Source organism: Phaethon aethereus, assembly GCF_964289735.1.
Source record: "Phaethon aethereus genome assembly, chromosome: 14".
Taxonomy (NCBI): Eukaryota; Metazoa; Chordata; class Aves; order Phaethontiformes; family Phaethontidae; genus Phaethon; species Phaethon aethereus.
In genome coordinates, this window is record NC_138590.1 from 21136899 (window position 1) to 21278568 (window position 141670).

Genomic DNA, 141670 nt, shown 5'->3' on the forward strand with positions numbered 1-141670 from the left:
TGCAACGCCGAACATCCCTCCTTGCGGACGGTCACTGAGCGCTTCGTAGACGTGATTTCGGGTCAGTGCGGCGCAGGATGCTGTTGGACAGCGCGGTTTCCAAGAGCAGACGTTCTTCCTGGCCGAGGCTGGTGACGGTGGCTCTGGCAGGGCTGCGCGCTCCGGGGTGCTGCAGCCCACGCCATGCCCAGCCCTGTGCCAGCAGCAGCACTAAGCCTCCCCACCCACGCACAAATGTGTCCCGAGCGGGAGAGGGCCATGGGTGACAGAGCCGTGGGGACACCTGCCTTCCGCGAGTCCTTAAGCCACTGGGCAAGGAGGGGACGTTCCACATTATGCACCCCTGGCTTTCCATACCCCCTCCCACGTGCTGCCGGTGGCAGATGCGGGACTGGCGGGACGTTCGCTCAGCCCCACCACAGCCCCCTGCACCCAAGGATCGACCCTCGCCAGGGTGCGCCCCGCTGGAAGGGGAGGCTGCATTCCCACTCACCAGTCCCCAAACCATCCTCTGCCCCAGTGTCCCGTACCCTCAGCAGGGAGGCAGAGTCTCTGGGACCCCCCCAGCCGTCCCCCATCAGCACAGACCTGGCAGACAACTTCTGGCCAGGGACCTTCTTCAGACACCGGCTGGGTGCCACCGAGCTACCGTCCCCCAGCAGGCGCGAGGCACAAGAAGCAGCGACCACACACAGACACAGTTGGGACAACTTTACTTCTGATACCAGAGTGCAGGCTTTCTTTACAGGAACAAAAAAAGAACATTTTTTTAAAAAATGCTTCATTTACTCTTGCAATTTTTTTTTTTACCATTTCATTTTGTAAAAAAAACGTTACTCCTGAAAGCCATCACTTGTAATAAACTTATAAGCCAGTGCACTTTGTTTTTTCCCTCGTGATCACGCCTCTGGAGGCAACAAGCTCTCCCCACTGCGGCCCTGCGCAGGCGCGCGAGGCGGGGACGTGTCCCAGCAGGTCAGCACCCCGAGGCGCCGTCGCAGGGGCCGGGGCAGCGGCTTCCCCCGGCCCGGGGCACAGCCAGGGGTCCCCACTGCTGAGCAGCTCCTGGCTTTCCGTGCGGTCCCTGCGCTCCTTGAGCATGCGGCAGTTCGTCCCCTTCGTTGGGCGTAAGAGCCGGAGGCCACCGCGGGACGCGCTGGGAAGCCTCACGGTGCCTCGCAGCGGGGCTGTCCCAGGAGGGCACTTTGCCCTTCGAGAGTCGTGCGAACGTCCCCGCAAGGATGCGGGTGCTGGTGGGATGCCCGCTGCCCCGGCAGAATGGATGCACAGCAGCGTCTCCCTTACGGAGCCACTTCTACAGTGACAGTGTTGAATTTTTAAATTTACTTTTTTTATTCACTTGCTTTTTGTTGCAGGAGCAGTTTTCAGATTGACTGAAAATTCAGTAGTTCTTTTTTTTTGAAATTGAACAGTTGCTCAAGTAAAAGAGGGACCTGAACAACCTTTAGAGTAGAAAGGGGCAGCCTTGCCATGCAAAAAGGAAGAGTTATTGTGGTTTATTATTATTATCATCGTTATTATTATTATAATGTAGGACCACAGACAGCCTCTCTCTGAAGCAGTCAGGTGCTAACAGCAATATATGGTTGGATTCTTTTTTAGAAGGTCATAAATTAGCAACTTATACTTTATCTTTAAAAAAATTCAATAAATAAATAAATTAATTAAAACCGAAAGAGAGAGTGAGTCACAACATGCAAGAGCTTACAACAGAACAAGTAAAAATGACCAAAGCAAAAGACAAGAAATGCAGAAGAAAAGCCCAGGTTCAATTTGGTTTGCAATCAACGCAGTTTGGAAGCATCATTTATAAAGGTATTTCATATACCAAAAAAGGCACCACAGTATCTACAAAGCCAAATCCTCAGGAGAGTTTCTGTGGGGAGGGGGGAAGGTGGCAGCTTGGCTAGAGCAGACACGTCTCGGTGCGCAGCAGAACCCCCCCTTTAAGCTTGTCCACTGCAAATATGAACTTTTCCATTTTACGTTTGGTTTTGCTGTCTCTGTTGGTAAAGACACAAAATAATAATAATAAAAAGACAAATGTGAAAAATGGCAAAGGGCACGATGTTCTGGTCTTGCAACGTAACAGGTGGAATATTCCCAGGATCAAGTTTAAGACAATCAGAGCGGGGCTGCCGTAACTAGAAGTCCCCACGGGCACACGGCGTGCGCTCCCGCACGCACCGCACGCCTCCCGCCCCTTCTCCTCCACAGCCGACTGCCGACGGCCCGCGCTACGGCATCGCCACGCTCGTCCATCGGCAGGCAGCTGCAGCCATCCCCATGCTGCCTGGGAACACCGGGACCCCGATCACGCCTCCCCACCCGCCCCATGCTACGCCTTAGCTCTCGGTGCGTACAAAGAGAAATCCGGTGTCTGCCGGGCGTGCCCGCCGCTGCCCCGGGCGCCGGGGGGGCAGGAGCGCTCGCCCCGGCACAACCGCTACCTGCAGAGCAGTGACTGAACAAAGGAATGGGAAGGAAAAGGGGGAAAAAAAGGAAGAAAGAAAAGAAACATTTGAAATCTTGTGTTTACTAGTATTCAGTACATGAGATTCCTAAAGAACAACTTGTCCTCCTAGTTAACCTTGTCCTGGAATATATACAGGTTATTTGTTGCTGCCACGGCAATGATATTCTCGGAGGGGTGCCAAGCTGTATGCAGGATCTTTTTGCTAAAGTCCAGACTGTCCACGCTAATTTCGTCTTTCCTCCGCTTGCCGCCCACACAGACCTTGCGGGGCTTGAGGATGGCGCGGGGTTTGCTGTTCTCCCGCGAGGCCTCCAGCGTCACGTCGCGCTTGGTGTTGCGGTCGAACATGCGGAAGAAGTTGTTGTAGGAGCCGGTCATGATGACGCTGCGAGGAGGGGAGGCAAGACGGGTCACGGCACGCGGCCCCGGCCCCCGCCGGCCCCAGGCCCCCGCCCAGCCCTGACACCCCAGACCTGCCCGGCACGGGCCCCGCGGGACGCAGGGCACAGCCAGGACAGCAGGCAGCTCGCGCCCCGCAAGGCTCAGGCTCGGCCAGCGAGGCCGTGCTCCCACGTCCTTCTCCTTCGCCCAGGGAATGTGCGTGGGGAGGCAACTCCTTACAGGGCAACGACGCCTACGGAGATCCGTCTTGTCTTCACAGCAAAGGTTTAGCTGAGCTGAACCGAATGATTTTCACACCTTTTTAGAGGCAAACTGACTAGGGGCAGATGGAATATCCAGAGGCGAATGAGATTTGGATTAGATTTGGAATCTGGGCTTCAGGCCCAGTTGTGCCTCATTAACTTGCTCTGATGGTTCAGAGAAAAAAAATGTGGCACCCCTGCCAGGTCAGCTGTCTCGCGTATTTTCTGCCACCTGGTTTGGTGCGATTTATGCGTGAATAGTTGTCATCCCCAGATTTTGGCAACCTGGAGCCAAACGCATCACCACCCTCCTCCAGGTGTGGGTGAGACGGAGACAGGAACAGAACCCGTCCCGGTGAGAGCTGGGACCCCCTCAGGCACCCTCAGCAGCGCTGGGGTACGGGGCTGCGGCTTTAGGAGACCCCGGTTGTACCCACAGGAAAACTCTCCAGACCCCGCACCCAGCCGACGGCTGGGAAGGGACCGCGCGGGGATGCGGGTGCCAGCGCTCCATCCCAAAGCGTGCTGCCTCCAGGCCCAACACAGCACCCGCCGGCGTGGAGCCCCGCTGCCGCTGCCGCTACCGCACCGCTCACCTGTCGGACCCGTTCCAGACGCACTCGAACTTGTCGAAGATGCAGTCGTTCTCGTAGAGCGAGCACAGCTTGCTCCGCAGGTAGTCGTGAACCTGCCGGCAGGGAGGGACGGGGCGTGAGGCCCCCACGCCGACCGGCACAGCCCAGTGGCTGGCAAACACCCGCCCGGCACCCGCCGGGGGCTGAAGGACCCAGCAAAGCCCCACACTCTCCGCAGCCAAGCCAGGCAGCGCTGGGCACGGCCCGTTATCGCCTGCCCTTGACCACGGCCGCCCTTCCACTCCAGCAGCACTGGGCAGCACCCAGCACGTCTGCTGGCAGAGGGTGGCAAGGACCAGCGCTCTGCCCCGGCGCTTGCCTCCCACGCAGCCCTCCTGCCTCCAGCACCTGAGCTTCCCCTCCTCACCCACACCCAACCTGGGGACGTGGGTTACAATTCACCCCGCCGCTCCAGCCCACGTTTAACGGTTCTTCGTTTGCTTTCCATGACTTAATGGCACGATGCTCCCATCCATCAGGTTTGTACCTGTCCCCGCTGCTGCCGGCCCGGGAGCACGGCTCGGGCAGGAGCACTGCGGGTGCCCAGCTGCTGTGGGTGCCCAGACGTGCCGCACTCACCTGGTAGGTCTCAATGGGCCGGTTCTCCATGTTCAGGTCCCACACCTTGACAGTGAGATAGTCCCGGGTCATGATATACCTCCCACTGTGGCTGAATTTGACATCAGAGATTGAGGAGATGATCTCGGAAAAAAACGACCGGTTACTTGGGTCTTCGGGCTCTTCGAAAACTGTGGAAGAGGAAAGGACAAGCCCCGGCATCAGCCAAGGCAGGAGCTCCCTGTCCCCAGGCCAGGGACCTGCCGCCCTGCCCCAGCACCGCAGGATGCTCCCGGGACGGGAGCAGGCACCTCCGGAGCCGCACCGCCGCATGGCAAAGGAGGCTCCAGTTTGGCTGCGGGGACCTACAGACGACACCGAGCCGGCAGCCGGGGGCAGCCACCGCCCTCCGGCCCCGGAGCCGCCCGCCCAGCTCTGCTGCACAGAGGCACCCGCATCCCCGCGGGACATCACCAGAGCAGGCTGGGCGAACGCGCCCCACGTCCGGCTTGGGCCTAGACGAGACAAATGCCCGTATTTTAAGGACTTGGCTTTGCACAGTTGAAGCTCCTTTGTTTTTAATGCGTGCAATAAGCGAGAAGGATCATCAGAGAGCAATCTATCAACAGCACCGCAGAAGCCCGGAAGATTTAGAGCCTTGAATGCCATTTCTGCTCTCTAGAAATCAATGCGCAGCGTAACTGAAAGTCAATGTAAATATTTTATAGCCGCTGCAACCTACACATTTAATCTGATCAGTCTTTGAATAAATCAAAGTTTGAACAGTTTGAAGGAGACCTATCAAGTTCCAAATTAAATGTATTTACAAATTTGATTTTGAAGTAACATCATCTGAGCATGTAAGGCTTTAAAAAACCATCGAAGGGATGCATCAAGGGAGATGCTGCCGATGCGGAGACATCTGTCCAGCCTCCTCCTTCCACCCCTACAGACAGCTCTCCCGCGCAGCACTGAAGCATACCGCTGGGTACCGCGGAGAAGCTCACACCGCGTCACTTCTCGACGGGAAAAACCCAGTTGCGAGCCACACTGGTCCGACCCTCGTCCCCAGTGCTGAGGCTGCGCTACAAACCCTCTGCCGCGGCAGCTGTTGGCTCCGACCGGCCGGTGGCCGGAGCAGGGGATGTGCCAGCAGCCGGCCTGGCCGCTCTGTGCTCCAGCGGCAGCGTGCCGGGCACAACGCTGCGCCGAGCGCCGGCGTTTGCTCGGGCTGTGCATCTCCTCGCTGAGCCCGGTGCTACCAACACCTGAACTCCTGAATATGGGGGGAAAAGCGCCTTAAGTGCCAGTATAAATGATCTCTCTACAGATCAGAAGTGACATTGCCCACAGCAGGACCCAGCTCCGGCTCCTTTAATCACCAGCAGGAAATCTGATGACATGTTGGGTTTTTTAAGGAAGAAAAGTGACAGCAACAAGAGAAAATAAAGACGTGAGGCAGTCTGTGGAAAGCGTCTGAATGCCACGGCTTGTCTTCGCTGTAATCGTAGGTTTGCTCACCCCAGGTCAGCTGGCTTCATGAGGCTTGTTGTAATGGCTGCACGGTTTCCGTCACGGATGCCTGTATGTGAGCTTACGTCAAAGCTGGAGGTGTTCAGTTTATAGGACGGAGGCAAGAGGAAATTGTTGCTGATACCATAGAAGTAGAAAATGTTAAACTGCAGATCAACAGATCAACACGAAGGGCCTCAAAGACTGAACCCAAGCGCTGAGGCAGCGCCGAGTCAAGTCAGCAACGGTGAGACATCTGCGGTACGAAGAGCTGGGACCAGCTCTCAGACATCAGGTACCGCATCCCTGGAGTGGCTGCAGGGAGCGTTCCCGCTGGCACGGCGTCGCATCTGCTCTGCTCCCCACCAGCACGCTGCCGCTCCCTCCTCCAGCAATTCTCTGTCCTGCGGGTCCTGCCCCAGCAGCAGCGAGCGAGGGCTCTTCCGTCCCCTCGTGCCCGCGGGGAGCTGGCACCGGAGAGGAGCGTGGGCTGCAGCGATGCCCAGGAAGCGGCTGGGGCAGGGCTGAAGCGTCAGCCCCAGCCCAGCGGGAGAGCAAGGGGTGCAGCACCTCCTCCACGCCAAGGACCTTGCGCACAGGGACAGAGGGCAGGATCCAGCCACGCACGGAGCCCAGCACGGGATCCGGCCCTGTGTGCAGTCCAGCGCAGAGGAGCCGTCAACTTTTTAAAATTCAGAGCAGCTAAGAGGTGAAGTCTGGTATGGGTTAACTGCCTTTCCCCTGTGCTGGTCTCCTTGCCCACCATACTGGGGCTCTGATACTGGGAGGCAAAGACCAGACCTACCAACGCAGAGAGCAATTCTTCAGACGACACTCCTGGAGACGACCTCCCCGAGCTGCTGCCTCCACACTCGTCCGCGCTGGAGCACTCTCGGGCAGAGGGACCCTCTGCCGGGGCAGCTTCAAAGCAAATGGGTTTTTTCCACTCATCAATAAATTTAACACCAGTTCAAGTACCATCTTTTCTTTCTCATTCCTCATTTAGACTCCAATCACGATAGCAACAGACTGGAAAACCGAAGGCAGAGCAAAGCTGCGCTGCACCGCCGCCAGGCCCAGGACCAGTCACTCGGGTCCCTCTCTGGGCTCAGCGTCACCTCTCAGCTCAGCCCCAACACCCGGCCTGCTAGAAGCGAATGATTCACCAGGTGGAAATTTTGATTTCAGATGAAGACTCAGATTTCAGAGTGCTGCAAAGGCAAAAAGGTTTCCTGCTTTCCTAAATGAGCTCAGGGTGGCACAAGAGGCTTGTTCCTCACCTCCCCGGAGATTTTGCACAACCGACGAGTTAATTCTTAGCTTGGGGTCTCGCCAGGCCTATTATTCTGTGCAGCAGGACATCCTTAGCTCCTGCGAGGGGCCAGGGGAAGGAGATGGTTAACTTTGGGGGGAGACACTACCAGCTCAGCTCTGCTCCAGCCGAAACCCGGGACAATGAGAGCTCGGCTCAGCTCGCCCCGCAGCTTCCCAGTGCCGCGCAGCTTCGTCCACGCAAAGAAGTGAGTTTTCTAACGGGCAATTGGATCTCTGTGCTCTACTTATATAACCTTTTTCCTCTATAAAAAGGCTTAGCTGAAAAAATAGGTAAAGAGAACATGCTGTTAGCAGGAACACGGGAGTGAATGTGTTTTGCTGGAGCCTGATTTGGCTTTGCAGAGTTGGCACTCTTTAGTGTGCCAACAGCACGCGGCAGCCCAGAGCTCAGAGCTCCTCTGAGCTGGCAAGGGGGATTTCCAGAGGGGAGGCCAAGCCTCTCCAGGCGTTTAGAGGACGCCCGCTAGCCACGCGGCAGGCTGAGCCACCGGCAAGGCCAGACCATCACCCGGCGGGAGCTGGGCACCTCGAGCCAGGGCAGGCAGAGCCCTGTGCTCAGCCGCAGCACGCTGCAGGTCGCCCCAAACCCACACGCCAAGGTCAGAGAAGTTAAGTCAGTCCAGATGTGGCTATTTTACTCCTGTACTCTCTCCTCTCTTTGCAAAGACACAGCTAGCAAAGCCCAGCTCCTCTCCCTCTTCTCCTGCTCCTCCTCTTCTCCCCCGTTCCGTGCATCCTGAGTTTCAGGTTGCACCAGCTGCATTCGGTGACTTGTCAGATAAAGGACTTTGGATCAATCAATCCAAGCTGGGCTCGAGCAGGCCAGTCCTACACAATAGTTATTCCCTGCTGAGCTCTTGGGGCGTTACTGACTGGCCACCAGCAAGCACGCTGTGGGTTTACCTCGCAGCGGTGTTTCAGCATGGGTCTGTATTAACCTGCACGAGGCGAATCCCCGCTGACAGAGGAGCAAAGCCACGTCGCCGTCCCTGCCGGCGTCTGGCTCGCGCGCGCTGCTGCCTGCGCCACGGGCTCGTGCGTGCTCCCCTTGCACACCCCGCACGGGGCCCGCCCTCGGGCAGCGCCCGTGGGTCAGGGAGCGAGGGGGACGCAGGCCCGGGGGCTGCACGCCGCTCACGTGTGCAAGGTGGCCCGTCTGGCCCCTGTGCTAAAAGTGATGGAGCCACTTGGTGCGTAGCCCCGGGCGAGGCACCTGCCCCCTCTGGACTTCAGCTGAGGCTCCAGTTAATCTGGTAATAAACATGGCCCCCATGGAAACCTGGAAGCACAGCGGAGCAGCGCTTGCCCGGGCAAACGCATTACCCCTCTGCTGCTTCTCTTGCTTCAAATAAAAAGTTAAAACTCCACCGATAGTTCACCTAAGCGCAAAATAAATCATGATCATCACTGAGGAAAAGCTGCGCTAGCATAAGCAGAGAATTAAGCTTTGCTTTATACCAGAAAACTCTACTCTGCGACCCGCTCTCAGCCCAGAGGTGCAGGAGCCTTGCAGCCACAGGCTAAGGGGCAGAAATTCCTAGTCTGGTGCCCATCTCCCCCGTGAACTTGAGCAATTCGCTGTTCTGCCTCATTCTTCCTATCTATCTGTAGCGAGGCAACGAAATGTCTTCCTCACCGACGACGTACAGATTAACGAAGCGCTTTTGGCAGCGTGCTCTAAGCACCAACACAGGCCCTGGCAGCCCCGGGGCAGGACCAGGGGAAGCCGCTGTCGGTGGGGTGGCTGGTCCCTGCTGTCCCCAGACCCTGCAGCACCGTCCCCATGGCACTGGGCAGCAGGGCCACAGCTGCCCACTCACTGCGGGACGCCCGGACCCTGCCCGGTCCTGGTGCTGGGAGCAGTGGGGACTCAGCCAGGTCGGGGGTCACAGCACACAGGCAGAGCGGCGGGGGTCTGAGACCCAAAGCACGTGGCTGGGCAGGGCAGGGGCTCGGGGGAGCTATTTTTGCTTCCTGGCTGAAGGCTTTTGTGTGTGGCTTTGCTCCTGCTGCAGAAGCAGATCTGGGCTGCTGAGCTCATGGAAAGGATTTCTGAGCACTAATTCTCTGTTACACAACAAACCTATTTTCCTCCGACACCGAGCAGGAGCTGCCCTCCCCACGCCGGCTCCCTCTGCCAGCCCTCCTTCCCCGGCACCCTCTCCGTGGGGACGCAGACCAGACAAACCCCGAGTTGGCCAGGAAGGGCTGCATGGCCCGTGGGGGGACCCTGCTCCCCAGTGAGACCGGCGGCCTTTCACCATGTGCTCGGAAATCAGCAGCGATGCAGAGTCTGGCTGGGGCTTCCTGGGGCTCCCCCAAAAGGCAGCTGCCCTGGGCCCTGAGACAGCGGCGCCGGCCCAAAAACAAGGGGGGCTTTTTCTTCTTTAGATCTACACCTGCAGTCGTGGAGGGCAAAATCTGTAAGCTGTTGGTCACGTTATCAAAGCAGCTTTGCGTGCTTCTTATTTCTAACCAAAGCTGAGACTGTTTTCAGCAAAGAAGAATTACTTGGTAGTGGTGTTGAAATGCAGCCAGCAGTGAAAAGACAAGGCAGCAAAGGTCCCCCTTTGGGAAACGGGCTGTATTTTGAGCATTCTGTTTCAGGAGTTTGGTAGGTACAATCACAGGTGGCTCCTCAAAAAAAAAAAGCTAAAAGCCCAATGCCTTTTGCTATGGGGAAAGAACTGTAGCAACCCCCAACAGGGTTTTTCCTCACTTTCCTATACGCTTTTTGGAGCAGGATTGCTTTCGCTGGTGCTCCAGGAATCCCCATCTCCCCTTCGGCTTCCCATGGTGCTTCCAACAATGCACACAATTTCTCTGTGCATGGTGTGCCCAGGTAGGTACCCCCTCGCAGGACCACTGCCCCTCTTCGCGCTGCAGCACAGGGCTCTTCACGTCCCCCCGGAGCAGGCACTTCTGTACGGAAGCCGCTGTTCTCTCTTAGGCCAGCGGTGTGGCTGGAGGTAACATGCGTAACGTCACAGATCGCAGGGGCCTCAAATAGAATGGGCAAACAAAATTTAATAATAAGAGAAGCATATAAGTAAAAGCTGTCCCCGAGCAGCACGCTGCATCTATCTAAATAAACATGACTGGGATGTGCAGTGCTGTCTTCTGCATTTTTATTAAATGTTGACAGTTATTAAATGTCTCCGTTGGAGGATTCGCCTCCAAAAGCCAATGTTGCTTTTCATTTTGAACTTTGATGAACTGTCTCAATTTCAACTCACACATCTGCTGATCTGCAGCTGACTGAGGCTGATGCTTCTGAGGGATGGAGGGAAATCAATAAGGAAATGTCACGGGCGAGGTCAAACCGAGCCGGGACCCACCGCTGGCTGCTGTGCTCGCCCAGGGCTGGAGGGATGCAGCAGTACCCAAACAAAGGCGAATGCTGGGGGGGTTCTGCTGCTGAAGTGTCAGGAAAATGAATTTTGCTTGCTCCTTAATTCTATTCTGTAGGACCATCACTGTAGGACTGCAAGACATGGTCGTGAAAGGCAAGAATAGAAAGGTGTGTTTTGCGCAGGATTTGGGAAAACTGCCAGTCGATATTTCCGAACCTCCAGACAGCGATGTAAGCTTTCCTCTACATCCGTTTCACCCCAGTTTAAAGCCAGGCATCAGGCTGCAACCGCAGCTGAAGAGCTCAAAAGCAGTAGCTGGTGCATAATTCCTTATCGCCTCTAGGAAACCCCAATCTGAAACACACCCGGCTGCTCTCTGGATGTGGATTACTAGCATTGGGCTCCAGCAAGTTGCACCCAGTTTGTGCATCTTTTTCTCATAGCATGATCACACTTCAAATACTGAAAATATCATTAATTTCCCACAAGATATTGGCCATTTTCTGAAGAAAACTCAAACAAGAACAAGAGACACAGGGGTTTAGCCATCCAGTCACACAGCACGGCGGCCCTTCCTTCTGCCGCATTTCTCTGTCTTTAAGGCAGATACCAAACCCCTCCAGGTCTGTTCCGTCTTTGAGCCTTGTTTCCGACACCGCGCTCAGCACAGAGCTGCCCTCCAGGAGCTGCTAGGGCACACAGACCAGCAGCGGGTATTTACCGGCCCACCCAAGAAGGGCGCAGGTGTTCGTGTCGGTACTGCACCGAGCAGCTGCCCAGCCAGGGAGCATCACCTCCAGCAAGGACCTCGTGGCACGCAGAGGCTGAGCAGGGTGCTGCCGGCTGCCTCAGCAGCAGCTCGCTCACTGCATCAGCCCGCGGAGCGCCCAGGACATGCCCCACCTGCCCAGCTTACTCCAGATTTTGAGGGCGTTTTTCTGCACATCCTGACCCTGCGGCATCAAGCACAGCTGACAACGGGACATGGGGCTACTTGGACAAACAGCCTGAAGAAACGCAGCGCTCCCTCTCTCCTGGCACTGACAGCTCAGCAGCCGCTGTGCAGCCACATCCCAGTGACCCCGCAGCCCCGCTGCTGCCGAAACATCACCCTGGGGTTTTTAACGTGCACCCACAAAGCCTGTGGGGCCGGGACTTGGGGGAAGCTGCTCCTTTTGGGAAGGGGCAGGACCGAGGGCAGGTGGCTTTGGGAACGCCCGGGGCAGGCAGGACCACAGCCCAGCATGCCCGGCGGGAGGATGGGGCGAGGCAGCAGGGCAGACCTGAGCCCAGGTCAGTCTCCGCGCTCCCTTTTTTGGGCCCTTTTAACCCGAAGGGGACCCTGCCCCGCCTGTCCCGCTGGTGAGGGCCCTACTCACACTTGGCATGGCGGTCGCAGAGGGCGGAGGTGCGCATATCGCACAGCCGGATGGTGCCTTTGCTGCTGCTGTAGACGAAGGTGTTGCAGTGGTGCGGGTGGAACTCGGCGGCTGTGATCACCTCCGTCAGCTCCTCCATGTTGGCCGGCTTGATGTCCACAATGTCTGGCAGGGCAAGTCAAGGAGCCCCACACAGCCCAGCCCAGACCCCGCTCCTCCCGCAGGGTCTCCTCCTGCTGCCCCTCCCGCTGATGTCTCTGGGCACCTGGGCATCCCCCGTCCCGCACAGACCAGGCGCTCCTGGGCGAGCAGCACCGTCCTGCGGGAGAGCCGCAGCGCTGAGCCGGGACCAGCCAGTGCCGGCGCAGGGCAAAGCCAATGTCCGCCACTTATGCCCAGCTGGGGACCGCAGCTCTGGTACCGGGGCCCAGAGCCCCTCTGCGCGGCATGAGACCCGACTGCCCATGCGCCCCGAGGCAGAGTGAATGTGCTTTACTGCAGCGTCTGGGCACAGTGCGGAACCACACCGAAAAAACCAACCGGGGGAAACAAAACCAGGATCATGACGAGCAACCGAAAACCACCACAGCCTGGGGTGCCTGCCCAAGGACATGTAATTTCCAAAACATTTCACATGCTTGGGCTCAGTGAAATGCTGGGTTCAAAACCAAGCTGCGGATCCTGTGCCCAGGCTCCGCGGACGGTGCCGGCAAGGACCCACGCAGCCCCACAGAGCCTCCCGGCGCTGCAGGGGACAGCTGACAAGCGTCCATCCCGGCCTGACACCACGCCAGCGGTCACCAGTGGAAGCGGATTCAGATCTTACAGTGCAATCCAAACACCCAGCGTGGGACGATCTACCCACTGTGCAGCGGGGCAGAAACAAACCTTTCCTCACCCCCTGGAAAGCAAATTAAGACCCTGATGTTCCTGGCAAGACAGGAGTTAAAAAAAAACACAGAAGAAGATACGAATCTCCCACCCATGTGGGGTGTTCTACAGCAGCAAGAGTTCCCCCAGAAGCAGCAGCCGTGGTTCACAGCCACTGCGTGGTTTCAGGGCCCGGCCGTGCTGCAGGTCCGCAGCAGAACCTGGATCCCAGTTCAAGCCAGACCTGAGCCCAGCGCACGCCTGAGCGCAGCGCACGGCCCTGCGGGACAGCGACCGCTCCCTCCCAAACTGCTGCAAGCGGGTTGTGCTGCTGTTCATAAGGCATGCCGGCAGCCTGCAGTGAGAAGTGGCGCAGGACCGCGCTGTGTCGCGATGCCGCTGCACTCCCTGCGGTTCTGTAGCGATCCCGCACTTCTGACCCGCAATAACCTTCTCACGGCAGCCCCGATGCTTTGCTCAGCAGAGGTTTCAAATCCCATCAAACTGTGCCGCAGCCGTGCGATGTGCACAAAACCAGGGAACTCCAGTCCCCAGGAGTGCCTCTTCTCAACTCGCCGTCAGGGACCAGATTTGGGTTTTATCACGAAAGTGAAAACTGGCAAGACGCTGCTCCCCTCCCCAGCAGGCAGGCAGTGCTGCCCCGGCTCTCCTCCCCCTGATGCCAGCGTCACCCGAGGCCCCATCGCGCACCCGCAGCCGAGACAGAGCCCGCCGGGGCTGGTCCCGCGGCTCAGCAAAACGCAGCCAAACCGGGGACACCCCGGGAAGGGGCTCCCAGGCGCCGGGCAGAGAGGTGACACCGACGCCCTGGCAAGCCAGTGGGATGGGAGCCCTGAGGGGACATCTCTCTAGGGGTGACATTTCTCCATCAATTCTTAGCAAGCATTTTGGGTGCTGTACTTGCACCTTGGCCAAAGTCCCTTGGGCCGTCTAAACTCCCCAAGGTTTTACCCAAATTCAGCACTCCTCACCCGCTTACCCAAAAAGCAACATGCATTGCAGCACTGCTCAACCGTACCCCCTTCCAGCCCCCACCAGCCACATGGCTGTGACTGCTAAAATCCTCTCCAGCTGCCTAAATTTGCCACATGCCCTGGGGATTCCTCAGTAGAAATCACTATATAAATATCACCAATGATTAGTGCTCCATTGTTATTATTTCTGATGCGGCAGTTACAAGGGTGACTGGCACGACCTCATTTGTACGACCGTGACTGGCAGCCTGTCACCAAGCTGCAGGGTATGATGGGGACTGCACGATTAGTACTATTTCCTCTCTCCGTCTTCCCCAAGGCATCTGTCTTCTCCATCACCCACGGACCCCCCCTCCCTCCCACCCGCCCCATGCAGACCCTGCAGGCAAAATTCAGAAGTGTGTCACCCGCACCGGGAGGCAGGAGTGGCGATGATGCCAGCTGAGCCCTGCGCCGCGGAGGGAGCGGCTCGGTGTGACGGCCAAATGTGCCCGCCGGAGACAGCCCCGCATCCCGCTGGCGGCGCGGCTCAGCCCGGCAGCACGGGCAGAAACGAGAGGGAAGTACCTTGATAATGACAGCCGGGGATGGGATTTCAGACGTGCTGCAGCCGGGTGCACGGCAGACAGCACTATTTTGTGCTCCTGAGCCCCTGCGAGCCCTTGCCAGCGGGTGAAGCTCCTGTACTGAGGGGGGTGCAGGGCCAGGGCCAGCAGAGATGCCGCGTGACCCGCCCGGTCACCACCGCAGCAGACACAGGCGCCGTTCTGCTGCCTCCCTCGGAGCCAGACCTCGCAGGTCCCCGCTCCGCCGCTCACCTTCAGTGGGGACCTGTCTCCCCCGTCCAGCTTTCTCATTCCCCCACCGACATTTGCACGTGTCTGGGCCCCAGGGCTTTCACACCCCAGCTGCCAACCGAGGCACCTCCCTATTCCTGCTCTTCGCCGGGCTGGGACCGTCCCGGGGGCCGCGGCGTGGCGCGCACCAAAGGATACTAAAACTTTGATTGGTGATTTCAAAGTTCCACAGGTTTATCCTCAGGTCATCTGCCGACATGTAGGTCTCGTAGTCGCTGTTGACGGAGATGGAGTTGATGTGGTAGGTATGTGCGTTGGCAAACACCCTCCGGGGGGTGGCCTCCACCATCAGGTCCATGGGCCGGAGCACGGGTACCTGCGGGACGGGAAGCAGAGCATCAGTGCCCAGGGAGAGGGTCCGGCTGCCCCACCCGACCCACGCCAGCACCCAGCACCGGGGGTTGCCTCCACGGCCTCGGCGGGTGCCCGTGCAGCTCTGGCTGGCAGCTCTCCATCCCACCCTCCATGCTCTCACCAAGGCAACCCAACACCTTCCTAACTGTATGAACAGGACAAGCAGACACAAAAGCCTTTTACTTTTGAAAGAGACACTGGCACAGTAAGATTGCTGTGAGGCAGCAAGAGCCTGGTAAACCGGACTTGGATCTCTGCTGCAGCAACTGTTCGTTCTTTGGCCAAAAAAACCCCAAAACTTCCACCTTGTTTTGTCACTGTTAAGCAGAACCTGAAATTCCTTGAGCATTTCTAACAGAAATATATTTCTTGAGACAACCAGGTCAGCACAGGTTTTTCTTTTGACTTTTCTGCATTTGTTTCACAGTGAAGTGATGGAGGTAAGAGATGAGAATCACAGAATCATTAAGGTTGGAAAAGACCTTTAAGATCATCAAGTCCAACCATCAACCCAACACCACCATGCCCACTAAACCATACCCTGAAGTGCCACGTCTACACGTTTTTTGAACACCTCCAGTGATGGTGACTCCCACCACCTCCCTGGGCAGCCTGTGCCAATGTTTGACTGCTCTCTCAGTAAAGAAATTTTTCCCAATATCCAATCTAAACCTCCCCTGGTGCAACCTGAGGCCATTTCCTCTCATCCTATCGCTGGTTACTTGGGAGAAGAGACCAACACCCACCTCACCATAACCCCCTTTCAGACAGTTGTAGAGAGCGATGAGGGCTCCCCTCAGCCTCCTCTTCTCCAGACTAAACAACCACAGTTCCCTCAGCCGCTCCTCACAAGACTTGTTCTCCAGACCCCTCACCAGCTTTGTTGCCCTTCTCTGGACACGCTGCAGCACCTCAACGTCCTTCTTGGAGTGAGGGGCCCAAGAAGAGACAGGGAAGAGGAATGCACAGGGCAGGGACAGATGGAAGGAACGGGAAGAGAGCTACACACGTTTGCCTTTAGGTTAATAAGCATACCTCATGTAAACATGGGGGAATGGAGGGATGCAGCAAGGACAGCATATGCAAGGAGCGGTGTAAGTAACGCCTTCACACATGACGCTCTCACGGCAACTCAATACACTAGAAAGGCATCAGTCTGAGCTCCCGTTTGCCAGTAAGCTGTTCCCTCAAGCTACTCCATTACTGGGTGTATTATCTGTGTGCTGCCCAAAGAGATTTCCCATGGCTGCAGAGGTGGGGACGGGAGTGTGACAGCCAGCTCGAGTGACACTAGAGCACAGTGACTGCCAGCTCAGAGCCTGAGCTTAATGTGACGAGCCTGCCTGCTAATTCAGCCTGACATGGTCAATGATGCATCGTTTGCCGCTGAAGGACTCTGCTCAGCCATCTGGGGACGTAGGCTCGCGTTTTGCTCGGGGATTACAGGAACCGAGCTGTCATTCGGGCCGTCGGAAACATGACGGTTGTGCAAAGGGAAAAGGTTCAATGGTTACACCAGGCCTTGCCGGGCACAGCGAAGTACAGCAAAGGCTTCGGCAGAGGATTGCATCTCAGCGAGATGATGCTGTGCGGCCCGACCGCACCTCGCACCCAAACCCCAGGCCAGTTCCCCTCCCCGGCAGGAGCCGCGCTGCAGTGCGAGGCCACCGGGGCGATCGGGTCTGAGCCAGAGCAGCGTGGCCACCTGCGACTGCCAGCGCCCCAGCACAGTTCCCTGCCCAGTTCCCTGCCCGGTTCTGGATGGCAGTCATCACAACCACAGAGCTAAGGTAAACTCTTCAGCCAACGAAATTCACCGCACGTTACTTCAGAGCCAAATTCCGGGGAGCATTTTATGCCTGGAACTTGGTCTGCCACCAGGTAAAACCCCACAAGAGGAACAGACCTGGTCACCCACGAGCATTTCGTTCAGGCAAGAGTCCGCACTGCAATATGGAAAACAGCAAGTGCCCATGCCCGTCTCACCAGGTGCTGTAAGCTGTTGCTTAAGGGCATCAACAGTAAGTATTTACACCTGCAAGCACTGACATTTCGAGGCAGGAGCAGCCAGGAACGCGCTGGGAGCACACGCCGGCTCGGGGATCTCATCCCGCGACAGCCGACATCTTGCAGCAAACCCCGTCTCGGGACGGCCAAAGGGAGCAGCTGCCCGGCGCAGGCTGGGCCCCGGCCGGGTTTAATCTCTCCTCCGCCAAGGCCCACCCCGAAGCCGGCTGGGAACGCCACCGCTGTGGGGCAGGCCGACGTGAGCCCGTGGCGTCAGCCGACACGGTGCCGGCACCGACGCGCGCCCTCGCCGACACGGAATCGCAGGCAGGGAAGAGCCTTCTGTCTCCCCCTCTCCCCGCTCCCCGCCACGGGACTGCTGTCGGCTGCGTCTTTTCTAGCACGCTGCCTGGTCTGCAGCAGCGTAACCCCCAGCGCCCCGGGAGCCCCGCCCAGCGGCGGACAGACCCGCATTACATTTCTGCTTATCGCACCATAAAGGAGAAGAACGGGTGGTCTGAGGGAAGACCCCGCAGGCTGCTCCGGCTGCCGCAGCCGCACCGTCCTGAGGGAGCGGCTCTCGGCGGCAGCGGTCGGTGACGGTGAAGAGAAAGCGCCCAACAAATGGGGCAACTGAAAAAAAACGGTCTTTCTCTTTTTTGAAGCACGTAGAACCCAAGCCAGTGTCTGCCTAAACCACCCGGCTCCCACCAGCATTGCCACGGCAATTCTCAACAGCACCGAGACCTCCTCAGTGCATCCCTTCTTCAATTACAGAACCAACCTGCAGGGCAGGCTCTGGTATTATATATACCCATTATTAAAGGGTAATTCAGTGTAACAAACCGCATCAAGTACATAGAAAGGCTGTCAAATAAAATAAACCACTAATAAATTAAATTACTTTCTCTTTTCAGGAAGAGGGGATTGCCAGTCATTTTTCATTTAAAACAAAATATGTCTTAATTTTTCTTTCTGCCGTTAGCAGGCACCCCCTGCAAAAGAGCTGGTCCCACTCATTCAAAGCACACACGACACTCGATTCCTCTCTCCTTGTCGGGCAAAGGCTTCCCCTTTCCAGAGTTAATGAGGCACTAATCCTCCCTTGAGCTGTAAAATTCATTTTCTCCCTGGCTGGGGTGTGGAGGGAGCCGGCGTGCCCTGGCCCCTTCCCGCCGCCCATGCTGCGTTTCCTCCTGCCACCTCCGGCCGCCGAGCGAAGGAGCACGGTGCGGGTAACGCCATGTCCGTAACTGCTGCCACTTCACCACTTGGGTCCCAGTTCCCATCAGGTTTCCCCCTTTCATTGTCTGTCATGTCAACTGTCACCAAATGCTCCCTGCTCCCGGGGCAACGCTTCGTGTGGCAGAGCTTCTCCTCCTCGTTTTCGGTGCTGTGAGGGACGTGGCCTGAAGAGATGCAGAGATTCGGTGTTTCTCAGGACAACCGCATCCTCTGCGCAGAGGTGCTATATGCCATGCGACTCAAGGCGCAGTCGCTGCCAGGGATCCTTCTCATGGGATGCGCTGGAGGCCAAAAATCCCTGAAGGGTGTGAATACGAGAGGGCTGGCTCGTGAAGGGAAAGCCCAGAGCAGACAGGCAAAGCAGCGATACCGCCTCTGCCCCAGAAAGCGGCGGCCGCACCCCAGCATCGCCCCGGAGCGGGTCCTGCACCCGTGCCTGCACAGTGCTCCTGGCCACGGGCAGGCGGGGCGGAGGGTGACCGCAGACTTGTCAGCGTTGGGACCAGGCACCCGCTTCTGGGTGATGCAGTTACCTCCACGGGAATCCTCTCAGCACACGGGAGCCGCGCTGGACTTACGCCAAGACCCACATCTGACCCAGAGCAGTGGCCATTAAGAAACAATCAATAAATAATCCATTTAGGTGTCTATCCAGTCCCCACCTCGTCAGGGTTACCCAGCCTCAGCGTTAACTGCGCTCGACGCTCCGCAATCACCTGCTGCGCGCAGCGGGACCGGCAGCAGGCCAGCCCGGCAGCGCAGCGGCTGCAATGCCCACCACAGAGCGGCTCCCGCCGCGGCCCGCTCGGCGTCCATGGCAGCGCTCCTGTCTAACCGGCGATGCCGTAAACCAGCGGACAGGGCAGAGCTCCCCCCTCTCCTTTTGCACGTGCAGCCGGACAAGCTCTGCCCTTTCCGGCGCGAGCCGAGTGGCGGCGGCAGCACCAGGCCAGCGCCGACGCTGAGGCGTAGCCCCGCTCCCACCAGCCCACCTGCCCCTGCCCCGCGCAAGCGCTGCCTGGCGCGCCGTTTGCTCCGCAGGCTCGCGCAGCCTCGGATGAGGCAGGATTTGGCCGCGTGGGATTAGTCACAGCCAAAGCCCAGATTAACCCCAGCCTCGGGTTTGCAAGAAGGAAAACGTAATCCAGTTCCCGGGAGGTCAGAGCGCAGAGCTGGCTCCTCAGGGATAAATCCTACAAGGTTCTTTGCCTGCTCCAGCAGCTGAGCTCCTCTAAACGCTCCCCAGTGTTTATGTCTTACCTCCAAATGGCATATTCTGTGCTGTCAGCACCAGGAATAACTGGCCAACGCTGCCTGGAGATTAATATTTTGCAGACAAAATGTGCATCAAACACTGTTTTCATGGCAGACTGACAATTTCATGCTCTTCAGGATTTTGTCTTACTGGACCTTCCCCCATGAAGCAGAAGGTACCTTCCTGCGGGAGGGTAAACCCCCACCTCATTACTGGTCCACGTAGCTGACTGAGAGAGCTTCTGGCTGCACATCTCCCTCCCTGCTGAGCATCGCACCAACACCGTTTCTTCTGCCGCCTCTTTCTGAGCCTTTTTCTGCACAGTGAAATGCAGGCACAGGCTTGCTGCCAACCTGAAGATCCACCTTCACGTGTGCAGGCCCGAAAGGCGCAGGCTGCCCCAAAAGGGACTGGGTCCCAGCTGGGGGGCCAGGAGGAGCGGGAGGACCATGGACACCAGGTCTGCAGGGAGGCTGGTGAAGCCAGCGCTGCGGTGCCGGAGCAGGAGTGTGTGCTGCCCAGCAGACCTGCCAGCCGGAGCCATGTCCAGCTTCTCAATGACCACTTCACCACTGAGGAGGCTGCTGGCACACCGCGGGGCACCGGCACACCGCGGGGCACCGGCACACCTCAGGGCGCCGGCACACCTCAGGGCGCCGGCACACCTCGGGGCACCGGCACACCTCGGGGCACCGGCACACCGCGGGGCGCCGGCACACCGCGGGGCGCCGGCACCAGCACCAGCAGGTGCTCAGCGCACACCTGTGGCTGCGGGAGTCGGAGCTGGAGGGGGAGAAGGAAGAAGGTGTGACACGTACCCGGCTGCGTGCCGAGACCCCGCCGTGCCGCGGGCGTGAGCAAGGCCCACGGGAGCAGGTGGCAGGTCCCTGCACCACCTGCCCCGTGCCCCTCCCAGAGCCCCCGGCCCTGCGGTAGGACAGAAGCGGGGCTATCGTCCTTCTGTCCCCACCGGGGTGCCCCAGCAGAGGACAACGAGAGCCGTGTGTGGGCAGCAGGTCCCAGCCGCGACGGCGACTGAGTCGCAGGAGCGTCTGCTGGGCTCCGCTCCATCGGCACCGAGGTGCAGAGTTCAAGGCCTGAAGTCAGTCCCCATGGGCCAACTGTTCAGGCCACCAACACAGATACCCCCCAGAAAAACCAGGGCCAGTTCACAAGGGGTCTTTAGTGCGAGGCTGAGCGCTGACTGCAAGTGTCGTTCCACATACAGCCCAAATCATCCCTGATTTCCCGTTCTTTGTATATTTTTATAGCATGGTAGGATTTTCCTTTGTTTGTAACTGAGAATTTGTCCTAGTTCAGTTATTACACTCCAGGATTACTTTCACCATGTGTACCTAAATTCTGAAATAAGTAAGTTTGCAGAAATCTCAAAGAACAAACAGAAAATTTTTCTAATCTGAAGTTAAAAATCCTGAACTGTTCCTGCCAATCTCATTAGAATTGCATTCCCCTTAAAGATGTGATTGTTTGAAAAAGATATTTTTAAATGTATTTCTCCTTCTGAAAAAGAGCCACCCGGCAGTTTACAGTTTTCCTAATTTTCCCGGAGGAAGTGTGTAGAAGCACAGCCATGTTACCAAACACACATTCAAAGCAATCCAAACCCATTTGGTAATTCTGCCCGGCACATTGTTTTTACAGTACGTCTAGACACAGATACCAGCAGTGTAATTGCTGTGGAAAAAGAGATGAACAAAAAATATCTGCAAGGTCAATTCTGGTCAACGGCATTTCAAGGCGAGTTCACAAATATTAAAAGGTTGAATAACGAGTTTTCACCAGAAAAGAAAGAATTCAACTCATGACCTGGGAAAAACAAAAAAAAAAGAGAAAAGCAGCGTCAAAACAGGCTCCTTCATTTCAAGTACCTGCAGAACGAAGCAGGCAGAGGAGCAGGCAGTGCACGCGGGTGGGTTGGGTGCTGCCGCTGGCTTGGCCAGGAGGCAGCTCCTGCTCTCCAGGCTGGCCGCGAGCGCCCCGTCCCCTCGCCCAGCCAGGCCCTCCTGCACCCCGCGCCCGCGGTGCAAGGGGCTGGCGCTGCCCGTCCCGGGGGGAACCACCGTTACCTGCACGGTGACTTTGGAGCCCGAGCCCGGCAGACTGGCTGTGTGGCATCACTGGGAGACCGAGCCAAGCCCTTCCTTCTTCTCATAGGGCATTGCTTCAAGAGCGACAACAATTGTTGTTGTTTGCTGTCGAAGTACAAGCCGGTACACCCCACATGTCCCCAGCACGTCCCAGACCAGCACGGCGGCTTCCCAGTGACGGCACTGCATGGTGGTGAGCCCAGTGCCGCCCTGCTCGGGCAGAGGGGCCAGGCTACCGAAGGGCAGCCGAGCGTGCAGATGTCACACACCGAGCCGCTTCAGAGCAACGTAAGCATCTAATGAAAATGGGAAAATCCTTTTTTTTTTATTTCTGTGGCAATGGTTTGATGATGATCATTTGAAATTGATTAGTTCTGCCATGTGCATTTTATAGCCAAGAAAAGCCAAATGTTTCACATTACCTTGTCATTTAAATGATAATGCTTTGGAGAATGTATACAAGGAAAAGACAGACAAATCTCGTTGCTGGGGCAGAAATGCAGCAGCACAGCCGTCCTCCTCCAAAGCAACCCCCACCCCTTTCCCCCCTCCCATCACACAGCCTCGCGCTGCGGCTGCCCATCGGGTGCACTGGCCGCGGTGGGAACACAGCACAGCCTCCCCAGGAAGCTGCGCCCAGGGGCCCAGAAATCCGAGTGCTCTGGCAAAATGGGAGATGTGAAAATTTACGATGGATTTTTCTGGAACTGAGAGAGTGAAGTGTTAGTTCTTAATCACAGAGAGCTTTGTGACAGCTACAAACACCAAGAACCGAGCACATCAGTGCACCCGCTCATGGCACCCACGTCACGCTTGGCCTGGGAGGGCCATTCCTCACCCAGGGAGGTGTCCAGCAGAGACCACAGAAAACCACCCTCTGTACCACGGCCACCTCCTGCGCCCTTGGTAACTGGGGTGAGACGCGGCCCTGCTGCCCAGAGCAACTGGGCTCGTTAGGTGCACGCCAGCCAGTTTGCAGGGTGCTTCGTTACTTACCGACTTTTTAAAGCACTTCGCGCAGAGATCAGCTGCCCGGGGCTGGGAAAGTTGTTCCCAAAGGGCATCTGAGCTCCCCTGGGATTCCCTGGGACAGAGGAGGGGAGGCAGCAGCAGCCCCTCCTGAGACCCCCCACCAGCCCTGGGGAGCCCCGGCTGCTCCCCCCGCCGCGGAGCAGGGGACTCAGTGTAAGAAATCCCAGCCTGGCTTGAGAACGCACAGCGGCCCCGATGCAAGGACATCCTTCAGCAGCAGCCTCCGCGCAGCACATCGGGACTGCTGCTGCTGCTGCTCCTCTTTAAACGGACAAGGTAATGATCAGCCCCTCTCTACAGCAAAGGCAGGCCCGCGGGCTGTCGAGCCGTCTCTCCCGGCGGTTCCCCCGGTTTTGCTCGTCAGAGGCACAGACAGCATCTTGCCGCACCAGCAGCCGGGTGCCCACAGCCGCCGCCTCTGGCGGGGGCCGGTACCAGTGGGAGGACGCACAGCGGTGTTTCACCGCAGCCTGACTCGCGTTGTGTGGGATCAAAGCAAACGTATTCCCCATTTAAAAAGATTTACGCCCTGGATACTATTTGTGTTAATTATTTCCTGCACACATCCCGCGGCATAGGTACGGCTGTACACAGCGCGTCACTCGAGAGCTCGCGGAGGCTGTTAAACGAGGCCGAAGGGCTGTAGCTATTAGACTAGGAGCTATCCAAATGAGCAGAGCTCTTTTAATGACAGCAAACGCCTTACTTTACAGCCTGAGCAGAGTTAAATATTCCTTTTGCACTATGTGGGTTAGGAATTCCGCAGAGAACAATGCTCATCGAGTACATTTAAACCATTACAACAAATGGGTACGAGATGATGGCAGCAAGGTGGTTTTAAAACCCTTTTTTGCCTGTCTGTGGTTGAAAATTAAACTGTGGGTGCACGGGGCTCTAATCCAAAACTCGAGCATCACAGGACAATTAAACATCAAAGACTGATACACCAACCTGCAGCAAAACAGTTACAGTTAGGTAAGTATCTGTCTAAGTAAAAGCATCAAAACTTTGGATCAAACTGGGGCTGGCAGAAGACTCCTCAATCTTCCGTCCTCAGGGACAGCAGGCGTTACGCAGGCAGACACTAATCACCGAAACACCGAGCACTTACATCGTGTTTTACCTCTTCCCGTGGCCGTGAAGCAGGAGCCGTACGTTCCCACGGGGCTGCCTGCCGGGGAGCAGGGCATCGCAGCGCCTTATCTCACAGTGCAAGGGAAGACGTCCAAGTAGCAAACTCCTCCAGCCATACGGCATCAAGCTGCTACTGGGAGTAAATGGACTGACAGTAAGATGAAGGCTGAAACTTTCGAGGCAGACAGTGGACTCCAACAAATAGTGTCCAATTCTCTGATATTTCAGTATGATTTTGTACAGGGAAAAAAAATCAGAATTCCCTCCTTCCATGACAAACTCTCGTGGTGCAGGGGTGTTCCCGGGGTGAGCAGGGAGCAGGGATGGGGCAGGCAGGTTTCCCAGTGGGATGGGCTGGCTGCCCCCACCCCACACACAGACCCCATACACCGCAGGGCTGGCCCCCGTCCTTGGGAAATCGCCAGCACCACGCTGCCCAGGGCTGGACCCGGCCCCGGCCATGCCGGCGGCATCTCTGCACCCCTGCCCCTCCTCGGGATGTCCCGCTGGGCACCAGCGGTGATGGATGGGCAGGATGGTGTAACTTCAGGTTGAGCACTTGCCAAAACGCCTGGGCTGATTTTCAGCTCCACTTCAGCCCTGCAGTCGCCAATTCAAGCGCCAGGATGTGGTCAAACACAACCCGCTCATGTCAACCATCAATAGCGAAGATAAGCAGAACAGTTATTTATTTATGTATTTGCATAACCACATCGCCCGAGGTGTCACTACCCCCATCGCGGGCCCCGATCGATCGACAGCCGCTTCCCGCCGGCACAGCGGGAGCACAGAGGCAGGTCCGGGATGGGAGCCCGGCGCGCCAGCTCGGCACTCCTGCATCCACCCTGTGCCCACCCCAAGCAAACGCACCCAGGCTGCCCGTCCCTCCCAGCCCGGCGTCCAACAGAGGTGAGAGGAGGAGGAGGAGGAGCAGCTAACGACAGCGTTACGGCCCGGGGCACACGCAGCACTGCAAAGCCAACGCGTGCGGTGCCGCGGGGAGGGCGGCAGAGCTGGCATCACGCGCAGGGGAGGACACAGTGCCACACGGCCAGGGCCACCCGCCGTGCTCCTCGTGGCCTCCCCTCGCCCAGGCAAGGGGGAACCCGCCAGCGGGCCTGGGCAGACGGGGCTGCGGCACGCGTCCCCCCGCGCCTGCCAGTGCGGGTCTGACCGGCTGGCGGCCACCACAGGCGAGACGGGCGTCGTGGCACCTCCAGAGCTCATAGCCAGGCCAGCCCAAAAGATAAAAATGCCTTTTCAAAAGGTTAAAAAGTTTCATTTCAAAATGGCAAAACTCAGTGTTCCCATAACGAAATGTCTCACTTAAGTGGTTACCTTCATGTTCTGGCAATTTTAAAACAGTTTGTGCTGGAAAAGAACACAAATACACAACACGTTTACTCCTGGACTGTTTGAGTTGCTTCACTTGCCCCAGAAATTCAATGTTCTTAAAGAATACACAAGAAATAAAAATAAATCAATATTCAGAAATTGCTCCCTCGTGAGGGCTGACCTTGCGTTTGCCGTTCTGCATGGCTTCCAGCAGCGTGCTGGGGTGCTCAGGAGGCCCCCGGGCACGGGACTGACCCCGACAGCCACCCGCAGCAGAGCTGGGCACGGGCGCCGACATGGCAGACCTAGGCGAAACGGTGACCAAGCCCAGAGTTTTTCCAGTGCGTTTAGCGAGAGGAGGAAGCACTAACTGGAGTAACACCCCTTAGCACTGCTGTCTTTCTAAAACCTGCCTCCCAGCCCTGCAGAGGGTTGACAACCCCAGCTCCGACATCCAGATGCTGAGCAAACTCCTCCAACGGGCTGTCTAGGTAACGGCATATTAGGCTGGAAATGCTGCCTGAAACATGACATCAGATACATATATACATGAAAGAAAACGTTTTCTTGCTCAGTAAAGAAAAATGCCTGCCAGCTACCAGGAGCAACTCAGTACGGAGACGAGAATTAACTACCTGTCTGGTGTTCTCAATGGCTTCATCTGCAGTGGAACTGGAAGCCATAAAAGTGAACCAAGGGTAATCATAGCAGCAATTTCATATATATAAATATAAAACACCCAAGTATTCAAAATGCAAATTCTGACAGGATGTTAATAAATTACAAGCTAGTCTGGTCTGATTAATGTCATGTCAAAATTACTGCATACTCGGCGTTTCTAGGCCTACAGGTTAGAGGAGTTATTGTCCATTTCTGCTCTAATATCAAGCGGAGCGGAGCACGGATTCTCCCTGTTTGCAGAGGGGCACACTGCTCACTGCTGGGGGAGGCCACGGCACCCGCTCCCACACGCTCGGGGTTGCCAGCACTGCCTGTACGCGCTGCCGGAGCTGCCGGAGCTCCCCGGGGTGCGGGGTGAGCTCCGATTGAATTAACAGGGCATGCACCACCTCGGGCCAGAGCTGGCTCTTTATATGCAAATTAAAGATCATAAACAGCTATCCCAGGGCAGCACCGGGAGAAGAGCAAATCTGCCGGCACTGCTGGCCGGGTGCAGCCAGCTCCCCGGGGGGCAAAGCGGTGCCCAGCCGACGGGCACCGCCGTGCCCGTGCGCCTCCCCTTGCCAGGCTTCCCCGCAGCGCTCGCGGGGCGCGGGGGCGGCTGCTTTAATGGGGTCTGTGCATCCATCCCCCTTGCAGTAAATGGAAAACGTAGCCTTAGGTGTTTACATTTGATTCGGGAGGCCGGTTTTAATCTCCTTAGGCTGGGAGGAAAACTCATTTAGAGAAAGTACTTATGGCTCCCGAAGCAGAAGTTGCGATTGCAAATGCACGGAGCAGAGAGAGCTCGTTAACCGCCTCCTCGCCAGGACGGTCAGGCAGGGCGGCGCAGCAGCAGCACCGTGGAACTGGGGTACCCGACACGAGACAAAACGCGGCGCTTCGCACCACGCCTGCCCAGAGTCGGCAAAGCCTGGGCACCGCTCCGGCAGCAGCTCCCTCCTCCGCTCCCACGCCCACCCACCCGCCAAAGCACCGGCCTCCGAGACAAGGAGCACTCCCCCTGCCCTGCGACGCCGACCTGCCGCGTCACGAGGGCACCACCGATAACGTGGCACCAATAGCAAGGCAGCTCTTTGCATCCAAGACCCTGAAGAGAAAGGCTCTGTGGCAGCCTTGGTCTCCCTGCACTCACCCGTAGCATGGTGATCATGGAGGGGTCTCGGAGGCGGCCATCCTCATCCTTGAGATTGTATCCCTCTGGTCTCTTGTCCCGCTCGCTGACCTTCCACAGCTTCACAGTCTTATCTGGGGGCAGGAGGGAGGAGAGCGTTACGCCCGGCTGCTCCCCCAGCCGCGCGCTGACGGACACACCAAGGCCACGTCGGTGGGTTTGACAGCGAAAATTCTGCTGTGTCCCCACCTGCAACTTGCTGGAAGCGGTTGCAGAAGATGTACCTGTCACCACAGCACTTTATCCCCAGAGCCCCGGTTTTCCTGTTCCTGCCAGACAACTGCCAGGGCATTTATTCCAGATGTAAGGAGATGGCTGAACAGAGCAGAACTATTGCAATAATGAGGAAATAACAGGAGAAGTGATTTCCCAGGCCTCAGAGGTCACGTCCTGAATGTTGGCAATCGATGTACCAAGTGACGGGGCCGAGTTACCCCTGGAGGAGGTGGCGAGGTGCTGGCACCAGGACGTGGCAGCTCGGGCAGCGCAGGGCAGCTGAACCCGATGTCCCGGCGACAGGCCAGTGCCACACACGGCTGCTCTGCTCCTCTCTGCCACCGACGTGCGCACGTCGCATGCTCGTGCGCGCACACGGGGACACACACCCCTTCCCCACACCCGCACACCCACTGGAAAGCCGGCCGAGAGCAGACTCCCACACCAGATTTTTTCCCTCCTACGTTCCCTAGCTCACACGGCAATTATCCCGGGACCACCGGTTACTTTTTGAGAGTAATTTCCAAAATAATTTAGCTTCTAACAACTGGAAATGTGTTAAAGACCACGGATGCCGCAGCTCTCCTAATTCTGTCCCCGCTAGCTGCTCTGTTTCTCCTCCTCCTTGGCCCTCGCGCTGCAAACAGCCCTCGGCCATCCCTGCTGACCCCGCCGCCAAGGGGCTGCCTTCCGCGCCCCAGCCCCACGCCAGCCCCTTCGGAAACACGGAAGGCAGGAGGGGGACGCCGAGGGTGGCTCCGGCTGGGTGCCACCCTGCGGGTGTCGGGGTGCCGGGGAGGCAGTCGCAGCAGCGCCCGTGCCGGCGGCAGGCGCTGGGAGCCCTGCGCGGCGTTAACGCTCACCAGGCGCAGGGCGCCAGGAGGTAAGTAACCTCGCTTCCAGTGCGGCTCACGCAGAAACCCAGCGAGCGGAGCGGAGCGGCGCGGTGGGGCACTCGAGGTTCCGGCAAGCTGGCTGGACAGCAGCGCCGCAGAGGAGCGGTGCGCCTGCGGAGGCGGGCTGTCCCTGGAAGCTCCCCAAGGAGGGAAACGGCGCCTGCAGCTCACGCAAAAGTCAGCCGGACCTTCCCCACCCAGAAACCGCGCAGAGCCCAGCATTCACCGCGGACTGCAGGCAGCTCCAAACTCCCCCCCGCAGCTCCCCATCCCCTCCTGGCATCCCACCCACCCTGTGCCACGAAGCACCTGGGAAAGGAGCCCCAGGAACATGTGGGTTTATTCTGAATAATGGTGTTTTCTTTCCTCTCTCCTGGCAGAGGCTCTATCTGTAGTTTATCATCACTTCCACCAGGTTTCATACACAACTGTATCATCCATCTTCATTTTCTCCTTTACACGGCAATTCCAATAGAGTGCCATTAATTTTGTTTTTATTAACCCGCTTTACTTCCGGGGGTTTCTATATATAATGTTAGTTTAACAGTAAGAACAAAAAGAAATGGCATAACATGGGAATATTTCTAAAGAAATCATTTTGATAACCTGCTAGCGCATGAAACACCATCCCAAATGGAAAGATAATATCCCTGTTAATCAAAAAACTATTTCAAAACTCAATTAACAGAACATTATGCTCTATAATTAATCTTCATTGCATTTCAATGATTCTCCCCCCAAATGAGTTTAATAAGTCTTTGAATTTTATTACAATGATCAATAGAGTCAATTCTATAATACAAAGTAAGTTGGTTATGGAAGATAATTAGACCCCTCCTTTTCCCCTGAAGTAATTAAGTCACATCCATCTTAAGGTCCCATTCATCCCAAGTAATATTCCTGGATCCTCCTGATATTTATCTGAACATAACATGGGACTGCTGAGCTGAACGCAGCTGCAAATTGAAACAAATCAGCTGCAGTTTTTCTTTAAAAAAAAAAAAAAAAAAAAAAAAAAGAGTTCCCAAGAGCCAAAAAAAAAGTCGTCAGTGGGGGGAAAAGACTCCTCCCTTGCAGGGGACGGATGCTGGGACATACGGACAAAGCCTCGCGCACGGGAATTGAGCTCTGCCAGACAGTTTTGGACCCGTTCGTGCTCCCTTGTGACACCTGTGTTACCCTGAAGGGAGTCGACATTTTTTTAACATGTGTTTTTCCCGAGGAAACACCACAGAGAAGGCCCTGTCTGCCTGCCGGGCCCGGGCAGCCGTGGCCACGCCACGGCGGCGGGACGGCAGCGCGGTGTGCGCCCAGCTGGCCCAGTCTGCCCGCGGCCGCGGCCACGTACCGTTGGTGGAGAGCAGGAAATAGGCCGCGTTTTGCTGCGGCAGCCATCGTATCTTGTTGATCTTCTCCTCTATCTCCAAACTCTTCAGGTAATCGAACTCCGGCTCATGGCTCTGGAAGGTGCTGTAGACATTGTACTCTCCCCTGCGGTGGGGCTGGTTTTTGCTCTGCAGGAAGGGGAACAGAGGAGCTTGAGGCACAGAGAGCGAGACAACATCTGCTGCTGACTCTCTGGTTCTCTAAGGTTTGCGAGGTGACGGCAGGCACCTGGCCGCGGCGAAGCACCGCAGCTCCGAAAGCCGAGGCACGGCCTCTCCCGGCGCGGCAGCTCCCGCGCGCTGGCGCGCTCGGCAGGAGCGGAGCAGGAATGGATCCCGCTGCACCGGCTGTCCCCGGCGAACGGCTGGGACCAAGCGCCAGCTCCTGCCGCGCACCACAACCAGCCCGCCGGCCGCACGCCACCCGTTCGGCGTAAGCAGCGTTTGCCCCGCAGGTGCACAAATATAAAGCAAGAATAAAGCGACCGAGGAACAGACACAATCTCTGCAGGAACCGATGCTGCATGCCGTGGCTCGGCGCTCAGGCTCCTACGGTATCGTGTATCTGCAAATCCCGCACGGTGAACCACCAGGTTCTGAATGGGGCTGAGGCAATTAAATGAAAACTATCGTGGACATGAACTTCCCGCATGCAAAGAACGCGTTTGGGCCGGCGAAGCCCCACTTGTTCCCTGGAGCGCGGTCCTGCTCCAAAGCAGGAGATGGACGGAATACACCCGGTGTGATGTTAGGAAGCTTAAAGTTCAAGAAAAGCAGTAGAATAGTAAAATGAGAGAGAAATGAGAAATGAAATACTGCTGGGAAGGTTGATGAAGCATCTATGTGCGTAACCTTTAACCGATCAGTACTCTCCAGCATATACAGAAATAATTTTGAGGCTGTAACTTTAAGAAAAATTTAAAAGTATCATCAGACCATGCCATTTTTCACGGCCAGGCCTGACTCATGCCTTCCACCATCAGCAAACACACCCACAGGGGAGGATGGCTCCCGCCGGCTCAGACGGTGCGATGCTGCGTGCGCCGTGCCAGACCAGCTAACCGGGACGACTTCGGAAACATGCCACGCCAGCTTCGTGCACACCAGCACAGGCATCCATGCTGAAGTCCGAGCAGAAGGCTCAGGTCCTGCAGAAGGCTGGGCAGATGCGACCTCAAAAAGAGTTTGTTCAAATCTCCTGGGGTGAAGTGTTTCAGAAGAGAAACGTGATTGTTTCATCCATCTATGGTTTCTGGACGTTTTAGTGGTGTGAGAGGGTTTTTGTGGGGTGGTGTTAGCCACGAGACGGACACCCACGGCACGCTGAAATGTGCTGGCCTGATCCAAGTTACGCGCTGCAGAGAGCTGCAACCAGAACAAAAGGATGCAGGAAACGTGATGTGGAGGGTGTTTTGTGGTTTTGGAGGGTGTTTTACAAGATGAAAATCTGGCCCTGCTTATGTTAATAGTCGCTTTTCAGTTTGGAGCCTGCCAGGAGAGACCTGAGGTTAGGAGTGACACAGATAGATTAGGAAACAGCAGGAAGCTTCTCTTAAAAGGATAAAATGGGCATTTTGCATTCACTGGCACTTACCTCCTGCTCACGTTGAAATATTACAACACGGCCCCCCTTGTCCCCTGTCGCTAGTAATTCTCCCGTGTGGTTGAATTCTACTGTAGAGATGATGTCAGCTGGAAAGAAGAAGACAAAGACAATTTAAGTAACCGCAGACTGGCTTTCACAGGCATCTAGAAAGCCCCATTCCCCGTGCAGCTACACGCCTTGTCAGCACTTCATCCCCTGTGGGATCTCCATAAATCTCCGTTTTTCTATTGCCTATAATAATAATGGCCACGGCTTTTCAGAACTTCACTGTCAGGAACCGAGACCCGCTCAGCACTCCTGCCCCCTTACCCCAACTTGTGCCCGATGGCCGAATTCGGGGGTATTTCCATCTCTGCTGTGCCTGTGCCAAAGCCAGCCTGGGGACTGCCACCAGCAGCGGGGGTGCGGAGCTCTGCGGCACGGGATGGCATGGCATGGCACGCTCCCCTCGCGTCCCAGGGAAGGGCATGGAGCTCTATGGCACGGCATGGGATGGCACAGCATGGCACACTCCCCTCGTGTCCCGGGAAGGGGTGTGGAGCTCCATGGCACGGCACGGGATGGCATGGCCTGGCACGGCACGGCATGGCACGGCACAGTCCCCTCGCATCCCGGGGAGGGGTGTGGAGCTCCATGGCATGGCACGGGATGGCACGGCATGGCACGGCACGGTCCCCTCGCATCCCGGGGAGGGGCGTGGAGCTCTGTGGCATGGCACGCTCCCCCCACCACCTCGGATGACGTGATCAGTTCCTGGGACCCAGGGAGGGCTCAGTGCCGCCCGGCACCCCAGCCCCTCCCAACAGCGCCCGGGCAAGGGGCAGGCTTCGCTCTCATCTGGCTCTTCTGCTTCCCCTCTCCGCTCTGACGCCCGGGGAGGTGGTTTGCCTTCATCCTTGGATTCAGTGGGACGAATACAACAGGATGAATACAACACACCTTTGTATTCTCCACCGAACCCACCAGGGCATCCTGGGTGACCACATCGACTGTGCCAGTTTTCCTGGGCCATTGCTGAATCTCCTACCGTCTACCAAGGTAAATTAAAGTGATGCCCTTCAGCCCTCTCTCACCCCAAAAGCCACCATGATCGCCCCGCTCCCCTTCCCCACAAACCAAAGTGCCAGAGCAAAACCCCCGAGCAGGGACTGGTGCTTGGCTGCGGTAACAGGGAGAAGTGAGGAAACGCTCACGGACCTGTGACTTGTAAACGCTTTAATCTGCGGTGTTTACCCTTGAGGCAAAGCAAGCAGGAGAGCTGCTAATGATTGGATTTATTTGGCCTATTTTTAGAAGGATGTCAGAGGTTAATTCCACTGCAATTACTGCCCAACTGGCGTTCACTCACCGCCTGGAGTGCAGCTCCCCTCCAGCACGGAGCCGGGAAAGGGGAAGCAGGGATGCGGCCTTGGAGACCCAGCGCTGGGTGCTAGATTGATTTTGCAATGAATGACACTTAGCTACGGTAACAGCCAGCTCATTCCTGCCACGACAGCTGACAGCACTCACACCGCCTTCCCCTCCCGCTTCTGCAGCCCCCCCGTGCTAACAGGGCTGCGCCGCCCCGGCTGCAGCCCCCGCAGCTCCGGCAAGGGGCAGAGCCCCGGTGCCGGCTGCAGCTGCGAACTGCCTGCGCACACAGGCCACCGGCGCCGCCCGGGCTGCGGGCACCGGCACCCCGGCCGCCCTCCGGGCACCGCAACGATTCCTCTTGCTCGTTAGCTCTGTCGTGTGCCAGCGAAGGAAACATCTGAACCACGTAACCGGAATTGTCCCTTCTCCCTCCTATGATCTTCATCCCTCCCGGATACGAAACAGAAAGTTACCACAGCAGGTTAGAAAAGACAAGGAAGAAAAGGCCATCAACCCAGATTCAGACACCGGCACAGACTTCCGCAGCTGCTGGGAACGCTTCCGACAGCCTCCATGACATCAGCTGAGACAGCACCCACCAAAACGCACGCCTTGTGCCACGGCATCTCCCAGACGAGGCCTCTCGGAGGCTCTTCCATGGCCACAGGCTCCCCTGAAACAACACACCTTCACCCTGGGACAGTCCCTCAGCCGAGCGAGTGACTCCAGGAGGGCCTGGGAGTCACAACAGCCACCCACAGCAGGCAGTGTCTGGGCAGCCACCCCATCCCGGCAGTGTGGGGCACTCACCGGTGCACCGCTGCTCACCGGCACACACCGCTGCTCACTGGGACACGCCGCTGCTCACTGGCACAGCACTGCTCACCGGCACACGCCGCTGCTCACCCACACACCGCTGCTCACCAGCACAGCACTGCTCACCAGCACAGCACTGCTCACCGGCACAGCACTGCTCACCGGCACAGCACTGCTCACCGGCACACACCGCTGCTCACCGGCACACGCCGCTGCTCACCCACACACCGCTGCTCACCAGCACAGCACTGCTCACCGGCACACACCGCTGCTCACCCACACACCGCTGCTCACCCACGCACCGCTGCTCACCCACACAGCACTGCTCACCGGCACACACCGCTGCTCACCGGCACAGCACTGCTCACCGGCACACACCGCTGCTCACCGGCACACACCGCTGCTCACCGGCACACACCGCTGCTCACCGGCACACACCGCTGCTCACCCACACACCGCTGCTCACCCACACACCGCTGCTCACCCACACACCGCTGCTCACCCACACAGCACTGCTCACCAGCACAGCACTGCTCACCGGCACAGCACTGCTCACCGGCACACACCGCTGCTCACCGGCACACACCGCTGCTCACCCACACACCGCTGCTCACCCACACACCGCTGCTCACCCACACACCGCTGCTCACCCACACAGCACTGCTCACCAGCACAGCACTGCTCACCAGCACAGCACTGCTCACCAGCACAGCACTGCTCACCGGCACACACCGCTGCTCACCAGCACACACCGCTGCTCACCCGCACACACCGCTGCTCACCCGCACAGCACTGCTCACCGGCACACGCCGCTGCTCACCCACACACCGCTGCTCACCAGCACACACCGCTGCTCACTAGCACAGCACTGCTCACCGGCACACACCGCTGCTCACCAGCACAGCGCTGCTCACCGGCACACACCGCTGCTCACCCGCACACACCGCTGCTCACCGGCACAGCACTGCTCACCGGCACACACCGCTGCTCACCGGCACACACCGCTGCTCACCCACACACCGCTGCTCACCCACACACCGCTGCTCACCCACACACCACTGCTCACCCACACACCGCTGCTCACCGGCACACACCGCTGCTCACCCACACACCGCTGCTCACCGGCACACACCGCTGCTCACCCACACACCGCTGCTCACCGGCACACACCGCTGCTCACCCACACACCGCTGCTCACCCACACAGCACTGCTCACCAGCACAGCACTGCTCACCTGCACACAGCGCTGCTCACTGGGACACGCCGCTGCTCACTGGGACAGCACTGCTCACCGGCACACGCCGCTGCTCACCGGCACACGCCGCTGCTCACCGGCACACGCCGCTGCTCACCCGCACACCGCTGCTCACCCGCACACACCGCTGCTCACCCGCACACCGCTGCTCACCCGCACACACCGCTGCTCACCCGCACACCGCTGCTCACCCGCACACACCGCTGCTCACCCGCACACCGCTGCTCACCCGCACACACCGCTGCTCACCCGCACACACCGCTGCTCACCCGCACACACCGCTGCTCACCGGCACACACCGCTGCTCACCCGCACACACCGCTGCTCACCCGCACACCGCTGCTCACCGGCACACACCGCTGCTCACCGGCACACACCGCTGCTCACCAGCACAGCGCTGCTCACCGGCACACACCGCTGCTCACCCACACAGCACTGCTCACCAGCACAGCACTGCTCACCTGCACACAGCGCTGCTCACTGGGACACGCCGCTGCTCACTGGGACAGCACTGCTCACCGGCACACGCCGCTGCTCACCGGCACACACCGCTGCTCACCCGCACACCGCTGCTCACCCGCACACACCGCTGCTCACCCGCACACCGCTGCTCACCCGCACACACCGCTGCTCACCCGCACACACCGCTGCTCACCCGCACACCGCTGCTCACCCGCACACACCGCTGCTCACCCCGCACACACCGCTGCTCACCCGCACACACCGCTGCTCACCCGCACACCGCTGCTCACCGGCACACACCGCTGCTCACCCGCACACACCGCTGCTCACCCGCACACACCGCTGCTCACCCGCACACACCGCTGCTCACCCGCACACACCGCTGCTCACCGGCACACACCGCTGCTCACCAGCACAGCGCTGCTCACCGGCACACACCGCTGCTCACCGGCACACACCACTGCTCACCCACACACCGCTGCTCACCAGCACAGCACTGCTCACCCGCACACACCGCTGCTCACTGGGACACACCGCTGCTCACTGGGACAGCACTGCTCACCGGCACACGCCGCTGCTCACCGGCACACACCGCTGCTCACCAGCACAGCACTGCTCACCCGCACACCGCTGCTCACCGGCACACACCGCTGCTCACCAGCACAGCACTGCTCACCCGCACACCGCTGCTCACCGGCACACGCCGCTGCTCACCGGCACACACCGCTGCTCACCCGCACACCGCTGCTCACCCGCACACACCGCTGCTCACCCGCACACCGCTGCTCACCGGCACACACCGCTGCTCACCCGCACACCGCTGCTCACCCGCACACACCGCTGCTCACCCGCACACACCGCTGCTCACCCGCACACCGCTGCTCACCGGCACACACCGCTGCTCACCCGCACACCGCTGCTCACCCGCACACACCGCTGCTCACCCGCACACACCGCTGCTCACCGGCACACACCGCTGCTCACCAGCACAGCGCTGCTCACCGGCACACACCGCTGCTCACCCACACAGCACTGCTCACCAGCACAGCACTGCTCACCTGCACACAGCGCTGCTCACTGGGACACGCCGCTGCTCACTGGGACAGCACTGCTCACCGGCACACGCCGCTGCTCACCGGCACACACCGCTGCTCACCCGCACACCGCTGCTCACCCGCACACACCGCTGCTCACCCGCACACACCGCTGCTCACCCGCACACCGCTGCTCACCGGCACACACCGCTGCTCACCCGCACACCGCTGCTCACCCACACACAGCGCTGCTCACCCGCACACCGCTGCTCACCCGCACACACCGCTGCTCACCCGCACACACCGCTGCTCACCCACACACAGCGCTGCTCACCCACACACAGCGCTGCTCACCCGCACACCGCTGCTCACCCGCACACCGCTGCTCACCCGCACACACCGCTGCTCACCCGCACACCGCTGCTCACCCGCACACACCGCTGCTCACCCGCACACCGCTGCTCACCCGCACACACCGCTGCTCACCCGCACACACCGCTGCTCACCCGCACACACCGCTGCTCACCGGCACACACCGCTGCTCACCCGCACACACCGCTGCTCACCCGCACACCGCTGCTCACCGGCACACACCGCTGCTCACCGGCACACACCGCTGCTCACCAGCACAGCGCTGCTCACCGGCACACACCGCTGCTCACCCACACAGCACTGCTCACCAGCACAGCACTGCTCACCTGCACACAGCGCTGCTCACTGGGACACGCCGCTGCTCACTGGGACAGCACTGCTCACCGGCACACACCGCTGCTCACCCGCACACCGCTGCTCACCCGCACACACCGCTGCTCACCCGCACACCGCTGCTCACCCGCACACACCGCTGCTCACCCGCACACACCGCTGCTCACCCGCACACCGCTGCTCACCCGCACACACCGCTGCTCACCCGCACACCGCTGCTCACCCGCACACACCGCTGCTCACCCGCACACACCGCTGCTCACCCGCACACACCGCTGCTCACCGGCACACACCGCTGCTCACCCGCACACACCGCTGCTCACCCGCACACCGCTGCTCACCGGCACACACCGCTGCTCACCGGCACACACCGCTGCTCACCAGCACAGCGCTGCTCACCGGCACACACCGCTGCTCACCCACACAGCACTGCTCACCAGCACAGCACTGCTCACCTGCACACAGCGCTGCTCACTGGGACACGCCGCTGCTCACTGGGACAGCACTGCTCACCGGCACACGCCGCTGCTCACCGGCACACACCGCTGCTCACCCGCACACCGCTGCTCACCCGCACACACCGCTGCTCACCCGCACACCGCTGCTCACCCGCACACACCGCTGCTCACCCGCACACACCGCTGCTCACCCGCACACCGCTGCTCACCCGCACACACCGCTGCTCACCCGCACACACCGCTGCTCACCCGCACACACCGCTGCTCACCCGCACACCGCTGCTCACCGGCACACACCGCTGCTCACCCGCACACACCGCTGCTCACCCGCACACACCGCTGCTCACCCGCACACACCGCTGCTCACCCGCACACACCGCTGCTCACCGGCACACACCGCTGCTCACCAGCACAGCGCTGCTCACCGGCACACACCGCTGCTCACCGGCACACACCACTGCTCACCCACACACCGCTGCTCACCAGCACAGCACTGCTCACCCGCACACACCGCTGCTCACTGGGACACACCGCTGCTCACTGGGACAGCACTGCTCACCGGCACACGCCGCTGCTCACCGGCACACACCGCTGCTCACCAGCACAGCACTGCTCACCCGCACACCGCTGCTCACCGGCACACACCGCTGCTCACCAGCACAGCACTGCTCACCCGCACACCGCTGCTCACCGGCACACGCCGCTGCTCACCGGCACACACCGCTGCTCACCCGCACACCGCTGCTCACCCGCACACACCGCTGCTCACCCGCACACCGCTGCTCACCGGCACACACCGCTGCTCACCCGCACACCGCTGCTCACCCGCACACACCGCTGCTCACCCGCACACACCGCTGCTCACCCGCACACCGCTGCTCACCGGCACACACCGCTGCTCACCCGCACACCGCTGCTCACCCGCACACACCGCTGCTCACCCGCACACACCGCTGCTCACCCGCACACCGCTGCTCACCGGCACACACCGCTGCTCACCCGCACACCGCTGCTCACCCACACACAGCGCTGCTCACCCGCACACCGCTGCTCACCCGCACACACCGCTGCTCACCCGCACACACCGCTGCTCACCCACACACAGCGCTGCTCACCCGCACACCGCTGCTCACCCGCACACCGCTGCTCACCCGCACACACCGCTGCTCACCCGCACACACCGCTGCTCACCCACACACACCGCTGCTCACCCACACACACCGCTGCTCACCCGCACACCGCTGCTCACCCGCACACACCGCTGCTCACCCGCACACACCGCTGCTCACCCGCACACACCGCTGCTCACCCACACACCGCTGCTCACCCGCACACACCGCTGCTCACCCGCACACACCGCTGCTCACCCGCACACCGCTGCTCACCCGCACACACCGCTGCTCACCCGCACACACCGCTGCTCACCCACACACACCGCTGCCCTCAGCCTGCCCGCAACAGCAGCCTGGGCTCAGGCGCACCCAACTAGGCAGGCGGCTGCCAAGCCTCGGCTCACCCAGGCTTTGCCTTTCCGGCTGCCCATCTGGGTGGGTTGTGTCTTCTGAGCCATGCCCATGGGGAACCAGCCCTCCAGCGCAAAGAAACCCGGGACACAAGACCATCCCCAATTTATTCGCGCTGTCCACCGCTGTATGTCTTCAAGGGGACATCCCTGCCCGCGCTCTGGATCTCCTCAGGCCCCGAGAGCGTACAAGGAGCGCACCACGTCTGCCGAGCTGTGAAAATCCAGATGGCTGCAGGCAGGCGAGTGATGAACTCCGGGCTGCTCCAATTAATATTCGTGCGTCTTCTCCGTATTGTCCCACCTCTCCAGCATGAAGCACATTTGTAGTCACACACGAATGCATTTTGAAGTTCGTCTTAATTCATTTACAACACTTGGTTGCCATGAACAGATTTAGGGAGACAGTTTCACCGCAGACAGAGATGGTGCTGCAGAAGCAAAACCCAAGAGGGTGCCGAGCAAATGGAGAGGGGTGTGCGTGCCAGGGGCTGGACTGGGCGGCACGGAGCTGGAAAGCTCTGAGGGGAAGCACTTTATTCCCTCGCATGGAGCCCTTCTGCCCCAGCCTGCCTCTGTGGGCAGCAGAGTCTGCCAGAAAGGTTCTAACCATCTGCTACTAACGTTAATAAAAAGGCTGAAATGCAACGGAGAAGGGCCGAGCTCTGCTCTTGCTTACACCAGTGAAGAGCCAGGCTAACTGTGGTGGAGTGGACTGTGGCACTGGGCACAGGCAGCATCTGTTAGGGTCTTTTGGGGTTAAAGTCGCTGAACAGGTCTTGAACTTCTTCAGATCACCTGTTCTTCCTCTCTCAGCTGGGTTTGAACTATTGTTAAATAGCGTTCCCATTTTGCAGTTGGGAAAACAGGTTGTGGAAGGTTTTCAGGTGGTTTTTTTTTTCTGTTTCCCTTAGGCAATGTAATCTACACATACTTCTTGGTTGCTTCTGCTGTTCTGGCACATTGTGTAAAATCTCTTTTAACAGATCACATCTCTGCCAACAGATTTACAATCCACTAATGCATCAGATAACGTGATACACAGCCTGTGACCACTCGATCCCCATTTCGCATCCAACACGGACTGGGGCAGCCAGGCACCGTCTGGTGCCCCGTGACTTCCCCACGCTGTGTGTAAGGTGCTTCCCTCCTCCCCACGGCTCCTGAACTAAGCCGTAATACACAGCGAAGTTAGTTTTGGCAGAACAAAAACAGGAGATCAACAACCTGCTTCCACAGTACAGACACGTTTCTGATGCTGCTTTTAAACAAGCATCTACTATGAACAACAACTCTCTCTCATACCTATCCAGTTCTTTAACCTTGGATTTGCTTGACCAATGGGCCAGAATAGCAAGGACCCACGAAGTCCCTTGCATGAGGGAAACCTTTGCGAAGAGGCTGCACTGAAGCTAGAACCTCAGAAATTAGATTAGCAAAATGTCAGTGAACAAAACATCCGCCTGACACCGTTCTCTTCCCTACAATCACCACATTCAGCGAACGCCTCCCAAAGGGCAGGACAGGTAGTTTTAAACCCCTGTTAAAGGTTGGCAAGGAAGTCTTAGACAGGGCAAATCCCACCCACGCTGCTGCGAACCTGCCAGACTTGCTGCAGCATTGGAGGATCCTGCAGAATCAGAAAACAATTTGCAATTTCAAGGAAAGGATGTTGAGTCTAACAAATATAAGAAAAAACATATCCCTGAAAAGTTAAGCCAACAGCCGTCTCCCATTCTCACAGGTAATTGCATCCACAGCTGCAGACAGATGCCACAGCCAAAATCAAACATGCTCTCGAGCACGGAGAAGCTTTGTGTGTCGAACCAAACCTGGCTCAGCAGCGTGAGCTAAGCCCCAGTTGAAGCAAAGGTTTCCACCCCAGTGAGCGCTGCTGCGACGTCCTCGGCCGAGCCTGCCGTCAGCAGAGGTGTCAGGCGGAGAACGTGCCGGCGACGGACCTGGAACAGAAGCTGCAGCAGCAGCTGAGGAACTGCAGAGGCCGTGGCCGAGCAGCGTGAGCGTGCACCTCGCGCTAAGTGGTATTTTTAACTTCTAAAATTACTCGGTTGAAGATGTATCTGTTTTGCACTATTTAATCTTCTCCATTGCCTGGTTTTAGGTCATTCACTTCTCCATGAATTAAAAATAACTTTCTGTGCTGCAGCGAGACGTTTTTCAGACAGCGCCTGCTGCCTAATGCATCACCTTGCCGGCAACACCGGGGCCGGGCACCATGAGGCTCCTCGCGCCACCCCGGCCCCGACACCCCTTTATTCTGTGCCTGCGGGGAAGGAGGGTGCCGGCACACAGAGCCTCCAGGGCCCCCCGGACCAACTGCCTGCTCGTGCCCGCTGCCAGGAGTTCAGACAAGGATAACACCACACTTTCACACCTTGAAAAACCTAACAATTAAAAAAACCTCTTGTGAGCAGGAGTGTTCAACCCAAACCCCACCACCGCTGACAGGAGCGTCACCCCCAGGCACCCGTGGGCTGGCTTGGGCTCTTCTCCCCGACCTCTCTGGGCAGTAACAACAGTCTGGCGTGGCGCAGGAAAACATCCCCGAGGGGTAAAATGGCGAAGTCTTAAAGAGGTTACAATTCAGGAGCACAGTGCAGCATCAGATCCTTTTCAAAGACGTCTCTCGACAAACTTGGGTCCCTCCAGCGCAGGCTGGTCAGTCACGGGCTGCTGCCTGCTCATCCCCACCCACCACACTCGAGAGACACAGTATTAATTAAAATTTGCATGTATTCACATTGAAATGATCAATAATTTATGCCCATTTCACCTAAGGTTCCTACAGCAGTTTTGTGACAACAGGAAAGAAAAAAAAGCTTCTCTCGTTTTTTGCTTCTTCATTTCCTTCATCACCTCCTACATGCTCAATGCCCCGAATGCCGGAATTTAAAGAAAACAGTTTCCATGGAGACCCTCCCCTCCGCCAGCACCCGCCCGTCCTCCCTTCCCTCAGCATCAGTGCTCCTTCACGCTTTCATGCTAAAAATATCGAAGACAGGATTTGATTTCCGCCGTAGCGATACAGTTGTATCAGAAAAATAGGAAATTTATAATACACCCCCCCGCCTCCCAGTGCGGAGAGACGGTGTGCTCCCCACGAGGAACAGGAAAATGAACCCATTATTAAAAAGAAAGATGACAAAACCAGGGGAGCTGCAGTCGGTGCTGAGACCTGCATCCCCAGAGCAGCCTGACCAGAGCGGGGAGCTGCCCGTGCTGCCGCCCCTCTCCTCTTGCCCACCCAATGCAGGGGCCTGGGTGCCCCGTCCCGGCTCCCGACACATCCCAGGCACCTCGTCCCTGCTCCCAGCGCATCATGCCTGCCCCAGCACCGTCAGCAGCTCCACACAGAAGGGCCCCGATACTGCCTGTCCCAGCAGGGAGGCCATGGGGACACCATGCATGTCCCACCACACGTGCCAGGAGTGCGTGCCCCCAGCTCGCACAGGATGGCCCCCGTGGTCCCGGCTGTGAGGTCCAGGGCGCAGCAGGACAGCCGTTAGCCTGGTGGCAGGGGCATCCCTGGGTTCAAACCCACGGGGCAGAGGGGTGTCCCCCAGCCCCCCAGGTGCTCTGCCCGCTGCTGTGTGCCCCACGTCACGTCAGCCAGCGCGGCTGGCGCAGCAGCTCACACCCAGCACAGTCCGGGACAGCCCATGCCTCTCCCGGCCTGGCACCGTTTTCCAGGGCCTGCCTTGCACAGAAGTGCTGAGTTTTTACCCTTTCTTCCAAAGTCAGCCCACTTCCAGTGGGGCAGAACGAATTCCCCTGGGGCGGGATGGCACAGCCCGCGGCACGCTGCTGGATCACACCGCAGAACTGACCCAACAGGCTAAAGGGCTGTGAAGTGCCCTGCATTGCTTTCACACCGCAGCAAGCCAGAAAGAGGTTCAAAGTAGGGAAAGCCAGGGGAAAAACCCGTTTGCAGGCAAGAATACCCCTTCCAGCTGAGGTACGTGTGTTAGAGCAACCTTTACCATCCAGAGCTTTACTGAATGACCCACAATTTTTAATCAGCTTTTCAGAAATGTACTTGTGCTGTGCTTACGACGACTACAGAACGTGTTGGGTGACGTGGTGGTACCGGCTGCGAGGTGCTGCCCGGCGTGGCAGTGTGGGCACTCCCGCGCGCTGCCTGCAGGACTGAGCTGCTGCCCGGACCAGCCCCACTGCCGCTGCCGGGAGGGATGCTGGCGGAGGCTGGTTTGAAGGGCTTGCAGCGCGTCACTGGCGCTGGCCTCACGCTAGCTGCCGGAAGGTGCTGGAGCACTGGCAGCTTAAAGCAGCGGCCGCGTGAGTCACTGCAAGACAGCATCTTCCCTGGGTGCCTCTGCTCCCGCGCCTTCTGCACCCTCGAGACACGCAGCCTTCCTGCGCACCATCCTCTCCATCTGCAGGGCAGGACCATGACATATGCACAAATATTTCTGCAAAGCTTCGCTCTCTGAAAACCCTTTAGAGGCAGGAAGAGCGTTACTGTAAGCATCATTATGATAAATTGGCAACAGTGGGAAGATCACAAACAGCAAACGTTTGTGTCTGAGGTCCACAAATGAGTCAGTCATACAGATGCAAAACCAGCAACTTCCAACCCAACAAGACCCAGAGCTGACAGCTCACTCCTATGCATGGTTTCACCCTAAAGCTCTATTCCTATAGTCTATTCCTATAAACGTCCTGTACAGCCTGCTCATTGGCACAAGTATTGGAGAGTTGGCACGTTCTCCAAGGTGCCCAGCCACTGTTACTCGCCCCTCATGCATAAAACGAGCCTAGATCTTCATTCCCCCAAAACAAGTGACAAGCAGGTACTCTTGCTGCTACTTTGTAGGACAGACACCAAGCTGGTGGAGCCCTCCTGAAGTCACAGAATCACAGAATCACTAGGTTGGAAAGGACCTTTAAGATCATCAAGTCCAACCATTAATCCAGCACCACCATGTCCCCTAAACCATGTCCTGAAGCGCCACATCCACACGTTTTCTGAACACTTCCAGGGATGGCGACTCCACCACCTCCCTGGGCAGCCTGTTCCAATGCCTGACCACCCTCGCAGTGAAGAAATTTTTCCTAATATCCAATCTTAAACCTCCCCTGGCGCAACTTGAGGCCATTTCCTCTTGTCCTATCACTAGTTACTTGGGAGAAGAGACCAACACCCTCATCGCCACAACCCCCTTTCAGGTAGTTGTAGAGAGCGATAAGGTCTCCTCTCAGCCTCCTCTTCTCCAGACTAAACAACCCCCGTTCCCTCAGCCGCTCCTCATAAGACTTGTGCTCCAGACCCCTCACCAGCTTCGTTGCCCTTCTCTGGACACGCTCCAGCACCTCAACATCCTTCTTGTAGTGAGGGGCCCAAAACTGAACACAGTATTCAAGGTGCGGCCTCACCAGTGCCGAGTACAGGGGCACAATCACTTCCCTACTCCTGCTGGCCACACTATTCCTGATACAGGCCAGGACGCTGTTGGCCTTCTTGGCCACCTGGGCACACTGCCGGCTCATGTTCAGCCGGCTGTCAACCAGCACCCCCAGGTCCCTTTCCGCCGGGCTGCTCTCCAGCCACTCCTCCCCAAGCCTGTAGCATTGCATGGGGTTGTTGTGGCCGAAGTGCAGGACCCTGCACTTGGCCTTATTAAACCTCATACAGTTGGCCTCTGCCCATCGATCCAGCCTGTCCAGATCCCTCTGCAGAGCCCTCCTACCCTCCAGCAGATCAACACTCCCACCCAGCTTGGTGTCATCTGCAAACTTACTGAGGGAGCACTCGATTCCCTCATCCAGATCATCAATAAAGATATTGAATAAGACCGGCCCCAGAACCGAGCCCTGGGGAACACCACTCGTGACCGGCTGCCAGCCGGATTTAACGCCGTTCACCACAACTCTCTGGGCTCGGCCATCCAGCCAGTTCCTCACCCAGAGAAGAGTAAACCCGTCTAAGCCACGAGCCGCCAGTTTCTCCAGGAGAATGCCGTGGGAGACGCTGTCAAAGGCTTTACTAAAGTCCAGGTAGACAACGTCCACAGCCTTTCCCTCATCCACTAGGCGGGTCACCTGGTCATAGAAGGAGATCAGGTTGGTCAAGCAGGACCTGCCTTTCATGAACCCATGCTGGCTGGGCCTGATCCTTTGGCTGTCCTGCAGATGCCCTGTGAGCACTCTCAAGACCAACCGCTCCATAATCTTCCCTGGAACAGAGGTCAGGCTGACAGGCCTGTAGTTCCCAGGATCCTCCTTCCGGCCTTTCTTGTAGACGGGCGTCACATTGGCAAGTCAAGAGGATGCACCTATTAACATTCATGGAAGGTCTACCAGAAGAGCATCACATAGCAATAATCGAGAGAGAAAAAGACAGAAAATAAATCTGCAGAATTTTCAATGATTTTTAGGATTGTTCTTGTTCCTGCCAAAATGTTGACAAAAACACAACAAAACCCTCAAATTTTGACCAGCTCCAGTTCCAAGCAACTGACTCCTGCCTCCCCGCCTTGGAGAGGGTCACAGCCGTGGTCCATCCCACAGGGACACTTGGGGGCGACCCAGAAGGGATTTGCCTCTAAACCAGACCTGGCAATACGGCTCCTTCCAGCCATGCAGAGCTGTGCTCTCATTTCTCTCTCTCTACTTTTTTATGCACCTACTGAAAACGCGGTACCGGCCCTTCCCCAGGACAAAAACATCAGCTTTTCTCGGGGCAAGCCCTATCACAGAGTGACCAAGAGGTTCCCCTCAGCCCCGACACCTGGGGCAGAGCAGCAGGGAACGCTTCAGCCCTCGCGGCTCCGCTCTGGACCTCAGCACTGACGGTGCCCAAGACCTGCACTTTTTTTGTGGCTGAGGGCAATCCGCAAATGCTTGGACTCCAGGAAGGAAGAGCAACAAGGACCTGATCCTTGTCACTTATTCCTTATTCCTGCACCTCCTTCCCCTCTGGCTGCTTTCCCGGCGGGACAGGTCTCTTTCAGGGTGCGTAGCACCCACACACGGGCCCAGGAGTGGTGCAGATGACACCATCAGGCCAATGCCTTCCCTAATTCCTCAAGGGTGAAGCTCTGCCTTCCTTAGGCGGCTCCTGAGCTCTTCACTACACCCGACTGTCCCCAGCTTGCTGGCGTGCTCCTGCCTGCTCAGCCAGGGCCCGGCACTGCAAGCCGCGGGCAGGCTGCGGCGCAGACTCGTGACCACCGCTCAGATCCGGATGCCCTGTTCTTTTTGTTATTTGTACAAGTCACTTGGCTGACGGCACCGCACAGAAAGCCTCCAGCTCTGCAGATGATAATAGATTGGGAAGCACCATAAGTAACGGCAAACCAGGCTGCCCAACGAAGAATGATTTAGATCATTCAAATCCCAGGCTATGAATTGTCAAATCCAGTTTAATGCTGGTAAGTGTGGGATAATAGCTCACTGCAAACACGTCTCTCCTCCCTGCCGCCAAGTCAGTCCCTCGAACAGAGCGAGGGCAGAGGGGGATTTGCTGAGTGGATGGGGATGCTGCCCCCGCCAGGAACATACCGAACTGTTGCACGGTGGTCTCCTCGTGCAGCCCGCTGCTCAGCTGCGATGGAGAAAGCAGATGGGATGCTGACAGGTCCTGTTAACAGGAGAACAAAACCTACATCTGAAACCCTTGAGGTGGATGAAGAAAGCATGAGGAGGTAATGAAAAATTAAAGGGTTTACAGCCACGTCTGGTAATGGCAGAGCCAGACCATAAGCCCACCCAGGGGCCCTCTGCAGGGGTCTCAGTGCGGGTGAAGCACGATCTCTGCATCCCACCACTCTGTGGAAGGAAGTAGACCCCAGTCTCAGAATGGGGTTTCAAGGAGGATGCAAACCTTCGAGTTCCCACGGAACAATGCAGCACAATCCTCATCTCCGAACCTCAGTGACAGCCTGTGGGTCTTATCCTACTCAGAAAATTGTGAGACTCTGCATGTCACTGTTTAGAAGAGATCCCTTTGGTTTCCCTTTCTGTCTCCCTCTTAAAAAAAACAAGATGGGATGTTTTTTAACACACTGTCAGCAATAAGGAACTCACGCTGCATGTCGGAGCTTTAAATGCAGACTCGCAGAGTTTTGATGGAGAGTTGTAAAAATAGCAACGTGCGGGCTTGAACACTGCAAGGCGTTTTCAAAGGAACCACAACCTGCTCTCACTTTTGTAACACCAGATTTACAAAAGAAAAAACCCAAACCAAACCCAGACCAACGAACCAAACACCAGTCCCAAACGCAAACAGGCCAGTCGTGCCTTCCTGTCGTGGGTGCCACCTGGCCGACAAATGGGGAACGCTCCCGGGGCCAGTCCCTCCTGGTCCGCACACAGGGGGGATCTCTGCATCCGAAGGCAGCTGAGGAGCCGTCCTGGCCACTTCAGGGCTTTACAGGTTCACTTCTTGGGTGGACAGCCAGGGTGTCTTGGAAACACTTCCCATGAAACGGAGCATCCCAGCAGCTCCAAGAGCAGCACTAGCAGTGCTGGCTGCCAGAGGACCGGGACGCAGCCCCGTGCCCCCCCAGCGCAGCCGGCCCCCGCAGCAGAGCCAGACCTCCCGTTCTCCACCCCAACACGCAGAGGAAAAAGCTCATCCAAACGCCTGAATGCAGCTTTCCTCCCTGCCCGAGAAAAAGCGTCAACAAGGAACCAAACCGAGGAGGACTTCAGGGTCCCTCGGCTACACAGAAGATGGGCTACAGAGGAAAGCGTGGGCAAGGCTATGGAGCTGAAAGGGGACAGGGAGGCACTACCCGCGTCCCTCCAGAACAGGACAAAGTGCAACTCGCAGGGTGACGCAGGGCTGAGCCATCAATCCTCCCCCAAACTGTGTGGTCCACGGCAGGGGGGCAGCGGGAGAGAAGGGGACAGCAGAGGTTAAACTGGGATCTAATGGCATGCAAAATCACAAGTGATTGATCTGCATTGATTTTTCCCTGCTGAGGTGAATGATAGCCTGGCAAACAGAAATCAATTCCACTGCATTAAGCCCAGTAAGGATCTGGTATCATCAGCAAAATGCCCTGAAACAGCATCGCTCGCCGACACCGCAAAGCGCAGCGCAGCACGGCGCGGCACCTGCGCCTGCCCAACCCCTCCGTCCCAGCTGGGCCAGGGCTGCGGCAAAGGAGTTTTGCAGAAAAACACCGTGCCTGAGCACCCCAAACCCTGGAGAAAGCCCAGGCCCGTTCCGCTGCCCCATCGCGACTCCTCTTGTCTGCAGGGGCTGGGCTGCAAGTCACAGCTCGGAGTCAGACCTGCCAGCAGCTTCGGGGAGGGCTGGACGCGCTGCTGAGCTCTGCTGCCTGGTACGGCTTCTCGTCGCGACGATGTGACGCTTGCAGAGCTAGCAGCAGCTGCTACTCTTCCCCAAAATGGAACAGCTCTCCTAGATTTAAGTGCTAAAAATACTGGCACATTCAAAATTTCTCTGCCCTTGTTACAGCAAAGAATAATTTAGTGCTACCGACCTAGACAAAAGAAACTTCCATCTGGTAGCTCCCCCGGTGCATCTCTGCAGCATCCCCCACTGCAGCACCTCTTTCAGAGTGCCTAAAGGGAAGAACGTGGATTCACTTCTCTCCGTGTTTAGCACGACGGCACGCGGAGAGCAGCGGCTCTCACGGTCCCAGGTGCGCGGGGCAGCGCTCTGTCCCTGTCACGTGGCAGCCGCGATCAACGCTCCTCCGGAGCTGAATGCAATCAGCAGAAGCCACGCAGCTTCAAAATGCAATGGGTCGGTTCGTTAACAGGAGCAGAACAATGAAACAGAAAAGGAAGCCAACAACAGCTTTCAGACAGAACCATGACTTCACATGGCACTCGACAGATACTCTTTTCTCACCCCGACACACCTTGACTTCAGCGGGTCCCATCGCAGCTGACCGTAACAGGCACACGTGGCAAAGCAAAGGGCAGGAGCCTCCGTCTCCAGGGAGCTCCGGGACCTCTCCCAGCGCGGAGCAGAAACACGCTCGCTGTCGTCCTCCCTGCCGAATGTGAGGCCCGGGAGATGTGAGGCTCCGGCCCCTCCTGCCCAGCCACGCAGCGGCCATTACCCCTCAGCCAGGAGTGACAAATTGCACCTTCTGCCTCGCGGTGATGGACAACTCCCCAAGCAGCACGGGCGAAGAGGGAAGAGCTACGGCTGGAAGATGAAGGTACATCCTGGGGCTCAGCTGTCCCTTGCCCTCCCATCCATGCGGGGATGAGCAAAGAGCACAGCAGAGAGGGGAAGGAGGAGGCGAACGGAGAGGTGCAGGGGGATCGGTCTATGGGACAGGCCGGATCAAACCTCCTACCAGGATACTCATGTGCCGCAGGGGTGTGAAAGACCTCCCGTGCTCTGGGCAGAACACCCAGAGCCTCACAAGCCCGGGGAGAACCCACCCTGCAGGGAAAGACGTGGCCCGCCGGCGTTGGCGCTGCACCGGCGCAGACGGCGGATGTCGCGCTGCAGCAGCCACGAGCCACATCCTCAGTTAGGTTGCCGCGGCTGCCCTGTCCCCGGCAGCGCCCGCGGAGGGGCAGCCCAGCCAGCCCCGAAACGCCCGCACGCTACGCGCTCTCGCTGCTTGTGGATTTGCATGTGCAAGGCAAAACTCCTCTTGTCGGCATTAAGATGCGCAACTCATTAGCTCTTGGATTAATGACAATTTTTAATTGGTCAGGCTATGAAAACCTTATAGAGCTCTTACACATTACACCTGTGGTGGCGGAACAGCATGTTAATCCAGACAATTAGCGTGGGACCCTGAGAATCTCTCTACCAGCGCAAATAATCCTTCTCGCTTCGAGAGGAAAATCAACAGCTGCTTCGCGGTGTCCCAGAGCACCTCCCTTTGCAGGAGACCTGGGTCCGCCCTCCGCCCGGCGAGTGGGTGCTGCCTGGCCAGGATGGCACAGCCTCTGCCGCGGGGACCGGCCCTCTCCTCCACGAAGACCCCCAGCCCCTGGCTGAGCGGCAGGACGGGCCGTGCCCCACGTGAGTGCCCGCAGCCCCTCCTGACGCCGGGAAATGGCGAGCGCCGTCTCTGGGACCTGTCCGCCCGGCACCAGGCTAGCACCGTTGTCCTCCGAGATACGAAGTTAATTCACGCGTAAGTAGGGGAGGGGGGCTGCGTTGCCCACTCGTGGAATGCAACTGTGCTCGCGGCTCTGTGCGTGATGGGAAAGGTTGAAAGATGCTGCCTTAATAATCCTCATGCTGGCGGGACAGACGGACTGTCAGTATGCGTAAGGTAATGACAAAACACGCTCTGCAGAGTGCGGTAATTTCCAAGCAAACAAAATGTATCATGAGTTGTGCAATTACTAAAATTCATCATTTCCTGCACTAGTTTTCTTCTCTTTTTACTGGTCTTTTCCACATTATTGCTCTTGCATGCACATACACACGTAAGCACAGCCTTCCGTTACATGCCGACGTTTCCCCTGCTGAAAGGGATCAGAGGACCAGAGACTGGGAAGACCTGCATGGTCTGACAGCAGCTTGTCCTCACCCACCGCCGCTTCCCGCAGCCCCTGCACCTCCCTCCCCAGCCCCTGCGCTCCCGGCTGGCCACTGGCCACTCCTGGCGGGACACTGGCCGCTCCCGGCTGGCCACTGGCCGGCTGCCTGTGGCGTGCTGCTGAGCAGGCTCATGCTGCCAGAAGCATCCCCAGACGACTCATCCAACTGTACTCTGTGCCTTGGCTCGCTGCAGGATTTGCATTGCCATCCTTTTGCCAAGAGACTTAGAGACACACTAGACAGAAAATCTCCTCAATATGGCTGATTTGGGCTTCAGAATAGTAATAGAAAATCCAAGTCCACCTGCAAAAATATACTCTTAAAATAAATTAGACTTTGTAAAAAGCACCTGCACATTGATCAAGTCCTCCACCTCACCCTTGCCACACTAACACCTTTAAAAAGCCTGAGGATTTCTGTGAACCTTGGGCTCTCTGCCGGGTCTGCCACAACATCGTCCGGGCACTTCTCATTCACGGGCAGAAAGGAACAAGCAGTCCAGAAAGTGGTCTGGTTTCCAAATACCTTCCAAAAAACTGTAGTTTCCAGTGACATCACTGGTTACTGGACAGCCGACATAGGAAACACAAACTCACAGACATCGACAATACCTAGCACTTGTCCTCAGCAGGAACACAAAGACTGCTTTTCCAGCAGATCAACCTTGTGCTGACCCCTACAGCACCCGGCTCCGACCATCGGTACATACGGGTATTCTCAAGACGTCGCCTTGCAAACCCAGGAGTCCCTAATACGCCTGTACCACTGTTAAATTATTATTAGAGCAAAAGAGCTGGTGTACAGACACCAAGATGGATGTTTTGCCAAAGCGCTCAGTGTGCCATGCATTCTGTCTTTCTGGTCATCTTGCTGAAGCCATCTGTTAGCTTATCAGCAAAACCTATTGATTTTTTAAAAATTTTAATTACAAGTACCCAAATGCCAGCTAAGCAAGTAAAATTTGGAAGCAGCGAGCTTTCCTCTCATACATAGCAGCTGTTTTCGGCTTATGACCAAAATTTATTAACCGTCTTGCGCTGATGTCATTCGCTGTCTCATTATTCCAGTTTGGTGCCCCTGGAAGAAGCACCTGGGCTGAACGCAGGCTGCACAACGCTAGAGGCTTCCTCCGGCAAATGAGGTTCCTAACGGGACACTGATACTGCACGGTCGGTAATGAGCACCACTGACGGAGACTTACTCCATGAAGGGTGACAAAATATTTTACGAACATGGAGACTCATCGTAACAATTTCACCAGTGGGCAAACCAAGGCATGGGATGACTGAACGAGCGGCCTGAATCCCCCAAGCCATACCCACCATCTGGGCTACTCGGCTCAGAATTTTTCTGTTTTCTCCTCCTTCCCTGTTTTCTGACGCCTGAGCAAAGCAGAGAGCCTGCAGCCAGGAGCGGGGCAGCTCGCGTGAGGCTTTTCACGGGGTCCTCCCTTGCCAGCGGCACTCTGCCTGCCCACAGCTCCCCTTGAAGGCTGCCAAAATGGGGTGAAGGTCCCAAAGACCTTCTGGCCAGTCAGCTCTTCTGGTGCTCCAGACTCTACAGACAGCTTCTGTAAGCCCTGTCAGAGCAATCAGGCAGCGCGGTGCTGGACACGGCGCAGCCCTCAAGGGCTCGCGCAGGCACGTTTCGGACCCCAAGGCCCCCAGGTTAGGCACCGCAGGATGGACATCACAGCTGTTCCGTTTCTCTCCAGCTCTGAGGTAAGATGCTCCACTTCCACCTCCTCTGAAGCTCCCGGGATCAGACATCTCCTCACCAAAATACCACTGCTGGCCAGACACGTGCGCTTGCTTTTCAGCAGCGCTTCAGTGATGACCTGGAGATTGCAGCCCTCACGGCCCACGTCAAGTACGGCCCTAGGATACTCCCTCCCTAAAGCTGAAAAGCCATAAATTGGGTGATGCAGCTTAGAGCATGCTTTAGAAAGCTAATACAGCAAATGCCAGAATGGGAAAAGCAGAGTGTATTGCAAGGGGGTACCCTGTGTAAATAGGGTGGACTCATTGCAGAGTTTTCATAGAGACACCTGAAAATGAGAGCACCCCTGGGGCTGTCCCTGCACGGGGGCAGCCGGGGCGGCAGCGCAGAGGGAGAAGCACTGGTGGATCAGCGGCGAGATGCAGCTGGTCCCAGCGCACACAGGGGAATGCGAGGAGGCAAATAGGGAACGCAGCCGACGGGAGATAAACACCTCCCGCACGGAGCAGCTGAGCCTTCTCAGCCCTAACCTACCTTTAAAGAAAGCATAGATGGAAGCCACAGCCTTCAGAGAGTGCTGATATTTGAAAGAATATGCTTCATTTCCCAATTCTATATTTAGGGGAAAGTAAACACACTAAAGCTATGTACAGACAGTCCCTGGCATTTGTTGCATAGATTTGAATTTAATCAGCTAAAGACGGCTTAATCCAACATCTGGGGCTATATCAAGTAGGAAAGCATCACAAAAGGATTTCTTTCCCGTTGGGCTCAAGCAGCTACAGCCCAGCGGTGCCACGTGATGCTACTCAAAGTACAGGGCTGTACCTACTCCATTGGAGCCACCCCATGTCCAAGCAAACAGGGCATTTCAGTCCGGCGTCGGCCACCACAGTGCTCCGCCAAGGGCATTTCTCCTGTGTCTGTCCCAGTCCAGTCCCGCTGTCTGTAGGTCCTTGAGCTCGTCCTCCAGCCTGTGGTCCCCTCCCCAGGAGGCGGCATGGCTCGTCAGCACCCACCGCCGCCCTCCCCGGTGCCTTCGGGGACCGGTGCTGCTCAGGGTCCTCCCTCCGGGATGCACCCCATTCCCGCGGGCGCGCCAAGGTGCTGCGCTCCAGGCCGGCAGCCGCTGTCAGGCTCTGCCACCGCGTGGGGCTCAATGGTGATGCCCGCCGCAGCCCCACCGCTCCTCGCCCAGGGCACAAACCCCTCCTGAAGCAGTGCAAAAACCCATGTTAACCCAGGAAAAGCTTGACAGATCCCCTGCATGGGGCCAGTCCACAACACACGTTTTGTCTGCTCAGTTTACAACAACTAAAAAACCTAGATTTTCTGCCTACTTTAACATCTCTTACAACGGAAGCTGGATGTCTGTGCCATCGCTTTCAATCTGCCCCTGGAAGATCTCGTCTCAAGACATTTTCCATGCAGTATTTTAATTAAACTTTCTTTCTTTCAATTTAGTGCTAGGTTCATTAAGTGATGTTCTGAGCCGCTGAAATGAATTGCTTAAGAGTAATTTGTGCAGCCGCTGAAGGAGGAGATTATAGCTATAAATGAGTCCATCTTCTGAACTTTGCATTTTCTGCTGGTGTCAGTCCGCAGTGCATGTGCGCACATTTCTGTACCTGGTCGCATTCGGCGTCATTTGATGTTAACAGTTCAGAAAATGTAACAGGCACCAGCCTCTGCAGAGTCCTGCCCCGTTTCAAGGTAAAGCAGGCAGCAGCTGACCGAGGGAGGGACCTGCCGCCACGCCGCTCACCAGCCGCAGCAGCACACGGCAAAACCCGAAGCCGTGCTGCCTGGGGAGCAGAAAGCACTCAAGTGTCGTACCCGCTGCCTTCACCCTGGACATTTCCTACGATCTGTCTGACTAAGCAAGCATTGTGTCTCTTGCTGGTAAGTAACAGAGAGTAAAAAATACTTGGTTTATGAATTGCAAGTGTAAATAACAAATATTTCTTTTTGCAACCAATCAGGAATTTCACATACACGCCTGGTTGTACTGCTCTTCTCCCGACCTGGATAAAGATCTGATACACCGCTGGTATATCCCCTCCTGTCTGCCCAAAGAGGAAATAACCTGGCTTACTTCCCTCAGTGATAAATCACTACTCGATCTGCACCTGAAATGGAGAGGTCATGGCCACGCTATTTTTAGGATCTGCTAGGCTGTGATAACAAGAATTCATCTTTAACATGGGAGAACCAGTATCTTTAAGCTTAAAGATGTCCACAGTTGGATCCTAGCTAGGCTGCTAATCGTCACCATCATCTGCAAGAAATATATAGAGCAGAAAACTGAAGGACTCTTAAATAATACCAGACAAGGGGTACCTGTTGATCAGGTAGGTACCTCCAGCAAAGCCTTTTTGTTAGCACAAACCACTCTGTCCATTTTTGCTATGAGTTAAGTGTGCGAATAACTGGGATTTGGGAGAGCTGAAAGAGTAAATATCCTCCGGAGCGGTCTGGAGAGCTCAGAAAGCTCCCCTGCTTTTCTGCTGACGTGCACTACGACAACTGTCTGAGGGTTATGGTCGGGTAGGTGCTGTGTGAACGGTATCACCCCCACACGGGGACCGGAACGCCCACCATGCTCGGGGGCCGAGCTCCTACCCCAGGAAACGGTCCCCAACCGGCCCCCTGGCTTGGGGTGCGTTTGAGGACCTCCCGGCCCCCGGTAGCCATGTGGCCACGTCTTGCACCCCAACAAATTCAACTACTGTCCCCTTGATTTTCATTTTTAATTAATCATTCTACCATGGGTTTTTTCCTCTTGGAAGGAAAATTTATTTGGATTTATTTTAATCCATCTTCAGTGGAAACTAGCAGATGAACCTTGCTTGTTACCATGGAATAAACTCTGGGATGTAATAAGCTTCCAAATAGAAGCCCGGACATTCATTAGATCAAATGAAAACCCTCTCCCAGTCAGATGGGATTTAATTAAGTTGATTCTGACAGGGAATTAAAGGTCTTTGCTGGGAGCTCTGTTTCTGGTATCTGAAGCTGAACATAGTGCTTCCCAAGGCAGTATTAGTACAAAATACTTTGGATAAAATTGTTAGACTGAGATAATCTTGACATTGTTCATCTGCCACAGTGCAGGAACCAGACTCACAGCTGAACCTGGTTGCTCCCAGTGAGGTCTCATCGTTAACACATTAACACAGCAAAGTTAATTAGAGTGCATGGAAAACGGATTTGCTTGTTCTAAAACTAGAGACAAACGCAGAGACAAATACAGAAAATGAACCTGCAGCGTGACGGGGCCGAGCAGTGGCAGAAAGCCATCGCTCGTGCAGACGTGGCGACTGCTATTTCAGAAGATCCACGTGCAATCGAACAGAAACACCGATGCGCTTTTAGTAAAACCTCCCATCGGCAGGTCCACTGATTTCCTATCAAACTACGAGTAATTCTGCTTAAACCGATTGCCCGCCCGGTCTCGCCACGTGGGTCCATGGGGACCGGGGTCTCGGCTCCTGCACCCCGAGCACCGCAGCTCCCAGGCGGCCGTGGAGCAGGCGCCAGCCTAGGGGCTCGGCCGCCACAGGACGGCACTGGAGCCGGCAGCTCCAGCCGAGGCCGGTGCTGGGATCAGCCCGTCCTGCCCCAGCAAGCGGCCGACGGCCTCACCTTGGCAGAGGGACGTGCTGGTCTGCAGGAGCCGGGACGGGTGGGATGGGGGTGTTGGCACCAGCCAGAAGATGGGGGAAATCCCCCCAAACATCACATCTCAGCCCCACGCCAGGCGTGGGGGGCCCCTCCCGACTCTTGGCTGACCCCCTCCCGAATCGCTCTGAGGAGGCCCCGCTCCACGGCACAAACCCCCTCCTGCACCTTTTAGGGGTGGCTAACGGGGCCGGGGCCGGCAGCGCCGCGGCGTGCCTCTTCCCCGCGGGCAGGGTCACACCGGTGGCGTTCAGGCATGCAGAAGATAAGATTTAATTAATAATTTCCAGGGAGGCCAGGGCCTACTACGAGTCTGTCCCTTGCTGTTCCCCACTGTCACCTATGGCTCAGGGACATTGCAGACCTTGGCGGTCACAGGCTCACCCCAATCTCTGATTTAAGGCACAGCCTGCAAGGCAAGATCACCTGGATTTAAAGAGTCTTTCACAGCACCGCCGCTGAAACTTTGGGCTTTATGTATGTCTTTGGAAGTTTTTGGTTTTTTTTTTTTACAACTATGCATGGCACAGGCCATATAAAATGTAATTTCTCAAGAATTAAGGCCCCACACAAAAGAGGCTGGAGAACTATTTTTCTTCTGTTGCCCACACTTCGTTTGAACAAAGCTGTGGTTAGTGGCGAAGAGCGTGACGCCACACACACCACGGGTGAACGGCGTGCCACCGCCGGCGTAAAGACCTTGAACGCGAGCCGGTTACCAACACAAGAGGAGTGGGGTGAGTGTGAAACCTGGCTCCGATCCAGCAGCAAAAGCGTTACGGCGTGTGCCTCAAGCACCCGCGGTCGACAGTGAACAGACAAAACATACAACATCACCAATTTCCACTGAAAACCTGCAGCGATAAACGACGTGTCCTCTTACAGACCATCTTCTAGAAAGGGCTTCAAGGCTTTGCGAACATTAATCGCCAGCACACCTCTGCGAGATACGCGCAAGGCAGCCCAGCTCTGTTCCTCCCCGTCTCGTCGGTGAGAAAGACGGTTACCAGATGTTACCAGATGTCAGGCAACACTGCTTTTACACGCCATCCGTGGCCTGCTCGACGCTGATCCGAAAGCAAGGTATCGGGCTTCCCTCTCCTCACACTGCTGCCTGCTGAGGTTCACCAACACGTGACTGACGACTTTTGAGTAAGGCCGTACAGCACGTACAACAGATCCGAACCCTGCTTTAAGCCTGAGTCGCAGCCAGCTGTAGATCAGAGCTCCCCACCCAAACACCGCCGCGTCACCCACCTCCGGTGACGCCGAGCGTCGCCGCCGCCCTGCCAAGGCCTTGCAAGTCTGGCTGTGCCCTGTAACACTACTGGTTACATTCAGGACATGGTTTAGGGGACATGGTGGTTCTGGATTAATGGTTGGACTCGATGATCTTAAAGGTCCTTTCCAACCTAGTGATTCTGTGATTCTGTGATTCTGTGAATGTGGGACAACCTCTGCACAACGAGGGAGCGGTACCACCAAAGCTCGCACACGCCCGCCTCGGGTGGGATGATGCGGCGTCCAAACGTGGCGCTCGGCGTCGGTTCACGCCAGGAAGGAGGATCAGCAGTTTCTGGTGACTGACACGCTGCCAGTGCGGCACCTTCCTTACACTGGCTTGTTGCCTGCCCGGCACAGCCGTAGCGGCTCGTGTAGGCTTCCACCGTGCCAGGACGGGACAGCTGGGGAATCAACACAGGTTCTCCTATCCCGGAGCAACGCTCCGGGCAGATCAGCGGGCTGCCGCTGCGGCTGCTTGCAGGCAAGGTGAGACGGGGCCGGGGACACTGCCGAGGCGGGGACACGGAGCAGCACCACTCCCCCAAAACAGCCATCGCAGCAAAAGCGACGGCAGGACGCCCAGCGGCTGGCGTGGTCCCTTCCGACACGGGTGCAAGCCGAGGGTAACGACGGGGATTTTACCAGCTGTGCTGGGAAGCTGCTCCCCACTCTAACGAAATCTGGGGATTACTTAATTCAAAATGGAAAACGCAAACTGCGCTGTGGGTTGTGAGCACATGTTTGGGCTTCTTTCAGAAGGGGAAAAAGTGAAAATACTAATTAACCTCAGTTGTTGGAAGAACGCCCTGCAGAAACGTGACTCGGAACGGGTCACAAATCATAAAATAATAATAAAAAAAAGCCACAATGCTCTGGGGACATTAAGTGATTACAGAGAGTTGTTATTTGGCTGATTTTCACACTTCATTAGCATATGCATAATTTAACAAGTGAACGTGCTGAGGGCTGGCAAGACATAAGAGCCACTTTCTTGAAATACAAACTATAAATTGGGACGGCCACAGTTCGATATTTTTTTTGAATCACGATGGAAAAGCAACAGACATCGATTCTAGGCCCTCATCAGAGGAAAGTGATTTTCAGGGGGACCAAGTGGAGAGCTGCTACGGAAAGGCAGCTCTGGAACGAGGCTGGAGCGTGGCCCAGGGCACCCACTTTAACATGGCTGGGAGCTACTTCAAAGCAGTTTAACGTAGAATTAGATAAATCTAGCTGAAAACAACACAGTGCATCTGTGACTTTCTGCCAGTTATGAGGGATTCGGTGTTTAAGGGCTGTGCCAAACCACCCCGTGTCAGAGGCTCTGGCTGCTCTAATGCACAGCCCCTTGTTTTTGCAACAGCAAAGCGGACTGCGACGCTGACTGTCCACGCCTCCCCCGTGCATTAACGGCTACCAGTAATTAACGGCCCGTCAGCCCCCGGGAGGGCTTCCACCACGCGCACAGGCAGAGAGCAGATCTGACCCCTCGGGCCTCAGACCTGCAAGTTGGTCCACAAAACACCGTGAAACCCGGGCGCACTTTGGGAACGCTGGAGCTCCCCCCGCTGCTGCTGGCACCCCCGCCCGGCGCTCCCCCGGCACAGCATCGCCCTGCCGGCGGGCCAGGCGGTGGAGAATCTCCGAAATGTCACAGAATCACAGAATCGTTTAGGTTGGAAAAGACCTTTAAGATCATCAAGTCCAACCGTTAACTCAGCACTGCCAAGTCCACCACTGATCCATGGCACCATGTCTACACGTCCTTTAAATCCCTCCAGGGATGGTGACACCACCATCTCCCGGGCAGCCTGCTCCAGTGCTTGACAACCCTTTCGGTGAAAAATTTTATCCTAATATCCAGTCTGGACCTCCCCTGGCGCAGCTTGAGGCTGTTTCTTCTTGGCCTATCACTTGCTACTTGGGAGAAGAGACCGACCCCCACCTCGCTACAACGTCCTTTTGCTGAATTTTAAGGGTGCGAAGAGCTGCGCCGCAGGTAACTGGGGAAGTGCCGTCCCCAAGCAGCTCCTTTTTGGACGGGTGGAAGGGCTGCTGCTTGTGCACTGCCGCCGGTGGGGAGTCCTCTGCACCGGGCACCCCTGGGTGCTGCCTCCAGCACCGCCGGGCACAGACTGCAGAGACGAGGGGCTTGGGATGAGGAAGCTCCCAGTCACCCTTCAAGCATTTTCTTTTCCTTTTCCATTTTGTGGCTGAACAGCCCAGCCCTGGTTTATTAACACCTATTTTTAATCTGCTCCAGAGTGCTTCACTTTACCAAACCCTTTCTTCGGGGCTTGGTTTCTCTGCCTTTGATCTGCTAATTGGCTTTCACCCTCTCTAATTCCTTTTATGCTGCTTCCACGTGCAAACTCCCTCCTCCACTGCCCGATTTGCCTAGCAGGGCTGCCGGGCCCTCGCCTTTCCCCGCGCGCCCCAGCCCGTCCGCAGCCCGCAGCGCGAGAGCACCCGGGTGCCGACACTGCGCCGCTGCCGGCGCCCCATGGCTCGCCACAGGCAAGAGCCTGCCAGGCACAAAGTGGGGCTCCCACCTCTAGCCCAGAAAGGGCAGGGGGAGGGAAGGGGTCTGCACGAGACTTCGGGCCAGCCGGGGAACCCGCGGGCAGCCCCAGCCCTGGGGAGCGGGGTGTCTGCAGCCACCCGTGCTGGGCGACAGTGGCTCCCACCGCCCCAGCAGCAGCGGCTGCTCCCGCTCGCCAGCGTTCACCTTGGGAGCAGCGGGGGAGGCACGTAAGCAGAGGGCGGACAGACTTTTGGGAGTTACCGTCGGAGCAGGAGACCTTCCAGCACACTAATTCCCCTTCCAGTGGGGGAGAAATGAGGGCAGGAAACAAAGACGATTCATCTGTAGCAAGAGCACTGGGTTTACACGGAAGGGGCAATGCCAAGACGTAGCAGATCATGCGGGGCCTCGGGCTGCTGCCAGCCCTCGTTCGCGCCGCGGTGGCAGGCAGCCTGCAGGCAGCCCGCTCCATCAGCTGTGACGCTGCGGGAGCGACATCCACCGAAGGTCGCGCAGCCATCGGCCGCGTACAACAGCACCCTGGATAAGCAGCCCGGGGCACGCGCTGCCCATCGCAGGGGTGCCTGAGCAAGCGGGGACCCCGTGAGGTCCCTGCCTCAGCCCTGTGGGCTCTGCAGGGCCCAGGGGCTCCCGTGGCACCCGAGCGGGGCCGTGCGGGCACGGCAAGAAAAGGAGACTCGGCATAAGGAGACCTGCAAGCTAAAGAGAAAGGGACAGTTCAAATGGTGGAGAGACGAACCTTTTGCAAAAAAAAAAAAAAACAAAACTCTTGCTCCTTTTCCCCCCGTTATCTGCGGCAGCCACATTCCCAACAACCATTCCAGACTGTAATTTCTCCATATTTTAACAGATGTTCTGTTTATGAAACTGCAAGCAGATTTAGGACTTATGAATAATGACATGAGGTCTGGGAGATGTTTCTTTATATGATTAACTGACCACAGGCCATTTGTTTTACAACAAAGATGCTCAATGATCCATGCACACTGATTTATTCAGACTCTGTCTATCGTAATGGTTGGCGTCTCCCTGGTACCCTTCATTAGCATCCACACAACGATGGGAGGGATGCAGATCATGAGAGCAAGTCCTCATTGCTCTCCATGATAGTACATTAGCTAGGGCAGAATCACTCAGCAGGAAACCCAACATCACGACAAGGGGCACCTAGCAACTGGCAAACCAGATTTCACAAGTAAAGTAGGTTTGGTGAAGTCCCACTTTCAGGGCATCCTTAGCGCTCTGCTTACTGGAGCATTTTTGCATGTTTCGCCTACCTTTCTGATTTTAGATATAATAGCAGTTGCTGCAAAGACAACAGGGCAACCTCCCTGCTACCCCACCACTTGCTCAATGGGACTGCTCCCAATCCCGCTGCCAGCACGGCTTGTCCTGCGCAGTGGGAGCCGTCGCCGCTACCCAGCACACCCAGCAGCAGCTTTGTCTTTGCTAATGAGCTGCAGGAGCCGTGAGGATCCCACAGTGACAGGCAACCTCCCAAACAGAAAGCAAGGCAAAAGCTGACCCTTTTAGCTATGAGTCTCTAGAGGTGAATAGCAGCTTTCCAGTGCTCTACTGCAAATAGATGGGGGGAAGCAAATAATACTCTTGTCATCCAAACACTCCCTGACATTGCAGCTGAAATATTGCTGCACTGAGACAGCATGTGAGAACTGGCAAGCGGATCTCACTCTAAATGAAAGTAGAACTGACAAATATACCTTAATTGTCCAAGTTAAACAGCTGATGATGACGACCTGGCATGATCCAGGTAACATGTATTTGCCTTCCACAAGCACTTGATTTTGATCGGTCTAAGTTCCAGGAAAGGCGAATGTTAATGGCTGCCGGAAAGGTTATTTTTATTCTGACTTTGGCTCTTAATAGATGAAATTTTGTGACTACAGAAGAACTTTGAGCTTCTCCATCAAATGAAACACAGTAATGCTTGGATGGCACTTATGTTGTGTTGTTTTGTTTTGCTGCACATAAATAATTATGAGTGAGGATGCAGTACTTTGAAGTTGAACTTATGAGTATGAGCAAAGCTACAGTGAAAGTAATAAATTATGCAAAACTATTTGTGCTTGGAATGTGAATGTTTCAAGATGATGCAAATAGGCACTTTTTGAACCTCTTCTAAAAACCCAAAGAAGCCTTGGGACCAAACCATATGGTTCAAGTCAGCTACCCATAGCAAGCTTAATGCTTCCACCAGCCAGCAAGGATTTGGTCAATTAGTTTATTAATGTGTTTATGCAAACACAAATAAAAAGAGTTGGGGAAAGTCTCCTCGATTTCTCTCTGCCAAACTTACTGAGCACCGTAGGGCTGAGAAAATGTTAATCTAAAAAAATTAAAAAACCAACAAGCCCGCTGCATCAGTGCCAAGCACTCTGACAAGCAGAGCTGATGACCCCATCGGATGGGGCTTGAGCAGAGCTGTGTCTTACCAGAGGTCAAAGTGAACAGGCAAAACAGTCCCTTCCGACCTTGAAAAATCTATGAAATCTTTAGCGGAAAGCTGCCGTATCAGTTACAGTTTATTATTATATATCCTTGGCGCAGGACAAGGAATATTTAATTATACTAATTGCTTCTGGTTTGGGAACAAACCCTTTACACTTGGATAAAGGTGCCTATAAACAACAGTGTTTCTGCCTGCTCAGGCTGCAGGTCAGGTTTTACATGCTCCAAGAAGATTAACTTTATTCCTAGTGAAGAATTTAATTACAGGAAGTGATTAGCCAAGTGCTCCCCGTCAATACAGCTGCACTAGAAGCCGCTCAGGAGTGTGCGCGTTTTCTATTACCTGGGAAGCCCAAGAATGGTGAAATTGTAGCAAAGCTGTTTGGGTTTTAAGTGATACCAGCAAGACCTGGGTCTCCACAGGCCAATTACAACATGCTGACTCAAGCAACATTCAGCAGGGCTGGAAAGGGGGAAACCGATAAAAAGACAGCAGGAGACTGAAACTCCATTTTAAAATACAGGAATAACATCATTTTATAGGTTTCTTGTTTTCTAATTGCAACGCTGCAAAAATCGATGGCTGTTGGAAAGTAAAAGAAACGCACACAGTAAACTGCTTGCAAACCCTGCTAGCCAGAAAACAACGCTTGCCGATAAATATAAATATAAATACTGTTTTCCCCATCTTTTGGAGAGGGATGGGACAAAAGAATGCCTTGAATATTTCCCATCTGCTTTAACGTTTTTCACTACAGGTTAATAATTGTACCAGCAGCTATTCGCTAAGCAAGAAAAAACTGTAATTAAACATATCTAAAATAGACTTCCAGCCTCCAAATAGCACTGCCAAGAGCATAACAAAAACTAAATCTGACAGTTTAACCAAGCCGTCTACTAGCATTCTCACACTGGAGATAACCGAGTGCAATGGTTAAAACAAGCTCCTATTTTAATGTACTGACAGGCAAAGAGGCTGTTAAAGCCGCACAGGGGCAACGCAGCCCCTGTTTCTGTTGCAAGGGCCCGGGGATGGAGCCGCCCCCGCACCCCCCGGAGGGCTGGGCTGGCCAGGGCTGGGCGACCCGCAGCCCCAGGCGCCCACAGCGCGGCCCCGCGCTTCAGCCCTGCCTCCCCGAAAGGCATCCCTGCAAGGACAACCGAAGGCAACAGAACAGCCGAGAATAAACACCACCTAAAACCAGACATTGACTTTGCAGAATTAAAGTCTTTCCAAGCACTCTGCCAAGACGAACAAACTTCTCCCAACAAACCATTCCCAAAAGCTTCATCTGGGTGAGTTACTACCATCATCCATTGGGAGTGTCTTCCCGTTTAATGAATCTGAATGTGTCTTCTCTCACGCTAACCTCACCGAGGAAGTCGAGTCCATCAGTAGATGGCAAAGCATTTGCGAAGTCCACGTTAGCGCGAACTCCCGCAGGTGCATCTGCGCGGCCAGCCCTGAACACCGCAGTGACTCCTGCCCGTACCACCTACCAGGACACGAAGCTCCCAGACGCCAGGCTGATATAAAACAGATGCGTCTCAAGACCAACGTTGTAAAACAGCACGGAAATGACTTGTCTTTCCAGGTGATAAAATTGCTGCAGGTTTACCCCAACCAGGCAGAAGGCTTGGTACCCGACACCCGATGGAGGAGAACTCGCAGGGACGACACCACAGCGTATTTTCCTCGTGTTAAATACCACTCACATCTCTGCACGTGCCCTGAGAAGGTGCCACTGGACCCGTGGGCTACGAGACCACCAGCCCGGTCGGTGGTCGCTGCCTGCAGCCACCACTCTGAACCGGGTACACCGTGCATCGGCACACTGGCTTTGCAGGGGGGGTGGTTTCATTCGAAGGCCTGAGACTGCATATGCAGAGGAAAAAAGCCTTCTTTTTCTGGCAAATCCTAGTCCACCAGATTTCCTCACCTTGTCAGTAACTTCGCACATTGTCAGAAACAGATTGCACGGAAAGAAAGAGGTTTGGTGAGGCAGTAGCTCTCGAAAGATAGAGGACAAAGTGCCACAAAAGTCAGGAATTCAGCTGTACAGCGGCACTTCAAACCCGGGCACGTCTCCTGTCCGGAGCTACGATGACCGTTTCTAGCCGGCCAAGCGAACGCCTACACATTCTTCAGCCTAACTGCACCATTACCTCCCGAACGTAAAGGGCACGAAGCAGCGCGGGCAGCCGCGGTGGCCCTGGCGGAGAGCGGCGCTGGCCACGCCACCGCGGTAAGCGCTCCCCGTGGCCAAGCCACAGCGTGCGGACACGCCGAAGGCTTTGGGCAGGATGCTTCGCCACCCCCAGCGAGCGCCGAGGCGGGGCAGGACCGCAGGCCCGATGGGGACACGGCGCCTCTGGGACGATGCCTCCCTTCAAAAAGCGCAGGGAGAGGTGAAATGAATCTAAAAACAACCTCGCAGTTTTAACGGCAGGTTTCTCTCTTAAGAGAGAGCAGAGCTCTCTCTTAATTAAAGAAACAAAGCCTTTAAGAATAAAACTCCAAGGCCTCACTGGTTCCCAATTGTGCTCCCCCAGACATGAGCACAATTTGGAGCAATTTCCGGCATTTTCTCTCTAAACGCGGCTCTGTGCAGAGTCCCTCCCCGCACCCCTGAAGGAGCTAGCTCTCCGCTCACCCCGCGCCGCTCTCCACTCACCTCGTCGTCGCAGGTCCCTCGCTGGATGCGCCTGCCGCGCGAGGGGCTGGAGAGCTGGGAGAGGGCGGGCAGGAGCGACGGGAAAGGGCAAGAGTAAGGTGCGGTGCAGGAGCCCCCAGCAACAGAAACTGCCCCCACCCTTCTGCCGGGACAGGACCTGGCCCCTCTGAGAACGTCCGATGCGTAAACCGGGAGGACGCAGCCCGACCTCCGCAAGCCTGGAGCGCTCGCTTTAAACAACGCTCCAGCCGCAGGGGCCGGCGTCTGCCGCTCTGCGGGCCGGCCGGGCGCTCGGCAGGACGAACGGCGCAGCCAGCACCGCCACAGTCCCGCAGGGCTGGAGCCCGGCCCGGCCGCCACCGCCCTACCACGCCGGCCAGCACACACATGACACCGAGACGCCGCAATCTGGGCGTGTGGCGAGCTCTGCCGGCGAGGTGCGATTGCATCTCCTGCCTCCTCTGCCCACTCCCACCTGCCGCTTCTCCCCATGGCTGCCAGGCAGGGACATGGGGCCAGCCCCCCGTGCCCCGCAGTTCAGGCTCTGGGGCCGGGCTCCCCTGGTCCCCACCGCGCCACCCGCTCACCCCGCGCCATGGGGTCACCACAGGCACCAGCTCTCACGCCAGCAGGCGCGGCCACCAAGGCAAAGGCAGGGGCTTGAGCTGGTGGATGAGGGGTGAGGGCCGGCGGTGCGACACAGCCCGCCATGCTCGAGCCCTGAGTGCCCCAGCCACGGCCTCGCCCGGGTGGCCGTCGCCCCTCAGACCCCGAGGCTTCGCCCAAATGCGGAGGCTTCGCACAAGCTCCACGCTGGGAGGTTTTGCCGAATCAAACACGGGCGAGGGGCTCAGCCGGCCCTCTGCGATTCATTTCAAAACGAAATTCACTTTGGTGGATGTTGTTCCCGGATCTACAGAAGATTTTATTCGAACACATGACAGAAGATGAGCTTGCTATATTGGCTGGGAAAGTAGTAAAATCTACAGGTTGCCGTTTGAGAAGACAGAGCAGAAATTTTAGCAAAATTCTCAGTTCTCAGCCTGGGATTAGACACATTAACCCCTGCGGAACAGCTGCCCAAACCCCAAATTGACTTTTTATCTTCTGCCTGGATCACATTTGTGTTTTGAGCTATTTCTGTTTGCAATGAATATTACACCACAGAAACTCTGCGCAGCTCGCAGGCCCAGTAGGTGATATCCTGTTGCAATATGCATTATCAGTTACTTTGCAAAGTTTACGACTCCCCTTCAGGAAGGATTTCCATAGGTTTCAGATATTTTTCTGTGTTTTTCTAGAACAACTTTAAGGAACATGTTCATGAAAGCCCCATTTCTTCTGTCTTTGCAGCTCAGGACTGTTGTACTGGGACCTTGAACTTGTTATATGCCGGGCAGGGAAATCCCATTTTTTCTGTTTTGCAAATGAACAAAGGAAGAGGAGGGGGGTTGGGGTTCTGCCTGGTGGTTGATGTGAGGACAGGTCCTAGCCATAGACGCTGAGGACAGTCCCTAGCTGTAGATGTTGAGTACAGAGTCACGTCTTCGTTCGCTCCACTTGTCGGTGCCATGGAGGCAAGCAGCCTAATCCTGTCATCAGGTCAGTTGAGGAGACGTTCACCACTGTCTTGGGTGGGCCAGAGCCCCCTGAGAAGGAACAGTGATGGAGGTGCCTTTGTGCAACTGGGGCGAGGATGTCCTCCAGGCTCCTGAGCAGCTCAGGGAGGTGTGAAATTCAAGCGATGAATCCATGAATGATCTATAGGATAATGGTACGAGTTTGTAACTTTAGCAACAGATCGACAACAGTTATAGAAAGACAAGGCAAAACACAATTTGTGGAATAAAATTAACTAGAGTTCCCAAGACTCCAAGCAGAGCAAAGATAAACACAGAAGCCCACAGCTTTGAGCTTGTTGCATTATAAGCCACTGGCGTTTGAAACGGAGATGGCACTGCTGTCCCGCCATGCCCTCTGCGCGCCCCTCGCGAGGCCGCCCAGCACCGCCCGCGGCTGCGCACCCAGCCGGACGGTCTCACAGCAATTCTACCTGCTTCACTGTGTTAAGTACACTTAACACAGCCTGTCCACCCCACACACCCTCCCAACCGCTCCCACGTCAAGGCTGTTCGCCTTTTCTCTCTCTTTCTCCTCACAAGTGCCAAGCCCAGCAAGCAGGACCAGGTTTACTAGCGGTGATGAGAAGCATATGCGTGTGCAGCCAAGCACACGGGTACGCGAGGTGGCAACTGAAGACACAACCACCTGCCTTTCGCTGTGCGGGCTGTTGGGTTCGCGGTCGCTTGTCCCTTGAGCAAGCAGGTCCCAGAAATGCTTGTGAATATTCCTCTGTCCTTCTGCCTCCACCCCCGTCAGAAAGGAAGCGATGGCTTCTACCTGCCACGTAGAAAACCCTCATGCAAGGAGGGCGACTTGCACTTCGACTGGTTTTAGCCGGTCAAGGAGATGGTAGGAAAGGCGGCAAGTCAAAGCCCTCAATTGCCGGCGTCCTTGAGCAATAACTGTATAGCAGTAACTCTCCCACCCCGGTGCTGTAAACCACACGGGACATCAGGACTGCACAGCCAGAGGCGTCGGCACCAGGATCTCTCGTCTGTATTTAACAGGCAGGCAGTGCCGGTGACGAAGCACTGCGGCTGCGTCCGTATCATCGGCTACGTGAGTGACAAGGGGACGTGCTGGTGGCGATCCAGGACACTAATGGGCAACCTTCACACAGAAACTGAGGGCGGTGTTTGGCCCCGAGAACCTAGCTTATAGCAAGCCTAACTGTATTAAGGACCAGACAGCATCCTGCTTTATTGGTAATGAGTTTTAGGCTTCAGAAGCTGAGAATCCCATCTGCAAGAGCAGACTGTTGCAGGATTCAGCTATTAATAGCCACTGGTACACACTCACTTCCAGCTGAGGGACACGAGGGGGGAGGAGACAACCAGATGGAGATAATGCATTAGGGTGACACAAAGCCAAAAAAAGGATGATCCACTTCCCCACATCCTCACACACATCTCAGGCTTGCAGCAGGGAGCAAACAAAGTGTCACATGTGATTAACTCATAAACATCCTAATTAGAAAGTTCTTATGTTAGATCAAATGCCCAAACGCGACAAGACTTCATTGTCTCCTCCTAAGAGCCCCGTACAGACAAGGTAACACTGCAGACTTCAGCTCTAGCTTCAAAGCAGTGTCGCCAAGAACAGTGCCTAGCCTGGGAGTGCACTAATGGGTAAGAATCAGTAAATACATCAGTAAAATACAAGCAAGAAGCCTCATCTCATTTATGAAGTGCTTTGAGACCCACTAGTGAAGGAATGCTGGATGAGAACCAGGAGCTACTATCGTCGCGGCGACATTACAGCTGGATGCAGATTCCCAAGTGCCCGACTTGGGCTGGATCCCCATACCAGTCTCCCAGCAGAGAGTATTGCCACCTGATGGGCATCGCACCGGCAGTGAACACTGAACTCTGACCATCTCGAGACCTGCAGGGAGAAATGGTTCCGGCTCCACTGACACCGGGGACAGCCCTGGCTACGAGGTGATCTCTGCGTGGCATCGTGAACACAATCCTGGGCAAATTAAACCAGTTAGTGCCGCAAGGATTGACCTTTGACTTTATTTTTATACCCAATGACTAAATAAAGGATGCTTCTTCGTGACTTCCATTGCTGAAAAAAAGCTTAACAACCTGTCACTAGTTGTAGATGCTTCATCAGTAACACCAAGCTGCTGTATTTTGCAGGACTCCTCAAGAAAATATTACCTCAAGGTGTCAAACAACAGCGTGAAACAGGATCCATAACCAAAATGCTCTGGCTACAGGGAAACTAGCTGGCATGGGGGGAGAGGGGCTTCCAGCTGCACTTTGCTGGATGTGACAAACCAGTAGATACCTTCGGGGCACCAGCAGCGTGACAGCCCGCCCGCTGCTGGGCCAGGCTGGCTGCGAGGTGGCTTCTCGCTGGCTTTCCCACTCACACGCAGCCTAACGTGCCTGCTAGCAACAGTCCGGAGACCCCTCACAGCGGCTGTGCCTCCAGCTCTCCCCGCCGCCCAGCCCGGGGCCGCTTGCTAGTCCAACACAGAGCACAGCAGATGCAAAAATCACAGGCTCAGGGCATCGTCCAGCATGTTTTCCAGCCCAGCAGAACGCCGGGGCCCCACAGGCATTGCCGGGGCGGCCAGCACCCCACCGCTGCAGGACTCCAGCCGCGCTCCTCCGCACGTGGCCGCGTCTCAGCAGGCTGAAATCACGCTGGCCTGCACGAACCCAAAGCCCTGAGATCACAACGAAGTCAGGCGTGGAGAGACAACACCTTCTCCAGAACTTAGCCAACACTCAGCCGTACGCCACTGTTTGGAGCTGTGCAGATCCTCATTCACGCCAGCGTCTTCTAACGTAACGAATTTCTGCAGAAGGTAATTACTGCAGAGACGCTTGCAAAGATTTCGATGGGCCTGTGCAACGGGACTCTGGCCTCTGCCAAGAAACCAGGCAAACAAACCGAGCCACGCTGGGATACCTGCATTGTCTGTATCCTCCAGCTGCGAGCGTTACCCCTGAACCGATCTTCGCAACCAGAGGCAACGGCAAGCAGACATCTGGCATACCACCGCGGCTAGCCAGAAACCTTCAGTGGGGAACCAGTTACAAAGCAACACTGCTCATGCTGTTATTATAATTAAGGGTGTGACAGCCTGCTGCAACCAAGGCCAAGTTTATTTAGGGATTGTGAGGGACGGCTCGCAGAAACCACCTCTCTAATTCCCCTCTTCCATTCCCCCGATCCCACACAGATGCACGTTTCCACAGACAGCTTGCCACAGGCAGCTTCCGCCTCTGCCGACGTCCAACCTCCGGCAGCAGGCCGCATCTCCTGCTCCAAAACAGCAAGTGCAAGGGTCCTGAGTCAGGAGTCATGAAATAATCTGCTCATAACAGAGGCTTCCTCTACCTGCCAGAGAGGTGGAAATTGGTTGATACACGTAGGTTCGGGAAGGAATTAAACTTTTATGTATCTGCCTGTAAGTGTTCAGAAAATTCAGATTAAACGTGTGAAGTGTTTAGCTCCTTTTTGTTACATCTCATGTGAATTATGCACCCCACTAAAACATTCTGCTTAAGACCATCTCCTGCTGCAGGTGGTTGGGTAACAACCTTCCCCCTCCTGCGGACAACCTTGTTGTCTCAGTGGAACAAAGAACGGTCACGAGAGCTGTTTTGCTTGCTCGGGAAACATCAAGTGTGCCTCATTTTCTCAGTGCAGAGCTCTCATCCTGACATTCATGAGCTCATCAGAGCTGTACAGCCCAGTTATCTGCACCTAGGACCCACAACAGTACGTTACGACAGAACCTCATGAAGCACTTCCCTTAAAATAGAGCAGCTAAAGAGAAAGAAATTCTCTGAGCCCCACAGAAGGGAGCTGGGGACATGCGGGAAGGGCTGAAAGGGCATCTGGGCTGTTCACTGCCCTATCCCAGTTTTATTACAAGATTTAAACCGGCATAATAGCCAGAGCTGGACACCAGCAGCGCGACCTCGCAGTAGACTCCTAAGCACCCAGAAAGAAGGATGGTGACGAAACCGGGTGAAGAGGGAGCTGGGTCTCCAAGCAGCAGGCACACGGCCCGTCTGGGCAAGTGTACGGTGGGACAGCCGCCATTGGTACCCCCTCCTGCGTTGAGGGTCACGCCATGCACCCGACTTTCGGGACACCACGTCAGGCAGCAACAGCGCAGGGCCCCCAAGGAAGCAAAGCTCATTTTCTTGCAGGCAGTTTCATGCTGGCCAAACAGCCCCACACCTGCACATCGCCGCTCTCAAGCCATTTTCCATGGGGCTGCCGTGCCCCCGAAATGCCTGGCAGTAGTCTTTTGCGGGAGCTGCACCACGAACGCCAGAGTACAAGCACTTAATGTTCTGCACCGTGCATCTGAGCAAGTTTAATGGGTAGGAGCCAGGTGTTAAACAAGCCACAGCCTCCCCCCGCGCCGGTAGGCATCTGGCGCCCATCAGTCTGAGCTCTGCGGCGAGACAGATTCATCAGCGTGCACTGCGAACCAGGCAAGGTGGAAGGACTGGCTCCCCCGTGCTCCCCTGACCTCCCGCCCCTTCCCACGAGGTAAAATTTACTCAGCCTGCAAGCGAGGCAATCCGTCATCCCAGCCAACGCTGCTCATGGGCTGTGGTTATGAGACTGGCGGCAGAAACGCACTGTCAATAGCTGGCACTCAACGTTTGGTCCAGCGCCCGTGCTGGTCAGACAGGTTGCTTTCCACCGGTCAGGTTGCTTTTCCCTTACTCATGGAGCTACAAAGGGACTGCAAGGAAACGCCTAATGACTCACCGCCAAGGCTGCACTGCTCCTTTCGGGAGGCCCGGTGACGCAGCGGCACGCGGGCAGGATCCCGGCGAGGCAGGCAGCACCAGCGCCGTGACGCGGCTGGGGGCTGGCCAAGAGGCACCCGGAGCACGACGTGCCGGTCTGAAGCTGGCTGTCACCGCGGGGCATTGCTCCATCCCCGAGGGGGTCGGAGTGCCAGGGCTGGGCGAGGGCAGGGTGATGCCCAAAGAGGCGCTGACTGCAGGGCCATGGCTGTTAAATAACAACTGAAACACATTTATCTTGCTATCAATGTGTATGTCACTGAGGACCTTTATATCGAGAGTGAGAACACCAAGATGAAGTTTAAAAAAACAGTGGTCTTCCAAAGTCTACAAAACTTTGGCAAAAAGCATATTCGGGAAGCCACGTGTGTGGGGCTGGGCTCACTGAAGCTGCAGCTGAAACGGTGGCTGTTTCGGGATCCAGGGCTTCTCCCATTGCCGTACTTCTTGGGGAGCTCGTCATCAGCATTTTGGATAGTTTCCACTTCGATTCCCCTGCACTAAAATGAGTTGCAGATCAAACCAGGCAGCCAACAGAATTTTTAAATTAAACTACAGAATTATTTAAAATCCCCTTTGAGGATGTTATCACAGGGTTAACACCCACTCTGGCTTCAGATAATACAGCAGCAATAAATGGTAATGTGCACTATGGAACATGATTTATTTTTGCTGAACAGGCTTGGCATCTATAAATATCAGCACTCTTAACATTTAAAGTTGTTATTCCAATGACAAAATAGACATGAGGGAGATAACAGTCTTTATCTCCATTAACGTTTTATTGTTATTCAGAGAATATGGATACGGCCTGATCCAAGGGTAGGAAAATCACAGCAATTTGTTTGCATACTCGGGAAGCTGAGATAATGGTCGTGTTTTATGACTGCACTAGGGAATCAACTGAAATGCAGGACAGAGAAGATCGAAATGTGAGATTAGTTGTCTATTTTGGTTTCTGGTTGCTATTTCAGTTACCTTTCCATTCACAGGATCTGCTTTAGCACGGCATTAGGAGAGACGGTCCGTCGCATGCTCTTGAACAGCTGACTCGCTGCACACGAGCAAGCGAGGAAACGTTTTTTAAAGGAAACAAAAAGGCTGCAGAACAATTCTGTGCAATGCAGACAAACAGCATCGCAACAGAGGCAGGATCTTTCTGGATAGACCATCCGCCTGGAAACGACTCTCTGCTCTCTCCCCCAGCCCTGCTGCCTGGACTCGCTCCTGCAGCCCCCCACCAGGCTGCAGTAAAAAGCTTGTAACTTGTTTGGCATTTTCCTTTCTTCCCAAGGCACATACCGCACCTCAAACTACTACATCATCGCCGAAACAAAGTGAGCTGAAGCTGCGTCGAGGGCTTGACTGCAGGAGGCTTAAGCAGTTAAAGACTGAAAACCAAAGCAAAACAGAAAACCCACACACATTGCACAGCACCTGCCTGGTCCCGGGACCCGCTGTACCACAAAGGGCCTCCCGCTCCCAAGCGTCACCTCCCGTGCAGAAACAGCCTGGGGGTCGGAGCCCCATCCATCCCTCCCGCCAACCGTCACTTGCGTTCGCTGCATGCTAAAAGGCAACAGAAATACCGTGGGCCACCCCTCAGCGGGCAGCTCCAGGGCTGCTCCACCTCCAAAACCCCAGGCCAAGCACTTCTCGGGAGGTCTCGTGCTGACCCGAGTGGGTATGACACCGAGGAGGGGTGGCCGCTTTGGGGTTTGCTTCACACACGCCTGGCTGGGCTCCGGGCGGGGGCCAAGCGGCTCCTCTCATGAATTCGGCAGACCCTCCACCCTCGAGACGAGGCATGGGCAACTTCCCAGGGCACCCTCCAGCGCGAGCAGGGACAGGGAACACGCTCCTCCACCAGGCAGCGCGGGCACTTGCGACAGAAGCCCGGGTCTGAGATGGGCCAACACCGTGCCAACAGATGGATTCAGAGGACCAAAGAGCTTAGGACAGGCTTGAACTTGACATAGGGAAAGCGTAAAGTCTGCGTTGCTCATGGAAAACACCCAGGTTATAGAAAAGCCTCAACAAAAATGCAAAGCAGTTATGAAGGGTGCTACCTCAGATTGTTTCACCTGCCTGACGCCTTACTCCACTCGCCCACACTGCGCCTCGCAGGCAGAGGGGCTGCAGCTCGTTCAGGTCAGGAGCTGTCTGCCGTATTCCATTGTTGAGCAAAGAGCAAAAAATCATCCCAACTCGGCTAACTGCTGGGTGCAACTGCAAACCTGATGGGGAACGACACGAGGATGTCAAGGACAACAACGGCGCCCAGGACTGCCTTTGCGCACCGCCATGCCAAGCAAGGTCAAAACCGGTAACTCCTGCCTGCGCTTATGCAGCGATTCAAAGGCCAGCAGCACGGTGCAAGAGCAGCAGTACCATTCCCCGCTCCTTCCGTGACTGCAGCTGCTACAGGAAAACAAAATGCTCAAACACCCTTCAAATGCTTCCTCTCAAGAAATCACCCATCAGGAGAAAAATAGCAACTGGTGCTGGAACAACGGCTCTGAATGGAGACATTGACTCCAACGGCTCAATTGCGCCTTTATTGGGGGGGCGGCAGGGATGCAAGCTGTGCACAGCGTCTCTGACAACGTACAAACAACGCGCCGAGTGTCTCCACATCTGGGCTCCAGCGCCCAGGCGCTGCGGCAGGATGGCCATGGTTGCACCTCACCCTTCCCAGGAGCGCTGGGGCCAGGCGCGGCGTGCGCGGGCCCATCCCAGGGTCGCTCTGCCCTGGTGCCCCAGCCGCCAGTCCCCTCCCTCACGGAGACTTTAGGACGGCTGCGAGGAGCTCAGGTGCCACTGCACGGGGCTGCCGGGTACCCGGGAGTCACGGCAGCACTATGCAGAGATGCCAAGACAAGTCTGTGGGTGTTCTGGCATTTACCCACCAGCTCCAGACAGACCTGCCGTGCAGCAGCTCCGCTACTGCCGACTGCCCCGAATCCCCGCTCTGTCCCCGTGGTGGTGGGTGCCTGTGCGGCACTGCCCACCACGCTCCCTGCGGTACCCGAGCTCTGCGCCGGCCCCAGCTGCAGCTGGGGCTTTGTGCCTGCTCAGCACATCGGTGTAAGTGCTTCCAGCTCCCGGTCACAGCCGCACAGCCGAGATCAGGAGGAGCAGGGAGGAAGCAGCTGCTATTTTTAACCTGCCTGATCAGCATCCTGCCACGTCAACGCGCCTCAGCTCTGCTACGTGTGCGCAGCTCCGCAGGTCTCACCTCTGCGCCAGCCGGCACACACCTCTCACGGCACTTACGGGAGTCCAGCCCACATCAGTGGCATCTCCAGCAACTCCAGCAGCTGGGACTTACACTCCTAAAGGATCTCTTCCAGGAATCTTTATTCCCACAGCTGGGCACCACGAAGGCCCCTGGCACGGGTACGCCTCTGCTCTAACTCCCAGAGCTCAGGGTAGCTGGTGATGACCTGGTCTGCCACAGCATTTGCCATTAAGTCCTACCGCGACTTGCCAGGCACAGGATCTCGCCAGCTCTTTCGGGAGGAGGTGTTAGGAGTTTGGCAGAGCCCTGCAGACTCCTGTTCACACAAGGGACCACAAGAACCTTGCCCAGGCCATTCTGGGTCAAATCAAAAGCACATCCAGCCCGCTATCCCGGCTCCAGCGGACAACAGGAGAAGCACACAAACGGCAACCACGTAATGTGTTTCCACTAATATTCCCACCCCTAACAACGTTCAGCTCAGGGGCCTCCTGAGCCGGAGGTGGTCTCTCTGTGTTTCGTTTAGCTTGACAGCTTTCACAACACTGTCCAGTCTCTTCTTGCAGATGCTGAAAGATCTCAAGGGTCCCATCCTGTGGGAGTTTGCCAAGCCTGCTCCCCTTCGCGCGACTGCTGCTCCGACGGACCTTCAGAAGTCTTCCCACCGGAGCTCCCTGTGCCTCTGCCCCGCGTGGCCCAAAGGAGACCCCTGCCACGACACGCAGCCCCACGCGCACACCAGTGGCTCAGGGCAGAGCGGGAGTGCAAAACGCTTCGCATCACCTGCCAGGCTCCTCGCAGCTGGCAGCACAAGCACAACAAGGCTGCTCTGAGCTGGAAAGATCACCCCAAGCGCCCAGCGAGCCCCTGATGAGACACCAGCGGTCAGAGAGACCAGGCATCACCGTGGGAGCTGGCTGAGGAGCAAGCAGGCCCAAGGGGAGGCGCAAAACGGGGGTAGGCACAGAGGGGACAGGACAGGAGGGGCATGGGGAGAGCTGCTGAGCTACCCCTGGGGCCTCTGCCACCGCTTCACCGAGTCCCACAATCCCATGTGGAAACCCGAGGATCGGGCTGTCCTGTGCCGGCACCCTGCGGCTCGCCGTGCGAGAGCCCGCAGCCTGCCCCAGGCTCGAGGGAGAGACTGGTGCTGGGTTTCAACCCGGGGCAGCCGGGCCCCCGAGCAGACAGACCCCCCCCCCAGCAACAGGGACTGGGGCAACGCTGGGTTTTAACGCCCGTCCACTCCACGCTGCTGTCGCGGCCTGCTGGGAGTGACCCCGCGTTCCCCAGCGTCAGAATGGGAGCAGGTCCCGACCTGGGCCTCGCACGGAGACAGGGAAGGCGGGGGACGCTGAGCCCTCTCCCCCGCAGAGGGCTGTGAGCCCCACAGATGCCATCACCAGTGGCCAGGCGCTCTCACGGCCCATCTGCAGTGGGTCAGAGTCGCACCATTACCTGCCCCCAGTCCTCTCAGTAATCCCTAGATTACAGAGTCCCCAGGCACGTCTATTTTCTCATTAATCCCTGGATTAAAGTATGCCCAAGTCGGCTTTGACGCAGTGCACTCCAAACGGCTGAGTTACACTGCTCTCCTCGCAGTGATCCCCGGATTAGACAGAAGGAGATGTGTCTGTGGGTCCTGCCGACCCAGCTGGAGCACAGGCTCAGGGAGAGGAAAGGAGGTCTAAACATAGTGCATGTATATAAATAAAAAACATAAAGAATGGGGCTGTGTTTCATAATCAAAAGTACTTATGCGATAAAACAACAAATTCAAGGAGGTTCCCGGATTAATTAAATCCCAATCCAGATGATCCCCAAACAGCAACTCGCATCATTCGCAACAACAAAAATACCCCAACAGCTCTCCCTGGACGCACTGGGGGAAAACACCTCACTTCATCCTTTTCTGGGGACTACACGTAGATTTTAAAAAAAGTCACCGTCACTGCCACAGAGAGCTCTTGGCAAACTGACCCGTAAAGTGAAAAAGCTTTTAGGGACACAGCCCAGCACCACCTCAGCTGCGGGTTATGCACAGCTCCGGGCTTTTCCCCAAACTCTGCCTGTGTGAGGAGCAGGCAGGAGCATGCTCCCCGCAGAAGGCCTGGGCGGGCTGCGGGGCCATACGGGGCAGGCAGAGGGAGGGATGGGGAAGCCCCCGGGCAGCAGAAACACTCCCAGCTACCCGCGGAAATTGGTGACCAGCCGGGCAGGTTTTAGTCGCATGGATTGCTTCTCTCTCCCCAAACAGAACAAAAGAGCCTGAACTTCTCCTCTGCCACACAAGGAGGCTGCTCACGCATCCCACAGCTCCGGGTACCCAAAGGCCCTGCCGAGGTGCTGGTGCGGGACTCGCACGGCCATGTCCCCGGTGTCGGCGTGGAGGAGGAGCGGCATCCGAGCTCCTTCCCGCAGCACGATGGCAGGGCAGGGATAAAGGTGGGATGGGAATGACTGAGAGACCAAGGGGGTTACAGCTGGAAGTAACAAGATTAAACTAGGAAGAGGAAATGAAGGCTTAACGATAGATTTCTCAACAGCAAAATCTATTCAGTTGGGGAAACGCTCCTCAAGGAGATTAAAGACTCGCTGGGGCACCAGACGGTGCCCCAGGAAAAGGGGTGCATGGGGAGCAGCTGTGCGGTGGCCGGGTAGCGGCTGCAGGGTGTCATGGCCTTCCCATCCAGCAGCAGACGGCGCGTCCCCGAGGCCACACAGCCTCAGCAGGGTCAGCCCCGCACCCCGTGACGGGGACGCTCCCTTGGCAGAGCCAGTGGGAGTCAGGGACATGCCACTGCAGGGGGCCAGGATGGCCCCAAGACACGGCTGGCCCCACAGCAGGCCCACACCATGGCCATGGGTCAACGGTCCTCCCAAGGGTTCTCCTCCAACAGCACAAGCATGGCCACCTCCCCTGAGCGGCCAGACCACTGCTCCTCCTCCAAGTGCTTTCCTGGGAACCATGGGTGCCCGGGAAGCACCCACACCTGCACCTCCTACAGCCATCACCGGGTCTGGGGCATTTGCACAACATTTCCAGCTGCAGCACACACCCCGAAACACGCACCTCACCCAGAGACCCCTCCCGGTGCCTGCCGCAGGGCAGGCGCAGCCCTTCCCAGAGCAGCTCCGCGGCGCCTGGGGCACAGGGCACCCATCACGCCCCATGAGATCTTCCTGTCCGTTGTACCAAACCAGCGGGAAGGCATAAATCTCCATGCAAAAGGGTCACCCGATCGTGGCCATTGCAGTGCCAAGCTTTGCAGGCTCTCTGCGTGGAGCCCAGGACATCCTGCAGCATCAGAAGGCAGTAGGGACAGAGCTGGAGTGGAGAATCCCGTCCCCGCCAAGGGGGGACGTGCACAGCGGCCGTGCTCCCAGCCAAGCTTGCAGGTGGTGGACCAGCAGCACCAGCCTGGTGCCGGCCCCAAGCCAGCCCTGCCGCCATACCCACCTCCCGCAGGCTAACACGGTGCTCAGCTTCCCTCCTCTCTCGAAGACCCTGCCCTGCAACAGAGCGGGTGTCTACAGACATGACACACCCTCATTCCTTCGGCGTTGTCCAGCAGGGCTGAGCCATGCCAGCCACCACTCCCGTCCCACCCGAACCCGCTGAGCACACGGGCTCGGTCATGACTGTCACTCATCAGGGCAGGGAGCATAGAGAGGGGCGTTCATGCCATTCTCCTTTGTTTGGAGGGATTTACCCAACCATAAGCCACCAAGAGGACTGAGAGACTTGCCAGGCAGACAGCAATGCTACACAAAAAAAGTCACACCCACAGCTTGAAGACTTCAGGAGATGGATGTTTTGGGGCAAGCTACTGGAAATGGGCCAAGTTTGGGGGGGGTGGGGGGCCCTTCAACATCTCTAGCAAGCACATCCAAAAATGGAAGCTACTCAAACGGTTTGTTTGTATTCATAGAGTCTCTATTTGTCCTACTTTTGACTGGGCGCTCAGCAGAATTGTGAATGAAGACGGATTTATGCAGCAGAACAAACCAAGCCTATTTTCTGAACATTTTTCACATGAGACCTGCTGTTCTGGGGCAGCGCGGTGACACCTGAGCCCGTGAACAACCTGGCTGGCATCACCCTGAGCAGCGCGCCCAGCTCCGTGCGCAGCAGCGAGCTCTGCGGCACCACCCCGGGGGTGTGCGCTGCATCTCAGCAACTTCATATCCCCTGGCAACTAAAGTCGAATTAGCACAATGGCTGCGTTTCCTTCATTAGCAGTACTTCTGAGCACCGGGCAAGAACAAGGCATTCAAGTGTGTGCTTTTGAAATACCATCCTCAGCCTGTATTTGCATAAAAGTACCAGACCTATTTAGGTGACACCACCACTTCAAACCACTGTACATAACCCCATTTGTTCCCCCAGCTGACACACCAGACACACCTTCATTTCCAAAGCAAGTCTTTCCCTTCTGAACAGACTTCAGAAGGACTTATATTTTTTTTTAAACAGAAGGCAGGTTACCAACCACATCGGTTTAGGCATATGCTGCTTTCACATGTAGAAAAAAAATAGAACTGAATGATGTTCCTTAATTTTTTCCCACACTAGCAAGAACTACCACTTCAAAGTACGTTCAGCCTGCCTCTAGCAGAACAAGTGCACAGAGAATCAGAAGTCCTGAACAGCACAAGTCAAAGAGAAACTCCCAGCTGATACACAGCCATTAAACACTCTCATGTACCTCCGCCAGTCCTGCCACAGCAACGGGATCACCCTGGCTCAGTCGGTCACCTACTTCTGGCTCTTTCACTTCTATGGAGACGTTTCCTATAGTTTTCTAGTACAACGCAAACGCTTCTCCGAAAAAGCCAGCTTACAGCTTGGGGAAATTCACAGCAGATTACTCTATACAAACTGCATCTTATCATTGAAACCTCAGGCTGGAAAATCCGTAGACCCCCGGCTGAATCAATGCTGGCTCATCCCAATGCTCCATCCTTCCCGACCAGGAAAACAGAGCTCTCAGCAGGTCATGACAGGGCAGCTACCTTCCCATTTTTTATTTGCTGGCTGCTGCAGCTGCCTTTATAATGCAGCAACGGCAAATTCATCCTTCCATGGACCACAGCAGAAGGTGATGCGAGCCAGGGGACGTGGTAAGTACAGGAGCTCAGCCCCATCCTGGCTGCACCACCCTCCGGGAAGCACCTCACACCATTCCTCCCAGCAGAAACGTCCCTCCACCCCTGTCCTGGCAAACTGGCTGCAAAGAAGCCAGCGTGTGCCTGTCCGCCGCCCAGCCCCACGGCGTGAGACACGCCGACGGGAGCAGCGGAGCCGGGGGTGCACTGGGGCATCACCTGCCCTGCCTCTGGGTGCTGTCAACGCCAAGCACTTGCATTTCAGCCACACACAAGCAACACGAACTTGCAGACAATCGTTTTCTGTGTCTCACCAGGCAACCAAAGCTTTCCATTACTGCATTAAGCCAAAGATTTTCCCGCTAGATAAACTCTCCTTTCACCATGTGCTAGAGTCATAAAATTCCCAAAGTCTGGTGCTATGTTGGCTTCCTCTAGAGCCTTAGGAGAATGAACAGTGAGAGAAAGCCTCTTCAGCTATTAATTAAGCTATTAATAAGCCTGTTCAGACTCTCTGGTGTGGGGTCTGTTTTTTGAAGTTTCATGCAAGGGGTCAGTGCTACTGGGAGGGATGGGGAGATTTGGTTTTGCTTTACATCGGCTGCGTTTTCCTCCTGAGATAAGGGAGCAAAAGGAGGTTGTGACGGAGCCGACGTCAAGTCGACAGCTCTTCAGCTCTGGCAGGAGAGCAGAGCCGCTGCCCTGTCCCCATCCCTCCATCGCCACCTCCGCTTTGTGGCAGGCAGCAGCATCATGTGCAGGCTGCCGCTCGCTTCCCGACGCCTGAACCGAACATGGCCACACCGTCTCCTCCACTCCCGAGCCATTACGCGAAATCGTGTTCAAATGCACCCTAAGCTTAGCCGGGGCTATGACATTATGCATGCCTAACAGTTCTGGCATCTCCTCGCCTCTGCAACACACAAGTCAGAAAACGTGTTTATTCCTGCAGAGGCTTGCAGGAAAAATAGTCCTGGGAGAACTGTTTAATTTCTGTAACAGGAATTGCACCAGTATTTGCCATATTTCCTAACCTAGCGAACACAGCTAGTCACCGGCTACCTGCGGAAGCCACTAACGCAGCCACAGCTAATGAAGCACGTTTTCAAACCGCGGCCGCCCGCAGCCCCCCAGCTCCCAGGGAGCGCGGCAGCCGCCCGCAGCGCCCGGCCCCGGCCCCGGCCCCGGCCCGCGGGCTCCGCTGCGGCGGGCGGGCCTGCGCTCTCCCCGCTCCCGCCGGCCGCCCCGGGCGTCTGAGGCGCCCAGCGACGGGCGAAGGCGCGGGGCCCACCCGGAGGGGGCGGGCGGGGCTGGGGGCTCGGCCCCGACCCGCTGCGGCTCCGCAGGGGGACCGGCCTGCGCGGCCGGGCGCTGCCGCGGGCGGCCCTCGGGGACAAGCCTGGCTGAGCGCGGCGGCTCCAGCGTGCGGGCGGCCGGACCCCCGCAAGCCCACCCCGGCGGGAGGGCGGCGCGGAGCCCGCAGGACCGGCGCTGCTGAGTCACCGGCGCGGGGCAGCCGCACGGCGCAGCCGGCGCCCCGGGACCCCCGCACCGCCCCCGGCCCCGGCCGCCGCGGGACTGCCCGGCGCGGCCCGGTGGGGAGCGGGGCCCGGCCCCAGCAGCGGCCCCGCCAGCGCGGCCCGAGGCGCGGGGAGCCGCGGGGGAAGATACGGGGCGAGGCGGGCGGATGCGGGGGCCGGCGCGGGGCGGCTCCCACCTGCTGCGGGCGAGCCGGGGCCGTTGCCGCCCCCACGGCAGTCGCTCACCTTCCGTGGCATAGCTGTGGTCTCGCAGGAAACTGCTGCTGATCTTGCGGGTCTCAACGTCCTCCTCCATTGACGGCGGGCTGGCGGGCGCGGGGCGTCAGCAGCCGCAGCCGCGGATCCATCATCCCCCCCCCGCGCCCTGCTCCGCGGCGGCCGGCCGCGAAATGCGGCGGCGGTGGGGGGGCGCAGGGGCGGTGGAGCCCGCTGGCTCCTCCCATACGGCACGGCTCGGCACGGCACGGCTCGGCGCCGCCGCGCTCCGCCCGCCCCGTCGGGCACGGCGCGTCCCGGGCGGGCGGAGCGCGGCGCTGCCCCTGCCCCGGGGAAGCTCGGGCCTGAAGGAGTGCTGCTCCCTGACCCGCCCGCCCCAAAACACAAGAACACAGCCGGGGTCTGACACCAGGCCCATTTTTGGCAGAAGAAGAGCCACAGCATGTAAACGCCGGGTGTCCTGGGACAGGGGATGCAGCAAGGGCCATGGGGGCAGCCGTGCCAGCAGTGATAAGGAGGTGGGTGCCCGTGGGTGCCTCACCCGCGGTCGCCCCGTCTCAGCTGTGGAAGCGGGTAGGGATGCTCGGTGGCTTACGGCAGCGAAGGTCTGTGCGGGTAGGGGGATCGGTGACATTCAGCGAAGAGCAGGAGCACAGGGGCTATGGAGGACGGGAGGGATCTCCTTTTCAGGGCACATATCTGAAAGGACAGGCTGTGCTCTGGACCTGTCATCTGGTGCAGACCAAGGGGAAACAACTATTCTGTGGGAGGGTTTTGTGTCTTGATATAGTCCAGGAAGAAATAAGCCTTGGCACTGACTGAGCCACTGGCAGACACAGGGAAGAAACTCATGGGGGCAAGTTCCCCCAGCTCCCCTTCTGTGAGTTCTTGTACCTGAAGCTGGAGATAAAACCCAACTACAGCGTCAGGACACAAGACGGCTCCAGTCAGGCAGCGATGTGCGCCCTGGGCAGCAGTGCGGAGGGACGGGCACGACTCCATGCTCTCATGCCAGCACCATAACCAACCCACAGTGTCACCCCTGCCCCCCGCTCTGCTCTACCCAGGTGGCTGCTGAAGGGAAATGGGTGCACAGACACAGCCTGGGGTCCAACTCAGGCCTGCACCCCATGGCACACCCCTGTCCCACCATCCAGACCCGCCTTGGCAGCACCCTCGGTAGCGGCAGAGCCCTCGCTCTGGCCAGGAACGTCATCGGTGCTGGGCACTGCTGAGTGCAGCAGAGGAGCTGGGCACACACAGGCACAGGCCCCATGGCACCTCTGCACTGCGTGCCCACTCACCACCACAGTGGGCCCAGCGCCCCTCGAGCCCCCCACAGCGCAGGGCAGGGGTCAGCCACAGAAACCGTGGAGCTCGGCGCCCGCCTCAGCAGAGCGCAGCTCTGACACGGCACAGCAGCTGTGGCACATCACCAGGGAACCCTACTGTTACTGGGACCAGAGGGGAAATAAGGGGTGCAGAGGGAATGGACAAAGATGCTGGATAACATTGTAAATACAGTGGTGTGCTGCACCTCAATTTCCTCTCCTGACTGTAGTATGATAATTAAAATCTCATTGGGAAGGTGCAAGATTTTACAGCCTAAGCTATTACTCTGCTGAGATCACACTGCCTCCCTGAGAGCCGCTTTTTTCAGGGGAAGTGCGGGAGATCGCATCTCTGAGCAAGAAGGCTCAAGGACTCCAGTACGTCCGGTATGCACGTCTTGTGGACAGGGCGCTCCATGCCACTGCCACACCACCGCACGCCTTTTGGAGGAGCGTGTGGCTCCTCTCAGGCGAGAGGCAAGAGAGAGGAAAAGCTCTTTCTGCCTCATGTCGTGACCTTGTGAGGGAAGGTGAATTCCCAGGCTCTCGGCTGCCTGCCTCCCCAGGACACTTTCTGACATGCTGTCACGTGGGGGTTGATATAAGGCAACGTACAGCTGCACCTTGGAGAACTCTGGCACTTACTCACACCTATGTATAACTTCAAGGATTTGTCAGTCAATCACATCACATCACATCACATCACATCACATCACATCACATCACATCACATCACATCACATCACATCACAGGCCATTCATTAATATGGGGATTACTAATGTGACAAGCCAGAGGCATTCGTCAGACAGGCATGAGCCTGAAGTCTCCATGCCCAAAGCCTTCACTGAATTATTCTGGAATGTAAGTTCCCTGCTATAATCACCAGGCACATGTTTAAGTTAAGCAAACACTGCTCTCGTTTGCAGTGGGTGAGACCCACAGGTTAGCCTGAATTCACCCACTGGGACAAGACACAAGACCTGGCCACGGTTTCATGGCAAAGCGCAGAGATGTGCTTACCAAAGCTCTCCTGCAGGCCAGAGTCACAGCAGTAACATCAGGCTTTAAAAATAACTTTTGTGTTGCCAGTAGCTCCTTGTACGCGCTGCAGCGCGGGGGACCGGACCCGAACACGGCACCGGAGGACTCGGAACTGCTGCTGGCTCTGGGCAAGTGGACCGACACCGGCGTGCTTCCTGTCTGCAAAGGGCAGGCAAGGACCGACCTCCCGCAGGAAAAGAGAGAGGGAAAGGAAAGGTTAAACCAAAACAAACCACCCAGGAATCAGATGACCTCTGCCCAGGATGTGCGTTTGCCTGCAGGTGTGCACTTGTGTATGCCGTGTTAGACACAGGAGCAAGCTAGCTTAAACAACCCCAACTCCAGAAAAGAAAAATAGACTTTTAGTAAGCAAATGTTACCATATCACATCCTCCCTTCAGCTCTCAGGTGGCGAGGCTCAGTCAAAAGGCAATGCCCAGCTGAGTAACAAGCCCCTGCAATGCTTATGAATATTATTTCAGAAACATAAACAGAACTCAGCGCCCTCCTTCCCTTTCTTTTCAGCAGGCTCCATCTTCAGGGTATTTCCATTTTAATAAGGGCCTTTCCCCTTTATTAACTAGAAGAAATATTGTCCCCATTGTGCATGAATTATAATCCTGTATTCATAAGTCCTGCAAAGTTTTTCAGTACACCGTATCATTTAAACACATCCACAAGCCACCTGTTTGTTATGCAATGCGCATAGGAGCTGCATCATGAAATCCATTTATTCCTAGCTTTTCAAAATCCAGGAATGAGCCTTTACAATAACTAAAAGCATTAGCTGTCCTAAGCAGGAATCCATTTGCAGATTAAATTCGCCAAAGGTCAGCTTATAGCTGTCACTGTTTCCCAAACCCCCAGGTGTCTACCATGTTATATACTTTGACATCTCCTGAAGAGCCAGGACACTTTCCACTCCATTGATTTTTGCTTCAATTAGAGTAGGTTTAAGAGCCCCTGTGCACAGGTTTCTGTGGGACCTAAGCAGTGCGTTAATAATAATTGAATCAAACCTCCGATTTTATGCTCAGCACAAAACTTCCTTCACCTCATTTATTTTACCTTCACATCCATGAGCACTAGATCTATTTTCCTAATTACGGGTCTGGGTTAGAACGCTACCCTCCTTTTTTTAACTGTTAAATATATTATTAGACAACAACATTTCATTTAAACTTCTAAGAATGATTTCTATCGACTAACTGATCATCAGCGCAGTGTCGCCACTGAGGTGCCAACCTGCTGGACGCCGCCGGGAGGTCAACCTGTGTGGAGACGCTCCGGTGACAACACGTGCACACGGCTCCGCTGCCCGGATTCGGGGATGGGGCTGGCAGCGGGCGTCCCCGTGGCCCCTCCGCTCTGCCCCAGCCGCAGGGCACGTGTGGGCAGCACGGCTGCCTGAGGCCGTGGGCGGACGCTGCTGCCCGTGCTCTGCCCCTCCACGCAGGTGGAACGTCCTCCTGCTCCGGGGCAGGACGGGGAAACGCTCCCTGGGAGCAGGACGCGCTCCCACCCTGCAGCGTCTTCGAGCTGTTGCCACGTGGAGGAAAATGGCTCCTGAAGACCGAGTTGCTGCGCAGCCTCCCCGCACGCCGTGGTCCGTGTTTTATGGAAACAGACACACCAGAGGGCACAGTGAGGTGGGTGGTCTCTCCACACCGCTCTTGGTGAGCACCGGAGCTGACGCTGCTTTGGAGCGTCGCAGACACTCCCCGAGGAACCCGGCACGTGGTGGGCGCGGGGGTGCTGGGAAGAGGCACTGACTGTGCCTAGAGGAGATTGCAACGGGGATAAATATTTAATTGCGTATGTTTGAAAGAGAAACACCATCTTTCTCGACAGTGCATTTTAATGCATATGTGAATTGTTTAGAATCCATGACATTCGTCGTGCCAATCATTACTTCATAAAGTGATGCAATCCGTTAGACCACTATTGGCTTTTGAAAGGCTGCTGTCACTCGGAAAACACAGCTGACTCCATGCTGTTGTTTTCTTACATGGAAAGAAGTTTCCTCCCGAGGAGTTCTTGTAGACTTACCAGACTACGGACACAAGCACAATCCGTGGCCACCGCTGTCCGCACCAACCAGGCTGGCATAACTTCAGCGTGTGAGAGCATGCCTTAACTGAAAGCCCGTCTCTGTGCCGGAAGGGAAACCAGTGCCAGCACGACACCCCTCTGCAGCTCGCACCGAAGTCGGCACCTGATTTTTGAACTGGGTGAAGGTCATGTCATAAAATTAATATTCTGAGAGAGAGAGCACTTAAAGCTCTTGTACAATTTCTCTCATCACGTCCAGTTCCCAATGCATTTATAAATGCGCTCTGAGTCCTTCTGCTCACAGATTCCAGTAGACACAGCGCTTCAAATCCAAGAAGCTAATTAAGCAGTAAAAACCTGGTAATTACACTCCCATTATCCCACATGTAATTGGTGTCATCCAGTCGGGTTGGTGGCTGGCTGGCCCATATTTAAGGGATGACCCCAAAGGGACAGGGGCTGTCTGAGGGCAGAGACCCCCGTGCTGCTCACGCTGGAAGAGTCACATTAGAGGAACCCAGAGTTTATTGTGATCCCCAGTGCAGAACGCATCCGACGCCGAGGTGAGGTGTCCCTGGGACAGCCAGGGCTGGTGGGAAGCCCCAGCCGCTGCCGCAGGGAGCAGCACCTCTAAGTGACCACAGCAGCCATTCAGGGGTCCGGCTCCTGCTGACACCGGGGGTCTGGGTGCTGGTGGCTCCCTCCTCCAAGCCAGAGCTGAGCTGCAAGCGAGGCTTCCCTCCGGAGGCGGAAACGGGGGACTGCCTGGGGCGTTCCGCGCGGGACTGGCAGGATTCATTGCCCAGCGGCGCGTTGGAAAGAACTGACTGCGCGTGGTCCTGCCTTCAGACACGGCCCTGAGCCCACGGGCATCACTGACCCCTCAGTCCTTGCACTCGCCACGCACACCCAGCTGGAGGGCTCGGGCAGCACGTACCCCCGTACGAAAACACGCGCTGCTTCCAGCAACGCGAGGGGAACATTAACCCATCAGGGCAAGCCCTTGCCGCGGGCACCCATGGGAAACCAGGAGAGAATGAGGAATTAAGGGCTTTTGATGCAAGGGCACCGCCGGCAGTAACCGGGCGATGACACCAGTCGCCCTGCAGACAAGCAGGCTGCACGGCCTCCAGAGGAGCAGCCTCCTTCAGCAGCCTTTAGGGGCTTTACCACCCGCCCAGCGCCTCCGACCCCTGCGCGTCCCTGCCGTGCCCCACGCTCCCGAAGCCTTCTCAAAGCAGCGCCCAGCCCAGCGTGCTGGTGGTTCAATCCAGAACCAGAGACCCAGACACCAGGTCAGGGACCTTTCCTTCCAGAGGGCCACGGACACCCAAGCACTTTGCAGGGGGTGGACATAGATTATGCCCGCCGTATCGCCGGGTACCCGGAGAGACCGACGCCGCTCGCTTACAGCCCGGGGAGCCGGGGGAAGGTTCGGGAAGAGCGACAGCGACAGCAAAGACCATTCCCAGCCAGCCATCAAGGGACACACGGTGCAGGTGAGCGTGCTCCCGGTGAACACCTCACGCGGCACCTTCCTCTTCACCCGCAGACGGGCTGGGCTGCAGCGCGGTCGCCAGGGAACATCCGCGAATCCCACCGCACGTTACCAGGCTCGCTGAGCCCCCTGCGCATCCCCCAGCCCGTGCTCTGGGACCTTGCCCTTGTGTTTCCGCTGTGGCACATCAAAGGAGTCGATTTTGCTATACTAAACCAGTTTGTTTCTCACGTTTCCGACTATAAGTCATGGAAGAAAGCTGGGGAAGCTGTAACCCATATCCGGGATGAAGTCCCGATCACATGAACCAAAATTAGCATGACTTCAGGAAGACCAATAATTTACTGGATTAAACCAAGATCAAGACAATTGGGAAGTCAGGTCACACGCAGAGGGTGAGCTGTAGCCCTCTCCTTCACGAATGACGGAGAACAAGGGTCAGGACCTCGGGGCAGAAAAGGGAAGAATCAGTTCATCGAATGCAAAGTAGGCAAAGACTTCTGCCTCCCAAAGGTCGTGCGATAAATTGATCTCCTTGGCCTTCACCCCTGCTACGTGCTGTTACTGGTACTGGTACAAGCTGTACATGATTAACAGCATACCAGTAACGAGCACCGCCACACACCCAGCCCAGCTCCGGGAATAGCTGCTCTCCACGTGCTTTCTCTCCCATCTTCAATTAGACTGACCAGCTTCTGCGGCATTTTAGCAGGCCCTTCTTCATTTTCACTCTTTCCCCACTATGTATTTTATGCCAGGGTCTGAAAACAGCCTCCCTTTGCCTATTTACTGCTTTTGCCCTTGCTTTGAGCCGCCCCATCCAGCGCCCATTGCCAGTGCTTCTCGCTCCTTCTGAGCCAAAACTTTGCCCTCCCTTCGTACATACCTAAATAGCTATAACTGACCTAGCGGGACCTGTTTTTTCAGTGCAAAACTACACAGATTGTGCTCAGGTAGGGTCAGATTTTGCACATGTAAGTGTGTCTGTGTGTGACTGCACACACCGCACGTGTGGTTACGGAAAGGTCGTGTCGGCACAGAGCTCTCAGGGCACTGGACGGGGCCAGGCACCTCCGCCTCACCATGTGCAACCATCAACGCTCGACACCTTTGATTGCAGCAGAACCATTTGGAAGAAGAAACATTTTTGTGCTACATGATCAAGGTTTCAGAATTTGTTCTCTGCTCTTCGGAGAGCAGTGGTAACTGACGACCATTGCAATTATCAGGGCTAATAGTCCGTAGGAGCTCTTCCTGCAAGTTCAGACTGTGAGATATATCTAGATATATCTAGATATATATCAGATAAGAAATAACTTTTCTTGACCATGTTCTCAGGTATTTCTTTCTTTTGTGTTATCTCACCGTGTACTTTGGATATACTGTTTACTGGTACTTTTATATATATATAAGAACTTTATAAGAAAATATGCATTTATCTTACGGATTGCAAAGGTGACACAACAAATCAGGGAGAAATAACAAGGGGCTACATTGAAATTAGAAACATACTTCTATGTCTCTTAAGCAGTAGACGTGGATTATCTACTGGCTAGTGCTCAGCAAGTTGACATATTTTTCTGCCGTCACCGCCCTGCCGTTCTCCCGAGAGCGGGGCGATGCCGCAGTAACCCCTCCATCGGTGCCGCGGCTTCTCAGGGCTCCAGCTGGATGCACGGGCGCCTGCGATGCAGCAACCTGCTCGGAGCCCAGCGCGCGGCCCACGGCCTCAGCAACCCGACTGCTCGGCAGCACGCGCGCGCCCGCGTTCGTTCCCCCAGCCGGGGTTTGTGAGGGCAGGGATGAACCCACCGCTAAGAAAGCGACTTCTTCAGTGTGATCGCCCGTCCAGGCAGATGCTGCTCTGTACTCAGAGACACTCGGGGTACCAGTACCCATCCAGTTTTCTGTACACACACCTTCCCCTTATCAGTGTTTTGACTTTGACCAAAACCAGTATGGAGGTACGGGGCCCAGCTCTGACCTCGCCTACATCCGAGAAAGCCTGCGGAAACGCTCCCAAAGCCAAGTAAATGTCTGTGGGAATCAGGCGTCCCACTCTCTGCAGTCATTGAATCACAGAATCATGAAGGTTGGGACAGACCTCTAAGATCATCAAGTCCAACCGTCAACCCAGCACCACCAAGCCCACTAAACCACGTCCCGAAGTGCCATGTCTACACGTTTTTTGAACACCTCCACTCCTATAATGCAACAGGTACCGTAACTGAGACACTGCAATGCAAATATGGCGCTTCCAGGAAAAACTTGTTATGAATTATTTCTTCCTTTACTCCATGGACAATCTAGCCATTACATACTCATTTTCTGATCATCATTACTAAATTATATTATTGCTAAATATGCTGGAGAACACATACAATACCCCAAAGATGGAATAAGGCACAGAATATTTCATGAGGGTCCGAGACTTCAATGTCCTTTAAAGGATACAGTGTGAACTTGTTTGTCACATGTTCCTCACATCAGAGATGTAATTAGCTTAAATACTTACACAGTAAATAGGATTTGCCATTTCTGAAGATTAAGGCTACATGTTACCGCATCAGTGCATCTGAACCAGCTGAACACAGTCTATGCTAAGCAGTAGGTTTTTACTTGAAAACAGCTACTCTGAGCAGTGCGGCAAATGAGGTCTTCTGTTGCTGGTGGGGTTTTGTTTGTTCCTTTGGTTTTGGTTTTGAACTGTAGTAACAAACTGCACCGCACGTGACAGTGGAAAGCCAAAACCTGACTGGTGCTGGTTGGGTATCCGGGCCTGAAACACCCTCATGAGACACCAATGCAGAAGGTCTCCTGGGGACTTGGAGCACTATATATAGAGCGCACAGCCAATGTTCACGGCACCGTATAACACATAAATACTGTCTCCTTGCCCCAAAATGCTTACAGTCTGCTGCAGGGAAATGTGATACAAGGGCCAAAGAGGATGCAAGATGACACTGGAGCATTGTTCATGAGATAACCATTGCAGGAAGTCTAAGGCTGAAAAGCTAACTCTAGTGAGCACAGAGAGGAAGAATAAAGGCAATATTTTGTTTCCTGGATTTCCCTGTTGATTTCTTTTCAGATGATGACGAAAATCACCATGCTAATTCCACTATTTCATACGGAGATACAGCTCCCAAAATGTTTTTCATTAGGTTAGGTCACCGTATAGGAGGGGAACATGTGAACTCACATGTGCATTTGAGTGGAACAGATAATGTAAAATTATACTGAAGGTCATTTGCTCATCTTCAGCTGGCTGCTCACCTCAGCCGTGCACATCCCTTTTCATCTGCTGCTCACGAAATGTAACGTGCACAGGCTGGGCTCTTCGCTTCGGCTTCAGGGACTGGCTGCCGCTGGCATGGACGGCTGTGTGAACCGGCTTCCAAAAACGGTTTCTCATTTATCACTCTCCTGCTTAAAAAATTTCAGTCATCAAGCCAAAGGCAAAAAACAATTCTACAGAGCAAAGATGACAGTTGCACACCACAGTAATAAAAAAAAACCAAAACCCAAAACCAAAACCAAACCCCAAAACACCTGGAAAGCTATCAAACGATCAATAGTCTGCAAACTGTTTATCCATCAGCGGCACAATCAGAAGAAGCAACAAAAGGAGAAACTGGGAACAGTCTGAATGCAGAAAAAAGCTACATTTGTCATGTAATGTACTTATATTGAGCACTCAGATGCTTCCCCACATAACCTGGGATGAGATGTTATTTGTGAGAATGACTATTTAGCATTTATTTCTGTTCAATTAGCATTAAATATGCAAAATTTTGTATGGCCCCACAGGTGGATTTTATTTGAAAGGATGTATGCCAATATGAGACACCAAGACATCTAGGTCATTTTAAATCATATATCCTAAACTCCAATTACTCCACTGCTTTCATTTAATTTGAACACGGACTGCATCAAAAAGTAATGCAATCATGCTATAAATTAAACGAGGGCTTCCCACATCTTATAACACAAGCACAGGAAGTTTTACAGCATTGCGAAGTTGGCGCTGAGATCATTGCTTTATAAAAATCATTCTGGTTGTCCTCAAACGTCGTCTAGCAGCAGGAGAGAGGAGAACACCCAGAGGCGGCTTGGCCCCCCGTGTGCAACGGAAAGCACAAAGGATTAATTCCCCAAAGAAAAGGAAACGGCATGTCCGGCAGACCAGCAATCTCGACCCGTGCCGGGATCAGTGGAAGTTCTGCAGCCGTCAGGAGGACGGACGGGGTCTCAAAACCGGGCCGGCGGGTAACGCAGAACTGGGCAAGGCGAAACAAAGCAGCTGTTGGCTGCCACACGGAAAGCCGGGCAGCCGGAGGAGCCTGTAGGTAGTCATCTACTCGCCAACCGTTTCAGCATTCCCAGGAGTTCATAAACTTCCCGTGGTACTTCACAAAGCAACAACCCACGCCGGCAAAGGGCCTGCCCGCCGGCAGCCGTGTTTCCCCCCGCTGCCTCGGCAGAAGGACGCGGTCTGTCGGCAGCGCGTTGCGACACGCTGTCTGAAATTCAGCGGGGTGCTGGAAAGCCAGCCCAGCCTCACGTGCGCTCCACTTGACGTAGAGCGTATTTTAAGCATGAAGCTAATTTGGTGTGGGAAAAACGACAAGATGCTCCGATCACAACATGCTGTGATTTACCAGCCGCTTTGGCACTGCACGGCCACACGGCCGGCAGGCGCGGCTGAGCTGCCACGCGAGATGGCGGCCGTGGCACCGGGGTGCGCGAGGCCCCTGCCGAGGCCCGGGTGAGCCCAGCCACGGCCCCGGTGTGACCAGAACGGGCGCGCTCGGAGGCGGGCGGCCGCGCGCCGGGGCTGCGCGCCGGCCGGGCGACGCCACGCGGTGCGCACGGCATGGCTGCCTTCGCATATTGTCGTGAGCAGGCGGCAGAATACGGAACACCCTGTCAGCCTGTAAAACAAAGCCCCTCAGCGGGGAACCTTTCGGTCTAAATCCTGCTCCTGTTCCGAGCGTTAAGGGAGGGGCAGGGAGCGTTAGGCTCTTCCCGCGCAACGTCTCTCACGCGCGCACGGCCCTGAATTCCGCCGGTAATGCTGCTTCCCCGTGAGTCAGAGCCCCGAACGGGCAGCGGCGGAGGGAGCGCCTGCGGCCCAGCCCCGCGGGCGGGCACGGCTCCCGGCACAGCCCTTCCCTCCCACGTCGCTCTCCTTCCAGTCGTTCTCTGTGAACGCCCGAAATTCAGCGCTCAGATTTGACCGATCGCTCCTGGGGCGTGCGTCCTCCTCCACAGGGCCTGCGGGTGCCTCCGACAAAAACGGCAGCATGGGGAGAGGCGGCACTGGGGCCGGCTGGGGTCCCCCCCGCCATTGCGTGCGCCCTGGTCCCCGGCCGGCCCCTGCCTGCGGGCCAGAAGGGGCCGCTCCGTCACACCACAAAAATCATCCCACCCTTTTCGGGGTCCCAGCAGGAGGGCTGGGCGCGACTGAGGTCTCACCCTGCCCTGCCAGCCTCTCGCCATTTCCCGGGGCAACCGCTGGTTTTTCCGCCCTTCAGCCCCTGTGCAGCCACAGCTCCCGAGGGCGGCTGCCTCCAGGGCGCAAGAAGCATCCTCTCCCGCGTGGCACGCGGCCTCTGTGCCGGCCTGCACCGACTTCCATTCTGGAATCTCTGGGACGAGAGATGGGACGTGAGCATCGCACAAGGATGGGAATGGGATGGAAGAACACCACACGGGTGGGACAACGGCTCAGGACGGCAGCCCGGTCTACGCTTTCCTTACCCTAAGGAGAGGCCAACCTTTAGAAAACATAAAACCAGTTGTGCTGCTAGAGAATAATTTTGAAGTATAGCTTAGGGGAGGGAAGGAAAAAAAAAAAAAAGACAGCATGGGGAGACTTAAAAGTCTGCACGACTTCTCAAAATGCTGACGTTGTAAAACTAATATTTGTATGTCACTAATATTTACATATAATCTACCTCATGTCATTTGGAAAAACAAACCTGGAAAACTGTTAATTAATAAAAGATATCACGTCTTATTAACGCTCATATAGTAATTACAAAAACCACAAATCCATCTGTTAAGTAGTCAGCAAACAAGACAAATGACTGCGTTGTGTTAAACAGACTATAGAATGCCTGAGGGAAGGAAACGTAACAGCCCCGACCAAACCACGAACCAGGCGGCAGCCCAGTCTAGCGCAGGGTTACGGGCGGACGTAAACACGTGCACGCGCTCACACGCGTACCTGCCTTCCCCCAAGCCCTTTCCTGCATTACATATAATAACAGGATAAGCAATGAGGTCAGTATGACATTATGTAGAAAAGTCCACACTGAAATGCGATGATGTGACCATTAAGATTTTACCGTCCCTTAAAAAAAATGACTTCCCGGAACGGGCAGCTCTCCCCAGCAAGATGGGACTGGAACAACACGGAAAGTAACATTAAATCCAATTGCCACTGTCCACACGGGAATCCAGCTGCTTTAATCCAATTTAGTAAACAAAACTGATTTCATTCTCGTCATGTTTTTGAACGATTCTTGAACATTTAAAGGAAGAAACATTCGCACATTGAGAGTAATTGATGCATTAGCGTGAGCATCATCAATCCATCAGCACGTTCTCCGGACGTTCAGCGTAGTGCTGAGGCATGAAACACTGAACACCCCATTCTTCATGCAATACATATGCAAAACTGGATGCCAACTTGTATGCAGTCTTACCAGGATTACTCACGTAAAACAAGTAATTGTGCTAATTTTAAACAGGCATTTGAAGAGTATATTTCACATGACGGTCCTGAGTTCACACGTATTGGCAACTCACACCACCCACCCTGCAGCAATACACAGCTGTCCTGCTGCAGAAGGACGCCCTGGGGCAAGAGCTTGCACAGCCAACTCCTCCTCCAACGAATCGCGGACATGAGCGCCTGGTCCCCACCAGCTGGTCCCAAGCACTTCCCACCCTTCATCTCTCTTAGCCCTTCCACTCCAACTCACCACATCCAACCAGAAAGAGAGCCAGTTATAATCCTGCTGACTGCAGAGTCGATTTTAGATCTATCCACACACCATCATACGTAACTTCTGCCAACAGACCATGGCAAAGAGGTTGCAGTAGTCCGTTTTCCTGAGACCCAAATTTATGGGAACAAAATGTCAAGGGTATAACAGCAATGTTCCCCTCGCTCCTGCCCTCAAATAATCTGTGTCAGAAAAATATGGCCATGACATTCTATCAAAAACATTCTCCATGGTCTTCCCAGTCTTGCACACGTGACATTTCATCAGTGTGAATGCTATGGCTTTTGACTTTAGCCAAGACGGAGAGCGATGTCAAGCACAGCAAACCTGCAGTGCCTTTCCTCTCAAGGACAGCTACCCTTGAAAAATTAGAAAGCCAGCACAAAAAGGAGAAGATAAAGATTTGAGGGCAGCCCGAGTAGGGGAGGATTGTAAATGGACTCGTCGGCAGGCAATGTGTTTGCCATGCAGTTGTGTGTGCGCTCACGTTCAGGACACACGGGAAGAAGATGGAGAGCTGTTTGCCTCCCCGGCAAGAGGCGGAGGGGAAGGCACGGGAAGCCCCGGGGCCAGGCAGTGGGTCTGGCGCACCCCCACGCAGGGCCAAGCCTCACTCCTTGCTCTGCACCAGAGATCCTCAGGTCAGGACCTGCTCGTGCACCAGGAATTGTCACTGCGGTCCTGCATGTCTCCTGAAAACGAGCATCTCTTGTTGACTCTTGATCCTCTCCCCCTCACAAGCTGCAGGGCCCCCAGGCCCTCAGGCTGGGACCCCCCCTGGAGCATCCCCAGGGCCTCGTCCTGGGGGCGCGGGCTGCCCCGGCCACGGGGAGCGATGGCCCGCGGTGGTGCCCATGCCCACAGGGACACTGCGGACAAGAAGCGTACAGGGAACGCGACTGCCTCCTGACAAACACTTTTGCCTCTTGCTCTTCGGCTGCTCCTGTCTTTAATCGATTGGATTATTTGTTTTCTTCTCCAATTATTCTGTTGCCTAAGACTTCAGGTGAACAGCGTGGATGGAGAGAAGCCTAAGCTGCTATTAGGTTAAACAGTCAAGGCAGATAGCCTCTTTCAACGGAATAACATCTATTTGGCAGCGGGTCAAAAATCACACCTCGATGGCGTTCCTTCATGGGTTTGTTGCCATCTGCTCGTGAGTTGCTTACTCTTTCATTTCAGGTGAGGAGCATTGAATTTAAAGGCAGAATCAAGGCAAAAATAAAAGGGAAGCCTTCTCATCAGCTCCTGCTTTTGAAGGCATCGGTTTTGTTGTGAAGTTCCCACTTCAGGTGGGTTACCAAGAAACCAGATTAAGGATAAAATACGCCAGCATGCAAGCTTGTACTGACAGGATCCGCACACGTGCGTCTGCTGTTCGCGCGGCTGTGCGTTGCAGGGACATCCCACAGCTCCGAGGAGCATCCGACAGCAGAAGGCCGTAAGGTGAGCTCTGCCTGCGGCGCGGGGACACCCCTCGTGGCCCAACGCGCTGTGTGACTCGCTCCTTCCCGCGGCCTGGAAAGCGCTGCTCTGCAGCCCACGCTGCGGGGGCTCGCGCGCAGGCGGCTGTGAGACCCTGCCCAGCCTCCCGCGCGGCCGGCGCCCGCCCCGCCGGGGCGGCACTGCCACCGCTCTAGCCCCAGGGAGCCGCACCGCGACGGCTGCCAGCGGGAGAAGGCGACGCCAACAGCCCCAAGTTTAGAGCCGGCTGCGACCTGATCCGGCCCGGACGGAGGGACGAGCTCCCTAGGAATGCCCACCGCAGCAAATCTGTCCGTAGCGCGTCGTTCAGGTGTTTAAGGCCAGACTCCTAACGCTGGAGCACCAAGGTCCTCGTGACTTCACGGCCTTGGGAGCTGGCAGGCTCTTGGTGCCAGAGCAAGAGCTGAACTCAAGTGCAGACGGGAGAGGCTGTTAGAGGTGCTTTGATAGGCAAGAACAGAATGTTTCATTCCGGGTTTATTTGATGTGGCTGACCTACATCAAGGTTCACCAGAAGGTGACCAATCTCCCTCCAAACCTCTTTCAGAGGAGATGCCCCGCTGTGGGGCCAGGGTCCCCCACTGAAGCGTCTGGAGGACGGAACCCGCCAGCTGTGCCTTTTGCAGAGGTCGAGCCCAGCTGTGACGCTAAACAAAGACCAGCGAGCGATGAAGCGAAGGGCGTTAGTGCCGCTGTGAGCTGCCGCGGGAGCCGGCTCTGCCGGCCTCTGCCCGGGCATTGCCCTGGGCCCCACACGACGGGGGGGCCCCGACCTGCTTTGCTGGTGCAGACCCCGCCGAGAGACGCAGCTTCCCCCGGCCAAGGGCGAGCCCATCCCTCGCCCGCGGGGGCCGGCACGCTCCGGAGGCCGCGTCACCCAGCGGGCTCTGGGGAATCCCCAGGGAAATCCTGGTCACCCCATCCCTCCATGCTGGCCCCACACACAGGAGCAGAGGTGTCCAGGCAGGTTCGCTCCCTCCCACACGCAGAGGTTTTCCTGCCATAGGAGTTGACGGGGAAGAGCGAGCAGAGCAGGGACTGGTCACCCACGTCCCCACTGGTAGTTCAGTACCGGTGTCTCGCTTGCCCAAAGCCACAACTTCTGGCTTGCTATGATTACATTGTTTTCTCTGCAAAAAAGAAAAGGTATCTCCCCATTTATAGTGGAAACGAGAAGGTAAAGACAAGAAATCAAGAAATGCAAACCCTATGCCTGACTATACCACGGGTTTTGGTTTTTTTAATAATCTTGATCACGTTCCTTGACCTTTCAGACCTGGAGACTTCCTGCCTAGAACACCAGTGAGCAGTAACAGCGTGCTCGGTCCACGCTGTGACGAGCTCTGAGATTCACCATCCCAGGATGGCCAAGTCCCCCCTGTGCTCGCTGCCCTGCACAAGCGATGGGGGCCCACACATGTACAGTGCCATGGAAGTACCATGCATTATTTTCAATTACTTCACAAATGTTACAGAAAAAGAAGACAAAGTGTTTTACAAAAAATGTACCGGTCATTCAACAAAGTTGAGCACAACACTTTTCTGCTTGCTCTGGCTCAGTGACCCGGATCACACCCGATGCCACCAGATGAGGTGCCGGGGCTGACACCCTCTCGAGCAGGGAGACACAAAACACGAGCCGTGAAGGTGGGTGCTCACCCCCAGCCTCTGCCGGACCTCTGCGCAGCCATGCTGCCTGCAGCGCATCCTCCGTGCTCAGCACGCCCAAACCTCCTTCAGGGTCGATGCATTTTCCATTGCCACTGTGTGCTGCCATTAATCAGTTATCAATGACAGCCCAGAGTCATTTCAGTTTTCATAGCTCCCAATAAAAACAAACCACAGTTCAAACCTTATGGTATAAACCTTGCTCAGACAGTCACTGGTTTAACAGGATCGTGGTACTGAGTGGTTTCTACCTATTTACAAAAAGCAAGATGCTTCAGCAGCCTAAATCACAGCAGCCCAGACCCATAGACCAGGTATGCAGGTAACTGAGGCAGTAGGGTTCCCAAGCAGAAGAAAGAAGAAAATAGACCAATTTCATTAACTGTTAGGAGAATTCGGGAGAGAATTTGCTGCTAGACAAAAGAAGAAAAGTATTTAAAATCAAGAAACTCCTCAGAAACCCAAGACTGTCTCTTAAAGACGGACAGCCTGACTAACAGTAATTCCCTCATCCATCACACCTTCTCCTGGAGCACGCAAAGCCCAGCACTGCTTCACTCCCGCGCCAGCTCCTTACTGCACTTCTCTTAGACAGCCGATCTTTCATCCTCGTGCACGTAGGAAACACGTATCAGTACACTCGCAGAGGGCCAGGCGATAGCGGTTCCCCTCCCCAAGATGAACCAGCACAGCAGGAGATGTTATTTTCATCTTGTGGCTTTTTATAGTAGCTCCTGGGAGGTGGGTTTTGTGGGTCTACATCGAGTTTCTAACGGGGAGACACTCACCGCACGAAAAGCGCCCAGTGTAGCATCTGCACTAGACAGCGATGCTTTGCCAAGGATGGCCTAAGTCACAGCTAGCGTGCTGCTTTTCCAGTCACCTGAACGGCCCCTCCAGCTGCGCCCCGAGCCAGCTGCGTAGCTCGACAGTTACACGCAGCAGACTCGTCGCAGCAAAGCCACCCAGCACATGCTCGCTTTCCTCCCCAAACCGTGCGCTGCAGTCGCACGTCGCTCTGGGTTAAGGGATGAGAGCCGCCCTCGGCACACGCCGCGGGAGCAGCTCGGACGCGCGCAGGGCGGCCGTTCTCAGACCAGGGCACGGGACGCGGCCGTGACCTCCGCTGTGCTGCTGCGGACGTGGAGCGGCGGCTCCAAGCCAGCGGGAAGCCACGTTCGGCACTGTCACGCTGCCGAACAAACGCACAGTGATGGTCAGCGACTGCCCTGCCATTCTCTTGACTGTTCCTGTGGCTTTCTCACCGTTCCCACCAATTTCTAGGGAAAAGCAGAGGCAATTGGATGCACCCGTTACTAAATGTTTTGAAATAAATGATCCCAAAAGCCAAATATGTTCCTCTGTGAAAAGGTGGGATATAAGCAGCATGGTTTTATGCTGGCTCCTGCCTCTGCACGCAGCGCTTCCCGGCACTGCAGCTGCCAGAAAGGACCTCCCGCCGTGCCCAAGCGAGAGCAAGGAGAGATGTCTGGCTAATTGCGACGCACCAGGCTCCCCGAGGGAATGAGGGCTCCACAGCAAAGGCCACCTTCAGCCTCCTCCCCTCTCCTCCTGCTCATACGTGTGTTGCCAACACGGCAGCAAGCCTTAGACGCCCGACGGTAGAGCACGCACGGCACGCGAGCTCCTGGAACAGCAGGTTGGCCTGGGCAGGTCCTGGGGACCCTGTTTTGCTGCTGCAGGATCCTGTTGTAGGGAACATGCTTCCCAAGAGTTCCGAAGTCCGCTTGAGGCTTTGCTGCCCAAGAAGCAGCTTACCAGCATGTATGAAAGGCCGCAAGGTTGCACGAGGGTAAACACACGTACACAGACACGGGACTGATCTGTTTTGCTTGCATTTGCAGTCACGAAAGTTTTCAGGTATCTGTGCTTCACAGAAATACCTAAAAATGCAGGCCCCTGAGCCACGGCCAGCCTCCTGTTTCAGCTGTGGGTGGCAACCCAGTGTGCTGTGTCTCAGGGCAGACGGTGTGTTAAGAGACAGAACAAGGAGATTTTGAGCCCGATAAATGGTCTCAACCAGTTACAAATCAAAGGAGTAAACTTGCGTTCTCTGGTTAGTGACGGCAGAGATTAAGAGCTGATAAGCCCCTTGCTTATGTTTTAGAAAGCTGGGATTTTATAATGCATTATTATGAAAATAAATATCCCATTCCAAACAGAGACCACAAAAGGAATACATAGGCCGACAGTGCAGCTCAGCATTTAGGTACAAGGCTCGCCTGCGTCAGAGGCACCAAGTCCTGAACTCAGCCCCACTTGCAGTCCCTTTTCAGTTCTCTCCTGGTTCCTTAAATAATGCATAGCTCCTTCACGAAGATGTCGTACCAATTCATTAGCTAATGTTTAAAAGGCCTTTTTGAAGCTATTTTGTACAAAGTGCCATCGCTATACAGGTGGGCAGAGCAGCTGGAATAGGCACAAGGGAAAGATCTGTGGCCAAGATCAGCCACAATGCAGTGAGAGAAACAGGCTGGGATACGCTGAGATCTGATACACGGCAACAATCCTGAGGAAATACGCAGGTGAGGACTGGGTCCTGTAAGGAGGAGGAGCGGAGCACCCTCTGCTCCCTGCACGGCCGGCGAGGTCGCAGGCGCTCACCAGGAACAACTGTGATTCTCGGTACTCACACGGACGCAGCCTGTAGATACCAGGGCAGCCCACAGCAGAAGCCACCTGTGGGTGTCAGTGGTTACTTCCACTGGGAGAAGGTCGGATCAGGAGGAGACCCAGGAGTCACAAACCTGGTCCATCCATCTCTGACCGGCGCTGCATCCTGCTGCTCGCAGCCACTCGCGCTCGCAGCCTCTCTGCCTGCACACGGACCCTGCTCGGCAGTGCCAGGGCTCCAGCACCCAGCAGAGCCCCCTCCCTTGGGACGAGACCACCCCCCCTCCGAAGGGCATGACGAGGACCTCCCTCTGCCCACGTTCCCACAGAGCTGCCACCTCCAAGACCCCTTGCCCTCAGCCAGATCTGGTGGATTAGGAGCAAGTGCCAGAAGTAACGGAGGAGAGTGGGTCCGATGGCCACACTGACACATGCTCCAAGTGTGTCCTCACAAACCCCATTTCCACAGAAAACTGAGCCAAAAAGTCACACTGTTGTGCAACACTGCACAGAATGGAAAAAAAGCAGCCAGCAGCACTGGAAACAAATCTGTACAGGGACAAAAACTGATGATGAAGTACACAGGAGTTTGTAAGAACTCACTAATGTAAGTGATTAATTATATTGCTGAATACGCGTTGCCCAGACAAGAGGTGGCCTACAACCGCAGCCAGCTGACCGCCCTCAAATCATATGCTGGAAAAGGAGAAAGAAAAAAAAAAGAGTGCTGAGCTGTATACTGGAAAATGTATTACTAAATGCCATGAACTTGCATTTGAAAGGAACTGCTGATTGTGAATAAATCCACCATATGGCTTTACAAAGCTGATAGCGCATTTATTTCCCAAATATAGCAAGATCAGCCTATGACAGCCTGTTTTCTTTTTATAACCCACATTAGAAAATTACTTAGAGTATAGTATCAAACACAGTTTGTTGGGTTGCTGTCAAATAGTCACTGGTGTAATACAAGCCTTTCACGGCAAGAACAGGGTTTTGGGTATAGCAATTACACCTGCACAGCTTCACAACAATACCAAAACATTTACTGAATTTCTGAGACTTTTTTGGTGACTTTGCTTCAGCAATGCTGCCTGCAGAAATGAGAAAGGTTAAACCTCAGACTATTGCTTTTGTGAACGTTTTCATTGAGTCGATACACGTGGACCTGCGGCCCTTCGTGCCCTCTGCCAGCGCAGTAATTTGTGACGTTCCTGGGTGGGTTCAGTGGAGAGAGCACACAAAAAAGGAGAAGCTGCAGGCTATGGCTGGGTACTTACCATCTGCTCTGCCAACCCAGGACAGCAGCTAAACACGCCTCAGGTCTGACGAGAGTCAATGAGCTGAGCCGAACGCAGGCTGTGGTGCTGGGGGAAACGCACACCCTCGCCACGGGCCCCGGGTGGGCGAACAGATTTAGCAATCCCACCGACACACGGGCAAAGCTGTCCATGGTGGGGACAACAGAGGCAATTTCCCTGTTTTTTCTTACAGGTAGGTCACCCTGACCATACTCACCTTCCTTCCCCAAAAGTGCTTAAAGTAGCTCCATTTCAAGCCAGCCGCAGACCGAGAGATCTGCTCTGAAGCTCAGACCCCCAGCCAGCCGCTCTCCTTCTAGCTGCGCAGCCCTGCAACCTCAGTCAGATCTCTTCAGCGTGGGAGGGGTGACAGAAGGTACCTTTGTGCTGATTTAAGCACCAACTAAATATAGATGACATGGGCACACTGGGAAACTACAGCTGAACCCATCTGTACTGAGTGAAATGCGGTCACATAACGGAAATATCGCTAGAGCCTTGGAAATGTGCTCTTAATTCAGCTCTTTCTTTTCTTGGCTGGTTTGACGCGCAGAATTGCAGGAAGCCTTAGCACGGGGCAGCCGGGGGACCGGCGGGTCAGCACGAGCACGGGATGGGGAGCGGCTTCCCAACGCACACCGAGAAGGAAAATCGCCCTCAAAACCCTCTGATGGAACACCCCCGATTAAAAGTATTTTTGATAAAAGACCCCTCAGCTACACGTTTGCTACTGAAGAGGAAAGGCGCTTCAGCCGCCGGGGGTCGCCACGGGTGACGTGATGCTGAGGGCCCGGGGCGCAGGTCCCGGCACCGCCGGGGTGCAGAGAGGCGAGGGCCCGCCAGAGGCGGCAGCTCCCGGGGCGGCGGAGCGCTGCCCCGCAGCCGCCCAGACCCACGGCCCCGCAGACCCGCAACCGCGCTGCCCGGGCTCCCCGCGCCGCCCTCGGCGCCCTCGGGCGAGAGTCCCGGCCGCGCTGCCGCTCGGAGCCCTCGCTTGCGCCCGTTTCGGGGCAGGGCGAGCTGCCCGCTGCAGGCACCCCGAGGCCGGCTGCTGACAGCGGGTTCGCGGCGGGCGGGGCGGGGCAAAGTGGGGCGGGGCAAGGCGGGGCGAGACGGAGCGAGGCGGTGTGGGGCGGAGCGAGACGGGACGGGGCAGAGCAGGGCGGGGCGAGGTGGGGTGGGGGGGAGCAAGGCGGGGCGAGGCAAGGCGGGGCGGGGCAGAGGAATGAGGTGGAGCGGGGCGGAGCGAGGCGGGGCGGAGCAAGACGGGGCGGGGCGACGGGGCGGAGAGAGGCGGAGCGGGGCACGGCGGAGCGAGGCGGGGTGGGGCGGAGCAAGGCGGGGCGGAGCGAGGAGGGGCGGAGCAAGGAAGGAGGGGCGGGGCGGAGAGGCGTGAGGCGAGGCGGGGCAGAGCAAGGCGGGGCGGAGTGGAGCGAGGCGAGACGGGGTAGAGAGGAGTGAGGCGGGGCGAGGCAGACCAATGGCTGGCGGGGCGGAGCGAGGTGGGGCGGAGCAAGGCAACTCGGGGCGGAGCATAGCAACTTGCGGGCGCGGTGGACCACGCGTGGGCGGGGCGGAGCGAAGCGGGGCGGAGCGAGGCAACTCGGGGCGGAGCGCAGCAACTTGAGGGCGTGGTGGACCACGCGTGGGCGGGGCGGAGCAACGCCGGGCTGGGCAAGGCTGGGCAGGGCGGGGCGAGGCGGACCAACGCGTGGCAGGGCGGAGCAAGTCGGGCAAGGCAGGGCTGAGCAGGGCGGGGCCGAGTTAGACGGGGCGGAGCGAGGCGAGGTGGGGCGGAGCAAGGGCGGGAGGGGCGGAGCGAGGCGGAGAGGGGCGGAGCCAGGCCCGGCAGGGCGGAGCGGCGTGGGGCGGAGCGGCGTGGGGCGGAGCGGCGTGGGGCGGAGCGGCGTGGGGCGGAGCGGCGTGGGGCGGAGCGGCGTGGGGCGGAGCGGCGTGGGGCGGAGCGGCGTGGGGCGGAGCGGCGTGGGGCGGAGCGGCGTGGGGCGGAGCGGCGTGGGGCGGAGCAGGGACGGGCGGGGCGCAGCGTGGCGGGTAGCGGCGGAGCCAGGGCGGGCGGGGCGGAGCCGGTAGCAGCTGCTACGCCCCCTCCCCGAGCCCGCGGCCGGGGAGCGCCGGACACCGGGAGGGCCCCGGGCTGGGGCGGCGCCGTCCGCCGCAGGTCGCCGGTTCTCGGCTCTCCCTGGCAGCACGGGAAGCAGAAGCCTGCAGCGCCCTGGGACGGGCGCTCCACCCCGTTCCCACACCCTGACTGGCAGCTTTTTAAGTGCGTTTGTGGTTCTGTGCGCGTGCGCACCCCTTCTCCCAGCAGGGGCCGGGCGGGCGGAACTTCACCCTGGAGGTTTTTCCAGCTTTATTTTTGAATAGGACTCGCCCGTGTGCTTCATTTTGCTGCTCCTGCCACCTCCCTCGCCACGTCTTCCTGTGCTGCCATCACACGGGAGGGCCTCCCGCCGCGGCAGTGACCTCCCGCGCCCTTCGGCAGCCCGCGGACACGCGGGGCCCGGGGGGAGCTGCCCCTTACCGCACCCAGGGCAGCTGCTCCGGTCCTCGGCCCTGGAGGACGGAGGAAATGATTCGGTATTGTTATTGCCAACTGTTATGTCACCTGTTGTTGTGTGGTAATAGCACTGCTCAGAGACGAACGGTCTAGATGAGAGAGGGAATATAGACTCATGGGGTGGGGAAAAAATAGTCTCCAGCAAACAAGTAATTATTTAAGAGAAAATACACAGCTTCAAAGCCTAGAAACAAAGCTTCAGAATAAATTGTATGCAACACCCTTAATGGGCTGTTTAAGTAAACGGCATGCAACTAATAACCACCTCGCCTGGCAGTGCTAATCTAGATCCACTGTTTCAATTGCATTTTAATTAAAACCTTAAAAACTCCAAACTCAGCAGTATCGTCTCCTGCTCAATGTTCATTCCCACTTACTATAATGAACTCTGTGGTCAGAGGTTTTCTCATTCTTGGCCTTCCAGCATGAAAAGGGTGTCGCTAAAAAGCAAAACTTAAAAGGACAGACTGGTCCCAGTCTACGTCACCCGAGATGTATGGCCCCACGAGCCAGCCCAGCCAGCACCCTCATTCCACATCGATAACCCCCACTGCCTGCCACCCGCCCAGAGGGAAGCAAAGGCAAAACCTGAACACCCTCCTCAACTGTGCTCAGTCAGATAGCTCGGAAGGGTCCCAGTACGATATGAAGATTAATTCATTTCAAACAGCAGCTCAATGTCATGCCCATGAGAATTTAAAACCAAATTCAACCCCACTCTCTACGCAATAGCTTTGAGAGCACACAAATGAGGTCATGTTTCAGCCTGCGAAATTAGTGCAAATGCATGTACTTTTGTATAACAAAAGCTGATCTCCAACTCAGGCCTCGCCTGAACCTAGGAGCTACTAGGCTTTTCCCTCCCCCCACCCTTTAAAAACCACCTACATCAGCATAGTCATATCGTTTATGGCTGTAAACTTAAAGTAGCGTAATACCATGTGAGGGATCATGGCCTCAGCATAGAAATGTTTATACTATCAGAGCTTATTTACAGATACAAAGCACTTTCATGTTGCATTAAGAGGTTTAGAAATGCCACTGGCTAGAATTAAAGAGTTCCACCCCTAACTGACGAGAGCATCGCGTGCAGCTCGTTTATACCGGCTTTCAGCAGGACCTGCAATTAGCTGCCGGCTCCGCGCCCAGCGTACACGCAGCGGCAGGAACCGCTCTTCCCAGGGAGCGGCAAGGCTGCCCCCCCCGCCCGGGCAGCCAGCACAGAGCTCACTGGCAGCAGCTCGTCACGAGCGAAGCGGGCAGAGGACCGCTGCCAGCCAAGCTGTAGGTATTATCTGCAGGAGGTCGAGAGATGTTTATACAGAAGATGTCGCAGTTATCTGCAGGGTCCTGGAGGAATCCCGACCGCAGCCAAGCTGAGACAAGAGCAGGGAACAGCCGGCTGCGGGGCAGCGGAGGCAGGCGATGCGCTGCAGCTGGGCACTGCCGGCGTGGCCGGAGGAGGCTCCGGGCTGCCAACCCCACAACCAGCGTTGCCCCGCCAGCCAGCTGCCTTCCGAGCCAGCCCAAACTGGCCACGGCCAAAGCAGCCTCCCTGACTCGTGGACCGCGTCTGGGCTCTTCCGGAGCCAAGACCACGAAAGGCAGGTTTTGGTGTTCTCCAATGTCTATTTTTTGCTGCAGCATCCTGGGCGCACAGCACTACGTGCCCGGGACGGCGGCGTAGGTACCGTTCAGAAACGCACGACGCGCGGTCAGCCCCGGCGCCCCCACAAGCGCGCCCGCCGCGGCAGAGGTGGAGCCTGCACCAGTACGCCGCGGCTGGGCTTCTGAGCGCGGGGAGCGGCTGAGGAACGGCGGCAGCAGCCCCTGGTTTTCCAAATGCCTCAGCACCGAGTGGCAGAAAGCCACAGCGAACCCTCCTCCCCGGGCCGCGAGGTGCCACGCGCCTTCTCGGGGCCTGCTCCCGACCTCCTCCTCCCACCGCAGCCGCCGGTGGGGCGCCCGCCCGCGGCCTGGGCACCCCTCACTGCTCCGGGCGCCCCAGCGAGACGGCGGGGGAGAGCTCTGCTTCCTCCCTCGCTGCCGTGGGGAAGGAGCTGCGGCTCCCCGCAGCCAGAGTCGTCCCTCCTGGGGACGCCGGGCGCTGGAGCGCGCCATCGAGCAACAACGCCCAGAGCGAGTCGTCCCTCTCACCTTTGACTCTGCCCCTTGAAAGACAAGATTTAGCGTATCACTAAGGAGAGAGACTTCGAGCTGAGTTCTTAACGAAACAGTAACATCTTTCAAAGTGGCTTGTACCCTTTTCCCCCAATGAAAGCGCCCTGAGAGCATCACCGTTCGGACAAAAAACATGGATCTTGCCATTACTGTATTCTGTGGTAAAAAATTATTCTGAAAGTGCAACTGCAAGAAGAAAGCTCTGTATCTGCAACAGCTGAAACAGCCTTCTTCCTCTTTTATACATTCATGAAGATAGTAGAGAGCAAAATAAAATCCTGTAAGTATCTACATGAATAATAATTATTTTTTTCCCCCCCCTAAAAGGCCTCGAAATGGACAGAGTAAGAAAAAACGCAAAGGAAACGCAATCAGTGCGGCCAAGGAAAGGTACTTCCAGCTCCCGAGTTCCCACAACGAAAATGCAGGTGCACCAGTGCTCTCTAATGGAGAAAACCGACCCGGCTGCACCACCGACGTGCCCGAACGCCGACAACCGAATCTGGCAGCTGCAGGGCCGGGCACCTTGCCCTTCCACGGCAGCACGCCTGCCAGCCGGGCTGCCCCGCCACACCCCCTCAGGACATTTATCACCCCTCGTGCCGCAGCGGCCCAGACCGCGCCTGCGGCTCTCCCTTCCCGCCGGCTGCGGCGCGTCTCGCGCCCGGCACCGCCGGGGCGGCTGCGGCGCGCGCCGTCACCGACCTCCTCCACGCAAGCAGCGGTGGATGTAGCGGACAGAAGGCCTCAAGCTCACTGGGAGGAGAAATAGTTCTCATGCGCCATGCTTTGCCTGGACGTTATTCCCGGTACGCTGGATAGGGAACTTGCCTCTTTTTTCCCTTGGCAACAACCCATTTCTTCACGGCCGCACAAAATTAACCTCATTTACTGTTACGGAAAGAGCAGACCAGGCGGTTGGACTCCTGCACGTGGGACAAGTTCTGATAAATGCAAGAACTGAGATTAGCGCAAGTCTGATGTTCTTCGCTAAAAAGCGAGGGTTCATACAGCATTCAGATGGAGAAATTAAAGAACAGCTAAATCAGGAAATGCAATTATTCTAGAAAGCTCAATCTTAAATCGCTGTTCTCCTCCATCAGCCTTAAACTAATGGCCTCTCTTCATGTAATTATAGAGTATTAGTTACACCAAACCATATTTGCATACTTATGCAATCCTACCGTACCTCTAATGCACATACCATTCTGTATTAACGCTGCTTCAAATTTAATTTATGGGGGTTTTACTCCAGGGTAATTCAGGACTTCAGCGAAGCTCCCAGCTGCTGGTGCCCGATTAACTCCGGTCGAAGCCATAGGAATGGCTCACCAGAAAAATAAACCCACTCGTGGTCAACACTGCGGGGACAAAACTGACAGGCTGACGGTAAGCACAAGGGTCATCGTAATAACAAAGTTAAAGTGTTCAAAAAAGAATGAACAGAAAATCGGGTATGTTAGGTTCACTCCCAGCCAAGGATTTTGGCTGCGGGGTCCTGCCATAGCACGCTCTCCAGCACCCAGACCAGGGTTTGCGCGGCAAAGCATCGTGCGGAGACCGAGCGCGGCCAGAGGAGCGCGATAGCCACCCGCCAGCAGGTCCCTGCGGCCGCTCCCTTCCACCGACGGTTTCACATCTGCGATCAGGAGCTTTAAGACAGAGTTTAAACAGTTCCCAAGCAGACTTTCCTTCACTTTGTTACTTGCCCTATTCCACTGATCTAAATACGGTAAGAGATAAAACCTGAACGTACTTTCTGTGGTCATCCATTAGAGGAACCCGCTGTCTGGAGCGTATGAGGAAATAATTATTTTTGTTACATGCATCACTCAAAAATATTCCAAAGGCCAAAAGCTTGGCCTAGAGGTGCCCCTAAGGTAAACAGCTTAGTTTTAAGGTGCCTCTGGCTAGGCTTTCATGTTAAAAACCCCCTAAAATGCTAACCCTCTGGCTTAAAGGCAGCTTTGAGCTAAGCTTTAAAATCAGCTCAAACGTAAGTAATTAAACATCCTGGCCTTCGTGTCACCTCCGCTGGAACATCCAAAAATGCTAGTGGCACAAATGGTGAAATGCGGAAAAAGGGAAAACTGTGAAAGGCTTCAGTGAAAACAAAAAGATAGTTACCCTGGGGCTACTTAAACACAGGAATTGCTCCACATTTTGGTAGCCCTTCTTATTCAAACAGCTACTCTGGGAATTGTTGTAACTTCAAAATTCTTTATTTTAAAGGAAAGTCACATTTTCACCTTTCAAGGACCCCAAATCTTGTGAGTATCAAGCTATTCAGGAAATAATCAGTCTGCTTAAAGACAGGTTTCATTATTTAGTGTATTTTTTCACTAAAATAGTATTTAATTTTGAGCTAAAAGTCAGTTTCACTAACAGCACCGGTTACCTGAGTGGTGCTTGTTGCTCACCTTGCCATTGGGAAATTTATAAGTCTGGCACTGGACAGTCTGAACACTTAATATTATTAAACTACAGGTGAAGGCATTCCTAAAGCAATAGATTAACTTCCCTGGAGTAATCCCATTAAATGAACCAAGTTAGCCCCAGGCCACATAAAGCAAAGCAGAGGCGGTATGGCCTTGTCTAGCTTTTGTCAGAACACCGATACAGAACAGCGAGCACAGGATCCACGTTTGTAAGACGTAGCTGCACGTTTGTACAAACCGGGGTGAGGAGCAGAGCCCACGCACGCCCGCAGCCGACGCGGTTTACAAGGACACGCGAGGACTCGCCACCTCCTCCGGGCAAGCCTGGCAGACTCCAGCCCCATCACAGAGCGAAGGCATTCACCAACGGGCTCAAAATGGGCAGTCGTGCTTTTGGCATGACTCCCACTGCCCGCAGAGGCAACGAAGCCAAATCCGAGGTGCGCTGGGGCCAGGGAGACACAGGAGATACTTCACAGAACACCGAGGAGTTGCCGTGACTTACCAAGCAGCAGAGATCAGGACGAGCCCGTGCCCTCCCTTGCTCTCCGCACGCGCAGCCTGGCATTCGGCAGTACGCGTAATTTCTGACGATCAAACGTTCTCTGTTTAAACTCCCTGCAGGACAGACCCAAGCTGCCGGTGGGAGGAGAGCTCACTGCTGCCGGCCGAGCTCCCCGGCACAGCCGCTGGCACCGCGCCGGCAGCGGACCGACAGCCACGGGGCACCCTGACGTCCGCTCGGGATGACGCTGGTGGGCTCCATCCTCTCTCGGAGGATGATGGGGACTGGGGACAAGGGCTTTCTGTACCCAGCGGCGGGCTGGAGCGGGGCTGCGCCGCGGGCTGGCGCCCACCCTCGCCACGCACAGTCACTGCCCTGTGCCTCCGCCGCAGCTGCAGCCCCGGCAGAGCCCCCCCGGGCACGGGAGCCAGCCGTTCTTCAGAGGCCTTGAAAGAAACATTCATTTTCAAATGCATCATATTTACCCCATTTATTTTTTAAAGCCTGTTTCTTAAACTGCCTTTTCATTTCTTTTCCTCTGCTTTTGCCCTCTGCTCGGCAACAGGGCTGCTCCGCGCTCGGCGCGGCTCCCCCGGGCAGCCGTGCAGAAGGACAAACAGCTCTACGCCCAGGCCAGACCGGGGAAGGCGTCAGCAGCGTGACCGGCGCGGCTGCCGCTGGCGACCGGCGCCGACGGCGCAACGCGCGCAGCACCCACGCAGGCCCTTCGAAGGCAGAGGACCCGCCGACCCGCCGGCGGCTCTGCTGGCGATGCAGGAGGGTCCCGGCACGACGGCTGCACGGCTCTCGCCTGCCCGGCCCTTTCGGGCACCGCCGGGCTCAGCTCCGCTCCCCCGGGCCAGCAACCGCGGCACACGTAGGTACCACGGAGCCGCCGCGGCCACACCAGAGAGAATTCCTTGTCCCAGAATTCTTTTCCGCTTTTCAGTTAATCTTACCCCACGTTACCCCTAAAAGGCGTACTGAGGACTGGAGATTCTCCCCAGAGGAAAAGAAAGGAGGGAAAATGACAACAGCTTGGCTTTAAAATAAAGCTTTCAGGAGGATGGGGTGAGGAAGGCTGACAGCTTAACCCTTAAAGCTTCGTTTTTCACAGTCTAGGGTGTTAGGTGACACAGCCGTGACTGACCGCCTTCAGCAATACAGAAACTCACCACTTCGGCCAGAATTCCTCTACTGCGCGTGGAGAACTCCTCGCGGTGGAGGACAGACGCAGGAAAGAGCGCAAACTGAATTTAGGTTAGCAGCACCAGCGGCCCAAGGTCATGCAGCCGCCAACAATCAGCACACTGCCACACGGTAAATAGGCAAAACGCATTCTCTACTAAGGATGGGTGATCTTCTTATTTACAGTACCAGTTCCCTTCCTGGCCATCCCACATGAAGGGAAAAATAAAAGGGCCCAACCAGAGTAGTAAGAGGTTCAGAAAGCTTCATTTATACAGGCAGGCTCAGACAGGGAATTTAACTGAACGAGACTAGATACAACATCACAATAACGCCAACGCTGAGCAATTCTTCTGCGCACTACATAGCAGAGACTGAGAATCATTTTAACTTGCAGGTACTTTTGTTAGAGATAAATGAACACCAACCGTGAAGACAGCTCAGCACTAGAACGGATACACCAGCAAAGATCACAATTTGGCATCCTTTGAGGACCCAGATGTGTTTGACAAGACACGTCTGTTAAGTATCTGCTTTATTAGAGCCTGCTGCAAACAGAAAGGTGATCCGAGAGACCTCCCTAGCTCTTACCTCCAGCCACTCATCACTTCTCTGGCTGTGTGTTTCCATGCTAACTGTAACAATTATCACTTAAAATCACTTAAATATTGTCACTTAAATCTTGGGAGAAGCAATATGGCATCATGGTTTTCTCCTGTGTATCTCCTCCCATTCAAAAATCTCAAGTCAATTTATTAACTCATTTATTGCTAAGCTAGAAGAGCCTAGAGACCAGCTGGATGGGAGTAAGGTTCCAAGCCAAATCCAGCAGGGAGGAAGACCTTCTATAAGAATCCCTGTACTACGTCAATACTACCAGTAAGTACAGTTAATCCTGCTAGATGACTCCAAGGCAACTCTTCAGTGCTATTTCTTTGATTCCTTCCAAAATGCCACTAAGAAGTCTACCCATGTTTTCTTCCAGCCTTGACTTTACAATCCGATACTTGGATTTACAATCCAATACTTGGATTTTGGGGGAACGTGTGAACCCCCAGACCGCTGCACCGGCGGTCCCACTGAGCCCAGTGGAACACCAGCACCACCACCTCCCAGGAAAGCCAGGGTGAAGCGCCAGATGCACAGCCAGCAGGGCAGCCACCACGGAACGGTAATAACGAGAGCTGAGGTGTTAACTAACGAGACTCAGACCCAGCTGACGGGTAGGCGTACAGCCAGCCCGCTGTTTTTCGTCTCTGCAGCTGCGATTCAAGACCTCCCCGTGCTCCCCACCACCACCCGCTGTTCTCCAGCATGAGTCACATTCCGGCAGCGTTGCTCCTTTCCCACCTGCACCGACACCGGCTAGGATGAAGCGTGGCAGGGTTTCAGAGCTGCCGCCGCCAGCAGCGGCTCCTCCCTGTTCGTGCTGCAGACACAGACCTGCTGCGCCCGTCGCGCACCATCTCAGTTTTGGGTACATTGGACGTAGAAAGTTTTCTTTTACTCCTAGGTCTTCCGTTTCCCAGGCAAACGGAAATCTGCCCGCAGCTCGGTGGGAAGCTGCCGCCCCCCGCCCCACGAGAACGGAACCCAGCCCGCAGCAGAATTCACACCGATGGCTGCAAACCCTGCGCGTGGCTACTACTGGTCGTCACGCACCACCGCCGCAGCTTTCCGTAAGCTACCGGTCCAGTCGTCCTCAATCATTTGCATGAATGCAGAACGTGCAGGAACGGGCTGCGGGTAACGGCGAGCTCCTGGCAGACTCTCCAAAGCAAGAAAGAGCGAGGCTTGCTGGTGCAGAACAAACAGTGAGTTAATCGCTTGGATCTGTAATTGCTGGAGCCTACTCACGGCAGCGACGGAACTCCAGAGCTTTGGCCTAGCGTGACTTGTGCCCAGTGGACACTTTCTTTTGGTCCTTCACAAAAGTACATGGGAAGTAAAAAAGAAGTGCTAAAGTTTCTTATTACGTCGTTACGGCGATTGGAGTTAATAAAATAGTACAAAACCTATAGCATACATTTGTTTTGAGCCTAACTTTAAAGTAGCAGTGCCTCTTTGACATACACCTCCTCAATGTGTTTTCATTGTGCTGTCCAGATTTTTAGCACTGCAGTATCAAATGTGGATCATTATTTTTCTGGTACAATTTAAAAAAAAATATCTAGACCTTAGCAGTAAATTCAGATATTGGATAAAGTATTAATATTAATATTTAAATAATTACTATCAATTGCAATGTTAGCGAGTGAACTGAAAGCAGATGCATTTGTACTGTTTGCTGTTTTGTGTCTGCACCAAACTAATATACTATCGCAGAGATTCCACAACTGCAGCAATGAACGGCTACACTTGTCAGCGTGAAGTACAAAGTGATTCAAGACATTCAGCCTAACTCGACATCAACCAAATTTGGAAGTTACTGAAACTGTATTCAAGTTGTTGGCCTGTCAAATTCATAATGCAGTGAAGGATCTCCCAAGCACAGCCACGGATTTTAATGTCTAAACATCATTACATGTCATTTTACACTTCTAAACATCAATTAAAGTATCTAAAAAAATTAATACTTCTGCAGAACAGCCGACATTTCAAACCCTCCTCAGAAAAGTGCACAAAAATATATTTCTGTTTAAATTCTGGAAGAAAAACACATGCATGACTCAGTCGGGCAACTGTATGACCTCAGAGAACTCGCTTCCCAGCTTTGTGCTTGCTTCCTCATCTGCAGGAAAGGATATTGTTTTCTTAATTCAAAGGTTTTTTTTCTGAAGTTTATTTAGCTAAGGATTTCAATGATCTCTGATATCCTCGAGTTGAACATGTTGCAGAAATAGGAAGAGCTTGCATTCAAAAAACCAGGCAGTTATTTTGATCAGTATGTATGTGTTCATTCCAAAGCATTTTATTTTGTAAATGTACATCCCAAGCCTGCGGCTGCTGCAGCCTGATACTAACACATAGGTACTTCTGTTAAGGCACCAGTCCCTCTCTCATTTAAGCCCTTTTCAGCAAATAGTAAATGACAAAGCCCACAGTGCGCATTTCACGTCGGAAGATATATTTGGGTCACTTTTCAGTGCACGCACCACTGCGAGAACAAGGCAGACCCAAACACCTGCTCTGCATCTTAAGTAATAGATTAAGAAATACTTTTCTACAGCAATATTCCTCATTCAAATACAGCTCAGGACTAGCAACCAGGGTCCGAAGGATAGTATTGTGGGCTCAAGCTCCATCAAACTGCTCTTATTGAGCCAAGCTACAGGTATACCTTTAAGGTCAATGGGACACAAGCGCGCGTTCCTCCGTGCTGCTGAGCGGGACTGAATTCAAACACGTGACACCCACCCCACGCCTGAACGCGTCCCTGAGCTGTGCCGTTAAGGCCCAAGTAGTCAGTATTTTCAAAAGATCCCAGCACGCACGTGCCATCCTGCATCCTAAGCCACACGCCTCGGTATGAGGAGGACGGGCGTTTCTGGACGACAACGAGCATCAGGAGAGCGGTGGCAACAACAGGTCACACAAGAGAAGCCGGCATCTCGCCTGCTCAGCCACGCCACGTCCACCACCTAAGGCGCTTCACTTGCGCCAGCTTCCTCCAGATGCACCCTCTCCTTCCTGCTCATTACCATAACCCTGCACCTCCACAATAATGATAACGACGCTGGATCGTTTCCATGGGCCCTGCCAGTCAAGGACTGTAACTGCACAGCAAAGCAGAGCAGAGGAACAAACCAGGCTGCGGAGAAATAAAGGACAGCTCAGCTGCAGCTTTCTAAAACCATCTCATAAGCAGTGCCAGAAGAGGCTAAACAAGCATACTTGAATTTCAGGTTTTTACAGCTTTGTGCACAGTCTTTATTCTCTGTTCCAGACTCTTCGCTGACCTACATCTCTTATTTGCACCTCTGGGAATTTGGGATGAGCGAAGAAGAGAATTCTCCCAGTGAGGTAACAGAGAATACATCGGGCCTTCAGGTCTCGGTCTGGATGGAGCCGGGGTCAGAAGGGTCTCTGGAGGGACACCTTCGCCAGGAAGGGGTGAGCACAGAGGGTGGTGCAGGGGCTGGAAGGAGGCTCTCCTCTGGCTAAGGCTGGGCGAGGAGAGGAGCCTTTTCTCTTTGACGGGTCCAGCCGTCCCGTGCCTTCTGTCTGCCTGCGGAGTAAAGCCTGGCTGAAAGACTGAGCAGGGCAGCATCCGACTGAACCTGGCCCCGAGGCATGGCGGCTCCACCCCGTGAATAGTTCTGCCCGATTGTGAGTCTCCACTCCACCGAGAGTGAACCAGAGATACCAAATCGCAACTTCATCACTTCGAAACGTGGATGTACAAGCACTACATCCTGCTCCTGCTGCACATCATACACTGAGGGCTCTCGCACGCTACACTGGCCTTTTTAGCCACTCCAGCAGGACTGAGGCAGGGTCAGGCTCTTACCTGGGTTCTCTTCTCGGTTCTGCTGGTGATTCAGTCTGTAACTGAGTCATTTAAACTCTCCAGACCTCAGTTTCACCCCAATTCAATTATATGCACCTGATAATTGGTCTGAGAAACAGTTCTGTACAAGTTTCATTCTTTATATACTGTTTGCAATGGAGAAAAATAGATGACACACTGGCGTGGCATTCTTTAATCCTTCCCCCCCCCCCCAGTAGTCTCATATGACCTCCCCTAAAACAGCAAGGTCTGCTTCTCCGTTGAATTACTTATTCCAGTAGAACAATCCAAAAGCTACTTATCCAGAATATATTAAGGAGCTGTGCCTTTGGACTAAGTCAACACAGAAACAAAATAAATCTTCAGAAAAATTTTTGAAGAAAGAACTCCAGGGTTAGTCCGAGTTACCTGCTGGGGTAATTTTATCTGCTTAGAACTCCAGAGAGCTGAGAAAAAAAAAAGTCTGTATTGTCTGCTTGGACTAAAATATAGCAACCTAAATAGATAAAATACTTTAGCCTGGAATGTCATCATATACAGCCCAGTCCTTCCTGCTTGACCCTTCCACTCCATATCTCCAGCCTTACTACATTCTTGGTCAAGGCACTGGGAGCCATGGCAAGGTACTCCCCACAGCATTTCTTTTTTGCTAGATACACACAGTAGGCAGAGACTGAAGCCAATCATCTCAAAAACGGCTGTAAGCATACATCCCTACAGCATTCGTCTGGATTTTCCCATTGCTCACGGATAAGGTTGGTAATTCAGTCTATGCACACAGACTCAAATTAGACGAATTAGTCTGTAGAAAGCTGGGTGACAGCAGGGGTGTTTTTCCTCGTTAACTAACTCTGGTTAGGGTGCATAAGGAAAATCACTGTGGTTCCACATAGGGGAGTAGCAGTAGCGTGAAACCGTGATCCCACGGAGCCGTTTGGACGGCTGTAGATGATTCACAAAACTGTCTGATGGTTCATACACAGCAAACGCGCAAGCAGTTCTATTACACGGGGTTGTAAATCAGCGTGCACGAGCACTCCCCATGGGAGAAGTCCCAACGAAGGCTCAGTGAACACAAACCTGATAGTTCGCATTCCTACCCAGAAAATACAAAGTTCAAACACTGCTGAGGACATTTCATTTATCCCAAATAGCTGCAGAGCTGTTTTGCCGAGACCCGAAAAGAGGCTTTACTGAATGAGGAGGGAGAGGGCACAGGTAGCCAAACGCTGGCAGTGCCAAGTATGACTTCTCCATTTTCTCGGGAACATACTGATGAATTAAAGGCTGCATTCACAAACTACATAAACCCGAAAAACGAGCAGGCCCGTAACTAGAAAGTCTTCCTTAAGTCGGCCCTGCTGCTCGCTTATTTGCGCGGAGCTCCCAGTACACCAAGAAGCACTGTCGGGAATAAACAAGGTCATTTTCCGCTAAGCCTTCGGACGCCCCCCGAGCAGTTTTTTCTGCCTTTTTCTGCCTTTTCCCGCGATGCACGCCAGCCTCGCAGCAGCCGCCTCCCGCCCCCCGAGGCGGCGCGTACCTTCCGCGTGGCAGCTGCAGGAGAGGACGGCGCTCGGCGGCCTGAAGATGTACGGCAGGTAGCGCGAGAAGCATTTCATCTTCCAACGCGGAGTTCAAACAAACGCACACAAAGAGGAAATAAGCCCGTAGAAAGCTAAAGAAAACGCTAACACAAAATAAAGAAGAAAATAACGCAACCGCTCCTCAATCCATGAGCATTTTGCGGGGCGCAGGCAGCCTACATGGCAGAGGCGGCGGGGGCTCGCAGCTGGGGCTGCCCGGCTGGGGGAGCCGGCCGGCCGCCCCCCATGCTGCCGGCCCGGCGGCAGAGCGGAGCGCAGCGCTCCGGCCCGGCCGGCACCGCCGCTGCATCGGCGGAGGCGCGGCCGGGGCTGCTGACTAAGCCCGTCCTGCCCGCGAACACACCCCTGGAGCACCGCGCCGCGGCCGCCCGTCCGCGCAGGGGCGCGCAGACCCCCCGCCCAGCGCCCGCAGCGGCCCGAGCCCGCGGCCGGGGCCGGGGGGGGAGGCTCCGCGGTGCCCCAGCCCGCTCCGCTCCGCGGCAGCCGCGGCCTTTCGCTCGCGGCGGCTTGTGGGCGCTGAGCCCCGCCAGGCGCGCGCCGCGGGGCGCCCGGCCGGCCCGGGGAGCCGGCGGCCAGGCCGCGGGGGGACGCGTCACGGGGGGGCAGCGCTTGAGGCAGTCTGTCGTTCTCTGCGGCTCTCCCAGTGCGAAACCGCCGGGCAGGTGCCGCCCCGGGGGGCCGGAGCGGCCCCCGCCGCGGCGGCTGCGCAGCGCCGCTCTCGCGGCCCCCCTGCGTTCGGGGGGCGTTTTTAGACCAGGGGGTAACCGAGAGGGACCGGAAAGGCCCGTACAAACCACCGCGCGCAAATTAAGGCACGGAATGCAAACAGTTTGCTACGTGACGGACTCTTCCGAGGCAGCGCCCTTGATTCAACTCTCCGATACCCAGTTGAACCGGCAGCATTTAAGAAGTGGAACAGATCTGAATCGATGTTTCTAATTTTTTTTTCAATCACAGCCCGCTCATTAAGGCAGAAGCCTCTCACAGCTAAGTGCACTCCAAACGTGCCCTGCCGCAGCCTGCTCAGGTGCACATAATGGGAAATATCGCAGCATCAAGAGGGCAGGTTGGAAGGAAATAATGTGATAAGCTGCTGATGCTCACACCCTCTGTTTTCCCGCTGTTTAATTACTCTACCGACAGGTTTTTGGTTTAGGACCAAACCACTCACCATTCTTGCCTGCTGTTGTTGCCTCGTGTGGAGCACTGGGTCGTTTTGCTGTTTGGTTTCATCATCTGCCCACAGTCTTTCTAATTCTGCTGTCCTTGGCAGGTGACAGCACGACTGCTTTTATACCAATGAGATGCAAAGCACCTGTGCCAGTCAAGAGACCAGCTTTTAACGTCTTTCTCTTTAATATCTTTCTCTTTATTCAAAATACTCTCTCTGGATGTGGAAAAAAAAAAAATCCTAGATCTGGGCTGCAAGCAATGCAAAGCTTTCCTGCTTAGAGGTGATGGCTGACTCTGCATCACACAGAAGAGAAAGCTGAAGATTTAATACTATTGTATACCTCAAGTCCATCCCAGGAAACAAATATGAAATAAAGAGACAGTATTTTATAAAGCACTCTTCATGGTAAGTCACTTTATGTGTTCGTGTATGACTCACACAATGAGATTATTTGATATACTAGCCTGGAAATGTAAACGACTGTCTCTGAAGCAAACATTGCTGTTTAACTGCACCCAGAAACTACACTCAGGTTTACTTGCTAAAGTGATGAATGTCATCTCCAATTGAAATTACAGAGGGAAGTTAGGTGTGGTACGCATAATTAAGCCACATCACAGGCGTGAAAACTGTAATTAGAGATCTCTAATGATCACAGTGGCTCGCTTACCACTTTCATAATAGTGTGCAACAAAACCCGGACAAGAATGTGAATTTCCAAGCAGCTCATTGAACTAATATTCTGGAGCCAGGGTGCCTGTAGAGAAGGCTGGGGCCACCCCTATGTCAGGCCAGCTGAGAACAGCTCTGGAGAAACCATTCACCTTCTCCAAAGGAAAAAAGAGTGTATTACTGTCCTAGCTGCGACCTTTCCTTTCTCAGCACACAGCGTACGCTCCGCACGTGCAGGTGCGCGTTGTGAGAAGAGGGCAGCGCAGGCTGTGCTACCAGAGGACGGCATCTTCAGGCCCACGCTGCCATACCACAGACACGGTCATCTGCTGCACACATACCAACCTGCTTATTCTCCAGCGTGGATTGCGACGCCAAACAACATCCCACTGCAACCCAGATCCTCGCGATCACAGCACTGGCCTTGTGTAACTCACTCTGGTAGCAGAGAGCTGGAAGTTTATTCCACCACTGGAACTGAACGGAAGAACTGAACTGTGAGGTGTTGACCTTCCAGGAAGGGAGAGGGAAACTGACTTCTCCGAGACCAGCCCAAACCCATCAGCAGTCCAGACTCAGCTCTCTTTGGTCCTGGGCTTAATAGCCCAGAAAGAGATTTGCCCCAGTTCTGCTTACAAGATGATCACTATGGCTTCAGGAGGAGGACTGTATTTCCACCTAAATCTGTGGAATTAGATTAGGCTCCCTTTATGCCTTTTTAAGTATTTATACGGCATCCCTGTAGCTTCTGTGTCTGTATCACTTCCTTATGGATGTAGATCTAGATCACAAAGAGTTAGAGGTTATGTGAGCCTCTGGAGTAAATATTTTCCACACAGTGGAAAAGCAGTGACTTGCTTCAGGTTTGCCCAGGAACTCAGAGTCAGCTTGAAACAGAAGCTGAGAAGCTTCATACAGAAGCTATAACAGAAGCTATATCTGAGACCTACTTGTAGGACTGGAATCTGAAAATACTGTGCCTCTCTTCCACCATGTGTAGGGATGTAATAGATTCCATTGTAGATGACAGAAATTTTTTTTTTTCCCATTTCAAAACAGATACGAACATTCCCTAAGAAACAGGTTAATCCCATCTCATTAAAATAACATACAAACACCCTCTCCGCCAAATTATCTTTATTGTGACTTGGATCTATTTACATATTTATACTCAGTTTTTATGTTCCATTAGCAAACTGAGTTTCACTTTACATGCAAAAATCAGGATATATGTTTGAGCTTAATTAGCAAGCAACACAAACAGGAAACCAACATGTAAGAACACAAACCAGGCTCTGAGGCAGCAGACCATCATTCAACACTGAAATCTTTGATTTGGAGTTACTGGTTACACATGTGGATGATGTGGCACACACAGGCATGTGCAAGCAGATATAATAAAAATCTTAGACTGGCTGGAAATGACCGTTGGTCATGCAGCTTGCTAGGATCTGGTGACACTCCCAATTGCAAAATATTCCAGACATCGGGTAGAACATCTGACTTCATTAGGACCATTTTAATTTATCTGCTAATATTTATGTGATATTCTTCCATTTGGAAACTTTACTAAATGTATGCTTTACACCTGACTCATTTCATATGACCAGGATTTAAATGCTGAATGCCTAGTGCACACAGCCCACACGTACCCCCACCCCAAATCTCGTAGGGCTGCCCTTGCCCTCCGAACGTCTGCAGCCGCTGTGTGACCCTCCCTTGTGACGTGCCCTTCAGCAAGCACGGAGGCAGCTTCCCATGGCCGTGGTGGTTCTACACTGTGGACCTAGAGGGTCGAGAGGACTGGAGGAAATCTCACCTCTTAAACTTGCACAAAACCGGTTTCTACACCAGACTGCTAATTACCAATATATCAAAATAAGGCAAGATCTCTAAAACGTGTTTCCTGTTAGTAGTAATGAAATACAGTCTCAAAGCACTGTGGCACCACAGCGGCCATCAGCAACATCATTTACTTCATATTTAATGTTGAAATCAGTGTTTGAGCAGCTGAAAGGTGTCCCAGGCCTCCCATCTATGCATAAGAGAGCTCATTCATTTGGGCAGTTGTGTTAGAGAGTTAAGGGATCCGCTACACCACTGGTTTCATCAGGACAGGTACTACACACTACGATACCGTATTCCAAGTTAAGGAAAGCAGTAAACAAGGAAAGAACAAAATGAGAAAGTTTGTGTGTGTGTCTGTGTGGCTTTATGTGTGCACGGAAAAGAGCAAGTGTATTTTCAGAGAATTAATAACAGAATTATTCTCGGCAACATCTTAAGTATCGCTCGAAAGCTAGAATGCCAATCCCTCCTGCTTGAAGGAGGCAGGCTATTCTACAACTAAAGATGCAGAACACTGTAAACATAATAGCAACGTCTCCTTTCACCTGGCCATACCCAACCGCATGTATTCCCATAACCAATTAAATTACATTTTGTAAATTCAGGATGCTTGGATGTTACCAAGAGTTCTGAATGTCAAAAATGTGCCACAAAGACTAGCATAAAACTAACAAGTTATAAACTTCTGATGAAGGGGAGGCATCTGTGATACAAACACATTTATGACATATAATTCATGTATATGTATGTCTGTGTCCACACACATACGTATCCACATACAAACACAAAACCAACATAACAACCACAAGCCCAATCCCGTACCTAAAATGCTCTCCTAAGCTTTCTGCTCAGTCGTGGTGAGGCCATTTGTACCTGTTGACCAGATTCGACAGGCCAACGTCATCACCTTTTTGTTACTGGTTGCGCTGACTATAGCTTTTAAGTATTATCTGTCAACCTTTACTGTTCTGTGAGTCCAGGTTACTCCAAGAAAAAGTGGCAGAGGTCCCTTCCCATCATCATGCCTCTGGATTCCTCCAGCACTGAGTCTCAAATGTTAAAAAAAAAAAGCTTATAGCCTTCAGTTGGTAACTGGTTACATTAAGAAAAGGACAGCGAGTAAGAAGAGGCAACCTACCATTTTATTAATCCTGAACTATCAAACAAGTACTCTTGGCCATTTAAAATTATTTCCAGATTCTACCGTAAAAACTTAAACCGCTTGTAAATGTTTTTGCAAAAAACAAACCTCAGTAAAAAAATGCTGTGGCTTTAATTGCAATGGCGTTTTTTTCCCCTCGAGATTTAACGAAATGTTACATATTCCCCTGAGTTTTGTGCCCCACTGCAGTCTCGAGAGGTTCCAGGCAGAAGCAGGCAGCAGAGGGCTGCCGCTGAAGCGGGACGGGTGGCCGGACTCCCGGCGGAATCGCATTCCCACCAGGAGGAGAAGCCAGAGCTCTGCCGCCAGCGGCTCGGGCTGACTCAGTCCTCTTAGTCGTACGAGACTGTGCTTTTAAAGAAAGCATCACACTTCAGGGAATACAACAAAACGGAAGAAATGCATCGAACAGGCCAACTCAGTTCCTGCATCTATTACCTCGATACCCGCACCAGGAGCTGTCAGCAGCTGCACTGTTGGCAACACCTTCCCGGGCACCGCTGCGCTGGTCTGCAAGCTCTTTCCCCGGCATTATCCTCGTGTCCCGAACCATTCCGGTGGGGGTGAAATGCTCCTAGCAGAGTCTACGCCCTGGTTTCAAGCACCCTTCTGCCAGCGGTACTGAGCCTCGACGGGCGGCACCCTCAGGTGCCAGGCTGAGGTGCCGGCCAGGCGACCGGCCCGGCGGTCCCCGACAACACAGCTCGTGTCCTCGGGTGCTCCGAACAAAACGCGGCAGAAAGCTACACGCAAACGTAGAAGGTCGCTGCAGTAACACAAACCAGCCTGCTCCGCACACGGGAAGACAGGAGCTCATCGCTGTCCCTTGGGCCTCCCTACAGCACAAAGCCACGGCGAGTACCGGGAGGGTTGAGAGGAGAGGGATGTGATACACGTTTCGGTTACCCTTGAGGGATAAAGGACGTATAGGGAATAAAAAGTGAAAGGGAAAGGAATTAATGGATGACCGGGCAATGCAATAAGAGAAAGGAAGACGAAAGCGTGAAATGAGAAGAAGAAAATGTAGGAAAACGCCCAGTAGGAAGTTTAAACCAGAATAATCATAGGAGGAACAGAACTGGATGAATAAATTCAACTTTAAAGTCAGGAAAATTGAATGCATTTATTTCTTTTCAATTGTCCACAGTTTTGCAGTCCACATGTTGGCTAAATGCCGAACAGATGTGCTTGCAGAGAGGGGAGTGCCTAAGCGATTGAGGAGCACAAATCACCCTGAAAGCTACTGAGTGTGAAAGGGGATGTCTTGTGCTCCTAAATCCCCCAACTGCCTGCATGAATCCCTCCCACATAGATGCGTATCTGTACAAGTGTGTGCACTGCAATTTATTTTAACTCCAGATATAAGAATGAGCACCAACTGATTCCAGTAAGGACGTTACAGTGAGAAAGGCTGTCTCATTTTTCCCTGAAAAAATCTGTAAATAACAGCTGAAAACCAAAGGAAATCTATTTCAAAGACTATTGATATGATTAAGCCATAATTCCTTCAAATGAATCTTCTGGATCAATCGCTAATTTTAGAGACCCATCTCTTTCAAATGGATAAGTACATAATGAAGGCAGAAGGAGAGGAGTGTAACTTAGCTCTTTGCCAGCAGTTTCCAACAACATGCGAACAACCCCCCTGCACACCGATTAGGCAAGATGTACATGACAAACAAGTTCTTTTTGATCGCGGCAACAAAAGAAAAAATAAACTTACCTTCTGTCACCCCAATATCTATAGTTCCTTTCACTTGACTAAAGCACCACAACACATCCTGCATGAGGTTTCCAAATCCTGCCAGGGAAACACATGCAGAAAGAAGATAAGATACCGTCACATTTGTATACAGCTTGTCCTTTTGTAAACGCGCACACACACATGCACACAAATTGGCACACAAATACCTGCAGTCCCTGCGTGGAGATAAATATTTGCTCACCTGGTATCATCCTTCCTTACGCAGTGCAAAGCTATCACCGCACAACTGAAAACATTGCGCCCGCGTTATGAATTGCCCGTCTGTTCGTTTTCTCCGTACCATGGTAGAGCTATTTCGAAAACGGTGCAATTGGAGCCAGTCCCCTCTGCATCACTGGCAGCATCACAGAAGGGTCAGGAGGCCCTGTAGTCACGGTCTTTGTCACAGCCTCTCCTCCTCGGAATGCTAATGCCCCCAGCGCTTCCAGCACCGTTCAAGAGAGAGTGAGACGGAGACGAGAACTACTCTTGCTACCACAACAGGGTTTTTTCCGATTTGTGGTCAGTGTAGTTGTGAGCTGCTTGGCAATGAACCCAAGCAGAATGAGGCCGCTTTACAGCACATCATAATATTTTAATCAAAATTTACCTGGAATCAGAAGGGTACTGCAGTTATTTTAAAGGGATATGACAGGCATTTCTATTATAAGGCATATTATTAAGCTGTAGCGCTCTCAGCTGTGCTTGCTGCTGTAGCAATACTCTGTGTTAAGCCACTCAGAGAAATTAGGATTTTATCTATTGCTGCTCCTCACTTTCTTGACAGTTCAGCAGAATTTCCCTTTCCATAATGCAGTTTTCACTGTAGCACAAAAAATCCACTGCTTCAAAGGACAGCTTGCTTCCTTTTATCCTAACACGCATTTTATCTCAAAGCAATTTCCGAACATGAAGAAAGCAGCACAGCGGAGCCATGAGGACAGGAAATACCATCTTACCCGTTTTACACACCGGTGAAACGTGGCAGAGAAAATGTGTTTCGCAGGCGGCAAGTGCGATATTGGACCCAGCCGGGGGTCATGCTATGGGAGACTCAAACTTGTTACTACCCTGCAAAAGAAAAGGAAAACACGGGATTGGGAGATAACGTATAGCTGGAGACATAACTGAGTTAACTGGAACATCTCACGGCCTACCCAAACATCTTTGAGATATTTCTGTCTGGTTTTATTTATATCATGATAAGTTTCTGTGTATCGATACAGGTCAATATATCTCACATATATTAAAAGTAGTATCTTCAATACACAATAGATACAAAGTCCAGAATGAGCTTTATTGAATGATTCAAGCCAAATACAGGGGGAAAACTGGAGTTTTAAAAGAGTATGAAAAGATCTGGAGTCTAAAGGTATGAGGCAGATTGATAAGATTATGAAGAAATACGAAGTTTAGTGTGATTTTTAACTTGAGATGTCCGAACAATGGGAACAGCTACAAAACATGACAGTAGGATGAAGAAAAAAGATGACATCTACCAAAACAGGTCTTAGCATTATTGCATAAACTTGAATGTCGCATAAATTCTGCCAGACTATTTCAAAAGCAAGCAGACAATGTGGTGGTTGAGAGGAGCTATACCATGATGCCCTTTCTAGAAAGCTCTTCTGTATTATCATCTAATTCCACTCAGATAAACTCCTCCAAGGAAAAAGGATTTGTGACTTTAAAATCTTCCTCCTCATCTGTGAGTCTGATGACACCTAAAAAGTTTCCGAAAGCAGGGATTTTTGTGTTTTCCAGTACCTTGGCTGCTCACAGGAGCCGAAGTGGCCAGGACGGACAGACGGCACGACCCCCCCCGCGGTGGTTTCCTTACCGGCTGCTTGCCCAGCTCCATTCAGTGTTGTTTGCGGTTCTTGTCTGAGAAAAGCTTTTCCGTATCGGAGCAGGGATTTTTTTCATGCGAGGCAAAAATGAGGTCTTAGAGGAATTACTTCGAACTCTCAACTATCTCCAGAGCCCTGGCGGGTGACACCTTTGACACGGTGTTTGCGGGGCTGCCGTGAGATCAACAGCCCTTCTGTCCGTTCGCCGGCCTGCGCTGTGAAGCAGCGGCTAGTACCCAGGCACAGTTTTAATTCGGATGACAAACAAAGACAGTATCTAGCAGGGTCCCGCGGGGTTTTAGTAAGCCTTATTTTAACAGATTTCTACTGCTAAGAATGCTTCTGACTGTCCAGAGCAGCTGACGATCCTGCGCCCCTTCCAGCGAGAGGAAGGGCGAGAGCTCCAAGCGCGCGAGGCCCCGCGGTTACCGGCGGCGCCGCCCGGGCCCGGAGCTGCCGCCGCAGCCCAGCAGCCCAGAGGCCGAGGGGCGAGCGGCGCTGGGCGAGCGGCGCTGGGCGCGGGCGCCCGGCTCGTTTCAGCCGCGCCTTGCAGGGCGCTGGCGAGGGCCGGTCTCACCCGTCCTGCGTTCAGACGCCGGCGCCGGGGCGGCCGGCACCCCGCCGGCCAGCACTGCCCCGAAGGCCAGGCGGGGCTCACGAAGCGCCAGGCGAGCGGGCGAGAGCACCGAGCAGCCGCCGCCGGGCCGGGCCGAGTGCTGCCGCCGCAGACCCGCAGCAGGAGGCAGGGCGGCTGCCGCGGGCTCGCCCGCGCCCGCGAGCGGCCGGTGCCCGCGCTGCGCGGCGCCTGCGCGGAGCGGTGCCCCGCAGCCGCCCGGCGGGGCTCTGCTTTGCCCCGCGTAGCCGAACCGGGACGCTGGTGCCAGAGGCCCTGCCGCCCGCCCCGGCCCGGCGGGGCTGGGCCCTGGTTACAGCGCGGTGTGCTCCGCAGCGCTTAACCTTCCCTGCGTCTGCGCGTTCCGGATGAAAGCCGTTCGCTTTGACCTCCCCGTTAAGCGTTCGCTCTGTCTGGGGTCTCGGAAACAGCCACTCCAGCACTTGCAAACGATGGCAGCCCGTTCTCCTTCGGAATTTTACTGTGCAAGGTGGGGGGTGGGATCCCGCTGCTGCCGGCTCTGTTGCCGGCTCCGCAGCGGGGTTTGCTCCGCCAGAGCCCGAGCGACGCCGCTAATGACCGGGCTCTGCAATTAAGCGTTTCTGTAGCTCTGACTTGAGGCTCACGCGCAGGTGCTGAGCACGGGGCTGGCAGAGGTAACCGGGCGGTTTGTACTTCAGGCTTTATAGGTTTCATCCCAAATCAGTAGACTTCTGTTATCAGTGGTCAGAAAAAATCCTGAAGTTTAATGCGTGGATGTGCAACTCTTAAAAGTACTGCGTAACACCCTCATGCTGAGCATAAGGGTCTGCTAGCTCAGGCGCTCGGAGCTTCCCAGTGTGGAAGAACAGATCAGCAAAAACCTTTGGGTTCCTGCCTGCTTCACTAGGCACCCATCAAAATTCTGGTTTTTACTCACTATTTATACGATAGGAATTACATTGGGGGTACTTCAGGGCCAATTCCTCACACTTTCAGGTGGGCAGGGTTCTCGCTGCCTAGGTTAGAGCTGAGCAAACACCAATATGTTGCCAGTAATAGAAACGAGGGAAAGATTGAAAACTCTTGTGCATTGCGTATGCACTAGCGTAACTCTCTTGCTGGGTAACATCCAACTTAAAGTTTGGGATTTTTTACATTTTAAATGTAATTAATTTTTAAATTCTCAACAGAGAAATTCTGGAGTTTGAGGGTGGATTCACTTCCCAGGAGAAACACTGCTTTTTAAATCAGAAGATGGAAGATCTGCCAGATGTTTCCACACTTAAAACATAAAAGTTAATTTAATAAATGTCAATTTAAGAACTGCAAAGGGTTTTTCTGCCCAAAAATGGGTCTTTCAGCTAGCTGTGGTTTTAACTGGAAGGTGTTGTGCGCAGCCGAGCGCTAGTGTAGGCGACGAGCGGGGCTGATCCTGGCCGGCTCGTCCGTGCAGGAAGGCAAGTCAGAGAGCTGCACGGCTCAGCACCCGGGCCACGGCGGGGCTTTGGCAGCCAGATGTTGGATGTGGCCCTGGGGGCAAGGGAGAGTCCTACAGCACTGGAGTCCTTTCCAGGGGTGTATCTGGTTTCACCATGACTAGATTTACCCATCAGGGAAAGAACTGTAATGCTGAAATGACGTACTTTTGCAAACGACTGAGTTTTTTAGATTGCCAGAAGATGACTTTTTCTAAGGGAATAGATTTCCCTGGCTCATGTTTACTCAGCCTTTTCCCTGAAGGATAGGAAGGAGAACATTTATGCAAGTTAGTTCATACAAATCAACAGATGTTATAGCAATTTTTTTCCTTAGAGACTTGAAGTGCAAATGATAAAAACTGGAAAGCAAATATGGCAATCAAGCCCATATGGGACAAGAATATTTTTATATCTAAGATTTCTTTTATACAGTCATGACAATAATAAGATCTCTGATTCTCTAACCTAAGCAAACCAATGAACAAATATATTTCTTTCTAATAATTGTGATAAGGTTTATGTGATATGTGATAAGGTTGTTATTTCCTTGTTGTTTATAACATTTTTATTATTTATTGTTTTGTCATTACAGGCACACTGTAGGAGTCAGACCCTCATTTTACTTTGATAGTTATTATTTGATAACATTTGTCTAAAAGACTGAGTGTGGTTTTGTTGAGCAGAGACTTGCTGTGTTCCTAGTTGCTCTAGATCAAGGTGTAGGGTTTTGTCCATGAGCGGATATGAGTATGTGTGTGTGTGCCCTAGGAACTGCCGAGCTCTCGGTTAAGTCTGCTGCCTCACCTTGACTTCTCCTGAGTAACCACCAGATTAATTTGAGCCTTTGATCCTGATTTTTTACCTTTGCTAACCTGTAAATGCCTTTCACTGCAGCTTCATTAATGTCATTTTAACGTCTATGTATGTAATAGATGTCTAATGTTTTTAATGATGCTCAGTTACTAGCATTTTGCAAAGATTTCTATGCTTATAAACACATCTGTCTCATTTTATATGATTGTTTTGAAGAAGCCACAAACAACCATGTGCTTGATGACTTCTTGTTTTCAAAGCATTTCTCAGGAACAGCTGCTGCTGGAGATATTCATGAAGAGTTTTTGCCAGTGGGAATGTGATGCTGGACATCTGAACTCTTCATAATACTGAGCACCTACAAAAGAAAAGCCAGTTATATATAAGGGGGGTGTTTGTGTGTAAACATATATCTGTAAGGTCATGAGCACATGATTAAAAAACTGTTTTTACAGCTGAAATGTAACTCTCACGGGTGTCCAAGACATTGAGAAAAATTATCCAGAACTCCCGATTTTCATTTTTAATCTCTGACTGCTGTGGCATGGCCTCCTGTCTTCTCTAATCGTTGAGTCCAGACAGATGCATGAAAAGTGCCCTGAACAACAGAATCAGCATCTTCTTCGTTTGCATTCAAGCAGTCCTTTATGGTTGGGTGTAAGCTTGTTGTGGGCCTAGAAATAATATGACAGCTGGTTAAAGACGCAACAGAAAAGCCTTATTAATGACATCCAAGAACTACTTCCCTTAATCCACAGCAGCGTCTTGGGAAAAAAAACGTGTATTCTGTCTTGTCAAAGAGTACCCCTGAACCTGGCCGTGCCCGCATAGCCATGCTGGAGAGGGCACGGCAGTCCTCAGTCCCACGCCAGGCGCTGCGCCCGCGACGGTTGCACCCACCCGCCGCCCCTGAGCCGGGAGCGGTGCTGTGCGGTCACGGCTGGGCTGGCGGCAGTAGCCCGCTGCCGGTAGCGTCTGGCCGCGGTCACAGGCTGTGTAGAGGGAACCGAACTCAAGGGAAAGCTGCTTGTGGGGGAAGGGGAGGGGGTGAAATATCCATATACAGGCAATGGAAAGATCGACGTTTTCCGGGGGCTCGGTGGTGCCTGTTGGGCATCAGGCACTTCGGTGGGAGCGACAGTGAGTCTCTTCAGCATCTGGGCAGTTTGCAGGGTTCTGCCTCACATCTTCGCTGTCATAAACGTTGCTGTTCCGTACATTTGTCGCCCAGCAGTCTGTGACGGGATTTGTTCCTGTCCTCGCTACTGTGGTTCTCCCATTTACACCAGGGACTGTTTATTCCTGCTTTGCGCTGGAAGTGCTGGGGGCAGCAGGCAGGGTTTCTTGGCCCTCGGTACCTCCTGACTCCTAGAGCACGAATACTGCAATATTACAGCAACCAGGCTGGAAAAAAAGCCTTTAGTCACTGAGCCCCCATTTGATATGTTGGAGAGGATTGATTTAAAGGATGTTGTTGTGTTTTTTAAGTTTTGTTGCTGACTCCACTTCTGCAAATTCTTTGTGGACCATGTACACATCACCTGTAATTCTTGGACTTCTTTCTTTCAAAACGCCAGTTCTTGCTATAAGGGTAGGATTTCACTAATGAAGTACGGGGCTTGTAATATTGATGTATTAAAAAAGCTTAACTGCAAGCTTGGTCTCTCTCTTCCCCGCGTGCAAATTAAATGCCTTTTTATTCTAAGAATTTGAAGAACTCTTTTAAAAATCAAATACACCGGGGGAAAGGCTACACATGGATATTGATTAGTTTTACGATGTCTGCTGCTAACTGCATTGCATTCAGTCCTGAAGCGAAATGAGTCATGAGTGCTGCGTAGCAGTGGGAGAGCATCTATTGGGATGCATATGACAGTCTATTAATATTGATGGGATTGGGTGATGTACACGGTGAACACTTCCCGGTGCGTGGGGTGATGATATGCACTACTTAAAAGGAGTGGGAGTAGGAGCACTTTTTACTTCCCGGCCCACCTATTGACACATCGTGTGACCATAAAGCAGAGTTAACTTCTACGTGCATCTGTTCTCACTGCTGTAAAACTGAGCTCATTAGTTCTTAGAGCTGTTAACGTTCCAGCTCCCTGGAGGAGAGCTGTTACACACTCACTATTTATTTTCATGCGCAGAGCTGTTTATAAAGCATTTGTTTCTGCAGAAACTTACTTAAAACTTTAGTTAAAATTTTTGTTTACATACTATGATTTCCCCCTAGTTGTTTTTCACAATGTAAATATTATAGAAAGGATTTTAAAAAAATCAATAAAATGAAGATTAGGTGGTCTTCATTGTGGCAAAAGAGGAGAAACATGTAAGTGAAATGAAGTGGATTTCCTTTTGTATCTGCCCGCGTCAGAAACCAGACTCCCCTTGTTCCAGGTGTAAGTAGAGCTGGAGGAAGGGAATGCGTGGAGCGTAACCAAGTGTGAAAGCAAGGCTGAAGTGAAGGGAGAGCCCGCGGTACAGGGAGCGCAAGCCGGGGCAGTGTGAAAGGGCTGGTGAAGATCCCGGGCACCGAACAGAGCACAGCTTTTCAAGGAGGGACATGGGGTGGGAAAGGCTGGAGGAGGAACAGCCTCCATAAACCGCTGTACTCTGCTCCTTATTTCTCCCCTTCCCGCTCCACTTTGTCTACAGCTCTTAAGACATCTTCTGTGCGTTTGTAGCTATGAGTGCAATAATATGTAGAGATAACTGAACTGGAAGGAAAATGAGTTCGAGAGAAGCCAATACACCCTGTTCTTGGCACGGATTTTGCAGTTGACTTTGCAGAAGTATTGCTACCTCATCTCGCTAGTTTAAAATTGCAGTTACCAGCATGGCATAGAGACTGCTGGGTAGGGAGAACCTATTTATTGAAGGGTAGCCTGGAAGCTGAGGTCTGCATCTCAAGACTTCTCTTCAGGGTTCTTTTATTCCAGCACTCCAGAAGTTGGAACCAGTTGACAATAGGTTGAGAAGAATAAGGAGATGTGAGAATAACAAAGGGAGTCTTGTGTTAATTTTTCGGAAAAAATGAAACCTTTAGAGTTGTCATCTTTTAATCTTGCAGACAAACAGCAAATCATGGTGAATTTTACTCTGTGTTTGTAGAGACCACTGCCATGTAGTGAATCCTCCAAAAGCTGTTGCTCGCAAAGCTCAGGTTAGTGAAATAAATTCCATCTATGAAAAACTAATTTGCGTCCAGTAGCCACAGAGTTGATCTGCTTTTGGGGACTAAAACCTTTGTGCTGGCTTTGTACTTTCAGTTAGCGTGGAGTAGGAAATGGCAGCGACCTGGCTAACACTGGTGCATAAACGTGTGCTGAGAAGCAAGTTGAGCAAACATCCTCCTTGACGTTTTGCTGCAAAGGACGGAGAGAGAACTCCAGAGCGTATCTCGCTAGTACCCCCGTGAGACACTTCTCTGCTTTCTTTCCTCTGTGAATTAAAATAGCAGAAATCTGGGTGCGAGTCTGTGTGGCTGTTGCTTGAGCACGAAGGGGACAGCCCGAGCAAACACATGGCTGTGCTCGTACGTTTTGGTGTCCTGGCTGTCAACAAGGATGTGTGGTGCATGTGTTTGATACCGGCTCCTCTCGCTGTCCTCCCTGCCCCGAGCTGCTGCCCTGCATCCACGGCACTAAGCAGATGTTTCTCTCCCCGACAAATGCTCCTCTTGCCATGTGAGGGTCAGTGAAAACCCGATGCTTTCAGTGCATCCCACTTGTATAATCCCGTCTACAGATTTATCAAGTTGTATTTTAAACTATTCAGGTTGTTTTCTTGTATCTTATTTTGGAAGGGAGTTTCCAGAACTTCGTTCTTCTGCTGGAAATGTTCTCTAATGTTGTGAAGTAATGCATGCATCAGGAAATGCACATTTTATCCTTACAAATTTAACCTGTAACGTAAACTAGTTTATTGAACTGCAACATATTGATGAGCCCTCCATGAAACAATTTTTGTCCTTCAGGTCTGGGTATATTTGTATGTATTTGGGTTTCAGTGTTGACCCTGTCACAGCAGAATGCAGCCTGCTCTGTACCCTAACGGCACGTTGGCAAAAGACAAACGACTAACGTAGAGAGCCTGGTGCTTTGTATGTTATGGAGAGGCAGGGACAAAGACACTGCGTTGTCAGTGGGTTCGTGCGGGGCGTTAGGATTTTCCAGTCTCTTTGCCAGGAGCAATATTGTAGAAGGAATATGGAGCTTCAGTTAATCTTACCTTTAATATAGAAGAGCTTTTATCCCGTATTCTTCTCTGTAGAGCACGTCCAGTATCTGGAGTAATTTTAGAGCCCGAAATCCTGTTCTGCCTTAAATTCTAGTGACCCCTGGCTGACGAGCCCGGGCACTTCACTTGCTGCAGCCATGACATTATTCAGCGTGTTTTCCAAACTGGAGCTCAGAGCATAACAGAAATCTTGCAGGTTGGTGTGTTTAAAAATACTCTTTTAATTCAGGCTCCTGGATACTGCGGTTTGCATTATGAAAAGGATGTTCAGGCTGTGTTCGGAACAAGCCACCTAACAGCGCCTATCACGAGTGGGTGCAGGTGCCGTTGTCTGTGTTGTGCCAAAGGTTGTGGGAGTCTGTGAATTGGGTAAGTTACACACACAGTCTTTCTTTTTTTAATCTGGATTTCTTTCATAGTAGCAATTTTTAAATCACGGGACTCTTTAAAACAAAATGAACCCATGATACTGCCAGGATGTCAGCAATTTTGCTTCACTTTAGATGTTTTACGTTGTTTAGTGGCTGAAACCTTAGCTCAACCCAGGAATGCTTTCTGCTACATTGATGGACTTTGAAGGGATATGGATGGATGGACATACTGAAGGGATGCTTCAGTATGACAGAGTTGTCTATGTTCTTCCCTCCTCCCCCTCTGTTTCCTCTTGTCCTATCACTGGTTACTTGGGAGAAGAGACCAACCCCCACCTCGCCACAACCCCCTTTCAGGCAGTTGTAGAGAGCGATGAAGGCTCCCCTCAGCCTCCTCTTCTCCAACCTGAACAACCACAGTTCCCTCAGCTGCTCCTCATAAGACTTGTGCTCTAGAACCTTCTCCAGTTTCTTTGCCCTTCTCTGGACTCGCTCCAGCACCTCAACGTCCTTCTTGTAGTGAGGGGCCCAACACTGAACACAGGATTCGAGGTGCAGCCTCACCAGGGCCGAGTACAGGGGCACGATCCCTGCCCTGCTCCTGCTGGCCACACTATGGCTGATACAGGCCAGGACGCTGTTGGCCGCCTTGGCCACCTGGGCACACTGCTGGCTCATGTTCAGCCAGCTATCAACCAGCAACCCCAGGTCCCTTTCCGCCGGGCTGCTCTCCAGCCGCTCCTCCCTAAGCCTGGAGCGTTGCCTGGGGTTGTTGTGGCCGAAGTGCAGGACCCGGCACTTGGCCTTATTAAACCTCATAGAGTTGACCATGGCCCATCGATCCAGCCTGTCCAGATCCGTCTGCAGAGCCTTCCTGACCTCCAGCAGGTCAACACTCCCACCCAACTTGGTGTCATCTGCAAACTTACTGAGGGAGCACTCGATTCCCTCATCCAGGTCATCGATAAAAGTATTAAACGGAACTGGCCCCAATACTGAGCTGTGGGGAACAACACTTGTGACCGATCACCAGTCGGATTTAACTCCATTCATCACAAATACTTCAGAGGCAGGAGATAACATTGGTTCTTCACTGGTCTGCTGCTTCACTGACTGGCAGGACTGGCTGGGCTGTGGGGGGGAGAAATATGGTGTCTTGGGTAGGTCAGCTCAGCAGCCACTTGTGGCTTATTTCCTCTCATGGTATATTTGGTATTGGGGACATATTGTTACATCTTAACGGATGACATATGACTAAAGGATGATTGTGAAGGAATGCCAGGAACTGATAATGGAGCTGGTGAAAGCAAACACAGCAACCCTGAAGAATGAACAACTGATAAAGAAGATGGTAAAAGCTACCACCGTGACCCTAAAGAAAGGAACTAGATAGGAGACCCATCTGTCGGCTCGTTCATTGCTAAAACAAGTTGCTTGAAAGTAACCTATCCTCATTATAATGTAATTATAACGGTAAACTCCCGCAACTACGCTAAAGAGAAAGAGAGTATCCCCCCAGCCTGCCGGAGCATGCGTAGTGTGTTAAAGCAAATTGTGAAACTTCTAGCCAATCCTGTGTTAACAAACATTTGTCTTCCGTGTTGTAGAATGTATAAAAAGCAGTCGTGTACTAACCTGGGTGTGCTAGCTTTGTGGACCTAACACCTAGAACCCCATTCTGCGCAGATATGGAATAAAAGCAAATATCTTGACTCAGTGTGTTGATTGGCGTCTTGGACACCGGGTGAAAGAACCCATCTTTGGGATAACCGTATCAGCCATGAATTAAACCCAGTATGGCCTGAATCTCTAGTTCTTCTCAGGTGGGAAGCACTTAAATGACAATATGCAAATGTAATGGGACATATCTCAGTTGGGAAAACCAGACGAAGCAACTGAATCCCGAGCCATGGATTTCTTCCCTGTTGGACTAATTCACGTGATGACATTCCAGACACCTGAAATGCTGAAGTTCTGCTTACTAGCATCCAGCCCACTTTGACTGCTTTTCCTGTACCTTGGAGTGCGCAGTGAAAGGTTTCAGGAGTGGATTTTTTACTTCTGTTGATGTTTTGGCAAAACATGCCTGATTTGCTGCACTGCTTCAGGGAGAAATTCATCCCTATGCAGAGGACCAGCTAACCATCCCACCATCAGTTATACTTTGCTGCTTAAATGACTGCAAATGAGACCTAACTGCCGAAGTGATTTGAGGTGTCTGTCTACAGAAGTGTGAGTTTCACCTTCAGCAGCTTTTAATTGACATAACTGTCTTTTGCTCAAAAGAGTTTGCCAGAGCTTTTCTTGTTTTTTAGGGGTTTGTGTTGCGGGTTTTTTTGTTTTTTTGTTTTTTTTTTTTTTTAAATTAACAAGAACAGATTGTTTTCTTTAGTGAAGGGAAATGAGAACAGCTAACTGGCATGTGTGTGGGCCCCACACTCTTCCAGGGAACACCCTGCTGCAGATTGCTCACTTTGGAAGTGCAGCTTTCTCACCTTAAAGGAAACATTTGTCTAAAAGAAGTATGCAGGACACTGTCTAACCAGTATCCCCAGCTCTGTGCTGCAATCAGCAGGGGTTGGTTCCGTTCCTTCTGTGGCAGGGGGGAATGCTTGAGTGTCTCCTTTCTTATTTTGCGCTGTCTCTCCGAAGCCCGAAAGAGATGTTTGCCCAGGGTTTAAGAAGAGCTGTGCACGTGGTGAACAGAAGCCGAATGTTCTCCACTTTTGGCATTAGCAACTGGCGGTGTGGAAGCCCATTCCTTCACGGGGTCTGGATTCCTCTGGCAAACCAGTGAGGTGAAGGAGCGCTTGCAACACAGTCCTGGTACATGAAGAGGCTGGATGACATATTCTCGACGCAGGGCCAGAGACACGAGAAGTCCCGGGGGATGCAGCTGAGGTCCTCGATGCCATGACGCCAGCAGCAAGACTTCTGCTACATTGACTCCCCCATCTCCCAAACTGTTTAATGTTTTCTTCTTTTGTGGTTAAAACTAAGACCCAGAATAGACAGGAAGTACCCATACCCAAGTCCTCTTGGCTGTGGGAGGAATTTGGACTTTATACCTCCCAGGGTGGACTGTTTTGATTCTTGAGGATAAAGGTAACAATTATATCTGTCAAATATAAACTAAAGAGACCCTCCAAACCCTAACAGGGCTTTTAATTGTTTAGCTTATCCATCTCTGCCTAGAGCTTTCCAAAGCCTTTTATTCAAGCCAATGTGTGACATTGGCACTCTTTCATATGATCTGCTGAAGACAACGACCTGTTTGTGCACTGTCACACTTGAAGTTGTGTCCTTGGAGGAGGAGTCTCCTCTCATGATTTTTCTTAAGCAAATCTCATCTCTCATGACTTTTAAGGCCCCTTCAGAGGCATAACAATATTCCTCCCCACCCCCTGGGAGGGTTTGCTGTCTTTTTATTAATAGACAGTAGTTTGATCCTCAGCTGGAATAAATGAGTCCTTGCTTCCACATGGGTAAAACAGGTCAACTGACACCAGGGACAGATTTGCTCATCCAGAAAAACCTCGGTCCCTGCTTGTGGGAGAGACAGTGCTGCTGGAGGGAGCCCTGGGTGGTCCGCGCCTCCCCGTAGCGCTGCGAGCGGCAAAGGCAACAGGCTCCAGGAGCTGCCGCTGCTGCGGATTTAGGAAGTGTGAGCCATCAGATCCCCACTCGTGACTTCCCACGAGCAGACTTCTCCTTCCAGTGATGACTCTGGGTGTAGGTACCTGAACCAAGACGACACTCTCCGTGTTAGCGCTGGAAAGGAGAGCATCAGTCAGTAGTGACCCTCCGTGGCTGATGGCAGAATTGCTGTCTCTGGGTGGAGACCCCGTCCCTCCAGCACCGAGTGGGTACAGGCAGGAGCTTTTGGTGGGCTGAAAGCACTGGGGAAACTAAATGAAGTAGATTAAAATATTCAACATACCAGTTGTAAGCTCGATTAAATATGTATATCGATACCTATGCTTTTGAACAAGCATCCGCCTGCAAAGCATACAAAATACTTCTAGTTCAGTAGAAGCTTTGGGCACCCATGTGAAAGTGAGCCTACTGGAACCACAAGAGCAATGGATATTAAAATCTGACACATGGAATGCATACTATAATGTTAAAGTTCACCAGAGGGTTACAGCTCAGATATGGCTGCTAAGTATAATTTCACTTGTTAAGAGCTTAAGGTTCTGGGAAATACATACCGTAAATATGGCTAAACTTCTCTATTTTTGTAAGCCATTGCTAAAAATTAGTTTGGTACTTGAAACAAAAATATAGTTGGCTGAATAGTTAAAATTTTAAAAAAGTAAAAGATAATAAAACTTTTTTTTTTTTTTTAAATTCAGTGGCAGCAATTAGGTGCTTTGCTCCTTCTGACCTTTGCAGAGCCTGGGGGGTTTGTCCTGTGCGCACAGGCTGGGGTGGCAGAGAAGGATTTCGGTATGCTGGCGGAGGCATGGAGGGCGCTGGATTTGTCGCAGGAGCCTCTCGGGGGAGAGGGATCAGCCTTGCCTCTTCTCCGTCAGAAGGCACCAGAGGTCTACTGCCAGGCAGCGGTGGTGCTCCCGGCTCACCCACCAGCGAAGGCTGGAGGTGGCTGTTCTGCATGACGGGCGCCTGGCAAGTCCACTTCTCTTCCCTGAGTTTCTGCTTGGCGTGTTTCGGTGAGGCATGCCCCACCGCTGCCTCTTCTCCCCAGTGAACTCTGCTGCACAGAGGATTTTCACTTCTGCTTCCCAGCTCTGATGGGTCACCAGGAGCACGTCTTCATCTGTTACCCAGCGATGTCCTTGTGCGGTGGGAGTCTGCGGTGGGACAGGGTATCTGCTGCTGCTGCGTGCCCAAATCCTGGTCTGCTCTTGGTCTTGCTGCTCTTGGGTCTGCCTGCTAGGCAGTGTTGCTTCTGTTGTAAGAAACCTGAGGAAAATCTATACAAATGGCTCTGATGTAAGCTTTAAAGCGTGTTTTGGACATGTAGCGCATAGGTTCACGTAGGCCAGGTGGTAGCTTCATTTTCCTTTCAGGCAGGTAGTTCTCTGGATTCAGCTGCGACAGTTCTGTATGCCGTATATTGCATATAAGAGGAAATTTCCAGCACTTTCCCTGAATTTTGCAGTTGGACATGTGTGTGTCAGTAGAAATGAAGGAAGACTGTGAGTATGCCTGTAGCTAGCAGAAAAGAGAACTGCAGCTCATTATTCCCTGACCCGTCTGTATACAATGCCCCTGTTTGTGCAGTAGATTGGCAGCATGTTACACAGGTAAGTGAATTAGTTCAGTAAATGGGTGTCTGCTTTTGGAACAAAGTCCCTTTTTCTATTCCCACTGAAAAAATTCCTCTACTTGGGACATGCCTTCTGTTTCTGGGTTGGCAGAGTAGGAAAGCTCCATTTCTTAAGAAAACAGGGAAAAATTTTACTGAATTTTTTAAGTGTGCCCAAACAAAGCCCCAGCTGAAGGAGATGAGGCTCTCTGGTTACCACGGAAAATGAATCCCACACCAGCTCTCAGCTGGCACTGAGCCGAGTAGTGTTTTCCCATGTCTCAGTGGCGGCCAGGCAGTCTGGCGGCAGAGGTTGGCTGTTCCACAGAAGCTGTTGCAGGAGAGCTGCCTTCTGCCCTCTCATTTGTTCTTTCTTTGGCCTGCTCTGGAATTCAGCTTTAATATTTTATTTATGTCAATGTACAGAGATACTGAAACTCTCCAGATGACCCACTCTGCCGAGAACAACTCTGAATTAATACTTCTGTAACATTTTCACTTCTGATGCCACTAACTGTACTGGTTTTGCCTTCGATTCTAGCTTTTGTTGAAAATAAAATCTTAAGAATAACGTTTAGAAAATAATTCTAATGACTTAAGGTAAAATTTTTCAAATTTCAATTAAATCACTAGTGTGAAAGATCAAGTAGAAGGGATCTTCAATCCAGCAAATTTTAGTCCGTTCGGGAAAAGCTGCTTTGAACATGCAAAAGAACGCAGGTGGATGCTCTGAAAGGTAAAGTCTGACCTGGGGCAAGGAAGGGAATCTCAGGCCTCTCCCATTGCTGGAGCTGTAGATAAATCATTAAACATACCCTGCAGCATGAACTTGTTATCTTAGCCACCAGAGATGCTTTTATTTCAGCCACTTTTTAGTTTTATTTTTGTGCAGTAACTGCTGGATCCCCATCCCTGATATAGGGGTGCACAGGTGGTCTCCCAGGGGCGGGAGCTGGGGTCCCTCTGATGGAGAGCTGGCCCGTCTCCAGTGCACTGGCACGTGTTCTTACCGCTGGGCTGGGCGGTGCAGATGAGTGTCCCCTGAGCTCTGCGGTGAATCCAGCCTCTTTTTCCTTCTGCAGCCCATGGGTTCATTTTCCAGACAATTTGATTTGGTGCATTTGACTAAAATTCAGATAGTTTTAGGGGAAAACAAGCTGTGTTTCATCTCGTCGGTTCTTCTCCAAGTAAAAAATGAATATGGCTAAAATTGGATCATTACTCTGATTTCTAGCTGTCTCCCTGGGAGCCCCAGGACTCCGAGCCTGCTCCTAGCACTTAGGAATGAGAGAGGAAAAGCCAGTGTCCAAGGAGCACGGACAATGGGATGGGAAATGTGGTGTCTGTCTTTTTACAGGATCCTTTCAAATAGGAATGCGCCTGAACACAGGAGGCGGCGTGCGCTCTGGGACTCGGCCTTACAAAGAGCAGAGTAACTGGGGCCGTGCTTCGACGGGACCTTGCTCTACTCCGGGGTGTGAGCCGCCCTCGAGGGCGGGGAGGTTGGCAGTGGTTGGAGTCCGGGAATTATTAGCCGGGCTGGGCTGCAGGCAGAGCTCAGCGCCCTGCGGGACCGACCACTTCCTTGCTCCGAGACAGGGTGCACCTGGCGGGGAGGGGGGCGGTTCAGAGCCTGACCCTTCCCTTGTCAAAAGCGGTAAAAATCTGTGGCACGACATAAAAGGAGGAATAAACCCCAGACTGACCGGCAGCAAAGGGGGCAGCTCGGCAGCACATCTCGAAATGTCACGGGCTTCCCATCGTGCTGGGGCGGCCAGAAAAGACTGACCCTCCCCGGGCCGCAGGGAACGTCCCTGCGCCGTGAGCCGTGTCCGGGGCACGCCGTGCGCCGCGGCCGCCCCTGCAGCCGGCAGCCGCTGCCGGCGGGGCCAGAGCAGCCGCACGGGCGCGGCCTCCCCCGTGGGTGCGGCAGCGCGGTCTGGGCGCGTCCCCACGCGTGTGCCCCCCCCCCGCGCTGCCGCAGGCTCCTCCCCCAGCCGCCGAGGGAGAACCCCGCCGGGGGGGGGTGTGTCCTGGCCCCGAACCCGCGGGGCGTTCGGCTGCGGGGCTCCTCCGGCTCCTCCGGCTGCGGCCCCTCCCGCTCCGCGCTGCTCTGCTCCCGGCCGCCGCCGCAGGCTGGTGCCGCCCGCGCCAGGCGGCTGCTCGGTCCCGCCCGCGGCGCCCGCCCAGCTCCGCTCCCGAGGTAGGTGGTTGTGCCCTCCGGGCCGGGGGCTGCAGCAGCCCCGCGTTGAGCCGCTTGCCCCGCGGCTTGGGGGGGGGGGGGGTGTGCTTGCTGTTGGCGGCAGCTTGGAGTGTGCGGGGTTTGCGGGCCATGACCTCGTCACTGCCTGCAGGAGCGTTTTCAGCTGGGAAGGGGCCACGCTGCCAGAGGAGGGGCTCCAGCGGGGCGAGAACCGAAGGTGACACCGATAGTACCTGCTGTCGTCCTTCCCGAACTTCGTTGCAGCTGCAGAGAGTTCAGAATAATCCTTAGTTTCTCTGGGACAAAAGCGATAGGATAATGCCATGTATTGCTGTATCACTGCCCAGTTTCAGTTCTTCGACAGAAGAGCAGCAGCACCCCGTCCCTAAGCAGTACTTAAGCAATGAAGTCGTGGTAAGAGAAATTATTTGTGAACACTTCCAAGTTAGTGGTCCTCTTCCGAGGAAGCTCGGTAGTCACCCATCAGCGATAATTCTAACAATGCAACTAGCTGCTCACCTTTTTGTGTTAACATCTAGCCCTTTCCTTATCCCTGCTGCGCTCTTTTCCTCCTTAGAGAGCACAGCCTGCTTGCCGCGCGAGTGTACACCCTCGGCGATGGCGCTCGAGTGGTTATGTTTCCTCTGCTTTGCTTTGGTTTTACATTTGTCTGTCTAGGATAAAATATGCTTGGCAATGTGAAGGTGCGCTGCCTGGCTCTGGAGGTGGGAGCCTGGGCATACCCAAGCAGCTGCTTTCTCATGCCTGTAAAATTTCCACTGTGGCTGCCAGACCGGCTGACGAGAGCCCGGGACCACTGACCAGTAGAGCTGTCCCCACTTGTGGAGCAACAAGTGGTTTGACCGAGCGTGAAGTTAACATGGAAGCATTAGTTGTCTTGGCCCAAGGGAAAGTAATGATTTTAATAATTTTGTGACTTTGCAGTGTGAAACAGGAAAAGATGTATCTTTACTGTACCCTGGGTACACTTCATAAAGATACAAATCTTAGTACTTATTACTCAGACCAGCTTAACTTCAAGGAATACCTGTGCTCCTTCCTCATAGCTTTTATGTATTGACATATTGTCAAAAATAAATTAAGCTACAGACTCCTGTGCAAGAACATTTCCTTGAGCAACTGACCATGGTTGACACCAATAAGATCCTTGTGATGTAGAAGCATCAGTACAGAAACCTGGTTTATGGCTATTACATCTGAAGGTGTATTTTTCCTCTGAAGAGTAAATTTTGGGTCCTGCGAAGAGGTGCTGGTGTGACTTTGTTTCAGACTGGAGGCTCAGTCTGTTCCCTGCAGAGGCACTGATAGGGATCACAAACATTTGCTGCTTCATTTGTTTTGTTGTTGGATCTTGTTTCGGTTCTCTGAGAAATCAAGATTTTAGTTTTTTTAATAGTTTGCCCTGGGGTGTTTTTGGCCTTCTGAGAAATGCAAACTCCACTGCTTTTCACTGGGAATAGCGAGATCTACGTGAACCACAGCAGCAGCGTGGGTGGGTTGCAGTTGTGATTGTAAAATGCCTTGGAGAGAGAGTGCCTTGTTGTGCTGCCTGTGGCCTGTTCGGATGCCTTTTGGTAGTGCCGGGAGAGACTCCGGGGAGTGCTGGGAGCCCTCTCAGCTCCAGATGATGTGGGGAGCGTGGGTACCGGTGCAGTCAGCCATACGTCGCTTTGGCAGCCACAGTTGGATTCCCAGGATTGTCATACTGGGGATGAATTTTAACATCACTGCAGCCCAGTTCAGGAAGACACCCCAATACAGGGATTGCTTTTAAACTTCAGGCAAGCTTTGGCACTTGCTTTAAGGTATCGTCCTGTCCCAGGGTGTGAGGTTAGAGCTGAGTTCTTGGCTGAGTGGTGGAGATACAGTTAGCTGGAGACAAGGAGCTGAGTGTGCTGGTGCGGGGAACCCACAGCGTCTCATGGCAGTCCCAGTAATTCTCTTTTTTCCAACACTTTTTTAATGATTCCTCCCTTTTGTGCTTCAATAACATGATTTTTGTTACTTTAAAGTAAAAAAGTGAAGCTACTCAGTAGATGCGTTTCCAGAGTGTAGATCTGAGAAAAATGAGTAAGGCTGCATTGCATCCTTCAACAGTCAATGAAAATCCAAAATCTGGATAAAGTCCAGACTGTGCTGCACTGTTACTCC

At 54.4% G+C, this 141670-nt stretch overlaps 1 protein-coding gene across 2 annotated transcripts; it reads right to left on the reverse strand.

The window, feature by feature from the left end:
- Positions 1-2459: 2459 nt before the first annotated feature.
- Positions 2460-116092, reverse strand: PPP2R2B (protein phosphatase 2 regulatory subunit Bbeta). 2 transcript variants are annotated; one of them, XM_082006111.1, is made up of 9 exons: positions 116011-116092; positions 31052-31149; positions 29421-29586; positions 26922-27034; positions 14774-14951; positions 11914-12078; positions 4356-4525; positions 3738-3829; positions 2460-2882 (listed from the first exon to the last, which is right to left on the reverse strand). In XM_082006111.1, the coding sequence occupies exons 1-9, from the start codon at positions 116087-116089 to the stop codon at positions 2603-2605; spliced, it is 1341 nt and encodes a 446-aa protein (XP_081862237.1). In that variant the 5' UTR covers positions 116090-116092; the 3' UTR covers positions 2460-2602. The 2 variants fall into 2 exon arrangements, with proteins under 2 accessions (XP_081862237.1, XP_081862236.1); XM_082006110.1 differs by lacking the exon at positions 116011-116092 and adding an exon at positions 81110-81335.
- Positions 116093-141670: the final 25578 nt, after the last annotated feature.

Coding starts and splice junctions, on each gene's coding strand:
- PPP2R2B (XM_082006111.1), bottom strand. CDS start 116,089: ATGAAATGCTTCTCGCGCTACCTGCCGTACATCTTCAGGCCGCCGAGC. Junction 4,526..11,913: donor CTGCGACCGCCATGCCAAGT/GTGAGTAGGGCC, acceptor CCTCTTCCACAG/TTTTCGAAGAGCCCGAAGAC. Junction 2,883..3,737: donor GTCTGGAACGGGTCCGACAG/GTGAGCGGTGCG, acceptor CCCTCCTCGCAG/CGTCATCATGACCGGCTCCT.